Consider the following 119,428-nt stretch of genomic DNA (forward strand, 5'->3'; position numbering starts at 1 on the left):
TGCAAGAAGCCAGATCCCCGAGCACAGGCACCTTGCTCAGTGAGCAGCAACGTAAGCAGCTCAAGCTCTTGTGCCATATGCTACGAACAGCTTCAGCGTTGCTGCTGGCGCAGGGAGCAGACCCAGCCGTGAGGCTGTTCTGCTTCTTTTAACAATTGATGCTAAGTAAACCCAATGCTAGAGAAGCATTTTGAAGACTGAAACCTTCTCTCTGTAGTAAAAGCAGTGGCACTTCAGGACTTGGTTTAGTAGACACAGTGGTGTTTGGCTAACAGTTAACTCGATGATCTTAGATGTCTTTTCCAACCCAAATATTCTATGATTCTGTGAACACATTGCCCTTGCCCATCTCAGCTGTCTGCAGAGACGCTTCTTTCAATGCTGAACCCACTATTGTGTACCCAGGGAAGAGCATGAGTCTTGCAGTTCTTGTACTGAATCGCTTCTCTAACAAGGGGACTCCATCTCAGCCATGGGTTGTCTCCTTTTTCAGAGCAGAATCCTGTGATTTCCATGCTTGCAGTTTTACTCTACACCTGCCTGCAACTCACCATGAGCAGAGGGTGGTATTTTCACCCCTGTGACTACATGGTGCTGAATTGCTACACCCAGATAGTGCAACGGAGAATGTGCAGTCCAAAACCACCATCCGTGCAAGCACTTCAGAGGTGATGATCAGAATTTGACCTAGACACATTGGAACAGTTGTATAAAGGGAGCTGAGTGCATCTTGCTGGAATTAGGAGTGATGAGCTGTGGCAACACGGGCAGGGCAGTGATGAGGGTGAGTGTGACCTTCCCAGCAAGGTAGGAAGGGTGAGGGAGGCACAGCAGGTGACTCAACAAACAGGCATCAGCAGTAGCCTTCTACAGACCAAGTATTCTACGGAATATGTGTGAACTGAGTGTTGAATCTAAGTAATTCCGCCATTAATTAGCACTTCCAAGGCCTCAGCAAGAACATTGGGAATGGCCTAGATGGAAACTGGAAAAATAGAGGCTATGGAGATCAGAGGAAAAAGCAAGTTCTCCCTAGAAAAGAAAAAAATAAGGGACAGAGATGACAATAGCTGATCTAGCTGAATCAGTGTTTGCAGCTTAAGATAACTTGCGGGTGCCAAGCAATTTTCCTCCTGACTTTCCAAAGTAATTAACCTTTGGACCGATACTAAGGAGGAAACTAATGAAGTTCTCCCATCACCGAAAAGGAGTCTGACAGTGACTTTGACAGGAGCAGGACTGTATCTGAAAGTGTAAGGGAGAACTGGGCTCCAGGATGCTGTAGTTGCAGAGTTGCTCTCAGCCCCAGTAACAGCCCCTTAGCCAGTAGTGTTGTTGTAAACTTGAGACTTGGGAGCAGGGGGTTATGTGTTCAGTCAGTCCTTATCCAAAAGGATTACATGCATGATAAAATTAAACTCTTTTCCTTGGATTCCTTCTTGGAGACCAAGCTAGACTTTTCCTCATGCCCCAAAAATGCTCTCACTAGCCATTTCTCCAGTAATGCCATTTATTACAGTTGCATAAAACTTATCTAGCCGATAGGGATCTTGGGTTTTTTCAGTGAAAACATGCAATTTAAATTGCAAGAGAGAGCCGGCACTAAAACAGCACTTAAAAGTGGAATTGGATGGGCTTGAAGGTCCCTTCCATCCCAAACCATTCCATGATTCTGTGTTGCCTGAGGCAGGACTGCAGCGGCTAAGGGGGCTGAGAGGGCTCAGGGGGCTGAGAGGGCTCAGGAGCTCAGGGGGCTGAGAGGGCTCAGGGACTTATGTGCTCAGGGGGCTCATGGAGCTTAGGGGGCTAAGAAGGTTCAGGACTTCAAGGGGCTCAGGGGGCTGAGAGGGCTCAGGATTTCAGGGGGCTCATGGGGCTCAAGGGGTTGAGAGAGCTCAGGAGTTCAGGGGGCTCATAGAATCATAGAATCATAGAAGCTCATGGGGCTCAAGAGGATAAGAGGGCTCAGGATTTCAGGGGGCTCATGAGGCTCAGCGGGGTAAGGTAGCTCAGGACTTCAAGGGGCTCGGGGGCTCAGAATTTCAGGGGGCTCATGGAGCTCAAGGGGATAAGAGGGCTCAGGATTTCAAGGGGCTCAAGGGGCTAAGAGGGCTCAGGATTTCAGAGGGCTCGTGGAACTCAAGGGGTTAAGAGGGCTCAGGATTTCAGGGAGCTCATGGGGCTCATGGACTCATGGGTTCATGGGGCTGAGAGGGCTCAGGATTTCATCGTGCTCATGGACTCCCAGGGCCCAGGGACTCAGGAGCTCACAGGGCTGAGAGGGCTCATGGGCTCAAGGATGCGGGGGCTCACGTCGACGGGCACAAGGACCCAGCAGCCGCGCGCCTCCACAGGGCCGCGCGCGCTCCCCGCTCCCCACCCATTGGGCGGGCGCGCGGCGGGAGGCGCTCCCCGTCCCCTCCCTCCCAGGGGGCGGTGCGGAGGCGTTCCCCCTCCCCACCCTGTGCCGGAAGGGGCGGGGCCTAAGGCCGGAAGCGGGGCCGCAGCGCCGCAGGGTGTGTGTGTGCGTGCGCCGAGCGGCCGCCGCGCTCCCAGTCGCCTCGCCCGCCGGGATCCAGGCCGCGCCGCCGCCGCCCCCGACAGGTGAGGGAGGGTCTCCGGGCCGACCCCTCGTCTCCCTACCCTTTTCCCTCCCCTGCGGGGCCGCGGCGGCCCAGCCCCGGTGGGGGAGGCCGCCCCCCGCCGGCAGGGCCCTCTCCTCGCCGCGGCTTTGGGGAGGGGGCGGCGCAGGCCGCACCGCGGGGGATGGCTCTCCCCACCCCCACCACCCTTCGGGCCCGGTAACGGCGTTAGCCTCCCCCGGCCGCCGCCGCGGGGCCCGAGCTGGCGGCGCCGCCCCCGCCCCGCCCCGGTGAGTCAGTGGCGCCCCGGAGGGCCGCGCACACCTGCGCCCCGGGGCTCCCCTGCCCGGCGGCGGGGAGGGGCGGCAGCCGGCCCCGACGCTTCGCGGAGCCTCCTGCGCCTCCGACCCCGCCCCGGGAGAGGGGCTGGGGGCTGCTCCGGGCTGCCAGAGCCCTGTGCCCGGCCGAAATGCCGGGCCCTCTCCGGCTGAGAGGGGAGGTGCCGGCGGTGTGAGCCTGCTCACGTAGGAGCGGAGGTCGTCGCCGAGATGTTGAGAGCGCTTCAGAAGGAAACAAGATAATTCCAGTATTATTTTCCAGTTTTTATTATTTGTGCCCATTTGGGAATAGAATGGATTTAGGGAGGGCTCCAGAGAGCAAGAAACATAGACTCATAGAATGATTTGGGTTGGAAGGGACCTTAAAGCCCACCCAGTTCCAACTCGCCTGCCTTGGGCAGGGTCACCTCCCCTGGATCAAGGCCCCATCCAGCCTGGTTTTGAACACCTCCAGGGATGGGGCAGCCACGACTTCCTTGGGCAGCCTGTGCCAGTGCCTCGCCAACCTCATCATGAAGAAATTTCTCCTTACATCTAGTCTAAGTCTGCCATTTTCCAACTTATAGCCATTAAAGGGTATTTCAAACCAGTCCCAGCCTACAAAAAGGCTGGACAGTGCCCCCAAACTAACAGCTATAGGTTTTATTTGAGGTACGTATAATGAGATATTAATTGGGGTGATCAAATGTCAGTAGCACACAGTCACTGTATTACCATATGGGAGCAAAAATGTGTCAAGGTGTCCCTGCCCATGGGGGGAGGTTGGAACTGGATGATCTTTATGGTCCCTTCCGACCAAAACCATTCTGTGATTCTATGATATGCGTGTACTACAAGGATCACACTATAAATTGATTGTTCTCAGCTAAACTTCTTGTTAGTAGGTAAAATAACTTTTCTGGTCTTAGGAAGACAAATTGCACATTGTGCAACACCGTAAGAGCTAAATTCCTACATAAAAATATCAGAGATTCTGAGAACTTTTGTAAGGTTTTGTAAAGTCAATAGCTGTGGGATTATTTGTGTATTGACATGTTTGCTGCTGCAGGACACCTCAGTCAGAAATTGTAATATTTCTTTATGAGAAGAAAGGCTTGATTTTAGTTTAAATTAAAAACGGGACATAAACTGGTCTAGAAAAGGAAACAAGAATGCCAGTGCCTTTTTTGCTGTTCATATTAAAGGACTGCAAAAATAAACCCTATATAATATTTTGTTTATTAAAATGGTACTGATAAAAGTGATAGACTCGCTGCACAGATGGGCCTCGCACAGTTTTCTCAACCTCATTGTGTCAGTACCGCATGTTCTGATCTCTGCTATTTTGATGTTGAGTCTTTTTTTTTTTTTTATTTCCTGAAGCAGGCCTTTGCCATTATGCAGCTTTTTGTGCTGCATGTGAATAAACTTCGATGAGGAGGAGTTAAGTAAATAATGATTTGAATAATGAGGTACTGGTACTCTAATCTGTCTGGTATCCTGATACATCCCAGTAACACTGGCCGTTACAGTAGTGGGTCTTTCATACAGCCACGCTTTTTGCCCCACCCTGTAATATAAATACTCTTAGTTTCTTATTAACAAAAGTGATTTACCTACGATATGAATACATTAGTTTGGCATGAACTTTATGCCCGGGGAAAGATTTTTTGGGATAACTCACTATTTCCACCTGGACTCTGGCCAAAAACAGTTCTGCTAGTTGGAAGAAAAAGGTGTTACCACGTAAGTATGCCGTACTTTGGAACTGCGTGCCTGTCTCTGCCTGCAGCTGCCCTGTGTGAAGTGCTATAGGTACGGAGCAGTGCGGTGCTTTGCTGCCTGCGGTCCCTCATGTAGGTGACATTAAGAACAATAAGACCACTCTTTCTAGATTTAAGTTGCCCAGGCAAGGTCAGTATCCCTGAGCGCTGTTGGTACTTGCTGTAGAAGTTTCATAATTGTCTCTGGAAACTGAAAAACACTGAATGTCATTGTATGCTAAGAAGCAATAAGAAATAATGGCAGAAGATGGCCAGAGCGGGTTTAGGCGTGAGTGTTAATTTTATCTGACCGTTTGCATAAAGATTTGAGCTGAAGGCCAGGGCATATGGTTAATCAGTAGATACAAAGGAGGCTAAAGTTATGTGCTGCAGAAGGTCAGCAAGAATATCGCAACTATGAAGTAATTTTCTTTTTTTCCCCTTGCTATGTTTGCAGTATATTTTACTGAACTTATTGTTCTACCCAAGCTCTTGACAGCTGGGGAAGATTTTACTGTTCAGGTCCTACCAGTCATGTTCATTTTCTAATCGGTTATTTAACAATACACGGTAGCCTTTGAGAAAACCAAAATAGAGAAACACAACTAATGAAGTCAATTGCCTAATACTGCAACAGAGCAAGGGAGGCTCCTTGTGCTCCATTTAGAGAAAGCTGATTCCTTTCCTATAAGGAATATCTATTGCGAATGATGTCTACTTGACATTAAATGCCATCAATATCATGCAGATACTTGTGTCATCATGTGTGTACTTGAATTATGGAGAAGGATTTTTCCATTTGCTTTAGAAATAATGTCTCCATATTCTCTGTAATTATAGAACTGTAATTTGAAATACCACTTACCTCTTGTGAATGTTTAATTTTGAAATGAATTGCCCATTGAGAAATCAAATAAGGTACATTCTCATATTGTTGGAAGATTGAACTATAAATTCTGTACCAGTCTGCTGCCTTTCCTGTTACAATTCGAGTGGGCTTAGTTTGTGATTGAGAGGTACGATTGCATCCCACTTTATCAGTCTGGTTTTACATTCATTTCTCACAGTGATATGTGCCGGTCTGTTACCCTGCCTCTCTACTTGACTCATGAGGGACCAGTACAACAAGCCAGTAGCCACATTGCTTTCTCACCAGTTTTTTCACAAAACGGAAGTGTTTGACAAATTCCAATGCTTGCAGTACAGACAAAAACAGTGCACACAAATCGATGACTAATTAGCGTCAGAAGAACTGGTCATCAAGAGCAGCAGACTTCAGGCCAATGTAAGCTTATTAGTATTGTCTTGTCAGTTCAATACATTATGTAAGCCAGATTTTTTTTCAGTGTCAGTTTTCATTTGATTTCTACAGACTTTAAACACAGTTACTTCTGATCTGAGTTGGCTTTGTCCTAAACAGCTCATTGAGATTGGGAACAATACAGGCTACAAAGCAGATGTAGTAACTGCTGAGCAGTAAGATGTGGTCCTCAAGCTCCTGCATTCCTCTGAAGAACATTATCTCTGTGTTTTACTCCTCAGCTGTTAACTGCGATGTAAACCTCCAGTTCTGGGTGTCCATCCTCTCTTGAAAGATCTGTTGGTGCACTGACCTCAGGTGCTGTTTCCAGGATGGTCGCACCATCCCCTTCTTACTGAATCTTCCACTAAAAGCAGAAAGGCAGTTACGAACTCATGTGTTTTACAAGTTCTGACCTTTGATTCTCTACCTTTGATGCTTTGTAATATGTTTCAGTCTTCTCTACACAGGTGTAAAGCTTCCCTGGGAACGGGAAGGAAGCGCTTGTAACCTGTAGTACCTGTGTACATGCTATTCTGCATTTTCTAAGAGAGATAGGAAGAGCTTGGGCTGTATGGGAGGTAGAGAAAAATAATAATAATTTAAAAAAATCATATTTTGAGTGTGGTTGAAATTCCTGGCAGCTGGTACTAATGGCTCCAACTGCTGGATAGTGCTCAGTATTAGTTTTCTAAAAAGTGTCCAGCCACATCTTTTTGGATGGCTACTAAGTTGTGGTTTGACTGATTCTTGAGAAGACAGAATCTTAAGAATTTGAAATGTATTAATGCATCTAATATGAGAATCTTCTGCTTAGAATGGGCAACTCTCAGGACTCCTCCATGGCTATGATCTGCACATGTCCTGCATCTCCTTTTACCATCTTCCCTCTCTCCCCCTTGCCAACATGGCATGGCTTCATTAGTTCTAGAACAGATCATTCCTGTTGGTCTCCTGCTCATCACCTTTGTGTATTTTGCTCCTAGCTGCAGGTAACCTTTGTTAGATGGCTTCTGTTTGTGGCTTAGGATTATTTTTAGCTGTAGGCTTTGCTTGTTTCGGACTGTGGCACACTGATCCATTGTTAGAGTGTGGCTTTCATCTCCTCTGTGGGAGGAACCAGCTATAACTGATAGTTGCTTCTCTGCCTTTTCAAACATCACTCCTTTCCTTGTATCTTTTTTCCTTCTGGCAAACACTTCCCTCTCTTGGAGCTCAAGCCAGCATAGCTCTGCCAAGCTCTCTCCAAGCTTCTACAAGGTAAGCAATGGAGAATTAAATAAGGATTTTAAGTGTTCCTTTGTGCAGCACCCTGTGAACAAAATAATGGTAGGCTTACTGTCAATTGCAGATGTTTTGGTGTGGGCAATGATTTTCTTACTGCATTTAAGTACTAACAGTATAGGTATTAAGATAAATTAACTCAACTACTCAAACCCCCGTATACAGAATTTTTATGTCAAAACTAAGCCAGTGATGTTCTGAGGAAGTCTGTCTTCAGTAACCAGTTTGAGTTGCATTTAAGATGTGCATAAATTAGTTACCTTACTGAGGAAAGTTGTTTGATGAGGAAGGTTGTTTGAGAAACAACGTTCTAATGCTTTGTGCTGCTATTTTGCCTGTATATTTGATACGTTAAACTGGTTTCTGGATGTCTTTTATTCACTAGGTCTTTGCACCCTTGCAACTCCCTCTGTAATTTCCTTCATATATCCTTACATGAACCCATTGACTGCTGTGAACTGACTTGAATCTAAAGATAAATATGTCAGTGGGCTTGATAAAACAAACTCTGCACCATTTCTAAACTGAACTCTGTATTGTTTGTAAACGGAATTCTGTGCTGATGACTTGTCTACGAATTAGACCACTGTTGGCAAAGCGCAGATCAAAGATAAAATTGACCTTGCAATGGCAAAATGTAAATTCCATTGGAGCTGCTTGCCTCTGGACTTCAATAAGCAGGCTTTTTCTACATAATAATCACATTCCATAAGAAGAAAGGGAAAAGATAAGACTGTTGCAGTAGAAATGCTCCTAGAAGCTATGCAAGCTGAGAGGAAACTGGAACTGCTCTGAAACTGTTTTAAGTGTCTTGTTATTTAAAGCTGCCTCTTGTAACCTAAAAAGCATTCTTCAGGTGTACTTTGCTCATGTTCAGATTTCAGTGAATGGGTAGAGAAATGCCACCCACAAAATACTTCCTGTGTTGAGCTCATAGTCTAAATTTAGTGCTGAGTTAGGGAATGGTTTACGAGGTTTGATAGACTCAACAGCAAAAAGTGGGATGGGTTCTCTCGATGATCTGGTGATTTCCTTGGGCTTGTTCTGCATTGGCATTGTGATACACTTCTTCAGAGCACGGAGAGAAAAATGCACATCATAAGTTCCACTTATCCCTTTCCATCCTCCAGAACTATCCTCTTTATAAATCTGCAGAAGCCAGTGGTAATATAGCGTATTCCACATGAGGAAGAGAGAAATCCTGGCTTACAAGAACTTGTCACACTGCTACCCACAGCCAAGCTGTCCTGTTGAGGCCTTTGATCTGAAGTCTGTGTGGCACCTTTTAGTAGGTGCCAGAGTCCAGTAGTTTAAACACAGTGTTTCAAGTGGGACTGAACTGCAGCTGAGCTCTACTTACATGTCTGCAAGAGGTCTCTTTCCAAGAGGCTGGTTTTGCATTGTGTGTCCTTACTGAGTGCTTGATGTGGATGAGTGTAAGAGGCTGGGTCTACAAAGCACCACATGCAAGCAGGAGTGTGACTTGCAAATGTATAGCAGGTAGGACCTTTGGTGGGTTTACTTCACAAGCTTTGATGTGAGATAACAGTAATTGGTTTGATGTTTTGGGTGGATATTTTTGCTAAAGTATCTTGAGCAGGAGGGATTGAATACAAGTATCCCAAAATAATTTTGTAGTTAGAACTCCATCTTTGGCAGTAGGAAACTTTGAAACTGCTCATACACACAATGAGAATTTAGGTCTGCATCTCATTGTCCTGGTTGAGGATTTAGTATAGGGACCAGTTTCCCTGTGTAGCAGTGTGGTAGGTGATAATTGGATTGAAAGACAAATGGAGCAGTGTTTGTGAGACGCTGCCCATCAGGAGCCTGTCAGACTAGGATCTTCAAAGGAGAGAGTCAAGGAGAAGGCTACAGCAATTGCTTTCAGCCTGTTTGTTCTAATAGTGCTGTAGACACTTGTCTAATCAACAGAAGCCTGTGAGAGACGATTGTATTGTTCTTGTTTGCTTTTTTGGGCTGTTAAGTCTCAGCCTGAAAACTTCTGATCTGGACAGCGAGTGAGAGTCCTGATAAGGGTTTAGGGAATAGGAGAGGGACATTATTGCTCACTACTGACAAGAATAAGAGGTCTGGGTCTGTCTGAAAGTAACCTGGGGAAGTATTACAGGTGAACTTGGGGTGTCTGGGAGTTTGTGAGACATTAAGGCCCACTTGCTTTTGTACAGGCAAGGAAACTTGGTTCAAGTTCTCCTGTGGACCTGGCCCTAGGCGGTTGACTATGACTTTGGTAGGTCTATGTCTGAGTTAATTGTATGTTAGTGTTGTCTTATAGCAGCAAGCAAAACTCAGGCTGCCTCGTTGACACGTTTCTCACTTCATTTTTCATTGCTTAAGCTCTTCAGAGGCCTTGTGGTCATGTGATAAGGTTTTCTTGGCTTCAGTTGCTAAACTGCATTATCAGAAATGATATAAACAAGTTGTTTCCATATAAGCAATTAATTTTGCAGTAGTGACGGTCATATGGGCCGCATCCTATTCAGTTTTTGTGAATATCAGTGTTATTTAAAAGGTCTTGAAAGCCTGAGATAGCAGCCACCCTTGTTGTGTGGAATTGTCCAATACCTGAGATGTATACGTTGTTGCACATATAAAGAAAACAATTTTATGGCAGAACAGTTCAAATGTAGTTTCCATGGTTGCTAACAACTACAGTTTTATTTGATGTGGTTTATTTAAACCTTCAGAATCCTGTCCTGTAGTGTGCTAGCATGCAAAAACTTCACTGTCAGGAGGAGCTCTCCAGTCCTTTGGTGCTCCCACGTAGTTGCTGTTGTGTAATAGTAGGGGGAAACAAAAAATACCCCCAAACCAACCAAAACTGGTGGTTTCTGGGTTAGAAAATACAGCACCTCCCAGGCTAAGCTGTGGACAGTAGAGGAAAGGGAGAAAGATTTAGAGAGGGAACACACTGATGTGCTGTACTTAAGGCCGCTATGAGTTTAGCTGCATTTTAACAAATAATGTTTACATATCTTCAGGCTGGTAGTTAGTTGTTTGCGCATAGAAATCATACATATTTGGCAAAAGGTCAAATAAATTTTTAAGAAGCCGCCCTTGGTATTACTTTTTAGAGTTGATAGATTTCCTGCTTATTAGTGACTGTAAGTTCTGCTTCACCCTTCAGCATTAACTTCCACAGTGCAGACAATAAGAGATATTTTTTGTTATTTTTATTTCCGCTAATTACAGGAGAGCCATGGATAAAAGTGAATTGGTACAGAAAGCCAAACTGGCTGAACAGGCTGAGCGTTACGATGACATGGCTGCTGCTATGAAGGCTGTCACTGAGCAAGGACACGAACTGTCCAATGAAGAAAGGAATCTACTCTCAGTTGCCTACAAGAATGTGGTTGGTGCCCGTCGCTCGTCCTGGCGTGTGATTTCCAGCATTGAACAGAAGACAGAGAGGAATGAGAAGAAACAGCAGATGGGAAGAGAATATCGTGAGAAAATTGAGGCTGAATTGCAGGATATCTGCAATGATGTTCTGGTAATAATCCAACGGCAAAAATAACAGTAGTTAGTGCTGCAGCATTCTTCAGAGAAGCTTAAAGAATCTTAGCTCTAGACATTGCCGCACCTTAACAGGAGAGTAATTTTGCGTAACCACATACTTGGGTCCAATTCTAGCTCCCAAGTCATCCAGTTTGTTTCTTAGGGAATTTGTTATCAAGAGCATTTGGTTTTTTAATAGATAGAAACAGACAGGGCAATGTTGATGACCACTAGGGGTTACCATGAAAACAGATGTAGATCTGGTGCACTGGCATGAGCCCTACTAAAAAGTCTAGCATTTAAATTCTTTCATTAATGAATGCCAATGTCCTGAGGCTTATTTAGTGACTTTTTGGGTTGGAGGAGGTGTGTACTTCTTCCTCCCAGCCAGTTGTGCTATTTCTTTCACTTGGACAAGAGGGATTCTTTTTAGTGAATTTCAGTTTGCTAAAGCCCTTAAGTAGTTAGTATGTGTTAGTAGTTAGTATACTGACTATGCCACTACTTGGCTTTCCAGCTGCAACTGCAGATAGGATCAATTTGTTGTGGATAATTTTACTGCTCTGTGTAGAATTCAAGTTTATGACAGCAAAAGTGACCAGACTTGTGCCAGCATCAAGCTACTGCTTTTCATCAGCTTGGTTATGGACATAGATTTGCATCAGTGTATTTCAGGGAAAGTCTTTGTAGCCTTAAGTCCTGATAACCATTAGGTTCTGCAGGAGTGAGCTGTGGGGAGCCTCAACACAGCAAGTTTGCTGCTTTCCAGAGATTACGACACAAATATTTTCTCTTTTATTTTCTGAGTTTAGACAACAGTAGGTGAAGTGATTAACACAAAGTGTGCATAAGTCATTGTTAATGCTTTAACAGTTCATCCTTGCCATTGTAACAGAGGTTTTGTTTCAGACATTTTTTTTATGACCTGGAAAAAAAACAAGTGATGCTTCCTTTCTCAGGAACTCCTGGATAAATACCTTATTGTCAATGCCACACAGCCAGAGAGCAAGGTCTTCTATTTGAAAATGAAAGGCGATTACTACAGATACCTCTCAGAGGTGGCATCTGGGGACAATAAGCAAAGTAAGTAAGGATGAAAATCTCTTATTCTGCTGGAGGCCAAACAGGATAAAGTATAAAATAATATTGTTTGTTTCCCCTAATTTGAAGTGCTTATTTTTTTGCTACTGCTCTGTAGTATTGCAGACAGGTGCAGTGCAGGTCACTTTTAGAGGACTTCACTAAAATTAATGGAAGTCATTGACTGCCACTCATCAAACCAATCAAATTCTACCTGCAGCCCTCAACCCCAGTGGCTGATTTTCAAGCATATTTGGCAGTGCAAAATCCTTTTCCCAGAGAATGTGGGGTTTTTTTTCTCATGGAAAATGCTTTGTTCCTATCATCTCTTGTTTAAACCACGAATTTGGCTTACATGGCTTCGCTGTTTGCAAGCTTTCTGCATACAAATATAGGATATTGGGTTACTGGGTCCTTAGCCAGTTAATCCTGAAATGTCAAAGCAATGTTAAATTGTGCCTGAATTCCTGGTGAGGGTCTGATGTGGTCCATGTCTTCTAAACTCAGTTTGATGCCATTCTGGAGCTTATTGTTACCCATTAGCCAGGAAGGGACTATTGTCTTTCTTTTTTCAAACTCCAAACTGGAATAGAGTTCATGAGCTAGCCGGTAATGTTTCCTTCAGTTTAAATAAGTAGTTTAGGTACCTCTTCTTCCCCCTGTGCTTTTGTCTGGATTTATTATTTAGAACTGCTGTTTCTTCAAATAGGCTCGAACTGAGTGTTTTATCACAATACACTTTGACTTAGAGTTTGTCTGCATTCAGGTTGGTTGGAATTTATTTTGAATAAATTTTGTTTTAAGACTCTATTAAAATGTTGAACTTAATTTCTGTATGTCATAGCTCTATCTGAACAAATATTTTTGCCTTAATAGTTCAGCACTGGGAGGCTTTTACATCTCAAAACACTGAAAGAAGCAGCCGTGCGTATGTAATTGTGCCACCAGAAATTCATACAGTAGTCTAGACCAAGAATATAATAGCTTCCCCCGTGAAGTACCATAATGTGCTGTGCATTAATATGATTGTAATTGCTTCTTGCAGCAACAGTAGCAAACTCTCAGCAAGCTTACCAGGAGGCATTTGAAATTAGCAAGAAAGAGATGCAGCCAACACACCCTATTCGACTCGGTTTGGCTCTAAATTTCTCTGTCTTCTACTATGAGATATTAAATTCTCCTGAAAAAGCCTGTAATCTGGCAAAAACGGTAAGAAGACTCTTCATATTACCAATTTTTGTGGAGGCTAAGGACGTAATTACATAGTTGCAGTAACACTTTATTATGCTTTTTCATATCAAATTCCTTTAAAATGCTGTCATCTTGAAACTTTTGTCATCTTAGTATGTTTTCAGGTAAGTTAGTTAGCTTGACGAGCTTATCTTTAGGTAAAGCTAATTTGCCAGTTGATCTAGTGAAAGGGAAGACTAAGTGCCTGTTCCTGTATCCATGTAAATTCATTTAGGTTGTGCTTGTGTCAAATTTGAAAACAGTCAGATTAATTTAGCACTTCTAAAGTGAAATATTTATTTAAATTTGAACACTTAGCAACAAGTGAAGTGTTGTCTTCGTGACCACAGTCATAGCCCTAAATGTCCTTATGTATCCATGTGTGCCTCTCTCTCTGGAGACCAATAAGAGCTTGCGTGATGGGTTGTGCCACACGAATGGCAAGTCATTTTTGTCTTAGCCTTCTCCATGAAATAGGATTAGAGCCTTCTAAGTGCAGCTTTTTGCCTCTGTGAAAGTTGTCTTGTAGTAACTTGAATAATACGGCATTAGGGGAATCTTTGTATTCTTAATATGCGCTTCCATAGTACTTTGTAACAAGAAAGCGTGTTTTGCTGTGTAAAATGCTGCTGCCGTCACTGCTCTTTTTCTTTTTTAGCTAATATGCTTAACATTTGTTTGAAAAACAAATGGAAAGTAGCACTTAATTCATGATGCTCAGCTCTCAAACTTGCAGCGTGGGCTTTCATGGGTAACAGATTGATAGGAAGAATGGCTTTATTAATCTCTAGTGGAACTTCCCTGATTTTTTTGTGCTGTTTTGAAAAGAAACCCTTGTCTTCCATTTTCTTTCCTACTTACATGTAATACATGTATCTTTTCAATGGTACCTTTGTTTTTTTACTGCAAATTTAGACCAGGGAGGCCTTCATTTTAACAGCTTTTAAGTGTTGCTGCTAAACCTGACTTCAAGATGTGCGAGTTATTCTTCAGTATGACAGAGCGTGCGCTTGCCTCTTAAATACTTGGTATTGGCATGGTAGGAAAGTTGTTCTGGGCTTTCCTCTGGACCCCTTGAAGATTTCTGTTTTCCCACTGGTTGTCAAGTGTTGTGGTGCTCACTTAGTCTATGTTTGGTCTATGTTTCTCCTCTTGGTGGAAAAGAAAAATACTGGAAGCTTTTGTCAACAGAATTTGAGTAGTGGCATAGCAGATTTGTAAGCTGTGTGTAGGTGAATTCGGAGAGCAAAGTGTGAAAGTGCTTTGTCTTGCATATCTTTAGGCCTTTGATGAAGCGATAGCAGAGCTGGACACGCTGAATGAGGAGTCTTACAAAGACAGCACTCTGATCATGCAGCTGCTTAGGGACAACCTCACTGTAAGTATCGCAGAGCAAACTGCTGTTACTTCTTCAGGCTGTGGGACTGAGGTAGCCCTGTGCCATTAAAAGTCGTTTTCAAGACATTTACTGCATGCCTTAACTGAACTGCTTTTTCTAACCAAACCAGTTAGACTTGCTTGTTTAAACCAGAAATCCCTTATTAACTACTGTAACAAACTGGGGGGCTTGGGGGGTTTTTTGGGGGTTTGTTTTTTTTTTTTGTTGTAACACAAAGTAGAGTTTGTCTGTTCTCAACAGCCAGCTTTATATTGAGTTTGCAAACTTGTGCTGGCTTCTTGCTCATTATCCTCTACTCATTTCTTAGTTCATTATTCTTTGGCTTTGCTGCGAAGTTCAGTTTTGTATTGCTCTTAGCCAAGAAAATGCTGCAGCTACTGCTAATTATGCTGTCTTCCATTTCCTGACAATCCAAGTGTTGTTAACCGTGTTTTCTATATAAACGTGTGTTCATCTTTTCTTACAGCTATGGACGTCGGAAAACCAGGGAGATGAAGGGGATGCTGGGGAGGGAGAGAACTAATGGCTGTCACGCTTCACTATGTGTTCAATGTCACCCTGTACCCTACACATATATCCCTTTGTGCGACGAGCAAAAAGAATAGTACATCGACTTTCACAACCTCAGCGTAGCAAAAACTGTCTGTGGGGTAAAAACGGTTGGTTGGTGTTTTGTGTACTTAAAGCGGAGGTCGGTTATTATAATGGCATTCCGAACTTTCCTATTATGAACATTTACAGTTCCGATTACCGTGTTTATATTTTTAACTGAACACTGTGATTATGGGTTTTGTGATTGCAATTGACTTTACAAAACTCTCACTGGTAGAAAAGTAGACACCAGTTATGTAACTCTGAGCTTAATTTGGCACCAAAATAGTCGAAGTACAATTCTCTTGTAAAGTTGTACAGAAAGTTATAGAGATTCTATTGTGACACTGGGGCATGGAAGGAAAACAATCCAATGTGTGGCATTCCAGTTAGTGACACTGCTATGAGTTAGTTGAACAGGCACACTCTGTAGACATTTGTAACCCAGTCTGAGGCACCGCTTTCAGTCAAAAGCTCACTTTGTCAATCTTGTCGGGGGATGAGGTTTGTTTGGGGTAGGAGGGTAACGAGGGAGTTAGCAGCTTGATTTCCAAACTCTTTACACTGGCAGATAACTGGGATTTGACTTCTCAAAGCGCTTTCGTGCTCATACAACGTGCATGGCGTAGCCCCTTCCCACAGCAATAACGTACCTAATTACACCTTAGATATTCTTCAGTAGTGAGAATTTTGGTTCACTACCATGGACTTGCAATAGGAGAAAATTCAATTTTTTGAATGGCCTTATTAGTTTGGATAATACCATGAAGTGATCTGCCACTTTCATATTACTTTACTCTTAGGTGAATCAATCTCCATGGTATTCCCATTTTGAATTGATCCTGAAAACTTCTTAAGTAATCCACTGAACCACCTTTAAGTTCACTGTACAGAAATTTTTCTCCCATTGGATCTGTTCATCCCTGACCCTCTCACCTGTTTAAACTCCATTAAAGCAATTCTGGACTCCCACATGCGCGTCATCCTTTCTTTGGTTATGGGTGATGTCAGAATGGTGGGTGAGACCTGGGTCTGCTTGAGACCAGGTTTCATGGATGCTTGAGAGCTGCCAGTGCTGTTGCCATCTTCAGCTCTTGCCTATTGTGGTAGCACCAGCATCTGGCTCAAATATTCAGGATTTCCCATTGATTGTACTGGAATGCAGACCATTTGTAACGCTTGTAATATTTGAGCTCCAAACGTCCTCACCCAGTTAGGTTTCAAACATGTCCCATTAAGTAAAACTTTATAAGAGTTGCGTGAACAATGCAGTGGAAAAGATTAGGAAATAGTCACCTATCAGTCTCGCGGTATCATCCCCCTGCCTTCACATTCCACTTAGGTATAGGATCCATCTGTTTGTCTGTCCATCTGTCTGCTGAAGAGAATTTCATGCACTGATTTTAAAACTCCCCTCTACTAGCTGAACAAATTGTGCAGTTAATACTTGGCGCTTGATAAATGCAGTAGTGAATGTGGAACCGAGCCTGTCTGTATATCTGGTAGCTCTTTTCGCTTTGTTTTTACTGACCAGTATTCTGCCTAAAGTTTGCTTCTGTGACGGTTATATTGCCTAGCACACACGTGGTTGTGAGAATAGTATAGCAAAAAGAAATACCTGGTTATTGATGTACTAGATTTGTGTATGTCTTTTAAACAGTTCTAGTTTCACCTTACACGAAATAATCAGGAAAGTGTAAAAGAATTCAAAAGTGAATAATAAAAAAAAATTTTATCAGTTGTTTTTGTCTGTTATCTTTGCAAAAAACTTGGCAAAAAACTTGCAGTAGTAAAATCACCACTTTATTAAATGCTCCAACCTCAGACTGTGAGTTGATTCATGGATTCCACATGGTGTGAATACTTAATTACTCCTTCCTTTGCATAGAGGCTTCCCCCTACACTCTCCCAGATTTGCAGTAGAAAACACTTTTTCATATTATTAAGGGCAGGGTTGCAACATACATTGTCATGACAGGACTTAAAAGGATATTTATGCTTGTATTTAACTTGCCATGAGTTGCTGCGAGTGGTGTGGTCAAACACACTGTAGGTGAGAAGAGTCTGTTGGTTACACGTAAAGGCTTTTCTTCAGGGAATCTTACCAATACATGCTGAGGGCAGGGGTAGCTCCCCAGGTGGGCCGGTACTGCTCACCTGCACCCAGGTAACACCACTCGTCCCAGCTGGTGCTGTGCAAAAGCACTACTGGGAGTGCAAATGCACTGTGTAAGCGGAGGTGGCTTCCTGGAAATAGAGGGCTTGTAGAGTTGGAGAGGAGGTTGGCTGGGGCCAAAGAAAGCGCCCTTCCTGCTCTGGGAGCCTCTGTCACTCCTGCAGTGCGTGGGTACTGAAATGTGCTCTGTGGGTACTGGCACTGAGTGCTGCACAGTTGCTGGGCAAACACTGATCTGTCCCATGCGCTGGCTTTAAACGGTGGTCCCTCTGTTCATGTCTCATTAGCGCTGCTTTGGCATTTTCTTCAGCCTTCATAGGTATCCTTGCTCCTAAGTGACACCAACTCCCAGCTTCTAGATAGTGCCAGCTTCTAGAACAAACCCCAGGTCATGCTAGTTGCTCGTGTTTACAGATCAGTTGTCCTGCTTGGCTCTTTCAGATGACATCTATCCTTAGTGTCTCTTTTGGGGGAAATAACAGGCCTCAGAGACGGGGCTGCAGCAGTGACGAGTTGAGAGAATACCTTAATTTTTCAAGTAATTGTGCAGTATTGGGAAAGGACACTGCAGCTGGCCCAGCCCCACTTGAGTCTGAACATACTCTGCATGTTTAAACTGAACAAATTGGTGCGGTGATGCTCACCTGACCTGTGGGTGAGGCAGTTCAGTGTGGGAAATCACCAGGAGGCTTTTGGGAAGGCAAAGTGTCTCCTGACCTGCCCTGAGAATATGGGACGGGGTGGAGGTGAGCAACCACACTTGGATGAGCTTTGTTTTAACGTGTGGGGCTGTGGCCCTGCTTGGTGTGCACCGCCGAGGTTAAGCTGGTGTGTCTCCTGAGCAGTGTTCAAAAACTCCACAGCAGCAATTGCCTTTTTTTTTCATGGAATCCAGCTGAATGTTCAGCTGAAGTCAACACGAGATACTTTGCCTGCTGCACTGGCTTTCCTACGGAAACATGTGGAAGCAGGGGGAGTATGGCCATGAGGAATGGCATTATACATAGAATCATAAAGGTTGGAACAGACCTCTAAGCTCATCCAGTCCAACCATCAGCCCAACACCACCACACCTGCTAAACCATGTCCTGTAGTGCCCTGGCTGCATGTTTTTTGAACCTTTCCAGCAGTGGAAACTCCACCACTTGCCTGGGCAGCCTGTCCCAAGACTTCATCACTCTTTAAGTAAAGAATTTTCTCCCAAAATCTGATCTAAACCTTTCCTGGCTCAATTTGAAGCCATTTCTTCTATTCCTATCACTTTGGAGACGAGACCAGCACTCGTCTCGCTCCAACCTCCTTTCTGGGAGCTGGAGAGAGCGATGAGGTCTCCCCTCAGCCTCCTCTCAGAACTAGGGTCTTGGGACAAGGTCCTGGGGCGGGAATCCTGGGACTGGGGGTCCTAGGATAGGGGTCTTGGTGCTGGGGGTCGTGGGATGGGGGTCCTGGGTTGGAGTCTCAGGGCAGGGGTCTCAGGGATGGGGGTCCCAGGGTGAGGGTCTCAGGATGGGGTCTTGAGATGAGGGTCCTGGGATGGGGTCTTGGTATAAGGGTTGCCTAGGATGGGGTCTCAGGATGGGGGTCCTGGGATGATGGTCCCGAGATGGGGTCTTGGGACAGGGGTCCCAGGATGGGATCCCGGGATGGGGGTCTCAGGATGAGGGTCCTGGGATGGGGTATTGGGATAGGGGTCCCAGGGCTGAGGGTCCTGGGATGAGGGTCTCAGGATGGGGTCTCAGTATAGGAGTCCTGGGATGAGGGTCTCGGGATGGGGTCTCAGTACAGGGGTCCCAGGATGGGGGTCTCGGTATAGGGGTCCTGGAGATGGGGGTCCCAGGATGGGGCTCCCGGGATGAGGGTCCCAGGATGGGGTCTCAGGGCAGGAGTCCCGGGGATGGGTGTCCCGGGATGGAGTCTCGGGATAGGGGTCCCAGGGCTAAGGTCCCGGGAAGGGGGTCTCGGGGCTGGGGGTCCTGGCCTTGGGGTCCGAGGACGGAGGTCCCGGGCGGGGCCGGGGGGCGGGGCTGGGGGCAGCTCCCGGCCCGTCCCGCCCCCGGCGCGAGGCGGCAAGAGGCGGCGGCCCCGGCCCCGGCGGCGCTGGGAGCCTCGCGGCGTGAGTGCGGGCCGGGCCGGCGGCTTCTCTCCCCGGGGCTGCCGGGGTCCCGGCCTCAGCTCGGGCCTCTCCTCCCCCCGCCTCTCTCCGCCTTGCGGGCGGCTCCGCGGGGGCTGCAGGAGGGCTCGGGGCGCCCCTTCCCTCTCCGCCCTCGGGGCTGCCTCCCCCTCGGCTGGGGGGTTGCTCCGTGAGCCTCTCCCCTGGGGGTCCGCAGGGCGCCTCAGCCAGGCTCTTGGCTCTTTTGAGCCCCAGCGATGGGCTTGTGAACTTCTAGGGCAGGAGGCGCGTTCCTCTTTCCCCCCTCGAGGGGCTGGAGCAGCAACCGATCCCTTCAAAAGCGATGGGAGGGGGACCATCGCTTTCCCTGCTTTTGGGGAGGCTGAGGCTGGCTTCCCTGAGGAGGGCTGGCTCAAAAAAACCTGTGTGGGAGATGGAGGTGGTTGCTGGGAGTGCTGGCTGGGCTCCTCTGAGCATCAAAGCAAACCCCTGCCCCTCCGCTTTGTCCTGGCTGAGGGGCAAAGGGGGAATTAAAATGGTGGGAATGGGCTGTTTGCCTCCTGAGGAATCCAATTGCGTTTTATTTCTCTCGGGTTTTGAGTGCTGAAAGGAACAAATGGGTGTGTGCAGCGTGTTGTGTCCCTCCGGCTGCTTCCCAGAGCTGCAGGGGGCTCAGATGCGTGCAGGTCGCCCCAGGTCGGCTTTTGCACCAACATCAAAATGTCCTTGAAAAACCTGGGAACTGCAGCATCCTTGGGGAATTTCTAGTCCTACTATTGCTGGTGGGAAGGGCAAAGCTTGCACCAGGGCCAGCCTGAGCGTGGGGTTCTCTGCCACCAGCAGAGAATCTGCACCCTGCAGCTTTGGGCCTGTTCTCCTCTGCAGCTGAGCTTTGTGGTTGACCATGAACGCCAGCGGCCCTGGCTATCCCTTAGCCTCTCTCTACGTGGGGGACCTCCACCCAGATGTGACCGAAGCCATGCTCTACGAGAAGTTCTCGCCTGCTGGGCCCATCATGTCCATCCGAGTCTGTCGAGACGTGGCCACGCGTCGATCGCTGGGCTACGCCTACATCAACTTCCAGCAGCCCGTGGATGGTACGTGACCTGTAACACAGCCCTGAGGAGCTGCCTCCCAACGGAGGCTTTGGGGGTGCAAGAGAAGGAAGGGAAGGCAATGGAAAAGGGGAGAGCTGTTTGAGTGGATGCCTCAGCTGTTAGCTTGGTGATGTTCTGCTAATGTTGGGTTTTGGTTTTAACCAATTCCAATTTGCTCCCTTTTGTGGCTGAGGAGGTGACCTGTCCCACTCCCATCTCTGCGTAGAGACTGGGAGAGGATGTGGCAGCTTGGCTTTGGGCATGTAAGGGAGGAAAGGGGCTTGTGAGATTCACCTTCCTCCATGAGCTGATGGAGAAGGGCACCAACACCCCTCCTGCCCTTCCCCAGGGCAGCCAGCTGGCTGGTGGTGTGGGTGAGCAAGGCCACCCTCCTGGCAGGCAGCGCAGTGCTGTAACCAAAAGATGTTTCATGTTGAAGCAGCAGTGGTGGGAAGGTGTTGGGTTAGTTGCCCTGGAGACCAGAATCCTTACTGGGTAAGCGAGTTGGGCATCTGCCAAACTGGAGCTTGCGGTGAAACCAGCGATCCCACGGGAGTCAGATGCACTTTGGAGCAGGGAGAAAACATAAAAAAAGGAAGGATTGGTGTGGATGGAGGGGAGGAGAGCAGAGCAGCCCCTTGCCTGGCGCTGAGCTGCCTGTCTCGTTTAGGTTAACGAGCTCCTGTCCAAGAGGATCCCCGATTCCTGTGCCCACCTCAGCTGCTGTAGGACATGGAAGGGGATCAGTCTCTTACCCTTCTTTCTCCCTCTGTGTTTGCTTCTTTGCCAGCTGAGCGAGCCCTGGACACCATGAATTTTGAGGTGATCAAAGGCCGTCCCATCCGCATCATGTGGTCCCAGCGGGACCCAGGGCTCAGGAAGTCGGGCGTTGGAAACGTCTTCATCAAGAACCTGGATGACTCCATTGATAACAAAGCCTTGTACGACACGTTCTCTGCCTTTGGAAACATCCTGTCATGTAAGGTACATGTGCCCGTGGGCCCTGCAGGACAGGGCTTGCTGCAGAGCTGCCTTGTGTTCTTGGCAGCCTGCTCCAGCCAGCTGAAACTCATTTTCTTGTTTAACTTCCCATAAAGTTTCCTCTATTCCCACCTGCTTTGAAGCCACAAGGCCCTGCTGTGTTTCCCCTGGGAATGGGGGCTTTTTCACCCTGCCCCTGAAAAATTAGTGTGGGTTTTCTGCGACTTAACTGTAGAGAAAACCAGTGTCTCTCTTTCCCTCCTTGCTCTGTGTTTGTAGGTGGTTTGCGATGAGAATGGATCCCGTGGCTATGGCTTTGTTCATTTTGAGACTCATGAGGCAGCAACTCGGGCTATTGAGACCATGAATGGGATGTTGCTCAATGACCGGAAGGTGTAAGTACCAACGAGGAGAACATCTCCTCAGCTCTGTGCTTGGCTCTGCCCCTCACTTGCTTTGGTGCGTGTTTGGGAGCAAATTCTGCCCTGCTTTGCTCCTACCTCCTGCTGCTCTCTTTCTCCTCTCTTCCCATCCATGTCCATCCCCTGTGGGCATGATGGCTCTGAGTCACTTCTGGTCAGTGCTGGTGGAAGTGTGATAGTGGTTTGGAGCTGTGAGTGATGGTGGGGAAGGAGTCCAGCCCAAGCTAGGTTTTGCTGCTGAGTCAGTGTAACAAGAGCCCACAAAGGAGGGGTGGGGTGGTCATTGATCTCTGCTGCCAGCATCAGGCAACCTGGGCAGGAAGAGGTTTTATTGTTCTTCAGCTCTGTTTGCATTGCATCACCTAATTACCTGCATCCCTGCCTCAGCAGAGGCAAGTGACTCTGCAAGAGGCTTGGGGATGCCTTGAAGGAAGAAAGCTGGCACTTGGTGGCATCCTTTGGGGTCAGTTGGTGACACCCCAGTTGCATTCTATTCCCATTTTAGTGGTGCCAAGTGGGTTCTGAGTAGGGGAACAACCAAGTGGGAGATGCCGAAGTTGCTGGATGTGAAGCACAGAGTGGGTTTATGGGGGAACAAAGCATGGCCTAAGGTGGAGGAGTTTCTCTTGGCTTGTACTGATACAGATGTGCCTGTATCTATCTCATCTCTGCAATGGTTGTGGAGGTTTTCATGTCCTTTTTCTTGCTTCCTACAGGTTTGTTGGCCATTTCAAATCCCGCAAAGAGCGTGAGGCAGAGTTTGGGGCTAAGGCACTGGAGTTCACCAACGTCTACATCAAAAACTTTGGGGATGACATGGATGATAACAGACTGCGGGAAATATTCTCCAGGTTTGGTGAGTAGAGTTGTTGAAGCAGAATATTCTCATGTCTGGTAAACTGGAGACAGGGCAATGGCAAAGAAAGCTGGGGAGAGCGCTTGTTTGAGACACTGAGCCCCTTCTCTCCATGGGATCTGACTTGTTTTTAAACACCACTTCACCAAAGAACCACAGTAACTTAATTGTCAGAACATTATGTGTACCTTTCTGCTGTGGTGGAGAACTTGTATTAGGTGTTCTCCTGAAGAAAAGTTTTTTTGCTTTTTGGGGTAACAAAAATGGTGGAGGGGATTGTTTTGTTAGCTTTTAAAATTGTATTGAAACCAGCATGCTGCCTGGTGATAGGAGCTGTGGGAACAGGAGATGCTGAGTGTGAATTGAAAGCAAAAAAAGGCTGTCTCTCCTCTTGTGTTTGGCTCTTCTATGCTGCCATGGCCATCCAGTTACCTTACAAGGTGACTTCCAAGCACGATGATGCGTGCTATCGGCACTCCTTCAACAAGCACCCTTTTTCAGATGGAAACTTTCATTTCCTCTTGCAGGAAAGACGCTAAGCGTCAAAGTCATGATGGACAGCACTGGCCGCTCAAAGGGCTTTGGGTTTGTCAACTTCGAGAAGCATGAAGAAGCCCAGAAGGCAAGAGGCTCCTCACTGCCCGTCTGCTTGTAACCTGCTAATGTTCCCACCTCTCCTCAGCAGAGAACCTCCCCAGCTTCATGCTTCCCTGTGTGCTGGCACTGGCTGGAGTGCCTGGATGGGCAGGACCTGGCAGAGGGGAGCAGAGCAGAGCTCTCTGCTCATGGTGGGGCTGGACTGGTGTGGTGGATGGAGAGTAGAGCCATGGCCACTGGCTTCTTGCTGTACTTACAGCCCTTCCCTTTGCTGCAGGCGGTGGCCGACATGAATGGGAAGGAGATCAACGGGCGGATGGTGTATGTGGGCCGAGCCCAGAAGCGGCTGGAGCGCCAGAGCGAGCTGAAGCGGAAATTTGAGCAGCTCAAGCAGGAACGAGTGAGCAAGTACCAGGTAAGGGGAGAGTGGGATGCTCTGTCCTGCAGGTCCACACTGGAGGTGTGCCCAGGGCAGCCAGGGATGTCCTTGGCTTGGGGACAGAGCAGGGCTCTCCAGAGCCCGTCAGTATGATTGGTTGCTTCTGCAATTAAAAGACCTGCACAGGGGTTCAGTCACTCTCTGATAATGTCCTAGGAAGCAAGATCAGGAAAGTGGAGAGAGATCTAAACACAGGATGGTCTTGGCAAGTGAAAAAATAGGTCTGTTCTTTTCCAGAAATTAAAACGTTAGTCTGGAAATTAGGTGGCTTCCTGAGGTCTAGGAACAGCTTCATAGTGATGGCCTGGGTGCCCTCTTCACTTTGGCTATCTCATCAGTGAGTGAAGCACACGTGTGGTCCTGGTTCCTCCCCAGGTCACCACCCCCATGGTGGCTCTGGAGAGGATGCGTTTATGGGATGTCGCACCGTGCAGCTGAACTACTGGTGAAATGCTCATCCAGCTTGAAAAGCTGCTGCGAACTTTGGGATCCCGAAGGCCAAGGTCTTTTTCTGCCTGTTTGCAGGGGGTCAACCTGTATGTGAAGAATCTGGATGATGGGATAGATGATGAGAAGTTGAGGAAGGAGTTCTCTCCTTATGGCACCATCACCAGTGCTAAGGTGAGGGACTGAGGCTGTTGCTGGGGATCCTGGGGCCGGACTGGGGCACGGGCCTCCTGGAAGATTGCAAGCTGCAGATCTCCAGCTGGCCCAGACTCTGCCATATTAATTTTTCAAACCTACTGAGTTTGCCTGAGCAAATCCTTCCCTTTCCCCGAGAAACCTGTCCATGGAGCCCTGTGGGGGCAGCCCCATCTGTCCCACCCTGACCATGGGGGCTCCAATGGGGTACCTGTGGCTCACAGGTCCTGTGTGTCCCCCTGCTGCATGGTGGCTTCTGCAGTGATCTGTGGACTTAGCTGTTTTGTTCTAATTCTGTTTTAGGTGATGACAGAGGGCGGTCACAGCAAAGGATTTGGATTCGTATGTTTTTCCTCCCCAGAAGAGGCTACCAAGGCCGTCACAGAAATGAACGGACGGATCGTCAGCACGAAGCCTCTTTATGTTGCGCTCGCTCAGAGGAAGGAGGAGCGGAAAGCAATCCTCACCAACCAGTATATGCAGAGATTAGCCACCATGAGGGCTCTGCCTGGCCCTCTCCTGGGCTCCTTCCAGCCCCCTCCAGGGTACTTCCTACCCCCTATCCCTCAGGTGAGTCCCCATTCCCAAGTGGCTTTGTACAGGGACACCAATTTTGCCCTGGACTGGAGGAAGTGGGTGGCATTTGGGCTGAGGATCGTGTCTTGATTTGCATAGACCGAAGTGCAGACTGGCATGGGATCAGTGCTGGGCTCCTGTGTAGGCAGCAGGGCTTGCCAAAAGACCTAATTTAGACCTTATTGCTCTCTACAACTACCTAAGAGGAAGTTGTGGAGAGGAGGGAGCTGGGCTCCTCTCGTAAGTGACAGGGGACAGAATGAGAGGGAATGGCCTCAAGCTCCACCAGGGGAGGTTCAGGCTGAACATTAGGAAAAAAATTTTCACAGAAAGGGTCATTGGGAACTGGAGCAGGCTGCCCAGGGAGGGGCTTGAGTCCCCTTCCCTGGAGGTGTTTAAGGGATGGGTGGATGAGGCGCTGAGGGGCATGGTTTAGTGATTGATGGGAATGATTGGATTCGATGATCCAGTGAGTCTTTTCCAACCTGGTGGTTCTATGATTCTATGAAAATGCTTGTCAGGTGCAGGTGTGGATGTTGGGGTTGACCACAGAGGTGAGGCACTCCCAAATTTTCCCCAGCCACTGGTATTGAGCTGGGTATTTAAGTAGCCACTGACTGCTCCTCAGAGGAGGGAACCAAGGAGTTTGGTGGGAGGGTGTGTGCATGGAGAACAAGTCTCCAGAGGAAAGGAGGGGAAGGAGAAGGGTTGTAGAGGTGCAAAAACTTGTGGGGAGGATATAAATGTTGCTGCTTCCTGAAGCACAGGCAGCAGACTGGAGGTCGATCTTGAAAGTACTCTGGCATGCTGCAGAGCCTGGGTTTGGCTCACTTGCCTGTATGCAGCAGCTGCCGAGATGTCCAGAGTTAGATTTGTCTCATCTTCCAAGTCACCTTGGATAACATGTTTTCCTTTTCTAGCCACAAACCAGAGCTACCTTCTACAGCCCCAACCCAGTTGTCCCAGTCCGTCCTGCCACTCGCTGGAGTGCGCAGCCTTCCCGGCCTCCCTGTGAGTCAGTCTGCCCCTCCCTGAGGCTCTTGGCATGAGCTGGTCTCTGATAGGGACTGAGGGTCTCCAAAAGCAGCACGAAGCATGTAACTACAGGGAGCTGTTGCCTAGAGGGTTGGGGTTTGGTGCTGGGGTCACGATGATGAGCACCCAGGGATGAGATGTTGGGGTTGACCACAGAGGTGAGGTGCTCCCAAGTTTTCTCTAGCCACAGTTGCTCACCTCCATGTTTCCTTCCATGCCTTTGCCACCAAGAAGCTTCATTAATTGTGCTCCATCTTTACAGCAGCGTATCCTGCAGCTACCCCCATGCTGAGGGCTGCTATACCGCCCCGACGCCTGCTGATGTCGAACATCAGTACCATGCGGCAGGCCTCCACCCAAGTGCCCCGCGTGCCCCCCCAGGCCCAGAGAGTGGGTGAGTAGGAGCAGGACTTGTCTTGGACATCACCATAGTGGCCTCATGTTAGCAAGGGTGCTTGCTGCAAGCTTGGGTTTGCCTCTGAAGATGGACAGGTTTGTGGGGTTGCTCATGGAGGAGTCCACGTGGACTGGATGGGATGGAAGTGTTTTCTGTAGTAAAGAAGAATGTAACTTTGAGGAAGCTTGTGGTATTTCATCTAACAGGACAGGTTTCTGATGTGCAGGTTGGTCTTGTTGGCCACTGCTCCTTGAATACATTCGTTGATGATGATGATGCAGTCACAGCGCCCTAAGCTTAGTGCTCAGACTAAGGTGGAGGCTGGGACCTGTTGGGCAGAAGCAGAGGTTCTGCTTCTGCCTCTCAGAGGTTCTCAGCTGTAGCTGAACTGCTGCCAAGGCCAAGCCTCCAGCAAAACACACTCCTGTTAAAGGCTTCTGGAGCTACAGCCTGAGAACCAGACCTTGCTGGCACCCTCAGTGCCTTGCTGTGCTGGGGCTGTCCCTGTGTCCCATCTGCCTTGCCAGTGAGACAGATGTGCTTCTGGTGGGGTGGTGACCAAGCTGCTGTCCTGCTAATGGTGTCCAGAGCACACCTCACCCTGAGAGTGCTTCAGCCCAGTGTCTGGCCCATCACCTCTCTGCATTTCATGGTGGTGAGGAGGGAGAGGATGCTCACAGTGTAGCCCCCTTTGAGGCTCCTCCAGGGATGGGCTTTGAGGAGAGGCAGGAGCAGCACAAGGTGGAAGTTACCCTTCTGTTGAGAGCGGGTGAAGGTCTGAGGTCTCCCAAAACGTGTGATCGTCTGATGGGGCAGCGTCTACCTACAACCCCACGGCTTCATGCTATTTAGCTGAAAGTGGTCTCTGGCATTGAGTGTCTTACTGCTGAAGTGAGCAGGAGAGCTCTCTCTGGCTTGTCCTCTCTGTTTGTCCTGTCCTCTCATTCCTCTGCCTTTGCCTCCTGTAGGAGGGGAGCCAGGGTGTGCCAAGGTCTTTTTTCTTTTCTCACAACCCACTCTCCCCAGTGCTGCACCTGTTCTCCGTCTGCTATGCAGACAGGCATTTCTGGAGGAGAGACGATGAGGCGTAGGTTCCTTTGCCAGCTCTCCAGTCCCCTGCACAAAATCAGACAACCCTAGCCCAGTAAGCAGGCTGGTAGTGTCCCAGGGAAGCTTCCTTTGATTGGGGGCTGCTTTGAGCCCGTGGGGGAATTTTTCAGCCCTTTGTGGCTTCAGCCTTGCCTGTGTTCAAAAGGCTCCTCCTTACAAATGTTCCCATTCCTATCGCAGCCAACATCGGGACGCAGACGGTCAGCGCTCGGGTGCCCTCCTCGCCCACCCTGCCGCGAGGTCCCCCACAGTACAAGTACTCCTCAGCTGTCAGGAACATCCAGCCGATGGCACACATGCCACCCATGGTGGCTCCACAGGTAACTGCTCCGCAGGGTCCCAGCGTCAGTGTGGCCACCGCGACCTGCATCAGTCCGGGGTTAACACGGCCACTGGCCCCAAGCAGCCCTGTGGCTCCGTTTATGACAAGTGCTATGGGGAACTTTCATAGAATCGCCAGGTTGGAAAAGACCCACTGGATCGTTGAGTCCAGCCATTCCTATCAGCTATCAACTATTTCTTAGCAGCTGCTGAGGTAACTGGGGCTACGGATCCAGAAGCCACACAGCTGTGACACCTAACTCTGGCTTTCCTGGAATCTGGCATTTGGATCCAAACAGGCAGTGCTAGTATCTCCATCAGCATCTCAGAAGGATGAAATGCCCTGCTGTGTTCAGACCAGCCTCAAGCTCCACCAGGGGAGGTTTAGGCTGGACATAAGGAAAAAAATTTTCACATAAAGGGTCACTGGGCGCTGGAACAGGCTGCCCAGGGAGGGGGTTGAGTCACCTTCCCTAGAGGGATTTAAGGGACGGGTGGACGAGGTGCTGAGGGACATGGTTTAGTGTTTGATAGGAATGGTTGGACTCAATGATCCAATGGGTCTCTTCTAACTTGGTGATTCTATGATTCCCCCAAGCCAAGTAACTTATACATCACTTCCAGCCTTTGATTACTCCTCCTCTGTTTTGGTTTTTTTTTTTTTCTTTCTCCAGGTGGGAGAACCTGCCGTGCACATCCAGGGCCAGGAGCCGCTGACTGCATCCATGCTTGCAGCAGCCCCTCCTCAGGAGCAGAAGCAAATGATAGGTGGGTGTCGCAGCTGCTCTGCTAGTGTAGGTTCTGCTGTGGGGCTGTGTGTGTGGACTTGCGTGCACTGGGGAAAACTTAACTGCTAGGAGAAGCTGTGAGTATTTGTGAGATGGCTCTGATATTGTGCAACTTTAAAAAAAAATTGGAGCTGTGTTGGAAGGATGTGGAGGTAGCAAAACCCCCATGTCAGTATTAGCTGCTTGGCACTGTCAGCATCTGGAGAAGTTCTGCAGGAGAGGCGGAGCTCCATCCTGCCTGTGCTACCACACTGCATCAGTGTGTTTGCTGTTCCCCTGAACTCTGAGCCATCCTACATCACTGCTCTTGGGTGCTATGAACAGCTGGGAGGGGAAGAGGGGCTTGCATTGACTTTGAAAATGCTGGAGGTCTTGCGTAGTGGTGATGTACTCCCTCATGTTTGGAGCAGGTGAGCGCCTCTACCCCCTGATCCACGCGATGCATCCCTCACTGGCCGGCAAGATCACTGGAATGCTGCTGGAGATAGACAACTCGGAGCTGCTGTTGCTTCTGGAGTCCCCTGATTCCCTGCACTCTAAGGTAGAAGGCGCCTGGTGCACAAATAAATGACATGCCACAGGGCTATCTGCTGCTGCAAGGGAAAGCCATCATGGCCCAGAAGACAGGCCAAGCACACCGATAGCCACGGGAAGAGCAAGTAGCTGCCTTATTTTAAAGTGAAAAATGAGCAGAAAGAGGCCTGGGTTGATGGTGCCATACCCAGTGTCCCAACACTTGCCTGTCTTCAGCAGAAGCCTGAGAGCATGGGCCAAGCTCTGAGGTGGTTTGGAGGTGGCTGGGAAGTGAGAAGGGAGAAGCAGGCTGTGTGTCACTCCTCAGAAAGACATGGGGGAAATATTCTTTCCTGAGAAAAGAAACCAGATAAATGCTATCTCTTGGCAGCATTTTTTCTGTTTCCTTTTTAATCCTGGTGAATATTTAACTTGGTTGTCATCAAAACAGTGAGTTGACTGCATCTCCTTGTTGCTCTGTGGAGGCAGGATTTACTCTTACCCTTTCGCTGACATTTTTTTTTTTGAAGGAGCCTGGGCTCTGTAGGTGGAGCTGCCTGACACCACCCAGCAGAGCAGCTTGATTTCTCTCTAATAAGTTCAGACTCCTATAGAAAAGGAGCAGTGCCCCAGCATCTCTGTAGGGAAGAGACAGAAGAGGTCTGTGTGCTGATCAGTGTCCTGCAAAAGCAGCACAGTTGGATGTGTAAAAGCACACTTTTTATTATTAGCACACCAATTATTATTATTTAATTCCTCTACCTCTTGGAAGTGGGTTTGTGCCAAGGCCAGATTGGGATCTGGAATATTGTGTTTCTTGTGCAGTGTGCTCCTATGTTGAAGCAACTCAACTTCTCCCCCACTTTCTGCTCTCTTTTGTAAGATCGAGGAAGCGGTTGCTGTTCTTCAAGCACACCAGGCTACCGAGACGTCGCACAAGAGCAGCGTTGCAGCGTTCCTGCAGTGAGCCTGGGTAGGTGTGCAGAGCTGCTGCAGGTGTCGATATGTGTGTGGTACACTCAATATTGCTGGTTCCTGACTCTGAAACTGGGGATTTGGTTTCTTGTCCAAGTAAGACTTGAGCAATGTAAATGTCTTTGCAATATTCCATTTCTTAAATTGCTTCTGCCCTTTTCCAGACTTAGAACTATGTCTCTGCAGTATGATTATGTGGGGTTTTTAATTTGTTGATAAGGGAAATTAGATGACTCTGCAATTGGAAAGGAAGATAGGAAAGGACCTTGCTTTTCTGTAGGTCTAGAGGGCACCAGCACAGTCTTTGCTGGGACTGTGTTTTGCAGAACCTTATCAGTAGATCCCCTATGGAATGTTAGTGGTGCTGTGTGGGCTTGATCAGGAGAGCTGGCCCTGCTGCTGATGCTGGGACAAACCCATTAACGAGCAATGCACACTCTCACCTACCTCTTTGAAGATAGTATTTTCTTGGCTTGTGATCTCAAGGAAACTGTTAATCTAACTCTTGGTGAATTTCATCTTGTCTGGATGAAATTCTTCCTTTAGCAGGTGAAAATTGCATATGTGGGTTCTCCGTTTCTTGTAGACTTCTGGACCGAGAGCAAGCCCTGAGAACACTGCCTTTGAAGAACAGCAGCAACTGTGCCCACCGTGCTCTTGGAATTGTGCCCATACAGTGACCTTTGCTTGTCTTCATTGCCCCATCTTAGTTTTTTTGTCTATTGTAAACCTTGCAGAATTGCTTCCTCCTGCACCTGTGAAACTCCCCACGTTAATTCTCTTCTCACCACTGAAAGCATCTTGTGAAATGTAGTGTGGAACCCAGTTGGGCTTAGTAGCCCAGGAAATGACAAGTGTTGATGAATCGTCATTTTTAGTGAATTTATTGGGTTCTGTAGTTTTATTTGTTCCTGTAGCTGACACTAATAAAGAACTGATGCTTCCACCCTCAAGGCATGGGCTAGTTCCATTTGCAGAAAGGTAATAAATACATTTTATGTTTTGTAAAAGTGGAGGGATGGACTTGGGTTGGGCTGCTGCAACTGATGTTTGCAGCTTGTGGTGCTGGCAGGGTGGCAGTTGTGAGTGCTGGCTCAGGGGCAGGATGGAACATACAGGATCAAATGAACAAATTGCCAACAAACAAGTTCTCTGGATGCTTTCCAAGTCACAACGATGGCTTTATGCAAATTTCACACCACTTACCTGAATTTTATCCTTCCTAGCTAGCCAGTTTTAACTTCCTTTAGAAAAGTCATCATCTTCCTGCGATTCTCCTTTTGTAATGGATTTTGTATGCCTGCAGGAGTAGTAGTGCTGAGTGTATTCTGCTGGTCACCACACTGTGTGTGTCTGTGGTAGGTAAGACCCAGCTTTTGAGGTATTGTGGAGTAGCTTTAAATGAAAAGCTGCTTCTCTGATATGTGTTCTCGACCAGTGGCTTCAAAGAGTCACTGGTGGGCTTGAAAACCTTCATAACTGTATTGTGTCCTACTGGGACACTCCTTGCTCACAGGAGTAGCTGAGACCCCTTATTACTGTGTCCTGTTGTAGTCACCGTGGTCTCAATGCTCTGCTCTTCCTATTTAGGAAAGGAATTTCAGTCCCTAGAGGCTCCTCGGTACTTGAGACGGGCCTGTATTGACCTTGCTTGACTATGTCCTCGAGCTGACCCGACCTTCCAGCAGCACCACCTACCTTCTTTCCCTCTAACTTGTGTGCTGGCATTGCTGTCTCAATCTTCCTTCTGTGCTGAATCATACTTTTGCTGCTGAGTCATCCCTCCTACGTCTTGTTTTCCTTCCAGCATTTTAATAGAATTGCTTACACATTTGCCCCTGAGCAGTGTCTGCTCTGCTCGGCTGGGACTCTTCCCTGGTGCTTTGCATAATTCCTTTTTCTCACTTATTTTTTTTGGCAGTTCTTCCCCTGACCTCTTTTCCTCATAGTGGATGCCTCAGCCTGAACAGTGCACTATTTAAGTGAAATGCTTATAAAGGACTTTAATCCAGTTAACATACAGGACCTTCTTTTAAGTTGCTGTTTCTTCCAAAGTGTTTTATGCTTTGTCTCTAGAGGAAAAATGCATACTTACGTGAGTGTTATGTGTATAAGATGCTGGAACAGAACTGTCCAGGTAAACTTCATTCTGCTGTTGGGTAGCTTGTCTGTAACCTTTTCTCAGGTTAACATGCAAGTTTGGATGTGCCTGTGACACCACCTACAATGCCAGATATCTTGGCTTGAGAAGGCACCTGCAAATCTAGGGGGGATTCAGAGTGGGGCTAAGGACCACAGGGACATCAGCAAAGCCAAAGGAACTACGTGAACCAAGACCAGGGTCTTCAAAACCTTTGTCAGAAAAGGTGAATTTGGAGCTCGCATCCCCAAGTATGCTGGATGATCCTGGACAGTTTTCAGAGTAGCTCCCCAGCTGAACCCCTCAGGGAAGTCTAGGGTTACATGCAAATGTGGAACTGGAGTCTCTAGAATAGTTGCTGTGGCTTTTGAAAGGGGTGGATGAAGATGAGCCTCTGACAAGCACTTTCCAGCTGCCCATGTGGACAGCATGACGTTTGCATGCCTGGAAAGTGTTCTGCATGGCCAGCAGCACCATTGCTGGAACAGAAGGGGAGACAGGACAGAAGTGACCCCAGGCTTGAGGGAATGTCTTGTTGCTGTGCTTGATCTCTGTCTGCCTGGTGGCTTTGCTGGGAAAAGTCTTAAGAGGTAAGATATAAAAATGAATTGCTGTTGCTGAGAGGGGAAGGAGGTGGTGCTGCTGCTTAGAGGTGTTGAAAGGAATTGTAGATGAATAGTGCAGGTACCTGCCACTCCACATAGCAGCAGGGCTCTTAATTAAGAGCTATCCTTTTAAGCGAAGCCAGTCTTCCTCTTGTATTCTGTGACCTTTCTCTGCTTATCTGTTTACTGCTGGCCTGTGCTTCCCCACCCTCAAATCCATCACACTTGTTTGCCAAGAGCTCAGGCAGGACCAGCCACAGGATCAATGGAGCTGCAGTGATTAAAAGTGGGAGTGGAATGAATGGAGGAATTCATGCCCCTCAGGGAGTTATTGTTTCAAGGCCTGACCCATTACAGCTGATGAAGTACAGCCCCGGGACCTACAAAAAACTACTTAGTGTCAGCCTAAGAGAGGAAGTCTTTGTCTTCAACAGCATTAGAGGGATTGTCTGCTTTCTAAATTCATTTCAGTCAGGTACCCACTTGAAACACTGACTGTTGGGGGAAGTAAGGGGGATGGAATTTGAACCCTGACTTATAAGCCAGCTTCTGCTTCCTCTTCTGTATTGGAAATTGGCTCAGGTATAGTGTCATCCAGCATTTTGACTCACTACTGAAAGCACTCCACCCATGTGCAGCATGCAAGGGTGGAGCAATGCTTAGAGACCCTGATGTATCGTCACTACCTGACCACTGGCTTCCAAAGCAAGGCTTTGTACAGCAGTGCTTGATGTCCTCTGACACAGAGAGGGGACACTATGAAGTAGAGTGGTTAAAGTGTTCTAGTTCCCTTACATCATCCATCACAGAAAAACACACAGCTCTAAAGTGAAAATAAACATGGCTTTAATGAGAACCATTTTTAACACTTCAAGAATAACTCCAAATATCTCTATCTCCCTTTTAAATCAGTGCCATAGATACCAGACAAAAACGAGATTGAAAAGTATAAACATGCATTGAAGTAGTAAGCCAGACCTCAGCTAGGATGTTACTGAATACCCTCCTCCCAGTAACACACACCCTGCAGCGACTGCTCCAAAAGGCACAGAGGAGCTAAAGTGGTTTAAAAAAAAACCAAAACAAACAACCCCCCCAACACAAACAAATGTAAAATTCCCCAGCACCCAGAATCTGAAAGAAGTGCACAGTGTTACAAGGCAGGCTTAACTTGCTGCTGTTTTCTTAAATGTGCAGAATAAGTAAAAATAAAAGAAAGCTGTTACTGCAAACATCTGCCCAGTCCCACTAATGAGCAGAAACTCAGCTAAGGGGCAGCAGGGATGCAGGGGAAGAGGGAAGAAGTTGGGCCCTGTGCAAGCAACTGCCTCTGTTACAAGAAGGGTATGTGGTGCCAGGGCAACTGCAGCAGTTCCTGCAGCAACCTTAGTTAAGTAATAGCAGCACAAATGCAGCAAAACAGTCACTTGAATTAAAAAAAAACATCTCTGTAGCTCTTCAGAAAGTGAAACCAATGTGGAAAGAGTCCCTGAGGCCAATAGTAACAGGCAAGTTGACTTCAGCCAGGGAAGTTTACCTATATGCCTCTCGGGGAGGGGCATTAAAACTTTGAATGATCTTAAGAGCCAGATAATAAGAGTTTGATACAGATTGTGTGTCTTAACATTCATTGTGCTGGCATATAACCTCTTACATCTTAGCAGCAGTGGAAGATAGATTTCAATACCACTCTTGCATTAAGACTGGTCCCTGTAACAGTGTCAGAAGGGAAAAAGCTTTCCTTGTTGCTTGGTTACCCTAGGCTCTGTTCAGTTCTTGCAGTAATCTCAGTGCAGCTGTGTTCTTTGGTTCAGTTTTCAACAAGGTCTTGATATCAGCAATACTTGATTTGTAATCCTAGAAGAATATCTTTTTAGTGTTAGTACATTAATACTGCAGTCTGAGACTGTAGAATTACTACCCAGCAACAGAGGCAAAGGAACACAACAAAGCTTGTGACTCCCTCTCTCTCTTTGCTTAAGCACTGGCATTGATGTAGCTGTTCTAAAACATGCTTAAAGTAGGGCTGAGAAGACAATTTCATCACTCGAGTGGATTCTGAGTCCAACACCAATGCGCTAAGTCATCCAGTACTGCCTACAGAATCTCTCACCTGACACAAAAGGATAAAGCTCAACACACCATGTAGCTGCTTTGAGCATCTCTAGAAACAGAACCTAGTGCTGAGAAACTCACGAGATCCAAACAGCAAGCAGTGATGTGAAAGAAAAATTCCCCCTCGGCCCATACAGATCTCAGCTATCTGATGGCAGATGTTGTCTAGAAAGAAGAACATTCTAAAGGGCATCTTTCACCCCGATCATGCATGAACAGACTTCAAGTTCTAGCCTACAACTATTCAAAACCTCCTGACTTACCTTCAGTTCTTTAAGTGCTTGAGCACGTCTGTAGAGTGCCTTAACGTTTTTAGGATCTAACCTCAGAGCTTCGGTGCAGTCCTGTACTGCTTCCTTGTATTTCTTCAGAGCCAGGTAACAGAGAGCTCTGCAACACAAACACCTGGTGAGAGACCTTTAGCTAAAAGCAGCATCTACTGCTGCAACACCCACTGCAGATCTCAGCTAGTCCTTGCACAGCACAAAGCTGGACTACACAACCAGTCTTGCTCCTCGTATGCTATGTGATCTTACTTCTGGAGCTCAAACTTGTTTCAGTTATAAGGGGAAAAAAAGGAAACAGTTTTTCAGACTGACAAATAAAGAGGATTTTTAGAGCAACCTGCTCTGAAGCTAAAAACCTGCACTTCAAGGATGCAGGTTCCTAGCTGTACCAGTCCAGAATATGCTCTGCTTGCTATAGTTGCTTTAGAAGTAAGTCTGAGTATTTAAGCACAGCAGTCTGCCAGTTGTGGTTCATGGGGCAGTGGACACTACTCAAAACACCACAATCCTGGCAGACAAGCACTAAAGGGAGAAAACCCTTAGCAGCCTCAGCTGAGCGTCCGCAAGAGTTTTTGCTGTACTTGATCAAAGAACATTTTACAAACTACAGGTTCATTTTTTGGGGAGCAAACGCCAGACAGCTCTGTCAGGAGTGCAAGGGTGGCTTTTAGAAAGGGCAAAGAAGTACCTGGGCAAAAAGCTGAGTAGTACCTGTTGGTGTAAGTCGCACATTCCTGGTTGAGCTTTAAGCTCTCGCTGTACTTCTCAACTGCTTTTTTATGGTTTCCTTTCTTTACAAGTTCATTTCCTTCTTCCTTCAGAGTTCGAGCTCTCTCCGTGTCAGCAGCAGTCTGGTCTGGAAACGGCAGCAAAGAACAGAGAACGCTATAAAACTGACAAGATTTGCACAGCCTCTCACAAAGCAAATATCCCCATACCAGCGTCGAGACACAAAGACATCAAAGAATCCAGAATCAACCAAAGAGGCTGTGGCAGAACCAGGCCCAGGCTTCTCCAGACCTCTGCCCGAGCTGCAGACATGCCAAGCAGGCACAGCAGCTGCCTTGTTCATCGCCTTTCTGAGCTACAGGACTCTGCCCAGCCCACGAGCAAGCTCTCACCTGATCCTCCTGGTGGTGCCATTACAGGAGTGTTTGCCCGGGGGGCTCCGGCAGAGGGAATGCTCCACCTTGTCTGGGCAGAAACAGGGACCGTGGGGATTGGTGGGAGCTTCTGGCGCCAGTTCACACCATCCTTCTCCAGCAGAGCTTTAGTCATCCTGGAAGAGACAGCTGGCAGTCACCCCGCCTCTTGGCTAGCTGGATCATGCCAGAGCCAGAGTGGTCACTTTTTAACCCGGCTCACGCATCAAGGACAGCATCTCCCCACTAACGCCTTTATATGCGTCTGAACTAAATTCTGTCTGCAGACAGGACATTAATGAAAGGATCTTCTTGTCAGCAGGGCTAAAAATATCACAGGACGAGGGCTGGAATTGTCGGTGCTCAGCTGAGCGAGAGGTTGCTCCTCACTCCTCAGCCAGGCAAGCGATGAAGGGAAACAGACAGCTCCAGGAGGAGAAAAGGACTGTGGCAGGTTGCAAACCGAATCAGCACAGGGCGGACAAGGCCCTGCAGCCTGTGGATTAGTATTTGTTTGAGAACAGACACTGAGCAAAGCAGAAGGAGTCCAGGGAATTCATTCCCAGCATCTCGCTAGGAGCTGAGGGTGCTGGCAGCCCAAGGGAGCACGCCTGGGCCTGTGCCTGGCACAAAGCACCCAAGCCCTCAGCTGCTGCACCCAGAGCTGCGTTCCCAGCCTTTTGGGGTGACTCTTACCTGTTGACACCGTCATGTGCCGCCTGTACGGTGCAGTCCACCTGCAGCACCGTCTTGTAGTCCACGTAGGCCAGCGGGTACCTCTCCAGAGCCTCATAGGCAGCAGCACGCCGGAGGAGGGGCTTCATCCCAAAGGGCACCAGCTCCAAGGCGCTGTGGCACAGGGAGAGAGCGACTGGGAGTCAGCCTGCGGTGAGACGGGGGCAGGCGGCATCGCTCCGGGCCTGACACCAGTCCTGCCGTGACCCTCGCCCCAACCTAATGGGGGTGATGGAGCCCCCCAGCACCGCTCACCGGCTGCAGTCATCGACACAGAGGCTGCAGGCGCCATCCTTGAGGTGGCAGGCGGCGCGATTGGCCAGCAGCACGCTGCGCTCCTCGGCGGTGGCCTCCCCTGCACCGGGACAAAAAGGGAAGAGGCAGTCAGACCGAGGCTACCCACCTCCTGCACCGCACCATACCGTGCTGTGCTGTACCATACTGTACTGTACTGTGCCATCCTGTACCAAACCATGCCACATTTTGGGGCACAACAACCCTGTGCAGCTACAGACTAGGAGAAGTCTGGCTGGAAAGCTGCCCATAGCAGGACCTGGGGGTGTTGGTTGACAGCAACTGAACATGAGCCAGCAGTGGCCCAGGTGGCCAAGAAGGCCAAGGGCATCTTGGCTTGGATCAGAAACGGCGTGACCAGCAGGTCCAGGGAGGTTCTTCTCCCTCTGTACTCGGCACTGGTGAGACCGCTCCTCGAATCCTGTGTTCAGTTCTGGGCCCCTCACCACAAGAAGGATGTTGAGGCTCTGGAGCGAGTCCAGAGAAGAGCAACAAAGCTGGTGAAGGGGCTGGAGAACAGGCCTTATGAGGAACGGCTGAGAGAGCTGGGGGTGTTTAGCCTGGAGAAGAGGAGGCTGAGGGGAGACCTCATTGCTCTCTCCAACTACCTGAAAGGAGGTTGTGGAGAGGAGGGAGCTGGGCTCTTCTCCCAAGTGACAGGGGACAGGACGAGAGGGAATGGCCTCAAGCTCCACCAGGGGAGGTTCAGGCTGGATATTAGGAAAAAAATTTTTCACAGAAAGGGTCACTGGGCACTGGCAGAGGCTGCCCAGGGAGACGGTTGAGTCACCTTCCCTGGAGGGGTTTAAGGGACGGGTGGACGAGGTGCTGAGGGACATGGTTTAGTGTTTGATGGGAATGGTTGGACTCGATGATCCGGTGGGTCTTTTCCAACCTAGTGACTCTATCATTCTGTACCGTACCGTACCCCATCCCGTGCCGTACCTGCGGTCTCCAGCAGCTCCAGGGCTCGGGTGTAGAGCGCGGCTGCCGGCCCGTACTGCCCGCGGCGGAACTCCTCGTTGCCGGCCTGACGAAGGGCCCCGGGCGATGCCGCCATCGCGCCGCACCGGGACCGGAGACCGGACACCGCGCCCCCGGCGGGCGGGGCGGCCATGGCCACGCCCCTTGGAGGGGAGCGATCAGACCACGCCCCCATGGGTGGGCGGGGTTTCAAGCCCACGCTTCCTATTGGACTGACCCGCTCTGACCACGCCCCCACGAGGCTGCTCCTACCACGCGCCTCATGTCGGGGCGGGACTAAGCAACCACGCCCCCTCCATGCTGGGCGGGGCTGCTCTGGCCACGCCCCCCCGTGCGCGCGCTCGGCGCCGGCTTCCGGCGGCGGGCGGAAGTGGCGGCGCGGCGAGCTGCCATGGAGGAGTGAGGGACGGGAGCGACCCGCCGGCCCACCCGAGCGCCGCCATGGAGGCGGTGCAGCTGCGGAACCCGCGCCGGTGAGACACGAGGGTGGCGGGATCCCCGGAGGCTCTCCGAGTTCGAGGGGCGCCGGCGGGAGCGGGGCAGCGGCCGCGCTGGGTCCTGTCCCGCCGCCTCCCCGGGCCGTTTCCGCCGGCGAGGGGCGAGCGCGGCTCCCCCAGGCCCGAGGGCAGCTCTGCGGTGTGGGGGCTGACCCCGGCGAGCGCTGCCTGCGGCTCCCCTAGGCCCGAGGGCAGCTCTGCGGTGTGGGGGCTGAGCCCGGCGAGCGCTGCCTGCGGCTCCGGTCCGCGACGGTTCCTCCGCCGGTTCCTGTCTTCTGTGTCCCAGGAGCAAACCGGCGCCCTCCGCTCACGGGAAGCTCGGTTTGTTCTGTGGCCGCTTGTGGCGGAGTTGGACCGGAAAGTGGTTCCCCGGGGGGGTCGGGATAGCGGCTTAGGGGAGCCCGGTTTGCGCTGATCTGTCCGTGCTGTTTAAACACACCGTGCAGCAGCTGCCGCTGTCGGTGGCAGCAGTCAGTGCACCGGCAGAATGGCGTGGGGAGAAGTAGAATCATAGAACTACCAGGTTGGAAGAGACCCACCAGATCATCGAGTCCAACCATTCCCATCAAATACTAAACTATCCCCCTTAGCACCTCGTCCACCCGTCCCTTAAACCCCTCCAGGGAAGGTGACTCAACCACCTCCCTGGGCAGCCTCTGCCAGTGCCCGATGACTCTTTCTGTGAAAAGCTTTTTCCTAATTTTCAGCCTAAAATTATGTAATTGTGCTCCTAGGCTGCGAGGGGATCGGATACAAGTGTGGTAGTTCGGTACTTCTGCAGTTATTTTGTTTGAGTATGCAAAGAGCCTTTTTGGGTTTTTTTTCATTAGTCCCCTTCTTAATTTCAGCAAAAAAGATCTGCCGCTTGCATTACTACTTTTGAGCCCCTTGGAAACGGCAGCTTGTGTGTCACTGATAATGTATTTTCTCCCTTTTCTCCTCTTCCCACACCTCCCTTCTCCCCGTGCTCACAAGGACGAGTGATGTGTTGTTGGTTAATGCTTATCTCCGCAGAGAAGCCTGTGGCTGCTTTCAGTATTTCACCACTTCCTGAGTCTGCTTCTTGATGATCTTTCCTCTGCTTCAGGAAGCCATTGTATGTGCTCCATGCGTGAACTGCTTCTCTTGTACAGCTTTTGTGCATAAACATAATATCCAGGGATCATGAGTGGTTTCTCATTCTGTTTCTGAAGAAACTGGGAAGAAAAAAATATATGTATATATTTTTAGTATAGAAGTTAGCATGCCTGTGGCTGGAGCCGTGGTCTTTAACAGCAGCAGCAAGAGCTTTCAGTAGTGATTTGCAGTTGCAGGCGACCACTCATGTTTCATTTTAAACAGTTGCTGGTTGGGAGATCAGTAAGTTCTGAAAACTCCCAAGATTAACAAGTTCCTGTGTTTCAAAAACTTGCTTGAGCTGGTTTGGGGAGTTTGGAGTTTTTTTTGTTTGGTGTTTTTTGTGTTATTGTCTTGAGATTTTAATTTTTTATTTTTTTTTTTAGTTCATCTGAAAATGAAAGAGCGATTGTTTGTGGGCTACTGGAAACTGTTTGTTCCACAGGGAAATTCTTTGTTTTCAGCACTTTTTTTTTTTTCATGTAGTCCTTAGCTGTTCTGGGAGGTTTCTTGGTGAACAGCTCCTGGTGTCGTAGAGGTGGACTGAAACAAATGTGATTGATCTTGGTTTTTTGTGTATGGAGTCTCCCTGAAAGTTGCACAGGGCTGAGGTGGGGGGTTAAGTGAAAGATCACAATACCTAGCATGGATTTTTTCCCTTGGAAGTGTTTCAGCTGACTCTTACTAGCTGTGCATTTAAGAGGGATGTATTGAGATCCTGGAAGACTCAGATATCAGTTTCCTTTTATTTTTTTATCCCGGATAGACTTTTCATAGTCCATGTCCAGGCCCACAAAGTTAAGTTCTGATGTTAAAAATGTACAGATGAGATCAGTATTGCCTCATTCCTCCCCAAAAACGTATTCCATGTGTACTCTAAGGCATCAGGAAGATGATTTTCCCCTATGCATGGTCTTGGTACATATCCTTCCATACAAGATATTGTAATTTAGTAGGTATGTTCAATAGCTTCAAGGCTCTGCGGTGCTGTGCTTTGACCACCAATGTGTAGATCCAGAGTTGTGTTTCCACCAAGAGGAACTGTAGATTCATGTACCTGCTCAAATTCTGTTCTCTGGAATCACCAGTCCTCTTTTGCTATTGGATAATAATAGTATTCAGCCTCATATCAGGTGAAATAAACTGACTTCACAATCAGTTTACTTCATGCCAAGTCTCACATATGTTTAAGTGGTGCTATTCATTCTGTTCCCACGAAGACCAGACTGCCGTAAAATTGGATGTAATCATTTGTCTGTTCTTACATGTGCAGGCAGCTGAAGAAGTTGGATGAAGACAGTTTAACCAAACAGCCTGAAGAAGTATTTGATGTACTAGAGAAGCTCGGAGAAGGGTATGTGTTCTCTCACAATGTCCCTGTGTACGTCTCCAAGAACACATCTGTGTAATGGGCATGTGCTCAGTGGACTCTGATTTTTCACTTTTGTCACAATCCTGTTACTGCAAAGCCATGTACTGATAGGCAACAGTGTTTGGTTAGGAACAGAATAAAGAATTTTTCCTAGAGTATGATATCTTAATCTAAATGGTAGCTTACAACTCAGCAGCAGGCTGTTGAAAAATGCCAGTCTGGAGTTGATAGGGCTCTGTGGAAGCTTGAGAGGGTTTGTAGTTCATCCCTGCTGCCTCTTGCAGAAATGAACTCCTGTGGCGTTGTGCCACTCAGAAAGGCAGAGCAGCATGGGAATGCTCAGCGAGCAATGTATTTGCTATCTTAAGCACTTCATGTGAAAAAACTGATTTGTAAACCTGCCTGGCTGCTGTAAGTGAAGAAGCTGGAAATAGGCTTATATCTGACAAGAACAAGCAAACCTCTCTGCCCTGAGCTGCAGTTCTTACTGACGTTCAGCTGGTACTGCATGCTGGAAGAAGAGAGAATTGCATTTGTTGGATGTGTGTACAAGGCCATTCCAAAGCTACAGGTGGTGTAGTGGTCATTTGCTCTCAGTTTGCTGTGACCTATTTGTATTGTTATATTGTTGTGTTTAGATGTTAGTGGACTGATTAATTACATTAAAATACAAAATCTTTTTAGCAGAAGGATGGTTGATTTTTTTACTTGATGGCTGCACTTAGAAAAAAGCAAAAACATAACGTTTGCATTTTTAAAATGTTACTTTATTCAGTGTTTAATATTTCGTTTTATAGCTCCTATGGCAGTGTGTTCAAAGCTATTCATAAAGAAACGGGTCAAGTCGTTGCCATTAAACAAGTTCCTGTGGAATCCGACCTGCAAGAGATTATAAAGGAAATATCCATAATGCAGCAATGTGACAGGTAAATGCATACTGCAAACCCATTATCATTATGCAAAGTAAAGTATTGTCTATGATCTGGCATTTAATCAAATAAAAGCCATGATGTTACCTTAAATGTTTTTTAAAAGGCTGGACTTTTACGATCAAGTTACCTCGTACCAACTGAGTCATGTTAAGTGACCATTTGGGTAGTGTTAATCCAAGCAAAGGTAAGTCAACAAAAGCGTAGCTTGCACCAAGGCAGCATTAAGCGAAGTTCGAATAACCTTGCACTTGCTGCCAGCAGAGCGCCAAGCTTGTGCGTGGTTGCTGCGGTTCTCCCCATGCACCATCGCGTGTTGAACAGTGGTAACTTGATTGGGTGCTGGAACAGCAGTTCCCATGCCCAAAGGGGTCACAGCTTCTTAGCAAGTTGTGATAAGGACATAGAAAGCTGTTAGGAGAGGATTTTTGTTGATTATTTTTAAGGAGCACAGGGATGAGAGCCACTAATGCATGACTGCTCTTGCATGTGCATAATCTATGTGCTATTATCTGCTTGGGTGGCAGGATTGCCCTTCCTGACCACTTTCTGCCTGCGCAGGTTCTGATGCGGTACAAGCTATTTGCTGATCTGAGCATCCCCAGAATAACCATCTGGCAGCTCTGCGGACTGATGGGTGGCTCTCTGGGTTGTCTTTGCATGTTTCTTATGGGAAAAGATGTTGGTCTAACTTAGCTAATGAAGAGCTCATGGGTGTAGAAGGCCTCCTCTCAAAGTATGTCCTAGGCTGAAAGTTTAAAATGTGCTTTATTCTGGTGTTATTTTAACCTTAAATGCTAATTTGATAGACTTCAGGCATAGACAACTGTAAAATAAATTATATTAGCAATACAAAACTACAGTCTCAATCACTTAGTTTATTGCACTTCGTTCTCACTACCTTTTAAATGATGTTGACTGGTGGCGGAGACCAAAATGTAACTTGAAAAGAATGTTTGTGAAAAGTCTTACTGTGTAACATGGAAAGCATCGCTAGATGTCTCTTTCTTAAAGGAAATTAAATACCAACATTGTAAGGCCTAAAATGAGACCTTACAGTTATGAACAGCAGAGGGAGTGAATCACTGGAGCATCACAGTATCTGCACAAGCACTAATGGACGCGACATGGTGTGACAGACTTGCTAGTTTTACAGGTTTTCATTAGAAAATATTACACAAAGAGTAGATTAAGTGCACTTTTGTTCCTTAGCTGTACCAACAAAATTGGGAATTCCCTGCTTTTCTTTTTCCCGACAGATGGTCGTTCCAGTCAATATACTTCGCTGGGTTGTTTGCATTTTGGGCAGCCAGACAACTGACTGAGGGACAGTCCTAGGTTTTACCAAATTCCTAAAATCCATTCTGGATACAATTGTAGAAACACACAGGTGCATATAGTAGTGAGAGAACACTCCTCTTATCGAGCACGATAGCTGTTGTCCAGCAGACTTTGGGCCTTATTTGATGTTTCTATTTGGTTGCAAATGCTCTGCAGCAAGTTCACCAGGGAACTGCCATGGTCTGTTTCTTGTTCCCTTGTCCTGCCTTCTTGCTTGCCACAGTGCTGACCTTGTTGTAAGCCGGTTCAGGGAGCTTAACTGGATTGAAGGCTAATCACTCCTTCTTGCTACAGGCTTTGTTTTCAGGCGGTGGAGCTCCCTGCACTGACTTACTGCCAGGTCAGATGAGCAATGCTGTGGGAAAGAAGCTTGGCAGGACTGCAGTAGCCCTGTGCAAGTACAGACTGTTTTGGAATACTTTTGATCAGGGTTTCAGTGGCATTTCAGATCTGAATTTCTAAAACATACTAAAAGGAAGTTGTGGAGAGGAGGGAGCTGGGCTCTTCTCCCAAGGGACAGGGGACAGGATGAGAGGGAATGGCCTAAAGCTCTGCCAGGGGAGGTTTAGGCTGAATGTTAGGAAAAAGTTTTTCATGGAAAGGGTCATTGGGCCCTGGAACGGGCTGCCCAGGGAGGGGGTTGAGTCACCTTCCCTGGAGGTGTTTAAGGGACGGGTGGACAAGGTGCTGAGGGACATGGTTTAGTGTTTGATGGGAATGGTTGGACTCGATCATCTGGTGGGTCTTTTCCAACCTGGAGATTCTATGATTCTATGACTCCACAGTGTGTTGTGCTTATTCTGTTATGCTGGTTACTGCATTTGACCCTTTCTTTTCTCCTCTTTTTTTCACATTTCATAGTCCTCATGTGGTGAAGTATTACGGCAGCTATTTTAAAAACACAGACCTGTGGATAGTCATGGAATACTGCGGCGCTGGATCGGTGTCTGATATTATTCGATTACGAAATAAAACTGTATGTCCTTTCTCCTCTGAATGTATGAATGGGAATTATGGGTGTCCAGCAGCTCAGGGAAGTGGAGTAGTTTGGGCACAATTCTCAGTGTTCAATGCCTGACGCAAGCATTGGCCGTAACTTGAGATGCAGGTCCTTTGTTCCTCTGAAAATCGGAAAGCTGGTTACGTTGATTGAGTTTAGTTTTCCACATGATGTAATTGGGGGAGCAGATTTTGGCTTGTTGGTTTTCCTGAAGACCCAGACTGATGCTGAACAACAGACTTTACCTCACCTTACTTTGGTTATTGCAGAATAAGAGTTACTAGTTTAGAGAAAGAATAATGGTATGTGCAGTGTGCTATATGTGTATGTGTGTGCTGGTTGTAATCTAATTCTACTACATAATGCTGTGAGTTGCTAACTAACTTCCCATTAGTAAGACAACATTTAGAGAAGGCAATTAAATGGCAATTAGTGTATCTCAGGAAAACAAAGACTAAAATAAGTGTTGCATCTCAGCTGATGGGTTGGCAGTAACACTTCTCTTCTTTAGCTCACAGAGGAGGAAATTGCTACAATAGTACAATCAACGCTGAAAGGACTAGAGTACCTGCATTTTATGAGGAAAATACACAGGGACATCAAAGCTGGAAATATATTGCTAAATACCGAGGGGCACGCTAAGCTTGCAGATTTTGGAGTGGCAGGACAACTTACGGTATGTAAACCCAAGCCGGCTGTGTATGCTTCATCTTTTTAACATGCATGTGAGTACGATGTGCGTGTGGAGACTTTGAGAAATTGTTCTAAAATGGTTTTTACCATTTCACATCAATGTAACAAGATGGTAAAGCAGCAACAGATTAGAGTAGAGCTCTGTGGAAGCCGTTGTACCTAAGCAGTGGCTTGCAATGGCATTTGCTCTTTTCTTCAGGGTATTTGTAACTTCAGTAGGCACATTTCGATTCCTCTTTGCAACCCTCCATAGTCCAGGCTTGCTGACTCTAATAATGTCCCTGTGTGCAAGTGGAAGAGAGAGTGATAATAATTGATGAGTGTTTGTGGCTAATACAATTGCTATTCTGTGGATATTTATGCTACTCTTCTCAGGACACCATGGCAAAGCGGAACACTGTTATAGGCACCCCGTTTTGGATGGCTCCGGAGGTGATTCAAGAAATTGGGTATAATTGTGTTGCGGACATCTGGTCTCTGGGAATCACTGCAATAGAAATGGCTGAAGGCAAACCACCGTACGCAGATATTCATCCTATGAGGGTAAGGACTGTGGCCTTTCGAAATGTATTGCTGCATGGAAAGGTTTTTGCTGTTACAGCTAGCTGAATAACATATCAACATGCCATCTTGCTTTTAATTTAGAGTAAATTATTTGTTTTCTCTTGACTCTTTGTGCTTTTGATTAAATGAAAAACAGGTCTTTGAGAAGGAGAATCTGTGTTGGGAGGAAAATCACAGTCCTCTTCGGTTAAGACATAGCTGCAGTTCTCTGTACTGGGTGTGAAGAAACGTCTTCAGCTGTATTATCAAAAGGGTTTTGGTTTGTTTTTTTTTAATGCAAGCATAAATTTTTAAGTCTTAAAAATGGCAGATTCATACCATTTGGGGCATATAATGGCTCAGACAGAAATGTAAGCACCTACTGAGAAAGGTCTGATTTCTTGCTATTTAATTCCTCTGGGCAAATTTGTGTACAATATTGACACAAACTCTTCAGAACCAGCAAACTTGAAATATCTGTAGTTCTTGGATACTAGGGTGTGTTTGTGTGTATTTGTTTAACTGTTGGAAAGCTTTAAACTTTGCTTGGAAATCTGGAATATTATTCTGTTTTCAGGCAATTTTTATGATTCCTACCAACCCGCCTCCAACGTTCCGGAAACCAGAGCTTTGGTCAGACAAGTTCACGGACTTTGTAAAACAGTGTCTTGTCAAGAGCCCGGAGCAGCGTGCCACTGCAACACAGCTTCTGCAGGTCTGCCTTTTCTTACAGGAATGTAAGCACTAGATTGGGCTTGCTAGGGTAGGCATCTGCTGCTGCATCTCTGCTGAGATGTTGGTTTCATTTCTTGCTGCTCCTACTCATTACAGATTTTACTGATTAATAACTGATTTTTAAAATCTTACACTCAACTTCAGCTTTTTATTTCTTCACCATGACCCAGTCTAGCATCCATTTCCTAACTTTGTCTTCTCTGTGTGTTTTGGGTTTTTTATTTGGCTTTGGAGGCTTGTTTTACTCTCAAATTCTCACCAGGACTCCAAAACCCACATTCTTAAAATGCTAAAAAGGGGGAGCTAAACAAGTGGTCTAGTCATGTTGATGATCAGTGTAATCTGTTCTCAACATCGATGCTGTTAAGGAAAGAAATGAGTTATGGGAGGGGAATGAGCCCAAGGTCTCACAGCAGCGATGCCTTTGGAGCGTGATCTTGTTTGGAGGGTGAGAGGTCTCCCTCCTGTGCCCAACAGAAGTATTGGGTTTTTATTTTACTAATACATTGAGTTACGCTCTGATTTTGTCTGGAGGTATGTCATAGTAACAGTCCTTTACTATTATATCTTGATTCAGATGTGGTCCTTATATATATATTTTTTAATACTTCTCAGCATCCATTTGTTAAAAGTGCCAAAGGAGTGTCAATTCTGAGAGACTTGATTAATGAAGCAATGGAAATCAAGCTGAAACGTCAAGAAGCACAACAACGTGAACTAGATCAAGATGATGAAGAAAACTCAGTGAGTATTTAATAGCGACAGTGTACAAAGTCCAAACTCTTGTTCCATTCATAAGGATTATCTACTTTGGTTTTAGATTTTGTAATATTTTGTCCAATTGCGATGGATTTGAGTTTTCTACTTTGACTGCTTGGTCTCTATTCAGTCTTTATATTTGAGTGGAATAGCCAGCCGGCTTGCTGTTTGTTTAGCTTAGAGTGTAACTTGAGACCTCTGACTGACTAGGTCTGCAAAGTAGTGCGCGTAAAAGACTTGATAGGCTTTCCCAATTGGACTATGTTATTTATGCGGTGATGAGAATTTTGCATTGTAGATTCAGGTCTTAGACTGCTCTCCTCCTATCAAATAATAATATTGTCAGTGATGCACTAAGTTATAAGTCTGTTATGTTGTTTTACTATTGTTGTGCTTTAGAACCCCCCTTATAGAAACTTTCTACTTCACAAGAGCAACCGACAGAAACCTGAGGTGAGGCCATGATGAGTGTTCAGGGGTTTGCTGTGAAATTAAGTTTGCGCTCTGTTTCAGTGGTTTCAGCATGTCAATATGGGAAGCATGTCAAAAGCTGGTTTTTAAGCCTCTGCCTGCTTCAACTTGGATAAATGAAATGGGCAGCAAAAAGCATTGTATGCCAGTCCTCTTCAGAGCTAGACTTGAACAGCATGCTCTGCAGTGTTTGTGCTGAAGACATGGCTCATGTAGTTTTACAGTTTTGGACCAATTATTTATTTCGTGTGGAAATAACTTTATTGGTCATGTTGCTATCATGTTGACTCTAAGAGTATTGTCCTTATCCTTTCTCCTTCATTTCTGACTGATCTGGAGTAACGTTGCTGGGAGCTGGTGTTTGTAGCGGAGTTGAGTGGTCTCCTGTCTTTGTGTGTGTTTTCCTGAAGCTTCTCTACGCCGTGTCTGCTAGCAGAAAGGTGTTCCCAAGCACTTCCCAAGTGCTATGAAAGTTTCTGCTGTAGTCCTCTGTTAAACAATGTGTAGCTAACAAATATATTACTTCCACTCACCCACTCATCTCCACCTAAAATTACTTTTCCTCCGTTAACATCTCATATAGTTATCTCCTCCTCATGCTACTGCTTTTGAAGTTGAGAAGTAACTTACATAGGTACCCTTGACCAAACAGATAAAATGTATGGAACATGACAGAGTGGAGGGATCTATTTCTGTCTTTCAATGACAGTGAGATTGAGTATTACAGCTTCACATGCAAGACCTATGTTTTCCCTCTGGCACTAATGCAGATCAGTAAGACCATGGTTGTACAAAGAACTGTGAACGTCATCCTTATCACAAAATTATGAGCATTTCATCTGAGGTGAGATGCCTAGGAACTCTACTGTAAACCTAGAAAGTGACTTCTGTTTTAGCTGGATACCTTATCCACTTTTCTACAAAACTAAATACATCGTGGGAATTTTGACCTTGTTCTTCACGAAATCCTAGTCACAATATATACTTAGTGAAGTACATGCTACCTGATGGAACTACTGCCTCTGACAATGACTAGTCAGTGAGACTGACCTTGAGATAGAGGCTTTAAGCCAACTGTTTAAACCAGTAACGCTATTAGAAGCACTAATGACTGAATGAGTTTTGTCATGTGCTCTTACAGGCAGATCACCAGGTCAGAAATGAGATACAACTTGCATTGAGAAGCTTCTGCTGATGATTTATTATGCGAGCAGAAAAGTATGAAGACTTTTCATTACCTGTTTGGAGATGACAGGGAGAGAACTAAGTGCATAAAACAAAATGTTGTTTCTATGTGTGTTCGTAAAAAAAAAAAAATCTCTGGATCAGTAAGACTTTCCAGTGTCCTTGATTGCAGACGTTCTTCCCGGGGCTTCACCACCATCAGTAAAAACGTATTTATGGCATCCTTGTACAGGAAGAAGATGAAACAGATTCAGGTACCATGGTGAGGGCGAGCGGTGATGAAACTGGTACCATAAGAGCTGTCAACACAATGAGTGATGGAGCCAACACAATGATAGAACATGACAGCACCTTGGAATCCCAGCTGGGTACAATGGTCATAAACACAGAAGATGAAGAGGAGGAGGGCACCATGAAAAGTAAGAGAACATCTTTAACATCTTGATATTTTGGGTAGCTTGTTTTGATGCTTTTTATTGTAGGGAGCTAAAACTCTTTTGTCAATGCCCTCTGGCAGTAGAGAAGAGAGACTCTTTCTAGGTTCAAATTTCAAGCTATTCTGTTTAGTCTTGCACTTGATATAGCTGAGTTGTGCTCAATTTCCACAAGTTTCTGTGCTGATAGAACAAGATCTGCTTCTAACTAGTTGGTTTTGGTTCTTCGTCTTTGTCTTTTTCACTGAATGTAGAGGAGGGAGGCTCTAGCTTAGGGTTAATCAAAAACTTCGTGTTGCTTTAGGTGATTTGGCCGTAACCTGGCATTCTCTTTCAGAAATGATGCATCAAATTAAGGTTACGCTTATGAGAAATACCTCACACTTTTTAAAAACAACAAGGCATGCAGTGGGAGGAGCTAGCATCCCTCTAGGCTTGTGTGTTTCTTTAATGTTACCTTAATTGGTAAGGACAGCTGAATAAGCTGTATGTTGCTTTTCCGAGACATTCAAGTTGCAACTCGTTCTACTCCAAAATAGAAAAGCTTACTAAAACTACAAACCTTGTCACAGGTTGTCAGATTTTAAAATGATGTGACTTTGCTTCTTGGTAGTGTGGAAGACCTCACAGCTTGACCTAGAAAAGGGTTTAAAATCTTTTTTTTATTAAAGAGGTGGCAGGGAGAGCCTCCTTGGTGAAGCATGACTAGAAGAAAAATAATCTCTTTTCTCAGTTGTGGGTTCTCATAGAGATCTGTTCCCAGTGGTTGGGTGGGAACAGCATTGAGGTGGAGGTGGTCATGGTTGAGTCAGCTGGCCAGCTCGGATGTTTGTTCAAGGACTGAGGAAAGTGCTGAGTGGGTAACTCAGCACTGGTAAAATATTACCATTATAGTCAAGGCTTGTTCTTTTGGCTCTTGCACTGCTTCTGAATACTTCTGTGGCCATCTGATACTTAACCTTTAGCTGTTGTAGAAGAAATAAAAAAAAATAATTTTAACAGGAGTTTGGAAACCTCCTCAGGAATTTCAGTTCTGAGAGCTTTATCCAAGTGGGGGCCCTCTAGAACTTCTGGAAGGATCCTGTTTTCCCCTAACAGACAAGAGGAACTTCAGCAAAACCTGTTTAAAGAGTTTTTTGAACTGATTCAGCACATTAAAAACCAGAGGTGTCAGGCCATGTAGCGGCTTGTGGCAAGTAAGCTGATAGGGTTATGCCATTGAGTTTTGTGGAACAAGGTAGCTCTAGCAAGGAGACAATGGATGCTTAGAGGGCCTTAAAAGGCCACCTAAAGAGTGGGACAAGCTGCCAGCTTTAATGAACAAAGTGAAGATGCTGTTGCTTTACAGATAGACAGCACTGTTAGTTTCTCATCATCAGTGTGTGCTGTTCCGTTTCATGATTCACCATAACAGAGATTCTGCTTCTGAGATGGTCCTGCCCTGGTTACCAAAGGTGTTCAAGTAAAGCACCTCTTTGGTTTATCTTCCTGTGTTTAACATGCTTATCTTCTCTCCATCTTTTTAAGATTGTGATGCTTATAACTCAGAAGCATCTAATACTCTCTGCAAACTAACGTGCGTGGTTTTGAGGAGATGCCTTTGATATCTGTTTTGCAAGGACACTCTTGTTTTGAGTAGAATCAGTTATGATGATATTGCAGTGCTTTAGTACAGTGTAATATCAAACCTCAAGAGGGAGCTCCAGAACAACCTCTAAGAACTCTAGATCTCCGTGACTAGAAAGTCGAGGTTTTATTTTAAACCTCTGTTAGACATCAGACTTCTTACAAACACTGTTCTTCAGCTGCTGCTGTGTCTGATCAGTGCTGTGTATGCATCAGGAGGGCTTGAACAGCTCTGTGTTGCGGAGGAAGCTTCTTCAGATACTGAGTGCAAATGATGTTTGGTGCTGGTATCGCTCTCCTGTCTACAGGTTCAATACAGCAGTATCTAGTGAAACAGTGGCGCACTCCATGCTCTCTGTGCTGCAGGTTGTGCTGAACTTAATAACTTTAATTCCAGGAAATCTGATGTTAATGGAAATAATTGTACTAGGCTAAAAGTTAGCTTTTCCTTGACACCTTATTCTCCTTCTTCCCCAGAAGCACAATGCTGAAATTCTTGCTGCCGCACAGTGCAGTTTGTGTTTGTTTCTTTGGTGTGCTGCGAGGCAGTGTCTTTGAGCAGTGTCTTTGAGCAGCCTGCCCTTCATGGGAATTGCCTATAGTTCCATTTCTCAGCTTACCATTTCCATATTCACGCTCTTTCAACATTCAGTTAAATTGATTTAACTGTAAAGCTCATCAGCCTGCTGCAGAACTCTCTGGAGGAAGCTCTTTTTGTAATCTTAAATATAAATGTAATAATCCTGTTTGGAAACCACTGAGTCTGAAGAAGCTTCATTGATTCAGATTTCTAAAGAAGTCTATATTTCCCCTGGCAGCTTGCGTTATGACTCACAATAAAACTTGTTTTAAGTCAATAAGTTCTGATTTATTTATTTTTTTCTTGCATGTCATTAGTAGGAGGATTTTGCTTTCCTAGCTGTCTTGTGCTTTTTCACTGCAGGGTTCCAAGCTTGTGTTCTAGCTGTTCCTCCTAATTTAAACAAATAAATTGGTCTCTTTGCCAGTGTTTGTAGGACATTGAAATATGATGCTTTAGACAGGGTTGTCTTCACAATCTCTAGTAAATAATTTCCAGTGGCCTTGAGTGATTCTTGCATGAATCCATTCGTGACTTTTCAGGCTCAGAGGAAAAGCATTCTTAAATTCCAGTATTTTATGTTGTAGGGGAAGTTTTGTTTCGTAGTCAATTGAGCTGTAATTCTGTTTTCTTAAATTCTTTCATTTGCTTTGCTTTTTTCTGGACTCTCAATATAAATATTCAGGCAGCATTAAAAATGTCACTCTGACATTCTATTACGCATTTTGAAAGCACTCAAGTGATTGCTTGAAATTGCAGATACTAATTTGCGCTGCGACACATTTTACTTATAAATCGATTGCTAACAGATTACTTATGGCTTGCAGTTAAACTATTCCAGGAAAAATTTGGAAGCAGCTGAAGAACTATAGATGAGCTGTCATTCGTAATAACAGACATTTCCATTGTGCGTGAGAATTGGAATAAGCTTTGAACGGCGAATAGGTCTGGAATTATCTTTTGATTTTTCTGCTTTATTTGCTGTAGTTTTTTGTACAGTAGAAATTTGGCACGAGTTTCTCTTTTTGATTTTAAAAGAAGAACATATATTTATCTACTTTATTATAAAATTATTGCCTTCCTTGGAAGCTGCAATAGTATCAGATCCAAGTGAAATAGGATCTAGTTTGTCTAATAATATAATCTGCCCTAGTTTCTATGTTCATGTGGCTCTTGCTCCTTTAAGCACCATTAAAGTAACACCAGAGAGTGTAGAACTGCCAAGAGCGGTGTGAGTTGGGCTCTCTGGCTTTTGGGTCATGAGGGATCTGGAGAGGGTGGGAGAATTCTGGATGTGGGGTTTTTGCTAGAGCTCATGTTCAGTAGAGCATCTAGTGTGGAGGCTGACCAGGAGCTCTGATAATGCTGTTGTCTGTATCTTGATCGTGTAATGTGCAGGTAAAAGCTCTTAATAGTTGATGAATGTTTAAAATAAAATATTCTAGGTTTAATTCTTGTAATATAGTTAGGAGTCACTTGGGATTTGTTACGCCTTAACCATGGCTGCACTGCTAAGTGTGGTTGTCCTTTTAAAAAGCTGTTTCCCGTTTTGAGGGGAGATTGTTTTTCATTAGAAAATTAAATGAGCTAAGATGCAAACGTGGCAATTTCCTATTAGAAAAATTATGTGGAATAAGCTCATTAGTCTTGGTGGCTTTGTGTGGTATCCAGTGGGTGACACAAATTGCCAAGACTCAGGAAACTTTTGTTTTTTGCTAATTTACATGAAAAAATGAGAGGTTAAGCAATGACTGTAAAAGCTGTAACATGACCAGCAGAATGGATATAGATGGCAGAAGGTTTATGTGACTGCATTACTATTATAATTGAACAAAGTATCACTGGTGTGTAGCTGAGGTGGCTGTTGTTGGTGTTAATATCAGTGGTTGTCCAAAAAAGCAGAGAGGCGTGTTATTCGAATTGCTGATGCAATGGAGAATAGCTCCCCATCTCGTCAGCGTTTACGTCATGTGTATGTCAGAGGAACTGGCTCTCTTTTGCCTCTCTGTAGGCAGTAGCTCTTCGTAGCAGCTTCCCACTACTTAGTGTTATTGATGTCCAATGGCACAGTTCTGCGCTTAAAATGAATTCGTCCATTTGGGCATAATTGGACCATAAAACACTTTTAGCATCGTGCATTTAAATGACACGCTGTTTATAGAAACACCTACATTGATTAAATTCTTCTCGAACTGTAAGCAGCATTTTGCTGCCATTTTTGAGGTGTAGAGAATATACATCTCCAAAGATAAGTCTTCTAGCTGTGTTGCTTTGGAGTTTTATCTTAATGACAGCCTTGCTGGCAAGCTTGACCTGAGCAGCAGCCAGCCTGGTTAAAAATATTGCTGTGTGGCCATGCACACAGTGTTTGAGTGATGAGAGGAATTGTATGTGCTGGGATTTTGTTGTTGGGCTTTTGCAGTGGGTTTTGGTTTTGCTGTTTGAATAGTGGAGGCCGCTGTCTTAGCAATGGAAATAGTGCAGGGTGAAGAATCAAGAGTTAAGTTTGGGGTCTAAGTTGGATGCTTGTCCACCTTTGGTTGTCCTGAGTATGTGACAAAGATGTAATGCTTAGACAAAGTTAATCATCTCTTAATATTTCTGTTTTCGGAGATACTGAAATTGGTGAAACAGATGTACGTGTTACACAAGGCAAAAATAGCTGTGTTAAACACTTTATTAAGCACCCCTACGTTTGTGATGGTACTGGATAAAAAGTAAGGTTGGTGTTTTTTTCCGGACAGAAGCATTGTCTTGAGGAAGATAGGAAGTATACTTGAGTCATACAGCAGGCAGCACGTTCCAAGAGACTCAAACAAGAGACAGTAGTATTGAATCAGTAAGTACATCTCTGACCCATACATGTTCGCACGTACAGGCAGACTTTAACCTCTGTCTTTTCTATGAATAAACTCACTTCTTACTGGATCAAAAGAAACCCTGGAGAAAGCTTTTCTTCTGAGCAGGAATGAGGAAAACTATACACTCTTAAGTTCTTTAATTGCAGTGGTTTAAAACCAAATTCATTTTTACCAGCAGATTTTCAAGCTTCACGAAAAAATGTTTGTTGCTCTTCTGCTTTGTGTTTGCTTTAGATAAGCAAATGAGTTTCCGGGTTATGAACAGAAAGGGTGTTAGCAAATGCTTACTTCGTTAAATGCCATTTGGGGAGCCTGAGCTGCTACCCACAACGTGCTGGACCTGGAGGCTGCGTCCTTGTTGATAAAATGATTTCTTGTTAAGATTCGCCCGAACCTGAGCCAGACAATGCAGGATATGAAATGCTGACTTGTTTTTCTTGATGCGCCTTCATTTCTTGCGGCCTGTGTCATGTATCGTGGTTGCTGCACTAAACTAGGGATTCAGGCAAATGAGGTGAAAGATACAAAGTGTGCACTGAAAATGTGTGATGGAGAGTCCTCGGTTACATACGCTGCAGCTTTGTATGGCTGCTGGTACTCCTCTTTTCAAGTGACTTGGATGTCTTATGTTCGTTAAAAGAGATTAGTCAGGATACCTAGCACTGATTTTTATGGTCATTTAGGAGCCGCCTCTTAATAGCAGGACATGTCAGGTATGTTCTGCTTTGATTTAGTTTGAAATAGACCATAATTATGGGAAAATTTGTCCTCATAAGCTTCAATAGATATGAAGTGTTAATGTGGTCTGCTTTTAATGTGAGGAGATCTCAGCTTGTGTTGCCACGGGGTGAATTCATTAATGATGGAGCACTTTTTGCTCTGGTTGAATAAATTGGCATCTCTGCTCTCCTGCATAAAATGACAGCCCTGTTCATACTGAACAAATTATGCTGTCCAGCTGCTAAAGTTCATCTGTGATCTCTAAGAAACAGCCTGAAGCAAGTAAAACTACAATTCCATTTGAAATTTAATATTAATGAGGTGTTGCTTGCACGTAATCGTCAGGCACTGTTTTGTGCATCCTAAATACATGTGCGTTTTCAGTCTTAAAGTTAAATAATTCAATCTAAAGCAGAAAAGTGCTGAGACTACTGGGGACTAAGTCTATTAACATGATAAGTCAGTGAAGATCTATGCTTATTCAGACCATTAAAGTGAAAGATGACATTGGATATGGGAACTCCTTAAAAAAAAAAAAAAAAAGAAAATTATAAAGGGCAAGGAAGGAAGGTGAACACTGCAGAGGATAATGGTTTGAATGCCAAAGAGCTGAGGCTTGCTCAAGAACAAGTGCATATACACTGGCTACCCGTAAACCTCGCACTGGAAATGAGAGAGTTTATGACTCCGGAAGAACATCAAGCCTGTCAGCAGCAAGGACAAAGCAAACCAACTGTTTTACAATATATCTTGATCCCTCTGTGAAAGTGACTATATAATCATGGATATGGTAGCAGAAGACTCTGCTGCTTGTCCCAGGAGATCTTTTCTGGCGTTACAAGTGACAGAGGCAGCACTAGCTCTGCTTTCTTTAGAGTTAACATGAGTGCTCCTGGCTGCATCCCTGCAGAGCTAGTTTATGCTCACAGGGGTGCAACTTCCTGAGCTTTATACAGGGCATTTGTGATGCTTTCCTAGCACAAGTCAACTTCAGAATTTTTGGTTTTGTTGCTCTTGTGTTTATGAGAATGAGGTGTCAAGTGCTTTCCAGAGCAGAGGCCAGCTATATTTCTGAAGACGGCAGCCTCCTGAAATCTTGACAAATACATATACATGTTCCAAGTATCATGTTTTAGTTTGGTATTGCTAATGTAATAATTGATCACTTCTTTGTAGAAGGCTTTGTATAATAGCATGGTCTCTGGACTGTTCCCAGTCACAAGTCTAGCTCAAATTTTTGTGATAGAGGGGAGGAAATTGCTCACCATGAATTTAGGAATAGAAATTTTAAATATGAACTGTAATAACTTAACTGACTTGAGTAAAGAGCACACAAATTATGTTTCTTTGGTTATCTTTCTCCGTCATGGCAAGCTTTGTGACTCTGGAATTCACCCTGGAATAGCAATGTCTTTCAAGGATAACAAAGCAAAGATTCTTCTGCTGTCAAGTTTGAGTAAAGAAGAATAACAGTAGAGAAAAGCAGAAATCCTAGCTTCATTACTCATCAGGCTTGTTCAGATACATAGAAGGACTTTTAAAATCCCACTTTCCATTTCAAGGGGTACTTTTAAAGCCCGTGAGCGTCTGAAAACTTTCAGTTGTGAGAGCTAATAGAGCAAATCAGGAAAATGAGTGCTTTGATTTCTGCGACTGTGTGACACTGAATGGCCTGGTTTCAGGTATATTCTGTACTGCTGGGGAAAAAAAGTAAATCCATTGCTAGTTTAGTTGACTTTGCTATTCCTTCTTTATCATTCTACTTTCTCTGCAACATCAGATGGAAATAGTGTCTTGAAGGCTCTCCACACCTTCTTTGTAATCTCTTGCTTGGTGTAATGAATCATAGAATCACAGGATGGTTTGGGTTGGAAGGGATCTTTAAAGATCATCTAGTTCCAACCCCCTTGCCATGGGCAGGGACGCATCCTGGTAGATCAGGCTGCCCAAGGCCCCATCCAACCTGGCCTTGAACACCTCCAGGGATGGGGCATCTACAGCTTCCCTGGGCAACCTGTTCCAAAGCTTCACTGCCCTCATTGTGAAGAAATTCCTCCTTATGTCTAGTCTAAATCTACCCTTCTTCAGTTTATAGCCTTTCCTCCTTGTCCCATCACTACAAGCCTTTGTAAAAAGTCCCTCCCAAGCCTTCTTGTAGGCTTCCTTCAGGTACTGAAAGGTCGCTATAAGGTCTCCTCAGAGCCCTCTTCTCCAGGCTGAACAAGCCCAACTCTCTCAGCCTGTGCTTGTACGGGAGGTGCTCCAGCCCTCGGATCATCCTTGTAGCCTCCTCTGGACCCGTTCCAACAGTTCCATATCCTTCTTATGCTGAGGATTCCAGAAGTGGACACAACACTCCAGATGAGGTCTCACGAAAGAGGAAGAGGGGAGGAATGGCCTCCATGAAGTCTGAAATCAGTATGCTGCAGTCAGCCACTAATGCTGACCTCTTCCATTCCTTCAAGTATTCAGACAGGTGACTTCTTTGGGGGGCAGCACATTGACTTAGTTTCTCCTTAAAACTTGTCATTGCTGTAGACTAGTAGAGAAGAGGATGAAGTTTGTTGAAATGAGAGGTGAGCTCCTTTAAAAATCAAGATATAAGACAATTGTCTTTGTTCACAATGTACAGCGTTCTCTGACTTCGGACCCACCAGTTTCACATCTTTTTATATTGTCACACGCCCCAATGCTAATATTCTTACACTAGTCTAAACATGACTTTATACCAGGCACCACTTGTGAATTTTCCATGGAGAACTGCTGCTTTTTACCACATGGCAGGCTTAATGCCAAACATTGTTCTCCACGCAGCTATCCCAAACCTGCGGTTCTGCAGTTGGTTGGACTGTATCCAGTATGGCTGTGGTGTTCCATTTGTGTAATTAATACAGCTCCTAAAAAGATGACTGCATATCGAAATGGTGGCCTGTTAATGGCTCCAGGGAGCTCTCATGGCTCATCCTTATAAGCAACTCCTTAGATTCCAAAATGAATACATGGAGAAGTCTTTCTTTGTAACCAGAGAGTGACCTTCTAATAAAAGACTTTCTGCCATGCTTGTGATCTCACTTTCCGTCAAATGTTCATATTTTAGGCTAACCCTATAAAACTAGGAAGTTAAATGCTTCTTGGCACAGACACATTTAGTGCGATGCCATCTTTCAGCAGTATCTGCAAATAGCAGTGATCGATTTTTGTCTTCAGCTGCCCGTTATCAAAATCTGAAAGCTATAGCAATGTGATTCTTGTGTTGAATTAATAGCAGATTGTCTTTGGAAAGGTGACACTGTTGTTAAGGGCCAAGATTGACGAAAAGAAATGCAGTCATGCTGGGTTGATAATTGATTTGGTGTAATGTCTTTCTGTTTCTGGGAGCGTTCCTGTCGGTCTTGCTGCATATGCACGCTGACTGAGATCATAGCAGCAACTAATATTTCAGACATTTTAGGTCTGTATTCCTGTTATTTTTCATTTTATGTTACCTTTTTCCCCCATTCTTTGTTTATCAGTTAGCAATCTGTATATTAATCAGTTTAAACCAAACCACTATGTAAAGACAGCGTTACAAATTGATATGTCGAAATGAACTAAAATTGGGGCCTAAACCTGAAAAATTCTTGCATGCTTTGGAAAGGCAGAAGGTGACTGTGAGGTTAGAGGTGTCCAACAGTGGATGTGAGGAGCATGGATCGCAGGAGCACTTGGCTTGGCAGGGACCTATGAGGCCATCAGTGGCCAGGACCAAGTGCAGTGTCAAATCCAGTCGCTTGAGGCCTTATGCAGTTGCAGCCCTGTTCCATTGCACAACTGTCCCTCTTGTGAAACCTTTCATCCTTCCATCTAGCTGCGTTGTTCTTGCTATAGTTCAGGTGGTTCCTGTCCTCCTTTTGCTCGGGAGAGCAGGGCTTTGATGGCCTGTTGAGGTGGGAGACTGTGGCTAGAGCCTCTTCTGCCCTCCTCAGGCTGAGCAAACCCAGCTTCTCTGTCACTTTGGCTGGTGGGGCTGAAAAATCCTGGATTGTAATCTACCACCACCGCTTCATCTGCTTCGTGCTTTGAAAACAGTTTTATTACACAAGGCTTGGCTTTGGATCTGCCTTTTGATAACTCATGTTGCTATAATAGGGGATTGTTCAGTAAATGTAACTGTTTACAAATATCACAGTTTTTGTTAATACAAGCTGTGGGGAAATGAAAATGATTGTTGTAAGTGAATTAAGTTCTGGCATGAGCAAACAGTCTTTTTTTGTAAAAAGAAAAAAAAAGCATAAAAAAGAGCTGAATAAGCCAATGTCACTGGAGTGAAATGCTTGCTTTCAAAATCTTCTGTGCTGCAAACAATTGTTCTCAAAACGTACAATCCAAGCTCGACTTAGTTTGGTTTTGGTTTTTTTTCCCTAGGAAGCCTGAATTACTGAGCCCTTGCCTGGCTGTTGGGAGCTGGGTGTTTGTTGGCTTGGGTAGTTATGAATTCCTCTTATTTCTATCAAATTCATTGGTTAAGCATTGACACCTTTGGCTATAGCAATATCCTTCCTGCTTTGAACAGGCTGGACTGCAGCAGAATGCAAGGGGTGTAATTGATACCTTATAAATGAATGTTTTATCACTTAGCAGTAATTGGATTGCTATTGTATTTCAGTAATTATTCCCAACAGCAAATCTGTTCTCCGCTTTGCAGCCATGGTTCCTGCCTGACCTTCACGCAGCCTGTCTGAAGGTGTCTGTCTTGAGCTAATACAGTATGATGAGGCTTTTGCTTTTGTTTTTTAAAGAATGGGGAACTACTGCCGGGGGTAGAATAATTTATCTTTGCTCCAGTTGTCATAATGCAAAAGTGTAAGCACTTCAGCTCATGCTTGAGCTTTAGTTGACCCTGGAGAGGCAGGACGATGCAGTGCTTTTACAAAATGCATCGTGACATTTCAGGCTGTGTAGAACCACACTTCTCTCCAGATCACAACTCAAATATCCTGCCAAGATTTCTCATACTTCGCAGAAATTTGTTCTGCATTTGACATGTCTATAGACAAAGTATCTCATAGCCAACTAAGGAATTCGTATGCTTGTCTGAGGATCAGACAGCATCTGCCAGGGAAGTTCTGGATCACTGAATGGCAATTTTATGTGGAAGAATAATACTTGGTGATTAAATCTTAATGGGTTTCCAGAGTAGCTAGTGTTTTTTTTCAAGAGGAAAGCAAAAGCACTGCAGAATGTCCTTAGTGAGGACTGTCTTGTGACAACCTGCTGTCTGTACAAACGCCTGTCAGAGAGGTTCTACGTTACACAGAACCCACAAGCCCATCAAAGGACAGTTCTATCCCCTGTGTGCTTGTCTGAAGCGCTAAACTTTTGATTGATTGCCTGCCTGACAGATGATATAATCTCAAATGTATGGCATTCAACAGTGAACTTATTTCCACAGTCCAGAATTATTCTGATACCATTTTCTGTCAACTCTAGTCCTAATCCTGCTGTCTGAAAATTATAGTTTCTGCATTGATTAAAACATGTTTCAAATATGATTAACCTACCTCAGTGTTTAGGGAGCTATATTTTATCAGAACAGAAATGTTTTATTAGGTACTGTTATAGTGCTTTCTTCCATTATGCTCATGGGTTTTTGTGAGGCATTTTATCACAAACAGCAGCACAATGGCATTCAGCTGCGAGCAGTCTTCAGCTGCGTTTGCAGATGTTGTGGTGCAGCCCTGTTAAAGCACGTTTGCTGTGCAAGCAAACTGAGACTCTTTACAAGATATTAACTGCAGTGTAACTCACAGGATGAGACACTTTACGACCATCTGATGCTGTCCTGGTTGCACTGGTGAGGAAATATTCCTTTGGCGATACTGAAACGCTTTTGGTCATGACTTGCTGTGAAATTGATTTTTGTGTTTTGTTCCTGTATTGGCTTTTATGCAGTCTCTGCTAGGGATTGGTATTGTCAGCTTCTTGCTTAACATAATTTTCTTTCTTACTGCACCATCGTCACCCTACAGCTGAAGCTGCCTCCGTTCATGGACTCCCCCTCCTCTCTCTCCAGCCACCACTGGGAATCTGGTTGGATCTGGGAACTTGTGACCTTGCGTTTCTTCCTTCAGTGTTGGAGAGCTGTTTGCCAAATACATTGCTAGATTTATTTGTATAGAATGGTACTTAAATCACAGGAGCAGGGGTTTGGATGGTGCAACAGCTGAAGGAAGAAGAGATGTGTTAGCGCTAGTGTCCTTAATCCTACCAACTACCCAATGGGGCACACCATTCTTCCTTATCTTTCAACTTCTGCTTGTTCTAAAGAATAATTTAGTCAAATTAGGATGGTATAAATCCAGTTGTGCTAAAGCTTTGTGCTCTTGGCTATATCCTTTCTTCTCCTATCAGTATGGGTGAACTCTTTGTTAATTCCTCTCAAGCTGGTAGCAGTTTAGTTCTGGCATTCAGTGCGTGAAACTCAGTTACCTCGTAGGGTGCTTTGATGGCTGGATTGCAGGTCTAGAGGCCAAGGCCTCCAGCCTTGGGGGTCTTTAAGCTTCCCTTCTCCTCTTTTCTCACTGTGAAGTCAGTTTTGTATTTGAAAAGCTGCTGAAAAAAGCAGTACTTTAACAGTAGAATGTGATTTAGCATGTGCTAAAAAAATAAAATCACTTTGGGCATGATCTAAGGCAGCATAATTTTTTTTATTTTTGATATTTCCAGGGAAGGATGAAACGATGCAGCCTGCCAGACCATCATTCCTTGAATATTTTGAGCAGAAGGAGAAGGAGAATCAAATCAATAGCTTTGGGAAGAATGTGTCTGGCCAGACAAAAAATTCATCTGATTGGAAAGTACCACAGGATGGAGACTACGAATTTGTAAGTCTATACTTTGAAATTCAATCAATGTGACAATCTTTAAGAGTTTTACTCAGAGCTGCTGTAAGAATGTTTCTTGTTTTGACATACTAATGGAAACTTGAGGAGATTCTAATTGCTAATGCATTTGGATTGGGGCATTTTGAAAAACTCATTTTCTTTAGGTATTTCTCAGTAATCATAACCAGTCATTATCTGTATACTTGCGTTGTTTAAAAACAAACAAAAAAGCCTGAGGATATGAAGGTACAAACTATCTTCCCTACTATGCATTTAAAATGAAAAAACGGAATTCCAAATGGCAGTTGGAAAATGCAAATCCTGAATGTGTAGTGTTAGAACCTTTGAATTATCTTCTTTCTCTGAAGTTTCGACATTGGATTTTGTTTTATTATATAAACATCAAGCTTGTCTTCGTTTCTCTTTCAAAGTCTCAATTTCAGCCTTCCTAACTAAGGTTCACATGCTCAGAACTTTCAGTAACTGTTCAGAAGTCTAAAAGAAGATTTGTTATTTGTAAATATTAGGATTTAATTGTTTGAGTTCAAAATGCCAGCAGATGCACGCTCAGCTGAGCACTGTTCACTTTCAATGATACTTCAGTGCAAGCACATTTTTTGCTTTAAGTGCATTGTGTGTCCTTATGATGCCTGTTCGTGTTGCCCGTGATTCAGGTTGTCACCCTGCATTCAGTAGTTAGTGAGATTAACTCCACCTTCACAAAGCAGCGTGGAAAGCAATATCCCTCTGCTAGTCACGACTCCAGGAGACGATTTGCTTCAAGGCTGCAATAATAGCTTGAGCCTTTCATTCTCTTCATACAAATTGTATAGATTACTGCTGCTACATATACTTTATTGTCTTTGCTGCTGCAACTCAAATTTGCTTGTTTAGACTGAAAAGGATGGCTGCTGAGGAGACCTGCTGCCTTCTCTCTCTCATAGCCCTTCGTGCTATGTCATGTTTAGCCTGAAGACTTAAAGCCACTGTTTTGCAAAAATAACCTGCAAGCTGACTTGGCAGGCTGTGTGTCACAGGGTCTAGGCCAAACACACAATTCCAGTCGAGTTGGGTAGTCTGTTTATCTCCTTCACCTTACATGCTGTAACTTCATTTAATGACCAGCAATCGTTTTCTGGTGTGTGGTATTTCCCAGGAAAGACATGCTTGTTTGGAATATCTTTTGTAGTCTCCAGAAGATAGCCCATGGGGAAATTTGCTCTAATTATTTTAATTTCTAATTTAGTTGATAACGATTTTAGCAATTACCCTTACTTCCGCTGAGTAAGATGTATTCCACCCTGCATACTGTGAGATGTAGGCACAGGCTACACCCAGCAAGCAGCACGGATGATGTGAGACAAGGTCAGTGCCATTCTAGCAAACAGGACCTACAAATATTTTTAGAATGTGCAAAGCAACTGTTTGACACGCATGTGACCTTGTTTACTGATTTCCATTAGTACTGAAGTATTGCTGTGTGCATAGATTACCAGTGCACTGGAAGCAATAAAAGAAAGCAATAAAAGCTAGCAATAAATTGGGCTTTGGGTCACCTTCATGTAGTAATTTGTAGAAATTTCACTTCCCAGCTTTATGTTTTTCTCCTGTTCAGCTATGTATGAATATACCGGCCTGTCTTGCATGCAGATTTTTTAACAGAGGTACTTGCTTTTCTGTGGGATAAGAAAAATGCTTGAGAGCAGGATTAATAAATACATGTAGTTATTTCTGTAGTGCTTATCTTAATACTGCTTATCTTAGCAGTAACCTCAGGTTATGTAGTGTAATCATAGAATGGTTTCAGTTGCAAAAGACCCTTAAGGTCATTGAGTCCAACTATCGATCAAGCCCTGCTAAGTCAAACCTCATGCAATTGGTGTTGGCCCATTGATCCAGCCTGTCCAGATCCCTGTGTAGAACTTGTCCACCCTCAACACTCCCACCCAACTTAGTGTCATCTGCAAACTTACTGAGGGTGCGCACAATTCCCTCATACATGTCATTGATAAAGATACTAAACAGAACTGGCCCTGGTACTGAGCCGTACCAAAGTTTTAATCAAAGACTTAAAACTAAAATGGATTAATTTGGCTAGCTATGGGTAAAATGCTTTATTATTTGAAAGCATCAATGCAATAGGCATTGTAGAATTAAAAAATATATGCTCACTGGCAGGTATATGAAGTACATCTGTCCTAGCCTCACCTGCAGCTGTAACTTATTTCTGCATTGCCAATGTAGGCAAGTTTGAACAGACTTTATCCATAGAGTTTGCAGGATTCCAAGTGAAAGGTGAGATTAGCAAGATGTTGGGCAAATACCAGTTCCTCCTGGACCTTAAGAAATGATTGAAATATTATTGCTTTGTGCTTCTGCAGACCTGATAAATATGCCTTGTCTTCTCTTCTGTGTTCCTCTCCTTCCTGTGTGACTTGTACCTAGAGTCTCCTGTCTTCAAAAAAAAAAAAAGGGCAGTATTACATTACAGAATATTTTTTGCTCTTTTCCCTGGGGCAAAACTGTTTGACCTTTTCTTGACTAACATTGTTCCTCTGAAGCAAGCAAATAAGACTATTTGCATCGCAATGGCAATGTCATGTTAGATGAGGGTTAGATCAAGTCAGCCCCATCTGCTGCAGAGCTGAAAGCCTAGACATCCTGTTCTAAAAGCTGAAGAACTCCATTCCTCTCAAATCTGATGCTCTGGCTATGGTCTGAGGTGGCCAAACCCCAGCATATTTCCAGTGATGGATGTCAGAGGTAGAATTTATCAACTGATATGTCAGTGCCTGATGGTGTTAGTGTTTATCCTGCTTCATGATTGAACAAAGATCTCTAGAGATTAAAGCCCTGCTCGATTATTAAAAATGTTTTTAAGAACACTGCAATTTATTTAACATGGGGGGGGGGGAAATGTAATAATTATTGGCAGAAATTCTTGCTTTTAGGAAGAATACAAGGTTTAATATGAAATGCTGGAAGGGTAGCTGTTAATGGGCAGGCTGCGTTGTGTGTAGGATTCCTAATTGCCGTAATCAAATCTCAAAATTTCTGTAGTTGAATTTAATTTCGCCAGTGAACATTAGTCACATGCTGTTGCACAGGTTTAAATAATAATACTAGAAGATTGGTTTAGACAGTGTACATTTTTTCACTCAGTAGTACTGTAACATGGGGCAAAGTTGATTATGCAGTGTTTCCTGCACACAGCAACCCCTTTGCTTATTACTATTTTAAAAGTCTTTTAATTGCTCTGAGCAGGTCACTATTCTAAATGTCACTAGTGGCTAAAGCAGGATTGCTTGGTTTTATTTTTTTGGCCCTGCTTGAAAGTCTTTCAGTCTTGCCAAACCTATTGTATCAGGTGCTTGTGGGTCATCCAGTCATGGATGCGGTGCATTTTGTCACTGATCAGGTTATTGGAAGTATTGTGTTAGCAAACTGGTGTGATTTCCCCCAGTTCTGAAACAGACTTTATGATTTCTCAGTGTGCAGGGTCATCTGTTTCTCTGCTGCTGGGGAAGACCTGTCCTGCAAACAGTAGAACTGTTGCTTCTGAAATTCTTGCAGGGCAAAAGAAGAAAGAATGAACACAAGGCATTAATTGCCTCTAATAGGGAGAAGTAGATTGCCACTTCTGCACAATCAGAGTCCTCATGCACAAGCAACAGTTCTTGTCTCCACCTCACAATCTGTTGACAGAAATGGGCAGTGAAGGGGAGTTAGGGGAGTTGGAGGAAGGGCTGGGTTTAAATCCCATAGCTACAGATCTATTTCCAGTAACCAGTTGTCTGGCCTTGCTTCCCAAGCGCTTGGCCCTTCAGCTTGCTGTCAAAACCTGACAAAAACCTTCCCTGTGTATTGTGCTCCTAGAAATTCACTGATTTTTGAACTGAGCTATCAGTTGATATCACACCTGCAGCTTCCTTTCAATAACTTTGAATGTGTGTACATTTATACCTACATGATAGGAAACAATGATAGTTTTTGTCTGTAAGCAGCTTCTGGTCAGAGCTTTTAACAGCTACTGCTTAGACTTTTCTTTTGTGCAAATATAATGTAAATGAAAGTGAACCTTTCCCTTACCCAAGTGAGGGTAAAATTCTTTTTCTTGAAGTAGAAAGAAAAATATTATTTTCCGTTTACAAAGACAATGTTTCATTATGCTGCTCTCATCTGGCTTATACTGTTTATTAACATGCTCATTTCTGTGCTTTCACTTAGTAGTTAGAAACATTACGAAGGCAACAGGTTTTAAAATAAATCAATAAGCAAACCCACTTCTGGTATCTTTACCAGCAGAGAAAGAGACTGTGTTAGTCTAATGGTGTCTTCGGCTTGTTCAGTTGGACGAATGGCTCTTGGTTTCTGGTGAAATGATGAATATGAATCCTTTTCCTTCTAGTTAGATAAATTAGGTATTGGTGTGGTAGTGGAGAGTGAAGTTCTTGCTGGAAAGTGTATAGAAAGCTTAATTCTTTCAAAGCAAGTCAGATCGCAGTAGGATCGTATTGTATTTCTGCGTCTGGTGGTAGACAGCAGCCTGACAGTGTCTGCAGATCAGAGTCTACTTACGCATATCAGGTGTGGTCCAGGCAGTCCGGATGCCAACCAGGACGGATTACTGCAGGCTGGAGTCCAAACCAGGGGGGTGCAGCGAGCGATGCCCGCTGCAGCTCTGTGTCTTGCTCAGCCCTGCCAGCAATCTGCAAGAGCTGCAGCTGGCATCCCGCGGTGCACAGTGGTTCATTTCTCGCGGCGCCTTGCTGCTTCCTCTGCTCCGCTGTACAATGACTACAGTTACAAATGGAGAGCACTCAGCACAATGTATTTCTTCTCCCGGCTCAGGACTGTGGTGAAGAATGGCTACATACTGGAACCGTCTGTTTCCTTCATTACAAGTGATTTATAGGGAGGAACTGTTAGAGGGCAAGTGATTTATTGTTTATCAATAACAGTAAACACATTCTGCTTTACAGTGACCAGAGTGTCTAATTTATTATATTCTGTCTATGAAGGTGTCGTTTGTCTTGTGAACAGCTTGTCGTCTACCAGTGCCTGGAACATTCAATGTCTTTGGTTCCTCTGAACATTCATTTGAATAGCATTTATTAGCAATCTAATATCGATGCTTTATAGCTTTACTACCTTTTGTCCTTCTAAAAGTTCAATCACTTAAAAACTTGAGAGTATTTTCTGTGCAGGTGTAGGCTTTGAAAATGATGGCAGGCTAAATAATTTTGTTAGAGCTGGTCTTTGGGTCCTTGCTAGCAGTAGGAAGAAGCCATGCTGAGGATACATGGATAAGGCAGATGCAAGAAGGAAAGCAAGCTGCTGGTTTATAGTTTATAATTTTGTAGTGATTCCTGACTGTACTGTGATCCTCTGAGCTTTAGCTGCTTTCCACTTCTGTCTTTTAAGCACCTTAGTAAAGGTCTCAGATGCAGGACTCTGCCCTAATCTTTCTGTTCCTCCTTTTTCCCATCCAGATGACTCAAGTGAATAATCTAAGCTGGATACTGAGACTCCAGAAAGTCTATCCACTTGGACAGGAGGGAAAAACAGTTTGTTAGAGTGCACACATTTGCAGGTCTTTTAAATGGAATTATTTGGGTAGGGAGGGATCTGCAAAGGGATGGGTAGGGAGGCTCTGCAAAGGGATCTGAACAGGCTGGACCACTGGGCAGAGTCCAATGGCATGAGGTTTAACAAGGCCAAATGCCGGGTCCTGCACTTGGGGCACAACAACCCTATGCAGTGCTACAGACTAGGAGAAGTCTGTCTAGAAAGCTGCCTGGAGGACAGGGACCTGGGCGTGTTGGTTGACAACCGACTGAATATGAGCCAGCAGTGGCCCAGGTGGCCAAGAAGGCCAATGGCATCTTGGCTTGGATCAGAAACGGCGTGACCAGCAGGGCCAGGGAGGTTCTTCTCCCTCTGGACTCGGCACTGGTGAGACCGCTCCTCGAATCCTGTGTTCAGTTCTGGGCCCCTCACCATAAGAAGAATGTTGAGGCTCTGGAACGAGTCCAGAGAAGGGCAACAAAGCTGGTGAAGGGGCTGAAGAACAGGCCTTATGAGGAACGGCTGAGAGAGCTGGGGGTGTTTAGCCTGGAGAAGAGGAGGCTGAGGGGAGACCTCATTGCTCTCTCCAACTACCTGAAAGGACGTTGTAGAGAGGAGGGTGCTGGCCTCTTCTTCCAAGTGACAGGGGACAGGACAAGAGGGAATGGCCTCAAGCTCCGCCAGGGGAGGTTTAGGCTAGACGTTAGGAAAAAATTTTTCCCGTAAAGGGTCATTGGGCACTGGCAGAGGCTGCCCAGGGAGGTGGTTGAGTCCCCTTCCCTGGAGGTGTTTAAGGGACGGGTGGACGAGGTGCTGAGGGACATGGTTTAGTGTTTGATGGGAACGGTTGGACTCGATGATCCGGTGGGTCTCTTCCAACCTGGTTATTCTGTGATTCTGTGATTTGACTGTCAAATGATCTTGAGACTTATTGAACTATTATGAAACTTGCAATATCTTCTTTATTTTCTAAGAGAGCAGATTTTTCTGATCCTTTTGTGACAAGTGAAGATTGATTGCTCTAAAATTTCATTTGGATAGGTATAGTTCTGTGTAGAAGAAAAAAAAATTTGGTTAGAGTAGGGCTTTTTTCAAAAATGTTTTTTCCAAGACTTAAACCAAACACTTTGAGTGAATCTTCAGGGATTTCTCTGTCCAAAAGTTTCTTCCCTTCATCTATCATGAACTCCCTTTTCCCAGCAGTGGCTGGAATAAAAATGATTTCTCGAGCACTGATTTCTTCCAATAGTCTTACTTTGATCGTAAAGTGAACTTATTTGCTAGGGTATTCATCAGCTTGAGAGGTAAAGCCCGACCTGGCATGGCTGACAGATATTCCTCTATAGGTCCTGTGAACTAGAGCCAATTCCTAGTTGAGAAACACTTCAACTTGTTTGCGGTAAATCTAAAATAAAGCTTTCACTCAATGGGAGAGCGTTAAAACCGTAATTTTTTGGAGGGAAAAAACAGACTCCTAATAGAAAGAATAGCTTTCTGACAACAGAAAACAGTCCAGAGTAGACAACTATTAATTTCCAAACCTAAAACCAGACCCCCTGGGTATCTCCTTCTAATTGAGGGAGATCTTAAACTGTAGTACCTAGCTGTAATTTCCACTGTGAAATATGATTTATAAAAAGAGACAGTTTTTTGTGATGTTTTATTCATTGGTTTTAAATGTCACCTGCCTTGATTCATAACATTGATGTATCTTAAATGGATTTCCTTTTTTTCTTTCAGCCATCTGCCAAGAATTTTTAAAGCTCTGGTAATGGTTTGTGTTTCTTTTAAGCATTACTGTTCAGCATATTTAGTACGTTCTTCCCAGCAAATACTTTTAACTTGTGACATCTTTATTTAGGAAAAATGGTTCATTTTGTCACCTTGTAATCAAGCATACAGTCATTTAAAAATAAGCTCAGGAACAGCTTGCTTATCTCTTTTATTGTTTGTTAAGTGATTTTGAATCTTCTGTAACATTTGCATGGGGAAGACACTAAACCTTACTGCAAACCTCATCAAATTCACGTATGCTTCCAACCACCAATGTGATTAACAGCAACGTCCATGTACGCATGTTTTATAAACCTGTCTAAATTCCCTTTATAACAACAACAAATAATCCAGAAGAAGCCACATTTGATTTTAAAATTTGTTAGCAATATTTGAAATTTGAGAAGGTATTTCAGTGGGAGCCTGACTTTTCTTCTGGCTGTGGAAGAGAATAGATTTCTCCTCTCTTCCCTTTGGTAACAGGGTCATTGCTCACCACCTGCTTTCACGTTGGTGCGTACTGACATTGATTGCAAAGCACTTCCTGCCACAACTTACTGTCAAAATTTCATTTTTGGCTGTATTTTTGTATACAGCAGCCCTTCTGTGACCTAAGGTTTTTAAATGAAACTTGCCATGAGTGGGAAGTAAAAATGAGTTGCTGTTGTTTGTGTTGAATTGCTTAGGTCATAGCCCTTAATAGAGACTGAAAGAATATAACCTGAAATCAACTTTATATCAGAGTATTCAGCCTTGTGAATTCGACATCCTGGACTATCTTTGAGGCCCCTTTCCTACTGTAGTTTAATCAGCTGAGACATTGACTGAACATTTTGTGGATGAACTAAGTGACTAACAGAACTTCAGCCAGGGTCTTTGATCATGGGATTTGTTCCACTACTGCGGTACGTTTAAGGTCAGGCTGCTTTGAGAGGAAGGGAAGAGGAATTAATAATTGAAGGGGTGACGTTGGAAAAAATCTCTGAGCCTACTGAATCCTTTAAAAAAGAAAACTGTTTGAGCCTTGTTACGCCTTGAGATCTGTTTTCAAGGCTGGATGTGTTCTTGGCACAGCATCTCCCTTAAAGAAAGAACACTGCTGTTCAAACAAGATTTATTTGAAATGCTTCTAAAATCTTCTTGCAACTCATCTGTCAGTACAAATGTTTGTAAAGGGTAATGTAGCTTAAGAAAACAAGTTTGGCCAGGTTTTTCTCATCTGCAGCAAAAAGGGCTTCTTTTGGGGACTCTCTGCATCAGGAGCCTAATATAGCTGGCTCGTGGAGGATGGAGTCTGTGGATGATAAGGGAAGCCTGATGTTAAAATCCCCATCAAACTTCTGTGACTACTTTCCAGTGGGCTGGGTCTTATCCAGGCAAGTTTCTGAAGTGATGTACTGTGAAGGAGTAAAGTTACATCAGCTCTGACTTCTGGACCTCATGCATTTGCCTTTGTGCACTGTCTTGTATTACTGTAAAACCTGCGGAAGAATCTGGCTGTTGCCTATTGCCAGTTGCCTATTACCACTATTGCCAGGGTGTCTCCTCCAGGAGACTGTGCATGCGGGAGTTTCATCATGTGTGATTCATGTTTGAGGTCTTGTTTGTACAGAGAAGGTAATGAAGTTTGCAGTGGGCTGTGGCTGCTTCCCATGGCCACGATACCCCAGGAGGTTTGCCTTAGCTTATATTTCAGTTGCCTCAGTGACCAGATGATTTCAAAACCCAGGCTTTGACCTTCAAGAAAGAGTAGCCTAATAGACAGACTGATACAGTCTGAAAAGAATATTATTCAGACACAAATTACTTAATTTCTTGGTTTTATGTGCAGGATCATTATAAATAGATGCCTAAGTAATAGTGGACACTTGGGAAAACCTTGCATGGTGAGGTGTGCAAGGTCACGTGATGTGGATTTTATGGAGAGGGCTCATGAGAGGATTGTTCCAAAAATTATTTATCTACAAGATATTAAACATATGCCCCTGATTTTAAAGATGACAGCCTCTCCCATGGCCATGCAGCTATTCATTTTTCAAAATGCCCTGGAAGTCTCTGTGGGTTCAGTCTTTCCTCAGAAAGCTTTTAATTCCCTTTCCTATTTTCCTTGCCTTCAAATTGCAGCTATTGCTTCCTTTCTCTTCATGAAGGAAGAAGGCAGAGTGGTGTCGAACTGGGGCTGTGTGACGAGCCTCATTTTTGGGTACATGAGGTAGGGAACTGGTGTGGGCTTCCTGGAAACAAACTCCGTTCGGCAGCCCTCCTGGAGTCAGAAATGAATGGGAGGACTAAAACCGAAATTAAAGACATTTGTTGAATAAAGATTAATACTTTTAACTGTTAAGATTTTAAACAACCTTGGGTTATGTACAAGGGCTATTGACCGTGGATGATGTAGTCTTAAGCCTTTGAAATGGAAACTGTGCCTTAAGCCTTTATTCTGCATTGCAGATTTGAGTGTGTGGAGTCTCAGGTAAATTAATGATGCTAATATACCAGCAGCAAGCTTATCTCTCCACATTATTAGCATGGACTATATTCACATACTGATGTAGTAGTAACCAATTCATTTCCACTTCAGTTATGTTTGTTTCATGGTTATAGTGCACTGAGCGATATTGTATAAAGGAATCACTCTTACTTCAAGTATTCTTACTCTTACTTCTTCAGCAGTTCTGTTTTATTCAGGATAACTGATCCTGAATAAATAAATTAATTGCTAATCCTTAAGTGAGCAGAGCCCCTGGGAGCAAGGGAGAGAGGAGGAAAGCATATGTCAGCTTAGAGGGAAGCTCTATTACAGATCCACGTACCCTTCCTAGCACAATTTAGTGAAACCTCTCAGATTTGTAGCACATTTTATGTGGTTTGAAGGAATCAGCATTTTCTGACAGATTGTCTTTCTTAAAATGAATAAAGAACAAAACCCCACACTGGTGAGCTGTGTGCTTTACGGTTGATTTGTGCAGCTAGCCAGATCTTCAAAGACCAATGACATGATTTATTTTAACATGTCCAGAAGTATTTTGGTACTCTTACTTAAGAAAATTAAAGCATAATCACTTAGGGGAAAAAATCCTCCGCTGTGCTATTCCTTAATCAAATCTCTGGCAAGTGTTTTTTTATAAGCAAGTGATGCTCCTTTTTTGCCCTTTTTTCTTTTTTTTTTTTTCTCTTTTTGCTTGTCCAGGCAGGTTGACCTTTTAGCTTGGATTCTAATTCAGTTACTGAAAAAAGCCCAGTGAGGTAACTTATTTTTGTGGTTATAGGATTAGTCAACCACTTTCTAAGTCCTTAAGGAATTTTAACGTTTGAACTTCTTGAATTTCAGTGCTGCAGAATAACATTGACACAATTCGTTGTTGCCCTTGTTTAGCTTAAGTGTGTATGGTATTTGTGATGATTCTGGAAGTGAATAAGGTTATTCATACTCATAATTGATGCTAAGACTAAAAAAGGAAATTTAGTCTTGGAGCTCAGAAGATTAAAGTGCATTATTCTTTAAAAAAGACACTTTTTTTTTTATGACCACTCATGTCAATGAGTAGAGTTTTGGATGGGTTTTCTTCCTTAATATATCTGTAAATTACTGAGGGTGACAGCAGCATACAGAGGTTATATGGTTGTGCTGGCTGTAACACCAAAACTTTCTTGAGCCTTTTAAGGATTACATTAAGGATTGATAAAAGACAATTCTTGGCTAAGAGCAGCTCAGGGATGCCAGCATTATTGATACAGGCTGTGGTGTTTCTGCAGTTGTGGAATCTTCCTTGCTCTGTGGGTAACCGCTCTGCATAATCGCTGCATAGTTATGTCTTGGTAGCCAGAGTAGCCAGGGAGATCAGGATGTTTGCAGCAGTTCTCTGAAATTGGTTTCTGTATTGGGTATTTTTTGAGATCGTGCCAACAGCAAAGCTCTCCCCTGGCTCTTACAGGCTTTCAAGAAATGGAGAGGAACCTCCAGACTGTGAGGAAGGTGAGAAAGCAAAGCAAAGATGCCCCTTAGCTGGTGAAGGAGCAATTGTGTAGCTAAAGCATCTATATGTGTCACTTCCATAGCAGCCACAGGAATTAGGTACTGAAAGTACGCTTAAGGAAGGTCCTTGCCAGCAGGATCAAATGTTATGGATGTAAATATAGTCTGAAATAAGAGAAAGTTGAGTAATAAAATGAAGGCAGCTCTTGCTAGAGAAGAGCAGTGGTGAGTGAGGCTTCATCAGTGAAGTGGTACTGAGCCCACTGGGCCATGATCATGTGGCAGCTTGAGAGAAGCCTTGCTAAGCTGCTAGCAAGATGCTAAGCTGAAAAGAGAGACCTTGGCAGTAGTTCTGCCTGCAGGTGCAGGACAGAAGGAAGTTTCCAGTGTAGATATGATGTTCACAGTGTAATCTGGCAGGGAACAGGGCAGGAAGGAGAGTGGCTCACATCACCTTCCAGTATTTCTGTAGGAATAGCACAGACACAATGGCCTGATATCATGCACCTTTAGTTTAATCAAATAAGTAGAGCTGCATAGAAGATAATTAGGATCCTTACTGGCATTGTAGCAGTGAGATGCTTCACTTTCAGCAGCCATAACTCTCCACGTTTTCACGTTTGTGAAAGCAAGGTAGAGCTTGCTGAAGCACGTGACCTGAGGAGCCCTGGGTGTCCTCTGATGTAACTATTAAAGCACCTGTTTCCATTTCGGCTAGGGATCAGATGCTGAGGGGTCGGTTGGCATCTTTTCTCCACAAAAAGTGATGTGATTGTACCCATTTAACTGTTTCAGCGGCTTGACCTGCCCTGGCTTAAGTTGTCTTGCCTTCCACAGCATATGATGATCTAGCTGAAAGCTGAGTATTACTTTTTGCGGGAAATGCTGTCCAGATGTGAAGTGGCCTGAAACAGCTGCCTCCAGGTATCACCGACAGCAGATCCTGTTCACTTTCTTTGGGAAGTTCTAGCCACAGTGCTGGTTTGATTTGTGCTGGATGCTGCAGCCCATGATGTGTTTTGCTAGCACGTTGCCTAAATAATTAAGATGCATTAAAAGCAGAAGCTTGTGCTGCTGAGACTTATTTTTCAAATCCTTTGAAAGATTAATATCTGTATTTTTAATCTTGCATGAAATCTCACAGTGAGTGCACTTCATCCACTGCTTTCATAACAGTGAGAAACTTCACTGATGTGCTAATGCTAAAAGAGGCGGGGGAAATCGAGATAATTAGTGTTTGTGTAGGCACTAGGGTTTGTTCTGATTCCATATCATGGGTGCTTAGCAGATGCATGAAGTCATAGGGACCTGACAAACATGATGAGAAGTGGGTGGTAAGTACCTGGCTGTTCTTAGGTTCTTGTGTCCCTTGCGTCAACTTACAGTGAGTAAATAGTTAATGTCTGCTAATACGTTACATCAAGGCTTCCTTATGCTATAAGCATAAATGAGAACAAGGCACTTAATTTTTAGATCAGGGATTGAAAGTATGCCAAATGGTGTTAAGCCAGCGTTTCAGGAAAAACACTAAGGAAAAAAAATGGCATGCTAGTCCAACACCAATTTATATCACCGTTTTCAGAACCTTAAGTGTGGAGCACTGCTTAGCGTGAGAAATCACCCTCTTCATTTAATTTTGTCCAGAAAAATTGACTGCTTTTTTTTTTTGCTTTAAAAAAAATTTATAGTACCATTCAGTAATCTCTTCCCTCAGCGTATATTTGACACAAGCATTTAATTGATGCCACGTTTAACCAGTCTTTCAAGTTACAGAAGGCTAACTTCAGAATGATCTCAGATCTTACACTTGTCAGTGCTCACATTCATGAATCTTTGACATTTTACACCTCTCCTTAGCTCCTGGTCTTCTCTGGCTCCCATGCACTCTCGCATGCTGCAGGCTGAGTTACGCTCCGAGGTGGTTGCTACAAATAGTCACAGCAAGTGGCATCCGATGGGTGATTTCTCCCAAAAATAAAATCCTGCTTTAGAAGGTTAGAGAAGAAAAGTTCAAGAGTTGAGGTGGAGATGCATCAAACCGATCTGCAGGATCCTGGAAAGGAAGCACAAATGTGCCCTTGGCTTTATCGAAAGAGAGGCATCTTGATAGCGTTGCTGATAGCCAAGGTCAGGTGAAGCAAGAGTTTAATTAGTCTCTTCTGTGAAGAGCCTCCTTTCCTGAAGGACATCTGAATACATAATAGACTGTGTGTCGGAATTCTTTTTTATTTATCTCTGGTACCTAGCGACTTCTGATGTTGAGTGTGATAATTGGTAGCCTCCTGTGAGGGCTCAGCTCAGATGTGCTTCCATAGAGTTGTAGTGCTGATTTGTTGGGCTTTGGTTTGTTTTTCCAAAGTAGCCTGTTGCTGCTGTGTTACAGGGATAATACTTTTCATTATCTCTAGCAGCAAATTGCTGTCTGACATTTAATTTTTAGTGTAGCATGGGTGACTTGGTTTGGATAAAAACCCTTTTCAAGCCATGTTTAGAGTCTGCCTGTCTGCACACGCACAGGTAATTGAGTTATGCTCCCTATTACTATGATCCAAGTTGTTTTAAATTTCTTTGGGGGGCTTTGATAACCAGGCATGCAGTCAAGAACTGTGGGATTGCAGCATAAAACTAGGCAGAAGAGGAAGATGTAGCAATAAAAGCTGTGCTAAACAGACAATTCATTTGTGTTTTCTTTAGTTCCCGTCTTGCTCATCTCTTTCCCACTAAGAATTTATTTCCCTGTGTAGCGTGGGAAGCTGCAATTTTATTACTTCTGTATTTTAGTCTTCAAACTCCCACTGCCCCTTATGAAGTGATAATTGCTAAAGCCAGTTTTTCTAAAGGCTATTTAAAACTTAAAAGTTTGACATCAAGCTATGTTGAACAGTAAATGCCACCTGGAATATCTGGGTTAAAGGCAGACCAAGTGCTGCAGGGGAGTGTTCCCTTTCTAAAAAGCCACAGGGTAATGGTGGTGAAGGTGGGAGGATATTCAGAAAATACTCTGTGTGAGCATGTGGAAGACAAGTGTTTCAACTTGCAGAAATTATGTAATGGTATGGCCAGAGGGATAAGGAAGCAGAGAACAACTTCCTAATTTTATTTGGGGGATTTACTGTAGTATCAAGACTTGAAAATAATCTCATTCTGCACAGCTGCTCTAATACTTTTCACGAGGAAAATAACCCCAACTCACCCATGTCACGTATATTCCTGTTTTGTTCCAGAAGTTATGGTTCAGCAGTATGTTTGAGTGATGATGACAGAACAACTGCATCCCCTTCGTGGAGATGGAGGGTTCACAGATGGTACAAGCTTCAGGACTTCTAAGACAATCTTTAAAAAAAAAAGCCCATTTAGCATGAACCATTATGAAGATGCAAAGAAAAGGCTTTGGGCTAAGTGTAGGGATCAAATTCAGTGCCAGCAAGTGAAAAGAAAGTTGCAGGAGGCACATGTCTCTCACTTGTCCTGAGATAATATTTTTTGATTTCTCTGCAGCCAGTGAGTTAGTGCTCTGTCGAAAGTCTTTGGGGGAGGTGTGAAAGCTGCTGGGAAATCGTTTCTGTTTGATGCCTGTAATTCCTGCAGCAAGAGGATTTTGCTGACAGTGCTTTTGTTAGAGGAACAAATAAGAATGAAAGCTGAAGTGACTCAGGGTTACTGGACTTCATCATATTTATGTCAGTGGTGCAGACTGGCCCAAGTAAGTGGTGACCTTGTGTTGCTGAAGTGTGTTGAAGAATCAGAGGAGTGGGCTAAGTCCCAAGCTGGTCAAGCTGCAGAGCCTGCTGTAGGACACCAAGGTGCTCTTCAGTGTAAGGACTATGAATACCAAGAGAACTGTGATAAATCTTTTACATTGGCTCCTAATTTGAGAAGTTTGCACTGTGGGGGGTTTTTTTGTCTGGTTTTCTTGGGGACTGGGAAGGGGCTTTGCTAACTCTCCAGGCTTTGTGTTTTGCAGTAGATCTTGGGTGAAATACAAGTCTGGCGTAGTCTGTTTAAAAATACTGTGGCAGATTTTCAGAATGTGTCTTTCTCAGGACGGAACTGTATAGGTATAAATTTCAGGCCATGGTGCCCTTGAGTATCAAACCCGTGGCTATGTCTAACATGCCTGCAGAGAGCCTTTATTTATTCTCTTTTGCTGCTTAGATTCATTTACATTCAGTAGAATATCATGTTGCAGCAACACTTTACTTGACTGTAACAAATGCATGTGATATTTTTTCCCTATTTTTAAAATGCTGATTTGAAAGGATGGCAGCTCCGAAGCAGTTTGAGGTGAACATTGTGAGATGAGTAGTTTTATGCAAGTCTGTCTGAAATGCTGGCAAAGGGGTGCTATGAGTAGCTTACAAATCTTCTCCTTGAGAAAAAATTGTGTATCAAATGATCTGTTCCTGATTTGTCCATCATTACTGCATGCGCATGGAAAGGCTGTAGGTTATGTCCTTCTGAAGGATGTAATTATATCTGACCTTCTGAATTATATAGTAGATATAATCAGCCTAGTAAAACAAGATGTTGCTGCCAGTGGTGTCTGCAGCCCAAGGAACAACAAACAGCATGCACGGCCGTGGGTGAGAGGCTTCCAGGTGAGCACTTGCACCTCTGACATTTGTCTTCAGTTGGGCATTTTTACAGCATTAAGACCATTCTCAAAACCTTGAGTAAAAATACAACAGTTAATCAAATGGTTAAAAATCAGTTTTCTATATGTACATCCTTGTTTGGACAGTTTCACTGTGCTGCTGCCTCTCCCGCTCAATAGATGTTTGACCAAGCTTAGAATGAGTGTCTTTACTTTTGAAATGAGATACCTTCCTTTAAAAGTTTGTCTTAGCTTTTTGATCACTGAGGACAAAAATAGATAGCATTTACAAAGACACTTAAACTCTTACAACAGAAGAATTACTGAGGAGAGGAATGGGGCTGAGCCCATGGCTAATACCAGCTCTAATTGGAGCTGCTCAGCACTGAGACTTTACCTTGAGTAACCATCTATCATGAGACGCTCTGTCCTTGTCCTTCTTCTCTTATTTTGCTTCTGGCATTTCTCTAAGAGAATAATGTCAGTATCCCAGGAGTCTGCCACTGTAGTGATAGCAATGATAGAGTTTAAAAACCTCATTTGTGAGAGAAAGTCTGTCTGTGGCATTGGCATGCAGTGAGATGCCACACAGCAAAGTGAAATGGGGGCCATCACATTTTAAGCAATTCTCTTTTTCTCTTTTAAAGATAGAAGGACAAACTGAGTAATAGCCCAGCCCAGGTCCCAAGGCTCGTGTTAGCGCAGTGGGAGTGGAGGGCTGGGTATCCTCTGCAACTGTGTGGGCGCTTGGTGCTCATTCACTGGTCATGGGGCTCCTGTCAGTCTCTTGTCAGCTCATCCATGGGTGAGCAGTCACATTCTGGACCTTCTACTGTTGTTACCCTTTGGCTTCTCTGCCTTTTTGAGGAGTAACATGGCATTCACAGCCACACTGATGTTATTCAAGATGAAAACTCTAATTAGTTCATCCTCAATACACACAGCATTGCGCACAGGATGTGTTCCTGTGCTCTTGGATTTTTGCGCTGCATCAATTTGCTTCTTTGCCTTCTTCCATCTCCCTTCTGTTAAACCCATGATCAGTCTCCTTAAGTAGCTACTTTCTTCTGAATCACACATCTGCGCAGATAGCCCAGTCCCCAAGTTGTTCATGTTAATATATGTCTGTAGGTTCTTGTCCACTCCATACCTATCTGTACTCCAAGTATCTTCCGTACTGTTAGCCTTCTGTCCTGACATACACCCAGTCCTGGGAGCAGTCAAGGCCATTGTGCATCCCTTGGCCAGCAGTTGCTTACAGTTAGCAGCAAGACTGTGTGTCAGCATCCCTTGAGGATATCTCATGATGCTAGATCACGTTCAAGAACACCCAAAGGGCAGTTCTTTCTTTCAACTGCCACTTTCTCAGAGTCTGGAGAGACCCATTGCTGTAAATCTGCTCTGCCCTCTGGTTTGCCGACTCTGGCAAGGTATTTCTGACTCTAAGCAGCACCCAGCACCTTGGGAGAATGGTGGAGAAGGCTCACGGGGCATCAGTGGAAGATTGCAGCCCCAGGATGATTTCTGACACTTAATAGTTGGCTTAAGCCATGTGTGGGGTGTTTTAGATTCTGTTCCAAAACTCTTGTTTAGCTTCTGGGTATTCTGTGGGAGCTGACAGCCACTTGAGTTGCTTAGTATATGTGTTCAGTACTTGAATTAATGTTTTCTTCTTTTTGCATTTTTATTTGACTGTTCAGTTCCCTGGGCTGTGAAGAAGGGGAATGTTGAAGAATTACCTGCTCCATAATAAATTAGTGTGAAAAGGCAACTAGTGCGATGCATCAACTTAAACTGCTGCCTGGTAAAGGTGCATTAAGGTGTATAAATAATGTATATCTTTGTGGAGGAAGTGCTTTGTCTTTTTAATGAACAGTTGGCTGATTGGAAAGGCCGAAAAACTGTACACCCTTGCTAAAAAGGTATTGTTTCACTTGTGCCTAGATTATTAAAGTGGATCGGTGGTCCTGTAACTGCAACAAGGAAATATCTTATTTTGTAGAGGATGCTAAATAATTTCAAAAATTAGGGAAGTCGGCCAACAGATGAGTTTGTGGTCTGGGGACTAGTATCTCCTCCACCTCAGGAAGCAGGATCAGGATTTCCTTATGGTAGTATATACACACTGTTTAAGGAATGATGCAAACTGTCCAGCTGCTGTTAAACAGTCAGTAATTCAGTTGTCTTACAATAGGCAGCAAGCATTTCACTGTGCACTTTGGTTCAGAAATTGCTTGAAGAATAACCACGATAATTGACTAACAGCTAAACCCAGCAGAAGCACTTGCATTTAGCTGAAGTAAAGATAAAAGTCTCTCAATTATGACATTTGCTGAAAGACTAAAAATTGACACTTAGAATCATAGAATAACCAGGTTGGAAAAGACCCACCGGATCATCGAGTCCAACCATTCCTATCAAACGCTAAACCATGTCCCTAGCACCTCATCCACCCGTGCCTTAAACACCTCCAGGGAAGGGGACTCAACCCCCTCCCTGGGCAGCCTCTGCCAGTGCCCAATGACCCTTTCTGTGAAAAACTTTTTCCTAATGTCCAGCCTAAATCTCCCCTGGCAGAGCTTGAGGCCATTCCCTCTTGTCCTGTCCCCTGTCACTTGGGAGAAGAGGAGAGAAACTTGTAAACTTGTTTGTTTACAAGAAAATCAGGGGGTTTTGCATGTTCTTAGTATCCCCAGCAGGCGGTCGCTGCAAACAGGTGGTGCCGGTAGTCGTTCCCATCTTTCTGTGGTGGCTGTAAAACAGTGTCTCTCTGTTTCTGGGGTTGCTTGGTCTTGTATGGGAAAAGGACCAGTGCTTTAGTGAGTATTGGAAACATTTCCAGTGGCTTTATTTTTTAACACTGTCCTAAAATGCCGTCTGTTCTACAGGTTATAATGTTACGTAGAGAGCGTAGCTATGGACAGAGTAGGCTGTCCTTGGCCACAGTCGGTATCTCAAATCACAAAGTAAAACTTCTCTGCGCCAGTTCTCAGCAAATTGGCATGCACAAGAGAACCAATTAAACAAAGGGCAAGCAGACAGGGAATTCGGCACAGGGAAGCTTGTCTAGGCTAGCCTGACATCTTCACGTGTACAGTAAAGTACAAATTGTACTTATATTATCCATTGTACAATTATATCAGTGGGAGGCTGACCCAAAGTGACCTGTTGAGTGTGTTCTGGGATTTCTAGCTTAGAGGAGTCTGAATTCCTGACTGTGGTTGAGATTCAATCTGATTGCACGTAAATGTTGCTTTGTTTTTTTTTCTCCCAGATGCAACTTTTGACAATGATTTTTTCATCCTATTCCCTTCTGTTTCCTTTTGTCGCTCAGCAGAAGGGAGTTTAGTTGCAATGAAAGGGGAGGGGGAAGAGATCTTCACTTCTGTTCCATCTCCTTACAGTATTTCTGTTCTAAGCCTGCAAAATGGAGCATTAGGAAAACAACTCAATGGGGGAAACATTTCACTGGTTGTTTTCTATATTCATGTTGTCACTAAACAAAGTGTGCAATGTATCAGGAAAACAAGTAAATGCAGCCCAGCATCCTGAGGCTCATTGAGAGAGGAGCCTGGCAGCCTGGAGCAGAACTCTTCCACCTTCAACTAGAAGAGGCATTGTGACCGTCGGATGGGCAGCAAACTCCCTGCAGATGTGTGGATGATGGCTGTACTGATGCCAATGTCTGTTCTTCTTTTGTCTCCCTGCTAGCTGAAGACGTGGAGTGTGGATGAACTCCAGAGGCGGCTCTCAGCCCTGGACCCCATGATGGAGCAGGAGATTGAAGAAATCCGCCAGAAGTACCAGTCAAAGCGGCAGCCAATCCTCGATGCCATTGAAGCCAAGAAGCGGCGGCAGCAGAACTTCTAAGCCACTGGTAGAATATTCCTCCATCCTCAAACAATCAGCTCTTTGCTTTTATGACTACTAAACAGGTTGATTTCTATTGAAATACGCTAGCAAAATAGAGGGCAATACTTCTGCTCATTTATTTTTCCATAGCACCTTTGTGAACTCAGGAATGCCATTAAGTGGAAAATCCTGATGGTATGTTTTAATGTTAGACGTATTTAAAACATGGTTCCGAAGGAGTTTTGTTACCTTTTTTAGGGGGGTTGTTTTTAATTCAGAGCAACAGGTAGAAATAGGCTAATGGAAGTTGGCTCATTCTCTTTTCAACTGAATTTTCAGTAGTCCATCTGGGTTTAAGTTAATATGGATTATAGTATTTAATAGCTGCATCTTTTGTGGTTTTTTTGTTTTTGTTTTCTTTGTGAATGCACAGACTCTGTTTCAAGCTGTTAACTGTATCTTTCTACTGTTAAGGTACTGATAAGTCTTAGCTCACAGAAGAGAGCAGGTGAGAACATGTACAAAGTGTTCCAGCCTTTTGAAAGAAACTTTAAATCTCATTTTTTAAAAAGCCTGTAATAAGCCCCATGCCTTACACCATGTGCTTTAAGCAAGTGTGGTTTCTTCAAGACCTCAGTTTTTTCCTCTTTTTGTGTACCTTACAAATCAATAATGGTAGATAAAGCATGTTGTGCCTCCATCAGAAATCACATTCTGCAGTTTAAAATCCACACCCACTTGAAACTAAAAGCCAGTCCAATTCCCCTTCATCTCTTTGATTGGAAATTGTCCTTCAGGGAGACCCTGCTGACAGTGGAGTACAGGAAAAGATGACAGTATTTGAATGGGTAGAAGTTGTGTGAACCTCTCTCAGGAATTGGATACTTCTGTATCTGAGAGGACTTGAAAATCTCCACAGTTTGTGAGATAGTTTATAGGCTTCATTTCAGATTTATATCTTTGGGTGCTTAAACGAGAACTAGAACTGAACGATCCTTCACATTTCCGCAAGGTTTAGCACATCAGAAAAGTTGAACTAAGAGTAAAGACTTTGTTGAATTAACAGAGGTGTGCGCTTATGGTGGTGGAGCGAAGGCAGAATTGTCTGAACGAGGAGACGATTACTGAAGTCCTCCTGGAAGAGATGTAGGCTCTTCCAGTTCCTCTTGTCTTAGTTCTTTAAATTTCCCTGCCATTCCTGCCCAGTATAGCTCGATCAATGACAATGACCCAGCGTGTACAATCGCTGTGACGATGGTGCAATGAACTCACACTGACAGAGTGGAGAGTAAAACAGAAGAAGCAAAGAAATGAGCCTAGTTTGCAGGGCAGAGACCAAGTGATGCCTTTGCCCCATGGGCTGTGACTGTGGAGTAATGTACTTTTAGATATATCCAGCATATGATGCAATATTTGGATAAAGGAGGTAGGTATTTCTACGGACTTATTTTCATTTTGCTCAGATAGAGGGAACAGTTTCCATGTCATTCTTCTGAAATAGGCCTTGGCACATCACCTAGATAATTAAACTAAATAGCAGTGTCTCCTGAATCAAATGCTGCTAGAGAGATGAAGTGTTCATTGAACACCTCCACGGGCTCGTTTTTCCTCTTGGAGCAGACTCTTGGCTGCTGTTAGCAGATGTATCCATTGCCGTGAAAGGAACCAAGCCATTCTTACCCTCTCTGCAGATCTGGTTGCATCGGTTTGTCTCAGTTCGATACGCAGTGTGAACACAGACATTTCAGCAATCGGCAAACCAGCTGTCTCTAAGGGAGAAGGGAGGCAGTGAGCAGTGTGTCTAGGGTGCTGGAGTTCAAGTACCAGCTATTTGATAGCCTCAAGTACTGGGAAAATTTTGAATTGGGAAAGCCAGGTAATTAAAAGCTTCATTGTTAGAAGATTAAAATCCCTTATTCCAGACACTCTAATGAGGTCTAGTGACGTGTTGTGTGAACATCAGGGCTCGTATAGAGCTCCTCTGAAATCTGTGCAATACATTTTGCTCTAAGCGTGTTTATTCTGAGCAATGTTCTTGAGCACCCTTTGCATCAAAGAAACCCCACAACTTGGGAGGGAGTCTGTGGTCAAGTGTTGATCTCGCACTGGTCATTTGGATGGATCTGTCCCAACTCCTCTGGTGTGATAGACGTGTTGGATGTGTGACATGGGAAATGGTGCACTGCTTGCGTGTGGCATGGATCAAGCAGATTCTGCTGGAGTGGTTTTACCTCTGCACTGTGTAGGTAACTTTCTAGTGATCAGAGGGTATTAGAAAACTCAAGTTTAGGTGAAACACCGCAGGGTGGTGTCTACTTACAGAATATGCAACCTGTGACTGCTGTAACTGAATGTAAGCGCTCTTGAAATACTCTGCTTTGCTGATGCGATTGTCTTAAATTACAGCAAATGAACCAAAAGAGGTAAAACTGGTCCAATGGCTTAACTGTCTTTGAACCTTTCTTAAATGCTTGCAGTGGCTGACACTGGATGATGTTTGCACTTGGAGCATTAATGCAGAGGGATTATTTTCTCCTTCACTGATTTTCAATCTGTTTGAGAAAATGATTTCTTTTTCTGTCCCTTTATTGAGTGTCTGGGAACACAGTACCCACTCACTTTTCAGAGTCCCCAGGCTAAGATCAAGGCTCATACCCAAAGGGAAAACTGTTCTAACAAAGTTGTAAAGCAAAATGTTTGCTGCATTTGTGTGCTCCTTGGGTCAGCAACCTGCATTGCTGAAAGTGTTCTGGACGATCTATTGTCTTTGCTTCTAAAACCCAGAGATACTGATGATGTCGGTCATGTGAGACTTAAAAATGTGAAGTTTGTAGCTTTAACTTTTTTTGTAACAAATAGCAACACTGGCATAAAGTGCTGACTTGAAATGCTATTTTGTAAGATCTGGCTGTTTGTATATAAGTGTTGGGTCATTAGTTTGTATATGTATGAAATAGTAACTTTTATTGCATTCCTCGGAGTTTGATACAGGAGATTTTGTTTGATCTTTCTCAAATATCTTGCCTTATTTGTTCAAAGGGGCAAATAAACTGTCCTTACCTGAAAGCATCAGTGTCATGACTCATATTGGTGCATTAAAATACTCTGGTGTATTTCTGCTTATCAGGACAAGTTTTAACGTGATGTGTCCCTAGTCACCCAATGCTTTGCAAAATTCCGAAGAGTCTTACAAGTGTTTAATAAACACAAGTGGTAAACATGTCAGATACACATTTTGGAACTGGCAATTCTTTAGCCTTAAAATGTTACTAATTCTGCACCTCAGGGAGGGATTTGCTTTCATGCAGGCGCAGATCTGTGTGCTGCCAGCTCTGTGGCCATTCAAAAGGACGAGCGGTGGAAGTCGAGGCTGTTTCCCCACCGCGAGGAGTGCTGGCTGCCCTTTGTAGAGCTGCAGTAGCACAGGAGTTCCATTTGCCTCAAGGGGTGCTCCAGCAGACAGGCACAGTGAGTTCTGCTGTAGATAAGTGCTATCTCTGCTCTGTTATTTCACACCACAGCAACTTCCTGGAGCCTGCAGTCAGGTTTGGGACTGGGTATGTATTGATTTATCCACCTTCCCACACAGCAGGTGAGGCTAGAGGCTCACTCTCCTAATCCTGGCTGACTTGCGGCACTTTCAGCTTTCTAGCTCAGAAAAAGATGAAGTTGACAGTGAGGGGGAGCTGCCTTCCAACTGCGAACTGTTGGCTTCTACGTGGTTTCCCTGAGCAGTTACTAAATCTGTCCTGAAGGGATGACTAACTGAAGCAGAGACAGAATTCATTCAGGAGTCAGCTTTGGTTAGCAATCCCGGAAGAAACAAAATAGATCTGAGCTTTTAAATGTTAGTAAGGAGTGTAGAAATCAAAGGGAGGGAGACCGCAGGCATTTCTAGTAACTGGGAAAGCCTGGAGCTCTTCAATATTCTTAGCAATGTTAACAAGGTATTGTAGCCTGGGCACTGCAGCTGAAGCAGGGCAGCGTTCATGTGCGCTCCCTTCATGCCACACAAATATTAATTGCATATAACTTAGCAAAATCAACAACTGACAAGTAGCCATGAGCTGGGGCTGATGTTTAGCCTGGTCTTTCCCACCATGGGGGGGGAAGTCAACTTCCTAAGAAGCCATATCACCAGCAGTTTTCTTCCTTCCATAATAATTATCAGTTCTAAGGTACAGATGTTGCTGTGCTGGTGTCCTTCATGCCCAGCTACTCTTTCCTACGCTCTCATTTTGTCCCGTTTCTTCCTGTCCACAGGCCAAAAGAGTCTGAGCACAGCTTTAGATAAATGCTTTGAGTGTTGGCTGACAGCCTGGACTTGAGAGTTGATGATTTTTCATTGCATTAATCACTCTCACAAAATTTTAGAGTCAAACCAGGAAACACCCATCAGCTCTTTCCTGTCTGAAAATTACTTAATTGTCATTTAATTTAACACTCCAGAAAGACAGATGCCTTGTTTAAAAACTTTAAAACAATCATCCCTTGTTGACTGTAGAGGGGATGATCTTGAAACAAAGGTGCAGGACAGTCTTCCCTCTCTGCTTTTCTCACCAGTTTCAAGGTCTGGATGTGAGCACACAATGCTGGTGCTGTGCTTCCCAGCACGCCTGACCTGTGTGTTTCATTTCCTGAAATTTGTGACCTGTCTAGGCATATTGGGTTAACTTGATTCCTGCCCTTGCAGGCTATTCATTTAGCTAGCACAAACAGAATGAAAGCCTCGAGTGCGTGTTTCCTACAATTCAGTTAATAGCTGTGGTTCAGATAAAGGCTAAACCTATGAGTATATGCAGACCGTGGGGTTTTCTTGCCACAAGGAGAAAGTTTTAGCATAATTTTGCTAAAAAAAACCCCTGAATTATAGTCCTCTGTCTTTACTGGTTCAGCAAATACAGGAATTGCAGCTAATGTAATTAACACACACATACTCAAGCATCTGGCTCTGATTTTTGACTCCCTGAACTGAGATGAGCAGGGCAGTAGGAGCCTACGAGCAGGAGAGATCCCAGAAATGCTGCTGGCTCGGAATCTTTCCTTCCTACAGATCAAGCCCTGTTTTTCCAATGAGAACTGAGTGCACAGACCATGCACAGGGTAGTGGTGGATCTGAAAGCTGGCAAAGGAAAAGAAGTTTTAAACAAAAGTAATGAAGATTACTTTGTATCTTAGAGGAGAGTTGTCTAATTCTTGTCTGTGTGAAGTAGTTTAATAAGGTCACTCCTTAGTCACCATTCCCTGTAGGCAAGAGAGTTGCTCTCTCATCAATCATGTTGTGAGTATGGAGAGCAGCTTTTGTAGAAATAACCTGATAATGTGTTTAATTGATTTACCCACTGTACCCAATGGAAGTGGAGTCACTCTCAGGAAAACTGGTTAGGGCTTAGCAAAACATCATGAATTTCCTACTTGCCTTAGAAATAGAAAGTCAGGCCAGACCTGGCAGCCCGTTACTGCACAAAAGTGTCTCGCTGGCACGGACGTGGGCTGTGATCACCCACTCCTGTGGTACTGGGCACCTTCCTGTGCCCTGTTCTCCCCTGCTCTGCAGAGCTTGAGCTCTGCTAGATCTGCCTGCACAGCAGTGGGAGGATTTTCCCAGTGCAGTACAAATCCTAATGTCTTCACAGAGAGCAGGAGACTAAAAAAAGAAAACCTCTTTTGTGGCTTTCCCAAACCGGAGCCTGGAGCTCCTGCACACCAGCCCTGCTTTGAGAGCAGCTGCTGTTTGCAGCGCAGCAGAGGGGCTCACAGGAGGGTCCTGCCTTGCTCTTAACCCCCAGGTTGGGAGAGCTTCTGCCTTGGAAAGGTTAACAGCATGTGGGTTATTTTTTTTAGATGGAAAATCTCCCAAAGGAATAAAGATTAAACTGTATTTTTAATCTTCCTTTCCTATCACATCTGGCAGAGGAATGCACCTGACGGAAGGAGAGGAGCAGTTTGTCTTCCCTCCCCAGCCAGGCAGCCTGGAGACACCCCCTCATTTCAGAGCATCAGAGAGGCCACTTACAGCATCAGAAGCCAGCTTAGCCTTTCATGCTGCCTTCAGAATAGAGGAGGATAAAGCCCAAGCAGCAGCAGAGCACAAACTACACCTGCTGAAACATGGGAGAGCCAGCTCCCAAAGAGCAGCCATCCCTTTGAAGCAGCTGGACACGCTGGAGGGGGTCACCTCCTCTCTGGAGAGAGGATTGGTGCTGGGCTCGCTTGGCTGGGGATGCTGCTCCTTGTGTGTTCAGCCTCTGCTTGAAGGCTTAAAAACCTCTGCAGGCATGAAGGTGTTTCCTTGGGCAGCCTGGGTCTGTGTGCTGCTATCCTTAGGGCTCTTACAAGCCTCCCAAGGGGCTACTGAATGGTTCTAAGTCTGCAAGCGGTGTTGGCCGGAGGCAGCCTGTGAAAATGTGGCTGAGTTAGTGGTAGCTCTCATCTGCTGATGACCACAGTCCCTGTCATGGGATGTTTGCTGGCTGGGCACTGGAACCAGTCTAGGCTTTGCCTTTGCAGCAGGGAAAGCAGTGGAGGCTGGATATGATTAGGGCCACTAAAGCCAAGGGGCCATTCTCCATGCCAGGAGATGGATTTAGGTACAGCTGTGGTCTTCAAGCAGCTGCTGGCCTGTACAAGCCAGCCTGAATTTGTCTGGGTGAACTTCATCCCCCCCGTCTTTAATATTTGGGATTAACGAGGGATGTAGAGGGGATGAACACAGCTGTCTGTGTGTTTGACAGGCTTCTCTTGGGTCTCCAGGGCTGCAATAGGCACTATCCCCTCTGCATCCTGTTCCCTGCCCTTGCTAACAGCCCCAGCCCAGCAGAACACTGGGAAGCCGGCAGGGAATGTGCATACGCCTTCTCCTGCCTGCTGCTGGCACAGTGCACCTGAAACGGTGTTTAACCAAGTTAAGCAACAAACACCTGCTACTGGAACTCTATTTTCTGCATTCCGTCCAAAACGTGACCCACGAGCCTGGGGTTAAATTAGTTTCTTAAACATTAGGGGAAAGAACAGCCGGCTGCTGCTCCTTGGCTCCCAGCTCTGGTTTGCTCATGCTGGTGGTTCAGCCCTCGTGTCCCTTGGTGCTGCCGATCCCAGTGGGTGCATTTCTGCAAATTTCTGCTCCTCCCTGCCTGTTTCCCAGATTTCCTGGGTGTGTAACGAACGGGATGGAAGAGCGAAACATACTTGGATGGCACAAGCTCTTCGCTTTGGGAATTATCCTGCATATTTAATGTTAATTGTGGTCCTCTCATCTCCTTCTGAAAGCTGCTCTACACTTCCCTCCCTCCCTCCCAGCCACAACGCCTGCGCAGCTCTTCTGAGAGGCCCCTGGATCCAACCCATTCCCTCACACCCAATTATTTGGCCTCCAGGGAGATGGGTTATCCAAGATGCTCCAGCTAGGATGACACCAGTGGTCCAGGCACGAGGACACCGTGGGGGTAGGGATGACGCGGGCTAGGTATGGGAGCTCCACGGGGCTCTGAGGTGGTGCTGGAGCTCCCTGATAGGGCTCTGCAGTCGCTCCGGGATCAGCCTGGCTGCTCCTGCTCCCCAGGGGCTGCTGCACCGACCCACTGACCCATCCCTGGCTCGGCTGATGCGCTGGACCAGCACACGCACACCGAGCCGCCCCGGAACAGAAAAGGAGCCTCCAAAGCGGGTCACTTAGGTCTTTAATAAAATATACAGTATGCATCCCATGCATAGATAGAAAATTAATTTACATGCTCTTTTAATTATTTGCATAATTCTTTTTAATTAATACATGTAATTTAGTCTTCACATTTTAATACGTTTTGCTACTGGAATATTTATGGACAGAAGGGGAAACTCCTTCCTTTATTCAAGTAACAGTGCAGCGAGAGCTGGTTGGAGCACACGATGGAGCTCACTGGTCCCAGCTCGCAGTAAGAATGAGCACAGAGCAGACCATAAACCATCGATACTGGAAGACTTGATGATGCCAGGTGCGTGAGCACTCTCCTATCCCACACCAGTTCTTTGGGACCCCTCCCCACGTCCTGCTGGGGTTCAGAAAGTCTGGACCGGCACTACCGTGTCTTTTCTTCCCTAGGATCAACAGATCGCTACAGGCAGAGCCAGCACCGGCAACTGTGGCTGTGCCAAAAGCCAACCAGGATAACCTGAGGCAAACACCATGATCCATGTGCCTGGAGTCATCCTGCAGCCATCAACATATTCTAGAGCCGGTGAGATGATTGCAGGGTGTGCATTTCCCCTGCCCGTTACAGGCATTGCTGGGTGTATTCCTCTGTGCACAAAGGAGCCGCACAATTTCCAAACAGAGAACTGGGGGGCAAGGAAAAACACCGTGGGAATTAATGCTGGGGGGAGTCAGCCCCAAACATGCTCAGCCAGTTGGGGATCCAGGCAGTAAGGGGGCTCCGTGCTCGGGACAGGCTTCCCTGCCCGGCTGTGAGGTGCTCAGAGGCTTTGGTGATGAGGAGCAGCGTGAGGTGCCCTCTGTCCCTGCAGAGGGAAGGTGAGTGCGCTGGCACCTGCCCTGTGGGGATGGATGGGATGCCCGGGGCAATTTGACCCCCTCCTGCCCCTGCCTGGCCTCAAAGCAAGGAGGGACAAGGCAACAGGTTGGGAGGGTTGTGGTGTGGGGTACCAGGGCACGCGCTGAGCTTTGGTTATATCCTCCACCCCATCCCGGGCTGCTGCAGACCCTGGGCTCCCTGGCAGCCCTTCACGCAGTGGAAATCGCGCACACGGCAACGGCAGAGGCAGCTGCTCGGTGCCCAGGAGCATCCCACCATGTCTGACAGCCCTTTGCAGGGACTCTGCTTCCTCTCTGCAGCCACAGCGAGCAGCCGCTCCTTTGAAACTAATGCCCCATGGAGCAAAGGGCTTGGGAAGGGCCCCATCTGGAGCAGCCCCTTGATCCCCTCCAGCTATTCCTGCCTCAGAGGACAGTGTCCCTTTGCCTGGTCAGCCTTGGCTGGTGTTCCCCTGCACAGACGGAGCTTCTGGCTGTACCACACTCGCAGCACAACCCCCAGACCCAGATCCCTGGGGATCCCGGTGGTGGCAGCACAGGAGAGTGGTTAAACCCCACCTGCAATGGAAGGAAAGTGAGGTCCACTGCAGGGGCTGGGGACAGTGGGGCCCACCTTGAGCAGGACACCACATCTCCTCCTCTCATATTCACCCCACTTTCCCCCATGGCCAGCAGGGCAGCCGAGCCTTTCGAGGCTGTTTTTGGCTGGGGGTAGGATGAGGTTGGGGCTGCACTTGATGCTGACTTGGCACAGGACCTGCAAAGGCAGCCAGCCTGGTTGGGTGATGACCCTCAAGCTATTTAACCTCATCCTGGACAACACAAAACCTCAGGGCAGAGGAAAATCCCCTCTCACGCAGCTGCAGCAGTGCCTAATCAGGGGTTACCTGTATTTCTTCTTTTCTCAATCCCTTCCTGGCAGGGCTACGTCCAGCGCTGCAGCCCCTGTCTGCAGCCGCAGGGAGCAGGGGTGTTGCTGGGTGAAGGCTGAGACACGTCCTCTTGCTGTGTTCTGGGGGCTGGAAGTGGCCGGGCACCTACTGAGCGTCTCCTCCAGCCCCTCCTGTCCTTCACAGGGCAGGGGTGACACCAGGAGTGGTGCGAGACGGGGAGAGCCTGGTTCCTCCGCTGTGTCCCGGTGCACCAGCCGTGCCGTGCTCGCTGTGGGCAAGCAGGTCCCGTGTACGCCCCGGTGCCCCAGAGGGGTCAGGGTGCGGGGTGAGCGCCAGGGGTCAAACCACGGCGGTCAGGGCTGCCTCTGCCCAGGGAGGTCTCGCTCAGAACCTCCGAGTCTCGGTCGCGACTGGAGATGCTCTCCACGTCCTCGGGGGCTTTCTTCCCGCTGTTCCTCACGGCTGCCTCCAGCGCCTTCTGCTTGCGGTAGAAGTGGGAGAACTTGTTGAAGATGATGGTGATGGGCAGTGCCACTACCAGGATGCCCCCTAGGATGCAGCCCGAGGCGGCCAGCTTGCCCGCCACGGTGACGGGCACCACGTCGCCGTAGCCCACGGTGGTCATGCTGACGGTGCCCCACCACCAGCACGCTGGGATGGTGTCGAAGCCAACGTCTTCCTCCTTCTCGGCCGTGTAAGCCACGCCGGAGAAGACAGAGACGCCCACGGCCAGGTAGAGCAGCAGGATCCCCACCTCCCGGTAGCTGTGCTGGAAGGCAAAGCAGAGCAGAGGTCAGTGGGCACCACCACACCCGGCACAGCCAGGGCACTGCGATCACGCCTCCTTCGAGGATCTCAGTGCCGCTATCCATCTCTGCCATGGGATGTCCTGCCGTGGGGCCGAGCTGAGGCAGGTTGAAGGTGTGTGGCTGACCCACTCCTGGCGTGAGTGAGGCCACCAGGATATTAGCCCTGTCACCCACAGCCGCTCCCCTGCCCTCCACCACCCTGCGAGGGGAAGGGGACCTGTGCTTCCCCACCAGCTCCCCAGGCAGAGGCTACTCCCTTGCCTCCACCACTCACTCCAGCCTGATTTCAGCTAGTATCTCAACACGTTTCCCTTTTATCTTGGCAGGTCCCCAGAAACCACCTAAGAGGCAGCCTCTGAGTGAAGGGATTTGTGTTTCCCCAAGATGCTGGCGATGTGCTCGACGGGAGGATGTGCACCTCTGAATGCAGACGCCATCCAGCTCTTCGTCCCTGGGCTCCCTGGCTGCTGGGCACCCCAGGGCCTCGCCTGCTGCCTCCTGTACCCCAACGGCATCTTGGCTTGGATCAGAAACGGCGTGACCAGCAGGTCCAGGGAGGTTATTCTCCCTCTGGACTCGGCACTGGTGAGACTGCTCCTCGAATCCTGTGTTCAGTTCTGGGCCCCTCACCACAAGAAGGATGTTGAGGCTCTGGAACGAGTCCAGAGAAGGGCAACAAAGCTGGTGAGGGGGCTGGAGAACAGGCCTTATGAGGAACGGCTGAGAGAGCTGGGGGTGTTTAGCCTGGAGGAGGCTGAGGGGAGACCTCATTGCTCTCTCCAACTACCTGAAAGGAGGTTGTGGAGAGGAGGGAGCTGGGCTCTTCTCCCAAGTGGCAGGGGACAGGACAAGAGGGAATGGCCTCAAGCTCCGCCAGGGGAGGTTCAGGCTGGACATTAGGAAAAAATATTTCACAGAAAGGGTCATTGGGCACTGGCAGAGGCTGCCCAGGGAGGGAGTTGAGTCACCTTCCCTGGAGGGGTTTGAGGGACAGGTGGACGAGGTGCTAAGGGACATGGTTTAGTGATTGATGGGAATGGTTGGACTCGATGATCCGGTGGGTCTTTTCCAACCTGGTGATTCCATGATTCTATGAAAACCACCTACAGCCCCAAGGTCCATTGATCCCTTTGTTATACATCTGGGTAGGAGGGATCGGGATGCTCCAGCTAACAGCATTCCAGGGAAGGAAATTGTACTCACAGGACACAACTCAGAGGGAAGCAGAAACTGTCCCCTGCCCCAGTTTCTGTCACCTATGGTCCATTTCTTAGGGTCACCTGAACCCTGAGCTTCTGGATGACTACCCTGTGTTTGAGCTGGCTGTAGGACACCAACAATCCTAAAGCATCACGAGGCCGTCTCTCACAGGGCTCGCTGTGGCGGTAAACTCCTGACCCAACATGAATCCAAAGAATCGGATGACCAAAGAAAAGGTCATCATGTCAATCTGAGAACCCATCCAGCATGAGGTGAGCTGGTCTCAGCACCCACCCACGGGACGCTGCACCCCCTCCCTCGCCAAGCCCCACAACTAAGAGCCGTGATGGGAATAGAGCCATGGGACACCCAGCTTCCCAGGTGGGGTGCAGGTGTGCAATGCTCCTTCAGGAAGGCGTCATTACCCTGGTTTCAAACAAAACATGTGTAGTTAAGAGCCCTGCACATTGCAGAGATGCGGACCCCCCCTGGCCACCCTGCTCTTAAAGCCACTCAGACCAGGAGGGGACCACAGAGACCCTGTTTTCTGCCAGCTCCAGGTGAACCACCCACCAGTGCCACCACCCCTGCCCTGCTGATGCAGTCGGACTCGTGGTGTGGCTAATCCTGTCATTTTTTGATTTCCACAAACAAATTTCTTGGATGACTTTGCTCACTGATTTTGAGCCACCTTGCTCTTCATCTTTTGGGGGAAGGAAAGCGGAGCTCCGATTGTGTGGTTTTTTTCCCCAGTCTCCTAACAGACAGAGAATTCTTTATTGGAGACCACTTAATGACTCAACAAAATAACATTTGAACGAAGCAAACAGCAGAAGATGTGGGAAAAGAGCATCCATGGTCAAGATGAGACATAAAGAAGGTGGATTTGTGGCAAGGAACAAGAAGATTTTGCTCAGACTGCTGGCAAAAGCTGCTCAGCTAATGCCACTAATACCAAGGGGAAATTATTTCCTCCTCCTCTGCTCTTGCCTGTAGCTGCAAATGCCCTATAGCAGCTCCAAGGGAGCTCCTTGGGAAAGACAAACAGCTCAGAGTCGCTAAGTTTCAAGGATGTATCACTTGGCCATGAAAGGCTTGCTCCTGGCTGGAGCTTAACAGCATGTGTGTATGTCCCAGCTGGGGAGCAGCAGAGCCAAATAACCTTATACATTTTTAAAGAGTATCACTCATGGCACTGGGATGTGTTGGAGGGTGAGGTGAGGGGCAAGTCAGGCAGCTCGATAGCTCCTACTGCTTTAATTTACAAGCAGGGTCAGCGCCTGTGGCTCAGGGGAGGCTTCAGGAATCTTCCAACTGATTCTCAGGCACTGGCCGCCACCTATTTGCAGTCATTTATGCTAAGAACTTGTGATCTAGGGGCAGGCAGCCACAGCTGAGGTTTGGGAGGGGATGCAGGCTTAGCTGTTGTTCGGGTGGGGATGTAGTTTCAGTCGTGGTTTGGGTGGGATACAGGGTTAACCGTGGTTCAGGTAGGATGCAGGCTGAGCGAGCAGCCAGCCTAGGGCAAGGAGATGCTGACTAATAAGAGGTTCCAGCAAAACAGCCACTCCAACAGCAGTCTCTTTGGCCCCTGGGGCAGCCGTGGGCTCCTTCCCCTGCTGAATGCGTCTTTCCTCCAGGACAGCAGAAGACAAATGAAATAGAAGAGCCCAGTTTGAGCCTGGCTGGAGATACCAGCGTGGAGATACCCGCGGCAGCAGGATGATGCATCTTCTGTCTGGGGACGTGCAGCTCCGGCTCTTCCAACTTATTTTTGTATTTAGGCCCCTAAAGGGACAGATCACAACTCCTGCAGATCCCTGCAGATGCCTGAGTTACTCAGTGCCTCACACCTATGGGTGGTCAGTGGGAGACGGGCACCAAACCTGCACCTGGGAAGCAGCAATAACAGCAGTGGATGATGTGCACGGCAGGGAGGGAGAGCAGAGCCGTGTGGGAAGCCTCTCCTCAAATTAAATCGACCCTGAATCAGGCCCCAAGCAATCTGAAGACCATTGAGGGTTTATGATGCACAAACAGCAGAAATCCCTCTGTTAGCAATTTCGTGGCAGGGGAACAATTAACTTGGCTCGCCAGAGCCACAGCTTCCTGGCTGTTAACGGCCTTTACTCCTCTGCTGCTGCTTTATGCTCTTGCGATAGGAAGTACATTATGATTAACAAGATGTTGTAATTTATGTGCCCAGTAAATCACAACGCCAAGCTGCTGCGTCAGATCGGTGTCTTCGCTCATCCCCCTTTTTACAGCTGGCTCCGGAGTCCCTGGGAAGCCGCACTTTCCACCGCGTCACTCAGTGAATCAGCGGCTCAGCAGAAGCTGGAGCTGGGATGCTGCCGGCTCCTCGGAGCTCATCTGCTCCTTAATAAGATGCAGATGAGCCCATCAGTTCCTGCTCTGCTGCAACGCGTTGTTCACGCTTAAATGGAGCACAGAGAGGACTCAGGGAGCCCTCCGCACCTGTGCAATTGGATTTAAATTCCACAAGCAGTGTTACACAGGTCTGTCACTTGCTAATTGTTATTTCAAGGTGAGTGTTCAGAAGTAAACGTGATGCAGGTAGGACTGAAGGCATCTTAATTTTAAAAAATCCCCCCTGTACCCGGTTTTCAGCAGGCTTTGAAGATGCCAGGGATTTTCCTTTCCACACTTATTCTGATCCTCTGCGGGCTTTGCAGGATTAGTGCTGGGCTGGTCCTGCTTCGCAGCAGAAGTTGGCAGAAGACCTTTCCTGCTGCCCATCCTCACGCCCAGCCCCACTCAAGGGTTGTTTTTCTCCATGGAATGGGTCCAGACCTGGCAGGTGAGCCCTGCCGATGCCAGGACATCCTATGCTGGCCCTGCCACCACCCCAGCAGTGGGAATCGGGGTGTCCCCACCCCAGCTGTGCCCACTTCATCCCTACAATGGACCTTCAGAGCTCCTGCCAGGCACTGAGTGGGAGGAGAGCATCCCTTTTGTTGAATTCCAAGCCCTGTTGTGCAGACTGCTCGCCTTGGCCATTTGTTTGGCATTGCCTTTGTTAGAAGCGGGAGAAAGTAGAGGGATATTTCACGAGCGGTGCTTGAAAAAACAGTCCTCTGGTTCAAACGTGGGGACCAGAGGCAACCCCACCAGGAGAGATGTTTGCCCTGGTGACTTCTCCCCCGTGCACAAGCCCTGCACGTGGTGAGGCAGCGGGAGCAAGTGTCTCTCTGCGTTTTGGCAGCCTCAAGGATCAGCTTTAGGATTTCTCTTGATGTGGTCGCCAAGAATCAGAGACAGTTAAAGGCTGAGTTTAATTGGCCTCTGCAGCAAGCTACATTTTCTGTGTGAGAGCAAGAGGTGAGGGGCCAGTTTCACCCTCCCCAGATCTGGGCACACAGCCCTCAGCACAAGGATGCTGGAGGATGGAAGGATGGTGAGGGAGAGCAGAGGACCACAGAGGGCACCGGGGTCTGGGATTGTCAGGATTTTATGGTAGTTTCATGTTTTGACTCTCTCCACAGCTGCTCTCTGTCTGGCCCCGGAGGCTGAGGGAGCAGCAGAGGGGGTCTGGAGAAACACAGCTTTGGGGCACAGCAGAGAGGATGTGCACCACCTCTCACCAAACCTGCCGGTATGCCTGGACCCTGGTCCTTCAGTGTCTCAGTATCTCCCCATCCAGCTCTTCCTGCAGACTCTGTGGTGCCAGGGTCAGCTGCCCCAGCCCTGCATGCAGTGCTTTCCCAGAGCTTTTCCACACGCTGAGGGGCAGCTGTGGTAGCGCGGGCTCCGCTCAGGACACAGACCCTGCTGTGGGCTGGATGTCCCAGGCCCTGCCGCTCACCCTTTGCTTTTCTATTGCTGCCTTCTGCCACCCGTGGTGAGCCATGTTCCAGTCCCAACCTCATCATAAACTGGAGCATCCAAGTGTCAGCTCTGCTGGACCAGGATTTCGATGTCTCCCTAGACAGGCAGGTAGCAAGCACTGAATACTGGCCTTCAGCCAGCTGCCAGCACGACCATAGCAGGTTCCCCTTCTCCCAGACTTGGGGACACTCTCTTCGAGAGTTTATATGAAGAGGATTCATGCAGCACTCCTCATGCTTGCTTCAGCAGTCACACAAACCAACAACCCAGCCCACCACCCCAAGCACGCTTGCCAGACACTACCCAGAGCTGGTCGTTCACTGGGAGTAGGAATTTCCACGTCCCCCAGGTCTCCCTCTTACCTAGAGGCTACAGGAGTAGATAAGGAGATAGAGAGGCAATTTACCTTCAAAGTGGCCCCCAGCGACCTCAGTCCCGTGGAATGCCGAGCCAGCTTCAGCACCCGGAATATCCTCATGAGCCGAAACACCTGCACGACCTTGCCCAGGTTGCCCAGCTCTGAGTCGCTGCCCATGGTCACGTCCACCAGGAGGGTGAAGTAGAAGGGCAGCACTGACACAATGTCAATCAGGTTCAGCGGGTGCTTGAAGAACTTCCTGGGGTTGGGGGAGAGCAGGAGGCGGGAAGACACTTCGAAAGTGAACCAGGAGATGCAGAAATACTCCAGCTTGTGCAGGATGGGTTCATCAAGCACGTTGCCGTTTTCATCCACCTCCTGGTACTCGGGCATGCTGTGGATGCACATGGTGGCTATGGAAACCAGCACCACGCTGATGGACACGAAGCTGAAGAGTTTGCTGGGGATGGAGTAGCCGGGGTTCTCCATGGTGAGCCAGAGGCGTTTGCGCACGTTGCCACAGCGCAAGGTGCTGTAGCGCAGCAGGTCGTGGTTGATGTCAGAGATCTCATCAGGGGATGTGTCCACACTGCTGACCTCGCTCTCCTCGTCCCAGTTGTGGTGCCGGCTCTCCAGCTTGCGCTCATGGTAGCGGTAGCTGCAGCAGGAGTCCAGGAAGAATTCGTTGATGCCCCAGTACTCGATCTCCTGGCAGAAGGAGAAGACACACAGCTCCTCCATCACGTGCAGCTTCCCCGTCTGGTAGAAGTGGAGAACATAGAGGAAGAAGCCAGGGTTTCGGTCAAAGTAGAACTCCCGGGCACTCACATCATAGTCATCACAGAGCTGCAGGATGGACTCCTCCGAGTCACAGGAGAGCAGGCGTCCCAGGCGGGTGTCAGGGAACTTGGAGAGGGCGCTGGAGCTGAGCCGTCTTCTCAGACCCCCTACGTTGATGTTGATAACGTCCTCCTCAAATCCAGGACCCCAGTAATTTAAGGTCTTGTTGACCATGATCAGCAGAGCAGGAGCTGGTTCCACCTGTGGGCGAGACACAGCGATGCTGGAGGGGATACAGGGCTCGCTCTGCTCCAGGTACCCCCAACAGGGAGAGAGCCAGAAGCACGCTGGGGAGTGAGGTTTGCATTTTGAAGAGTGAGGACCAAGGAGAGGGAAGGGAGATTAACAGCTTTGGGCGTTTGTTCTTTGGTAGTATAGAAGGAAAAATTTTTTTTAAAGCCAATGATTTATTCATGTCAAATTTTCCTTCCTTTTTTTACCTCTTAAAGTTTTTCCCTTTGCTAATGGCCTAAGGAAGGCGGTTTACTGCACCTCCAGCTCCTCATCCACTGAGGCTTTCCTTGTTCAAACAGGTAATTAGTCACTGAAGAGAGGATTTATCCCCCAAAGAGCCTCCTCAGTGGAAAAGCACAGATCTTGTCAAATCCGTGCTGCAGTGATTCTGCCAAAGAGCTTTGTAGCCCGACCACCTATGTTGCAAATTAGACCTGGTCAAAAAGCCCTTGGATGGAGCTACCTACCCAGTGGAAAAGCAGTTTTGCCAAAATCAAAGTGTTTTCATAGAAAATGTCAGTTTACAGAGAAATTCAGTGGAAGAAGTGTCAAAACAATTCATCTGCCTGCTTTGTTTCCTCTTGCGTGTTCTGCCAGGTAAAATATTGAGATTTATTTTTATAATACTGAAACGTAACAAAAAACATGATTCAGAATCATTGATGACTGAATTAAAAACCTGTACCTGGGTAGAGAAATAAACCTCAAAGTTTTGATTTCTATTGTGCTTCAGGATTTTAAAAGTTTCAGGGAGCTGAGCTTTTCCGTCCAGCAGAAATTCCATTTTCTAATGAGCAGCAGTTAACAAAGAGAAGCATTCCCACACCTTCAAACGCATTTATCTGTCTTGATCAGAAACTGGGGATAAAAAAGGCAAATAAAAATGTTTGTGATCTCCCTGTGTCACCTTGAAAGCAGACTTCTCCACCTACCTTAGTCATCAAAACGCCTGGGGATGCACAGAGCAGCCTGGTCCCCACGAGTCCCCCGCTGCTGGTACGGGGGTGTTGGGGTCTGCAGGAGGAGCACTGCCTTGAATCTCTAGGCTGAGGAATTACGTTTTCACACACACACACTGACTATTTTGGAAAAATCCTGCTACTAGGCATGACTTGCTGCTCGGCTCTGTTCGCACGTCAAGGTCGCTGCTGGTACCAACACGACTGCTGCAGCGGCCACTGAGGTGTCTGTGACCTCCAGACTGGACTGTCTCCCATCTTAAAGGCTTCCCTCCCTGCTTTTAATCAGCCAGCAGCTCATTAGAAAAATCTCTCACCTTCTCTGCCTTGTGTCACCCACTTCAGTTTTCAAACTTTTAGGTGATGCGGGGACAAACAGGCAGCAGGAGCCAAGGGAAAAGCGTGTCACAGCCCCTCTAGTGACACCGAAGTGCCACCAGACCCCGTACAGCACAGTCCAGTCTGACAGGAACCAGCAAGGGCTGAGGCCAAGATTCCCTGCCCAAGGGAATCGCAGCTCTCCTGCAGACCCCGTTGCTCCCAGCCCTGTGTTGCTCTCCAGACACCTCGTGGGGTTTATGTGGGAAACACCAAAGCAGGAGAAGGGCTCTGAGTGTTTTCCAGTTTTTATGCTGAGAAATTCAGCATAAAAGGTTTGTCCGGCCAGGAAAGACCTGGGGAACATGTTTACATCTCAGTCAGAGCAGAGCTGGAGGGGAACAGGTAGTGGAGTGACGGTTAGAGATAAACCCTGGCACATGGTTTTAAGCTGAGCAAGGCTGTGGGTGCAGCAAATGCCAGATTTGTGTGAAATAGCCTGGCAAAGGCATCTGCTAACTCTACTGCATCTCCCAGCCAGGGCTTCTTAAAGACACAGGCTTTGCACCACAAAGCCAGAGCTCCCTGTTACACCAAGCCTGAAGAAGGCAAAGGGCTTGTGAGGAGCCTCAGAGCTCAACAGACTGATTGTCTTGCCTTTCAAAGGGAGAGGGGAGAAAAGAAGGATGAACTTTTTTAATGCTTAGGACAAAAGGAAGGGAAAAAAGGGGGATGAAAACACTCCTTTTCAGGGATAAATTGAAATTTCTATGACAGATTAGCTTTTCCAGGGAAGACATCACACAGCCCATCTGTGGGGTGGGGATGACTAATTCAGGTTCCTTCCAGAAGGATGTTCATGCATTCAGGCTACAAGCAGGCACCACACAGGGGCCGCAGGGGTGGGTTTGTGGGATCCAGCTTATCCCAAACCTGTCCCCAGCCTCTGTCCGTTGCTGCTCCAGGACACCAGGCCAGAAATCAATGGAAAGGTGGCTTTGGGGCTGGGCTGGAGCACAGAGCAGCCTGGGTGACTACCAGGGGGCTGCACCGGGATGGCAGGAAAAACCTAAAGCGATGCTCCAGCTCCGCAGAACCATCCCCAGGGCACGGCTGTGCTGTGCAGCTGTGGATCTGGGTGCGACACACCATACCCCGAGATCAAGGAGAGAGCTGGCTCCCACCTCTCTCCTAGCTCAAAACAATAATGTGGGTGTCAAGACCCTGGAAGCCTTTGTACCCGAGGGAAATCCCTTCCTCCCTCCCTCCCACACAGAACACAGAGCAAGGAGAAGGGTCGCGAACTGTCTGAGATGCTCCATTCTGATCTTCACTTCTGAACAGAGCAAATTATCTCTGCCCACCTACAGATTTCATCTAGGAATCAAAAGCAGCAATTAATAGTTTTATAACACTCTTGCCTACTCGTTTCACCACCAGCTAAGCTCAGCTTTAGTACAAAAACCGGGGTTTGAACTAAAACCTGGCATGATGCGATCTCTGCCCTGCTGGATCATCAAAGTATGTGCCCATCTCGCATTTGCAGGGGTATCCGCTGGGAAACAGAAGCTGACTTTGGGAAGGTTGGGTATTGGGTTTTTTTTTTCTTTTTTTATTTTAAAGCACAATGGACAGAGAATACAAATGTGTCTGTCTGGAAGAATGTGACTTGGCAAAATTTTCCTTTTGTTGACCCAAAATTTCCATGAATGACTGGTAAAAGAGAACAGATAAAGCCAGTCTCTTCCTGGCAAATTTTGAAATGCGTTGTAAGCTGTTTCTAGCAGCCAGCCATCAGAATTACACGAGCCCAGTGTGAGCTGGGTGTTAGGTGTTCATATGAATATGTATCTTGTGGAGGAAAAAAAAATCTCTGATCTATGCATTTATGACAGTAAAAAATATAAAAACAGATCAAGCGTATCTGTAAGAAATGCTAGAAGAGTTTCCCTTGACAACATATTTTTCTCTTAAAGGCTTTCAAATGGAAGTTATGTATATTTATTCTAACTGGCAGAGGGGACCCAAGGGAGTGGGAAGGAAGATGCTAATAGACATTCAAGTGAGGATGCAGCAAGTGCAGGGAGTATTGCACACAGGGGCTTTTCTAACCAGGTACAATGGATCTAGATTAACAGGCCAAATAAAAAGCCCTGTACTTACTGCTCAGCGAGGCTTCCCAGCAGGGAATCATGTAGCTTGTCTCAAAGGAGCCATTAGGAATGTGTAGAGAAGGAGGAAACCCCTCATCCTTCACCTGTAGCCCAGTCCCTAAATGCTCTGTCACCTTGCATGTCCCGGGTGTGCAGGGGTGGTGGCCACAAAGCCCTGGTAGAGTCCTGCGTAGGATGCTTTTGGGGCTGGGGAAGGGTTTGGGGTACCTGCTGGGTACCCGGTGGGGCAGTGGGGCTGGCTGAACCCCAGCTCGGGCAGGGTGGTGTCCCCATCAGCCACGCACTGGGGCACGACTGGGGAGGCACCTGCTTTCTGGTCGTGGAAAAGTGCCCATGGAGACCACCGTCCCTGTCGCTGAGTGTCCCTGTCTCATCGGCTTGAAGATGCTCAGGACCAACCCTTCCTTGGGCGCTGGGGGAGTTTGCCAGGCGGGCAGGGGGGAGGATGGAAGGGGGATCCCCACTGCTGGGAAGCAGAAGCTGCTGCTCTACTCCGAGAGGCCACCGAAACGCCAGGGGCTGGGGATGCTGACGACGGGAACTCCCTGCCTGCTTCGGGGTGCAGGAGGGGGTGACCACCAACAGCTCAGATCCACACGCAGTAAGTGCAAAGCTCCCTGCCCTGCTCCCTGGGGATGCACTCGTGCAATCCCAGGGGGGGAAGGCTTCGGGGACAGGGACTTTCCTACACCCGCCTGCATAAGGGCCAGGTGGAGCATCCCCCTTCCCCGGGTCCCAGCAGCATCCCGGGATGCTCATCCCAGGGTGTCGGTGCCTCGCTTCTCGCTCATCCCGGTGTTTCGCTGTCCCCATCCCTGCTCACCAAGGGATGCCGGAGCCCCGGGGACCAGCCCCGGGATGCTGATCCCCGCAATGCCCGGGGATGCCGGTGCTCTGGGTTCCCGGGGTGCCAGTGCCCGGGTCCCTGCTGTTCCCTGCGTTGCCGATCGCACGGTCCTCGCCTGCCCGGGGATGCCGGTGCCGGTCCCCACAACGCCGGAGCTCGCCGTACCCCGGGATGCCGCTGCCCCGGGTCCCCGGGATGCCGGTCCCTGCAGCACCCGGGGATGCCCGAGCCCCGGATCCCCGCGACACCTGAGCCCCGAGTCCCCTCGATGCCTGTTCCCGTGGCACCCGAGGATGCTGGAGCCCCGAGTCCCCGCGATTCCGATATCTCCGCCGCACCCCAAGTGCCGGAGCCCCGAGTCCCCGGTGACGCTGGTCCCTGCAGCACCTCGGGATGTCCGAGCCCCGGGTCCCCGTGACGCCTGTTCCCGTCGCACCCGGGGATGCCTGAGCCCCGGGTCCCCGTGATGCCGGTTCCCGCTGCACCCGGGGATGCCGGTACCCTGGATCCCCCCGATGCCGGTACCCCGGGTCCCCGCGATGCCCGAGCCCCGGGTCCCCGCTCACCTGCCCGGGCGCCGCCCCCGCCGCAGCGAGCGCTCCCGGCAGACGGAGCCGCGGAGCCTGCGGGGCCGGCGCGGGGGTCCCGCCCGCCGCTCCTCCCGGCAGTGCCGCCCCCGGGGAGGACGAGCCTCATCCCCGGCCCCTGGCGGCTGCGGGGGGGCGGGAGCCGAGCCGGGTCTCCCCACCCCACCCCCCGGGGCAGCCCCAGAGCCCCGTGCGGGGCAGAGGGATGGGGATGCTCGGGGGAGACCACCGCATCCCCCGGGGAAGCTCTCCTCATCCTGCAGGGAAGCCCACCTCATCCCCTGGAGAAGCTCTCCTCATCCTGCAGGGAAGCCCACCTCATCCCCTGGAGAAGCTCTCCTCATCCTGCAGGGAAGCCCACCTCATCCCCCTGGAGAAGCTCTCCTCATCCTGCAGGGAAGCCCACCTCATCCCCTGGAGAAGCTCTCCTCGTCCTGCAGGGAAGCCCACCTCATCCCCCTGGAGAAGCTCTCCTCATCCTTATTCTTGCCCCCCGGGGAAGCCCACCGGGACTACAAGACAAGGGATCTGGGTCGCACAGTTGAGGTGCGAGGTTTGCCCTCCCACAGCCATGTGGGATGAAGCTGGGGCTGGAGCAGGATGGGAAGCCTGGTCCTGGCACAGGTATGCCTGAGGTGGTCACCTTACCTGCTGGAAGCACCCTCAGCAGCCAAGAGAGCCTGCGGGACGGCTGGTGGGAGCCGCGGTGAGGGTATGAGCCTCGTGCAGCCCTGGCTTATCCCCAGCTCTCTGCCCCAGTGGCAAGCACTGTCCTTGGGGGGCTGAGCCCCCGGAGCTCTGTGGGGCGCAGCTGCTGCTTCGTGCCGCTGGCGTTCAGGCTGAGCAGGGCCCCAGCAGTGGTGCTGCCCTGCTCTGCGCAGGTGATGCAACTCTGCTCTCACAGTTGCCCTCCAAGTGTTCCAGCTCCATCTTCCTCCTTGGGACAGGGAGTGCGTAAGGCACCAGGGCGGTTTCCCAGGAAAGAGTCCCTCTGGCTCACAGAGCTTCCCACTCTCTCTTTAAAGGCTTATCAAGAGGTGGCAGAGAGTGCCAGGCATGACACACACTGTGTTTCAGGTCAGCGAGCTGCCGCTGCCACCCAGGGCCATCCCCACATGGCCCAGGGACAGCTACAAGCACAACAACTCCCCCGGAGATCAGCTGCTGGCACAGAGAGATGGGAAAAAAAGGATGGGAAACCTTCACAGGTTGACAGACGAAGCTGCATGTCTGCACAGCGACGGCTCATTGCTCCGGCAGCCGTCCCAGAGCAGCTGTCCCAGCCAGGAGGCTCTCATGGGGCAGGACTTCACACCATCTTCCGAATCACATCCTTCGGCTTCTGATTCCAGCCCTGTGCTGGAGCCTGTGGGCACTCACCCTTCTCCAGGCTTGCATGCAGCCTTCTGAGAGCTTGTTTTAGGGGTCAGCATCCTTCCCTCCACCTGCACGCCTGCCTCCTGCAGCCGCGTGTGCTGCCAGCCCGTCCCTGCGCCAGGCAGCGCTCGCCGCTGCGGGGCCGTCGGCGTGTGTCCATGTGTGTGATGTGTCAGACTGCGTGTGCTATGTGCTTGTTTACATGGGGAAGAGGCAGCAGAGCCAGGGGGAAGGGACGACTTGGAGGGAGGCCTCAGAAAAAAAAAAAAAGCAAAACACGAACCGAGGATGAAAAAATAAAACAACCTGAGGGAAATTCCTCTGTTCTGTGATATGAAGCAAAAAGCATTTATTTTTATGACAATTAGGGGTGGTTGAGCATCCCTGGAAGCTGCAAGATAACCATGCCCAGCTTTGCTCTGGGCACTTGAAGCGCAGCTCTCAGCGGGTGCTGAGCCCCAGCGGGGTGCAGCCCGCGGGGTGGGAGGAGAGCTGGCTCCTGCATGGGGTTTTCTCTGTCTGTCACTGCTATCCTGTGATCCAAGTGATTTTTTTTTTTTTCCCTTCTGAAAATATTTCTCAGCCAGATGTTTTTCAGGGAAGGAGCCGTGCCTTGCGCTGTGAAGGTGCCCACTCCGGCTGGCACTTTGTCTGTGCACCAGGGTATCATTTACACCTCGCTACCTGAGCTCTGTGCCCCCCAGAACCAGTTGTCCCAGCACCAGGAGGTTCCCTGAGTGCTCCTGGGGCTGTGCAGAGGAGCTGAAGCATGAGTGGGAAGCAAAGCAGGGAGATGCTGGGGCTCTGCCTTGTGACACCCTCAGGCTGGAGGGGCTGGGGAAACGCAGAGGGGAGACATATAGACATCTCCACGTCTCCTACTGCAGCTCCAAGCCCTGGCTGGAAGCAGCTGCAGGAGAGCAAAGTTCACCTTGCAGGCTGCAGAGTCCCTCCGTAGGCTTGCGCTGGCATCACAGCATCTTTCAAAGCGACTTGGCTGCTGCAGAAATGGTACCTGAGATGAATTTCCTCGGATGCAAAAGGCCTGACTTTCCCATTAGTGACCAGAGCTTGTTGGCCTGACTTCTCACTGACACTGGCGAGCCATGGCAGGAAAGGAAGACTCTCTTTTTAAGGCTCTTCCCCAGCAAACTGAGGAGCAAGGGGCCTTGCTGAGCGCAGTGGGGTTTGTGGTCGCGCTGGGATGGCGCCGCTTCCCATGGCACCGGCCAGCCCTGTGCCTCCACCCCAACTCCTGAAATGAGCTGGCAGTGATGCGGAGATGGGAACAGGTGGAAAATCAGGTCAGCTGGAAACGCCTCGCCATCTCTTCCTTTCATCCCCCATCTTTCTCTCTTGGGGAAGGAAGGTCTCCTCCCGCTGAAGCCTGGGGGTGATTATGTCGATAACCACATGGCAAATCCTCCATGTGGGGATGGGGAGGGAGGGGGGTGAAACCTCTTGCGTGGTCTCTTCTGCAGTCTGGAAGCAAATCGCAGAGGCAGGGTGAGTCTGAAGCCAGCAGCCATTTCAGTGCTGCAGTGAGTCATTCCGAAAGGCGCTCAGCTTGTGGCAGCTCCCTTCCTTTCTTCCTTCTGCCTTTTTTCTTAAATAGCTGATGTAGCAATACACTTTAAAAAAAAAAAAGTGGAAAAAATATATGAATATAACATGTCTGCAGAGCTCCTTTAATTAAAAGAAAAATCTTCAAGCACTTTTCATCCTCTTGGACATCCACTGTGAAAGGCTGGAGCCGCTGGGTATCTGTGATGTAGGAGGGTGGGATAGAGCGGGGCGAGCAGTTGCGCACCTGGGAGAGCAGGGGATCCGTCTAGACGTCTGCCGATGGGGGCTGATTAATGCTGGGGACACGAGCACAAAGCATTTAATAAATAGCCCTTTCCAGATGGAAAGAGCTAAATTAGGACAGACGCAAAATCCTGCTCTTGTGTTTTTCAGTGGCAAAAGCGTTTGAGCTTTCCTTAATGCTCATTTTTTCCTGGTGATTTTCATGCTTGCTGGTGTGTTTGTCCCTTCTGGCTTCCCCTGAGCTCTGGAAGGGAATTGCTTCAGCTGGAGGGGTTTGGGCTTCTCCTTCCTGCACTGTCACTATTTCCATGCGACCTGCACAGCCTTTCCTCTCTCTGGAACCAGCTCATGGTGTCGGGGGGCAGGAAAAGCCAAGTTGTGATGGCAGCATCCTCTGACCAGAGGGAGAGGAGTGGGGACCACCATCCCCACAACTCCCTCATCTTCCTCCCAGAGCTGCAAGGTGTCTGTAGGCGCCGCTGATGGGGAGATCTCGGCCTCCCCCATGGCAGGAGATTATTTAACCAGTCTCCTTCAGATCTGAGCCTCCCCCTGGCTGCATCAGCATCCCTGGATGAACCCACAGCATCCGTCCCACTGCAGTGAGGTGACTGCATTGCCATCTGCCCACAGTGGACAGGGACAGGCTCTCAGTGCATGGCCTGGCTACAGCCCACAGCTCTGACAGTCTCAAACTTTTATGGCTTGGAGTTTTACTGAGCCCACTGGGTGCCTACGCCAGGAGAGATTAATGAACTTTCGTTGAACTTGCTGGAGACCTTGGCTTGTGGTTGGGCTCTGAAGCTGTAACCAGAAACATGAGGAAATTTGGAGACCTAACACAGTGTTGGCTATTTTTGATGTGCAGAGGGAGCAGGGGAATGGTGCAGTGCAAAGTCAGGTACTTCAGGGCCATGATTTACTGTCTTGAGCGCTTCCATGTGCCCCGAGCACATGTATTGCTTCCATCTTATAGCAATCTGCAATCTCCCTTGTGCTGCAACCCGTCCCTCTGCTCTGTCTCTGCCCCTGGTCGTTTGACTGGCCTCCAACGCCTAGGACACATCTCCGAAATCTAGTTCAACAAAGCCAAGGGCCATTCCCAGGATCACCACATACCTGCTGGAGCATCTTGGAACAGGCAGCCCTCTCAGACCATTCCCAGCAGGACTAGGAGTCACCGCGGGCAGGGATGCTGCCGTCTGTTCCTTGCCACCGCGCTGTGGTGCCAGAATGAGCCCAGGCACATTTAATTGCCTAGTACAGATAAAGCCACAGGAACTAATCATCATGCCTAAGCTCACACGGGCAGCACAGGCTCACTGCTTGCTTTGTCCTCCAGGAGAGAAACAGGTGAAGATGGGAGAACAAATTTCACTGTAATTAAATCTTACAGTACTGCAGGTCAAATCATGCGAGGAACCAGGAGTGCAGCTGAGCCTTTGAGGCTCACGCAGTGCAGACGCTTGCCCTGCACTTTGATTTCCATAACTGTGCATGTCCATGGCCACGGCCACGGTCACAGAGCCAGCACACGGTGGCCCCTGCCCATTGCTGGGCACAGCCAGGCAAGATGGAACAGGGAGGTCTTGTGCTGCCCCACGCATGGCACTGCCTTATAAGTTAGTATTTGGTGAGGATGGGAGGAGATGAGTTGGAAATCAGTCTCTCCATGCAGTTAGGGAGTTGGAAGAAGCTGTTTCGCTGAGATAGTTGATCCTACTCGATTGGACTCGATGATCCGGTGGGTCTTTTCCAACCTGGTGATTCTATGATTCTACAGATCCTTTCATCCCATAGCAAGTACAGGCAAGGGGCTGGCATGGTGGGAGGATGCCCTGGGGCTCTGTGGCTCCAGGAGAGCTTGGCTTGAAGAGTGGCCACTGGGTTTGGGGCCCTTCAGTCCCTGTCCGGCTGTGACAACAATTGGAAATTTCAAGGCGAAACTGTAAATTGCTGATAAATTGTCACTATTCTTGTTATTTTGTAGGTAAAGGTGCCGAGGTGGTTTGAGGCTCTCAGTGAGCGCCTGGCTCCTGCTGCAGATCTGCCTCTGCACTGGCAGGGGTGCGAGTGCAGAAGCAATTCCAGTTGGAGATTACGAGAGCATGGGCTGAGGAGAAGAGGCTCGTCTGTCCCTGCAAGGATGCCAAGGATCTTTCAGGCTCCACACAGGAGTTTCTGGAGGGACTGAGGGTGGTGGAGTGGCTCGGGATCTCGAGGCTTCTAAGGATGCTGAGAGACTTGCTGGCTCCCTTCATCCCATCCCTGCTTGTCCCTCTTGCAGACATCATCCCTGTGTGGGCAGGACACCCCAGTCCAAGGAGGACTTGGGGCTGATGGAGCCGTGGCATCAGCGATCCACCCTGCGAGATGCTGGAGCACTGGGGAGCAGGGCGGTGTGTCACCTCACACCTGTGGGGTGGCTCTGGGGGCCCAGGCTGCCTGGGACTCACTTGTCCTCCCCTCAGACCAGCCCTGCAGGAAAGCTGAAGAGCCACAGTGGGGGAAGCAGGGATGTCTGACAGGTCCTTGGCCTCCTGATAGATATTCTGCTGCTGCTGCATGGAGAATCACCGCTGTCTTCACGTCAGAGCCAAGGTTTTACGACGCCAGCTATGGATTTTTCCCTGCTGTGCAACTGGCCTTGCTGCTCGTCATCATATTTCGTAGTTTTGAGGGTTTTTCACTGGGAGTTTCTTTGAGCAAGCAGCAGAGGGGCAGCCAGTGACGCAGGGGAAGACCCAAGGATGAGAGCTCACTGGCTGAGCCTGGCTGATCGGGAGATGCAGGGCTACTCACTCCTACAAAATGCACACAGCGTCCCACATCCCATCACCTCTGTCCACCAATATTGCCATGTCGAGGGCACCCCTCACTCTTTGCTTGATTTACGGGGTCCAGGGCTTGGCTTTTGAGGTAGGTTCAGGTACCAAGAAAGGACATATCCACCTTCTTTCCAAAGTCTTGCAGCAGCAGAAAAAGCATTTACATCCCAAGAAAACCCCTATCCCTTGGTGGACAGCCCGTGCTGGGACACAGCGTGGCACCCAGGCAGAAGCTCCATCTGCCTGGGGTCTGGACAGAGCCTTCTGATGACATTTCAGAAAAACCTCACTCTATTTTTAGTGTCTATGGTGCACAGAGCCAGGGAGTCAGGACATGAGTCCTGAGCCCAGCCCCATGGTGGAGACCGGGGCTAATGTGAAAAGCAGTCGTGCATCTCTGAGGATGCTCAGAGCAGCGGCAGCCTGCCCGAGGCTCATTAACGTGATTGAGTCACAGGAGCTCCTGGAGCAGAAAGGTATTGGGGCAATGGCCCTTTGCCTGATTTTCATCTCCACTTGGTCAGACTCCAATCACGCTGGGATCAGGGTGGTTCTCTCATTTGCACCATTACTCTGCTTTGTGCCTTGAAGGTCCGAACCTCTCCTTCTGCCTGTCTGTGCAAGAACACGAAGCAGTGGTCTGCGATGCCAGGCTGCTTTTGCCCATCTGTCCCTGACTAATGCGAAACCCAGGTTCATGAATCATTCATGACGCTTTATTTAGTATAATGATTTCTGACATCCAGTGCCTGGGAATAGCATTTTGGGACAGACCGTTTGCGACCAGCGAACTCCAGAAATAATGAGCTGACGTTTATCCCATCTGAACTGGGAACATACCGAAGGGGAGGGAGAGGGGTGAAGCAGCCGTGCCTCCTTTGGAGAGAATCGCGGGTTGCTCTCTAATTAGCCAAATGTGTAAAAGCTAAATATTGACATAGCTTTGCGGTTCCCTGCGACTTGCAGTCGCATTGCATGTTATTAACCTACATAGTCGTCGTGCAAAGGAGCATCTGTGTGCGCCTTGGCGCAGGCAGGGCTGGAAAGGCAGGAATTCCCTCGTGCGATGCTGCTGGCACTAAGGAGAAGCTGGTGCCAGGACCTGAAGGAGCTGGGAAAGGGCTTCCCTGCTGCAGCTGGAGCTGGGTGTGGCAGGAGCTCATCTGGGCTGCCCTACAGCATAAATAGCCCATCCTCCTCCTTTGCTTTCTTGTGGGGAGGTGCTGGTTTCAGTTGGGAGGGTTTTTCTGCAGGTGAGTAGCCCCATTTACAAGGGAGTGTGCAGGTACCCTGGTGCCTGTGCTGGTGGATTTGGGGGTGATGGTGAGTTTATGACCCTGACCTTGCTCAGAGCACATGTGTGGGCCATGAACTGGGAGCTGTGCTGCAGCCTGGGGGGGGTGTGCAGGGCAGGCACCTATGGGAGGTGCTTTGCTTGTTTCTGATGCTTTCTTCTCTGCACACTGCTTCATGTGAGGCTTGAAGTGCTTTGCCAGAGCAGTTATTTGTGTAACATCCCTGGTGCTGGGCTGAGTGCAGACATCAGCCTGTCTGATGGACTGTGGGTCTGTCCCTGGAGCTGAGGGCTTGGGCTGCAGAGAGAGTGTGGGAGAGGGAGCCTGCACTGCTGTCAACCTCCTGCTGAGCTCTCACATGTGCGTTCATGCAGAGGAAAGAGGTTTCTGTCTCCTCTGCTTTTTCTCTGCGGGGACAAGGGAGTGCTAGCATGCAGGGACCTCCCCCAGCTACAGGATGCTGCCAGTGCCCTGGGGTTGGTTTTGACTTCCTTTCCTTCTGGTTTCTGGGCTGAGGGGAAGTCTTGTCAGCATCTGGCAGGTTTCCTGGGTGTGCAACCTTGTGCAGTTGCAGGAGAGAGCAGTCGGGTGAGGATTCCTGGTGGGATGAAGGAGGGGATGGAGACAAGTGGCTCAGCTGAGCAGGGCACAGGTTTGCTGCCTCTTGGTCATCATGGAGAACGCGGCTTCGGTACCAGGTTGAAGGACCTTGTCACAAGCTGCTTGTGAGGCTTGGCAGCGCTTTGGGCAGGAGAGAAATTGCAGGGGGCTGCTCTGGCATCCCTGAGGACACAGTCCTGTCCTCTGCTAGACCCCCCTGATCTGATTCCCCTTGCCACTCAGGGGCCTGCGTGCAGTGCTGGGTTGGTTTGCTGGAGTGAGGCAGAAGGGACAGTTTCCACCTTGGTTGCCTTAAAAGCTTCCTGGTGACAGCAGCAGTCTCCTCTGCCATTCCAGCATGGGACCTGGCTCCTTCTCTGCCCTTGCGGTGCAGCGGAAGCTGATACCGTGTGTTTCCTCTCACTACATCTGGGGGGATGGTGCTGGGCAGGCTTATATGTGTATCTTATTCATGACAAGACTCCAGAGCAGGGAAAAAGCAGCTCTTTGGCTTCAGAAAGAAAATGCTGGAGGGGATCAGGTGGTGTGAGACAGCTCTGGCCCTGACCACCCTCTCCCTGCAGCTGGAGGGTACCTTGGTCCAGGTGAGGAGCAGAGTTTGTACAAATAATCACCCCCACAGAAGAAAGCACAGAGTGAACTCATACAGCTGTTGACCTCTAGCAGTGGGAGGATGATGTATTTTCTGCAGAGCTGTACATTTATATATTTTTTCTTTTATGGTGGGGAGCAGAATGGTATTGACTCATTTTCCCACCTGAAATGCTGCTGCTTTTCTGCAGAGGAGATGAGGCTGAGGACCACACATCACCCCCAACTATGGGAAGAGATGCTGCTGAGTGGATCTGCTCAGACTGGGGTATTTTCTCCTCTGGATCTGATGCGAGTGCTGCATCCTGCTGGAGCTGTAGCTTCCCACTCCTGGACCAGGCTAGTTAAATAACTCTTCCTTTTCAAAGGTTTTCAAACCTGTAGTAATTCTTATTAGGCTCGTTTGAATCATCTCTTGAAAAGGTCTCACATCACTCTTGAGCACCAAACTGTTTTGTATTCAGACCCCAATCACCCTGTCTCCTGAGCCAGAGCATGAAATACGTAGGGAGAAAGCTTCTGGAAAATACTAAAAATATGTTGACATGTGCATGAGACATGCTGTGGGTGAGACCTTTTTTTACCCTCTCTCTCAGAGAGAGGAGGATGGGGCTGCCTCCGTGATGCTGTTGGCCCCTCAGGGAGGGTTGAATGCTTCCTTCAGGACTGGTCCAAGAGTGACTGGACCAAAACCCCATGTGAGCCAGGCTTCCTGCAGGCAAAAGGAGCTGAACAGCCCTGTGATGCTGCCCCTGCTGTGATGTGCCGTGATGGACGCTTGCTAGCCCAGTGCTGGGTCCTTGGCCTCAGCTTTTGCCTGTGTTCCCAGCAGTAGATCCCAGGAGAAGGTTCCACAGCACCGAGTCTGGTGTCGTGGTCAGTTCCGAGGTGTGGAAAACTAACCTCTCTGTCTCTAGGCAGCTCCAGGCCTGGGGAAGTGGATGACGTGGGAAGAACCAGTATGGAAATGATTCCTCTCTGGCATAGGACTCGCTGTTTTTCCTGCTGTCTTCTTGGTACATAACTAGGATACGGAGGGGAATTCCCTTCCTCCCTAGAGATCCAGATCCAAAGGCTTTTCAGTCAAAGCGTGCTGCCGGGAGCTTTCCGTGATCCTTCCCTGTGCCTGCTCTGGTGCACTGCTCAGCTCCTCCCAGGTGGGTGCCAGCTGCGTGGGGGTGACACTAATCCATGGTGATGGGAGCTGGGTGTTACTGGAACTGCTGTGCGAGGAGGTAGGGACCTGTGCCTGGGGAGAGGAGGGGGAGGATTTAAGGCAGCTGCAGGTGAATATACATGCCTTCTGCATTTCCTTGGGGATTTCTAGCTTGCGATGCTCCCAAACAGAAAGCAGCAGGACCAGATGTGCCCATAGCATCCTCCTCTGGTCCCCAGAGCAGCCTCCTCCTGCCTGCCTGGGCCAGCAGCTGGGTGACAGCAGGGACATGGGCACAGCTTTCTCTCCCTCAGGGCAGGAGGTGGGACTTCTCCATATCTGGAGGCCCCAGGGTGCAGTTTTGGGAGGATGAACCCCTCCTGGGTGGCTGCGTTGCCCTTGTCTCAATGGAGAAGATGCTGCATGGGGCACATCGGGCTGTGCCGGGCCATGAGTGCTGCCAGCTGAGAGGCACCCCATGCCTGGAGCTCTCTGTTTAATTAAACCAATTACCTATTTAATCTTGTTAACAAACCAAGATAATTGCAGCATTACCAAATTAGCCGGCTGCATGGAAATGTCTGCTTAATAGCTGATAATAGCTGGTCCTGATGGAGGAGGGAGGGCTGTGATCTGTGACTAATAGCTGGCGGGAGGTGTAATTGGGCTTCCATGCCCTTGGCTGCCGTGGGGATGGCTGGGGAGCACTGGGGCTCTGCCACCCCACAGTTTGTGTTGCACAGTGTTTCCTGCTCAGAGGGGTGGGTTGGGGCAAGGGTGACAGACGCTTTCCCCTCAGCAGGACACTGCTGGTCAGAAGCAATGTCTGATTCTACCTGGACCTTGGCTGATGAGCTCTGCCTGTCCCTGCCAGATACACCTGGCGTTTCCAGCCTCCTCTGGAACTGTATGAGCTCTCCAGTTAGGTCTGCCCTTCCTTGGCAGAGAGGTGATCTTTTACTGCAAGACCTTTTCCCTCTCAGTCACTGAATAATTTCTAGGTCTTTGCATCCCTCACTCTATTCCCTCCATGGGGGTGACCATGGATGAAGGTGCTCCAGCAGTTGCTCCCCTCAGCCTTGACTCAGAAGCTTTCAGACAGGGAAACGGAGTGTTTGATCCCATATACACCATACTCTGTAGAAGACTAAGGGATCACAAAGGTCAAACTCTCTTCTTTGATGACTGGTGTCCAATGAGGACCTTGTGTGTCTTTTTGCCCTGATCCTGGATCCACGTGTGCCTGAATCCAGTTCCCAAGTCCAGCTTGGGACCTCTTTTCCATGCACGCCCTGAGCAGCTGTGGTGACATAGTCACCAAGGGGGGTGGAAGTGGCAATTGTATATATTTTTTCATTATTAATAGCGTTTCCCTTATTATTGTCTTTTCCAACCTGGTGATTCTGTGATTCATTAAAGCTGTTTTAGTTTCCAACCTGCAAGTTTTTCTCTCACTCCTCTTTCCCTGGGGTGAGGAAGAAGGGCAGGACTGCTTGCATTTAGCTGCCAATCCAGCTGGGCTGAGGCTAAAACATGACACCTTCCCACGGCTCTGCCTTCCTCGGGGAGTTCCTGGGAGGACACCCTGCTCTGCAGGGCTCCTCACAGCCTGCCAGGAGCATCCCCTAAAGCACCCTATCATGCTTTGCTCCAGCCCTTTCCCATTGCCCTCTCCTCCTGGGATTTGTATGCCTCTGGATGGGTTTTACCTCCCCAAGCCAGCCCCTAACCACACTCTGGCTGTGCAGATGGATGGGCTTCATCTTCTTCCCCAGACAGAAATTTAGGGGTGAAAGCAGTAGTGGCAGCATGTGCCAGGATGAGCCTGGAGAGAGGCAGGAGGAGGTGGGGAAAAGCGAAGCATATCATGAGCATCCCTGGGACAAGCTCTTTTATTTGCAGTGGGGAAGCAAAAGGAGAGGATACACAGGTAACGCTGCAGCAGCTGTCATCAGGGTGGTCCTGGAGCCAAGGTGTTAGCTGAGTGTGGGTTAGTGGCTGTTCCCATCATCCTGGGAGCCGGCACTGGGCAGGACAAGACTTGGCAGAGGTGTGGGAGCTCACACTGAGGAAAGGGAGAAAAAGCAACAGTTTGGGTCTGGTGCTCAGCATAACTGCAGCCCACCTGCCTGGCCATCAATTACTCCAGCCTGACAGTGGGAGGCTGGAAGCTGGACACAGCTCCCTGCCCAGAGTCACTGTCACTGTCTCTCCCCCAATCTGTCACAGAAGGAGGTGGGTGCAGGAGGGGCTCCCCAGACCCTACCGTGGGAGTCAGGGAGGAACTCTGGGCGTGAGAGGCATCTCAGCCCGCAGGAGGATGGGCAGCACTTCTGGTGTGGTGGACAGGGTCGTCTGAAGTCACAGGCGTTAGGAGGATTGGGTATCGCACAGGTGAAGTGGATGCGTGGGCAGGACCAGGTGCTGCCTGCAAGAGGAGGGAGCTGTTTGCTCCAGGCTGCTGGCAGCTGAGGGGCCCTGGGGAGCTCCCCCCACAGCAAATGCCCCTTCCCTTTCCCCTCTCATGCCAGAGTTCCCCCAATCCAAACGCAGCTCTTTCCCTGCTTTTGTGCTTTTCCTCTCTGTAGCTTATCCCAGGACATCTCGTACCTGTTGGCAGCTCCATCCAGAAGATGAACATTCCCACCAGGAGAAGTGCAGCTGCTGACTTCATGCTGATGTGTCTCTGAGAGGTGCAGGTATGGTGAGCTGGGGAGTTGCTGGCATCTGAACTCTTGGGGAGGATGGGGGTGGGGACCTAGGCTGGGCATGTGCTAATGTTTGTACCTTTTTCCTCTGCTGTTGCGTTGTGTTTTCCGGAAGCTTTTTGCATAAGATACAAACGGGATCGTTCAGTTGCTCAAAAAGCAGTTATTCCATTGCACAACTGTCTCCTACAGCCACAGCTTGGGCTGAGGGACAACCCAAGGGGAGATGGTCTAGGGCATCATTCCCCAAGCTGGAGGTGGTGGGGCTGCTTTCTCCTGGGCAGGCACGCTGCTTCAGGAGACACCATCGTGGTGACCATGACGTGTTCCCTTCTAGGGGCCCCTTACGTGGGTTTCCTTCAGAATCCTGCTTCCATGTGGACCCACAAACCAAGGTTATTGGCTTTGTCATCAGCCAAAAACTCCCCCTGCAGCACAAGGGCCGTATGACTGAATCCTACCCCTTGATGGCTGTGGAGATGAGGGGCTGTAGTCCTTGCTCAGATGGCAAAAACCTCATCAGCCTTCAGGCCTCTATTTTCTCCTTCACAAGGAGGTTGTACCCCCCTCTCTGCTCTGCACAAAGCTGTCTTCTTTAGGTGCTCTTGGGCAATGGGAAATTACTCCATTTCCCACCAACGGGTCAGTGTCCCCCTCTCCTTGTGTAACCAGTTCCTGGAGCCTTTCCTTGGGATTTCTGGGGCTGACAGACACCTGGGCTGTGCTGGGAAGAGGTGCTGGGAATGCCCTGGGGCAGGGTGAAGGCACCCCACAGCCAAACATCGTGTGCTCGTGCAAAGGGCAGGCTCAGGCAGCCCCTGATTTTGCAACCAGGCAGGACAAGGAGCAGCAAAAGCCCAGGTGTTGCCCCTACAAGCTCCACGCAGCCCCTGGAGCCTCCTGTTTTCACCCAGGGCATGGTGGGCATCTCCTTATTCCTGCTCAGACTTCCCTTCTTGTGCCTTAATGTGCCATATTAACTGGATCTTAACTTGCTAGATGCCTGTTAATTATTGTCCCATATCCCAAATGATTCTGAGGCTGCATTTTCTCTTTGTCAAGTCGTTTATCGAATAACCAGGAGAGAAGTTGGCCAATCCAAATAGACTTGCTGGGCTGTGCACAAACGATTTAGCACTTTTAATAAGAAATACGAGCATTGGATTAAGTTTTAAGCAATCCTTCAGCATTCAGCAGCTGTGAGGGCTGGAGAGAACAGTGCTGTGCTGTGCCAGGATCCAGCTAGGGTGGTGCTTGGAGCTGTACCCTCGAGACAGGAGAGAAAAAACGAGGATCAAGGCTTGGATTCAGCTGCAGAGAAGCTGGGGGAAAAGAAGTCCATGTCAAGTACTTTGGATAGTGTTTTATCTGTAACAAGTCCATAGGGAAAAGGTCTAAAATCTGCTTCCATTGTGAATTACCATGGAATAACCCAGACCATGGCACTCGGGTTCACAAGGGCACCTGCAGTCTGTGTTGCACTCTGCCACATCTGCAGCACCATTGCCCTAGGCTCCTGCAGAGCCATCCACATCCCACACTGCTCACGCTCCTCTGCCTGTAGAGCACTTTGTGAGCCTCCTCCCCAAGCAGCAAGGTTCGAGCTGTGCAACGCTGAGGATTCTGCTGGCTGATGCTGCAATTTCCCAGCCAGACCAGGGCTCTCTAGTTGGTTTTCTGCAGGGGGGGCAAGGTGGGAGGTCAGCAGCCCCCAGCCCTCCAGCTCGGGGCTTGACTACGGCCAAGCTCCAGCTTCAGCGAGGTGCATAAAGCACCCAAAGGACCCCTTGCACCCTGCAAAGCAGCCCTTGTCCCATACCAGGTGACGCAGTGCTTTCAGTCTTATGCCAGGCTCTGTCCATCCATCCCCTGCTTGTGGGTGAGGATGCTCTGCTTGCCCCCAGGCTGGGTTCCCCACCTCGGGGTGCCCAGAGAAGGGGTGCCCCCATCCCATTGCACCCTCTTGAGTGATGGTGTCTGGTGCCATCTAGTGAAAAGCCACTAGTGAGGCTCTGCAGGATCACGTAGCCCTGCTCCCAGATGCGACCCCACAACCTGCCCTGGGGATGCTTTCCTGATAATCCCACCTCAGCTCATGCCCAGCTCCTGCTGCTCTCCCTCTCGCACCTCCCCACCAATGCTCTGCCATCCCAGAGGCCACACTGTGCTGCCAGCCCTCACTGAGCCTTTGTCTTGCTGCCAGTCCAGCTCCACTCTGTCTACAACTACCCTTAATATTTGCCAAAACTACATGAGGCCAAGGCAGGCTTAATGATGCCTGCAGGGTGTGCTGTTATCTGCTCTGATCAAGCCTGTTATTAAATCCCAAACTCAGCTACTTGCTTCCTCTCTCCCCTTGACTTTTCTTAATTTTCCCTTCAGTTCCCACGGTTTTTTAGGGAGCAGGGAAGTCCCAGCCCCCATTTCAGGGTTGCAGAACACTCCTGGGGCTTGTTGGTTGCTGTGCTCCCTGTCAATAGGGGCTTGGGTGTGGCTTGTGACCATCAACACCTTCCTAAACCACCTGCTGGGCTCTGGGGTAGGTGGGAAGGATGAGGGTAATGCATGGGTGGGATATGGGGCTTGGGTGGGGTGGCCTTCCAGTACTTAAAAGAGGACCTACAGGAAAGCTGTGTTGAGGCTCTTCATCAGAGAGCAGTGACAGGATGAGGAGGAATGGTTTTGAGATGAAGGAGGAGAGATTTAGATGAGATATTGGGAAGAAATTCTTCACTGTGAGGGTGGTGAGGCACTGGCACAGGTTACCTGGGGAAGTCGTGGCTGCCCCATCCCTGAAGGTGAACAAAGCCAGGCTGGATGAAGCTTTGAACAGCCTGATCCAGGGGGAGGTGTTCTTGCCCATGGCAGGGTTGGAACTGGATGGGCTTTAAGGTTCCTTCTGACCCAAACCATTCTGTTATATAGGGCTGCCAGCTGGGATGTGCACGGAGCTAATAATCAGCAGTTCTTCGTTTGCCAGCCCAGCAAACAGATAAAATGAAGCTACAAATGCCCCAGTCCATGCAAACTGGGACAAGATCCCTGCTCAAAAGCCATCAACCCCTCATGCTGAGCTAGGGAACCACCACTTTTGATTGCATGCGGTAAAAGCTACTCTTCACCTCCTAAAGCGAATACCTGAGCACTTTTCAGGTCTTCTCTCCAGAGCAATGCCAGCAAGGGGGCACCCAGCCCAGGACAGCTTTCAGCCTCATGCTCCTCTGCTTCAAATTCCAGCCTCAAGCACACAAAACCTCACCACATCTTAGCTCACGTCCCCTAGGACATGAGTCCCATGGAGAAAACCACTCCTGGAAGTGGGACCAGCAGGATGTGGCCTCCTCAGCGAGCCCTGGAAGTGCCCTATAAACCCACAAGGAATATTCATGGCAGCAGAAACACCCAGGCTCTGCAAAGCAAATTGGCCAAGGTGGATGCTGGATCCACCAACAGCATCGGAGGGGGAAAAGGATCTGTGCTCAAGCAATGTGAGCCCAAGGGCTGCAACTCTCCTCCTCCTCCTCTTTTCAGCCCCAGGACCACCCAGCACCCTGC

General features: G+C 47.4%; 5 protein-coding genes and 2 long non-coding RNA genes across 15 annotated transcripts; 4 read left to right on the forward strand and 3 right to left on the reverse strand.

Annotated features, from left to right (window-relative positions):
* The first annotated feature begins 2,473 nt into the window (after window positions 1–2,473).
* On the forward strand, window positions 2,474–16,806 carry YWHAB (tyrosine 3-monooxygenase/tryptophan 5-monooxygenase activation protein beta). Of its 3 annotated transcripts, none has more exons than XM_069872083.1 (6): window positions 2,474–2,604; window positions 10,460–10,760; window positions 11,725–11,848; window positions 12,891–13,054; window positions 14,358–14,453; window positions 14,941–16,806. In XM_069872083.1, the coding sequence occupies exons 2-6, from the start codon at window positions 10,467–10,469 to the stop codon at window positions 14,995–14,997; spliced, it is 735 nt and encodes a 244-aa protein (XP_069728184.1). In that variant the 5' UTR covers window positions 2,474–2,604; window positions 10,460–10,466; the 3' UTR covers window positions 14,998–16,806. The 3 variants fall into 3 exon arrangements, with proteins under 3 accessions (XP_069728184.1, XP_069728185.1, XP_069728186.1); XM_069872084.1 differs by having other exon boundaries at window positions 2,485–2,604; window positions 10,463–10,760; XM_069872085.1 differs by lacking the exon at window positions 2,474–2,604 and adding an exon at window positions 6,653–7,222.
* Window positions 16,807–20,241: 3,435 nt separating this feature from the next.
* On the forward strand, window positions 20,242–31,194 carry PABPC1L (poly(A) binding protein cytoplasmic 1 like). Of its 2 annotated transcripts, XM_069872082.1 has the most exons (15): window positions 20,242–20,448; window positions 21,239–21,432; window positions 21,709–21,824; window positions 22,568–22,707; window positions 23,235–23,329; window positions 23,582–23,719; window positions 24,269–24,364; window positions 24,689–24,955; window positions 25,882–25,972; window positions 26,259–26,390; window positions 27,684–27,823; window positions 28,499–28,592; window positions 29,023–29,153; window positions 30,009–30,098; window positions 30,687–31,194. In XM_069872082.1, the coding sequence occupies exons 1-14, from the start codon at window positions 20,256–20,258 to the stop codon at window positions 30,090–30,092; spliced, it is 1,911 nt and encodes a 636-aa protein (XP_069728183.1). In that variant the 5' UTR covers window positions 20,242–20,255; the 3' UTR covers window positions 30,093–30,098; window positions 30,687–31,194. The 2 variants fall into 2 exon arrangements, with proteins under 2 accessions (XP_069728183.1, XP_069728182.1); XM_069872081.1 differs by lacking the exons at window positions 23,235–23,329; window positions 24,689–24,955; window positions 25,882–25,972; ... (4 more) ...; window positions 30,009–30,098; window positions 30,687–31,194.
* A 2,475-nt stretch (window positions 31,195–33,669) lies between these two features.
* On the reverse strand, window positions 33,670–38,491 carry TOMM34 (translocase of outer mitochondrial membrane 34). Of its 2 annotated transcripts, none has more exons than XM_069871915.1 (7): window positions 38,364–38,491; window positions 37,380–37,479; window positions 37,086–37,238; window positions 36,369–36,526; window positions 35,959–36,103; window positions 35,224–35,350; window positions 33,670–34,702 (listed from the first exon to the last, which is right to left on the reverse strand). In XM_069871915.1, exons 1-7 carry the CDS (start codon window positions 38,476–38,478, stop codon window positions 34,604–34,606), a joined length of 897 nt encoding a protein of 298 aa, XP_069728016.1. In that variant the 5' UTR covers window positions 38,479–38,491; the 3' UTR covers window positions 33,670–34,603. The 2 variants fall into 2 exon arrangements, with proteins under 2 accessions (XP_069728016.1, XP_069728015.1); XM_069871914.1 differs by having other exon boundaries at window positions 35,224–35,365.
* A 257-nt stretch (window positions 38,492–38,748) lies between these two features.
* On the forward strand, window positions 38,749–84,956 carry STK4 (serine/threonine kinase 4). 3 transcript variants are annotated; one of them, XM_069871629.1, is made up of 12 exons: window positions 38,749–38,875; window positions 41,289–41,369; window positions 42,185–42,313; window positions 44,519–44,633; window positions 45,169–45,333; window positions 45,726–45,893; window positions 46,471–46,608; window positions 47,244–47,372; window positions 47,787–47,840; window positions 49,276–49,462; window positions 61,970–62,127; window positions 81,750–84,956. In XM_069871629.1, exons 1-12 carry the CDS (start codon window positions 38,844–38,846, stop codon window positions 81,906–81,908), a joined length of 1,515 nt encoding a protein of 504 aa, XP_069727730.1. In that variant the 5' UTR covers window positions 38,749–38,843; the 3' UTR covers window positions 81,909–84,956. The 3 variants fall into 3 exon arrangements, with proteins under 3 accessions (XP_069727730.1, XP_069727731.1, XP_069727732.1); XM_069871630.1 differs by lacking the exon at window positions 47,787–47,840; XM_069871631.1 differs by lacking the exon at window positions 61,970–62,127 and having other exon boundaries at window positions 81,750–81,933.
* A 4,603-nt stretch (window positions 84,957–89,559) lies between these two features.
* LOC138728464 (uncharacterized) lies at window positions 89,560–92,534 on the forward strand. Its single transcript, XR_011338705.1, has 3 exons — window positions 89,560–89,863; window positions 89,971–90,106; window positions 92,449–92,534. It is a non-coding gene; the product is annotated as an uncharacterized lncRNA (long non-coding RNA).
* Window positions 91,079–104,227, reverse strand: KCNS1 (potassium voltage-gated channel modifier subfamily S member 1). Of its 3 annotated transcripts, none has more exons than XM_069871851.1 (3): window positions 103,240–103,331; window positions 97,578–98,570; window positions 91,079–92,082 (listed from the first exon to the last, which is right to left on the reverse strand). In XM_069871851.1, the coding sequence occupies exons 2-3, from the start codon at window positions 98,541–98,543 to the stop codon at window positions 91,627–91,629; spliced, it is 1,422 nt and encodes a 473-aa protein (XP_069727952.1). In that variant the 5' UTR covers window positions 98,544–98,570; window positions 103,240–103,331; the 3' UTR covers window positions 91,079–91,626. The 3 variants fall into 3 exon arrangements, with proteins under 3 accessions (XP_069727952.1, XP_069727951.1, XP_069727950.1); XM_069871850.1 differs by lacking the exon at window positions 103,240–103,331 and adding an exon at window positions 104,137–104,227 and having other exon boundaries at window positions 91,080–92,082; XM_069871849.1 differs by lacking the exon at window positions 103,240–103,331 and adding an exon at window positions 103,468–103,515 and having other exon boundaries at window positions 91,080–92,082.
* Window positions 104,228–115,041: 10,814 nt separating this feature from the next.
* LOC138728536 (uncharacterized) lies at window positions 115,042–115,910 on the reverse strand. Its single transcript, XR_011338718.1, has 3 exons — window positions 115,776–115,910; window positions 115,432–115,593; window positions 115,042–115,230 (listed from the first exon to the last, which is right to left on the reverse strand). It is a non-coding gene; the product is annotated as an uncharacterized lncRNA (long non-coding RNA).
* Window positions 115,911–119,428: the final 3,518 nt, after the last annotated feature.

This window comes from Phaenicophaeus curvirostris, chromosome 18, assembly GCF_032191515.1.
Source record: "Phaenicophaeus curvirostris isolate KB17595 chromosome 18, BPBGC_Pcur_1.0, whole genome shotgun sequence".
NCBI classification, from domain to species: Eukaryota; Metazoa; Chordata; class Aves; order Cuculiformes; family Cuculidae; genus Phaenicophaeus; species Phaenicophaeus curvirostris.

Coding starts and splice junctions, on each gene's coding strand:
- KCNS1 (XM_069871851.1), bottom strand. CDS start 98,543: ATGGTCAACAAGACCTTAAATTACTGGGGTCCTGGATTTGAGGAGGAC. Junction 92,083..97,577: donor CGCTGGGGGCCACTTTGAAG/GTAAATTGCCTC, acceptor TTTGCCTTCCAG/CACAGCTACCGGGAGGTGGG.
- YWHAB (XM_069872083.1), top strand. CDS start 10,467: ATGGATAAAAGTGAATTGGTACAGAAAGCCAAACTGGCTGAACAGGCT. Junction 13,055..14,357: donor CCTGTAATCTGGCAAAAACG/GTAAGAAGACTC, acceptor GCATATCTTTAG/GCCTTTGATGAAGCGATAGC. Junction 14,454..14,940: donor TGCTTAGGGACAACCTCACT/GTAAGTATCGCA, acceptor CTTTTCTTACAG/CTATGGACGTCGGAAAACCA.
- TOMM34 (XM_069871914.1), bottom strand. CDS start 38,478: ATGGCGGCATCGCCCGGGGCCCTTCGTCAGGCCGGCAACGAGGAGTTC. Junction 37,239..37,379: donor TGTGTCGATGACTGCAGCCG/GTGAGCGGTGCT, acceptor CCTGTGCCACAG/CGCCTTGGAGCTGGTGCCCT. Junction 36,104..36,368: donor GGCACCACCAGGAGGATCAG/GTGAGAGCTTGC, acceptor TGCCGTTTCCAG/ACCAGACTGCTGCTGACACG.
- STK4 (XM_069871629.1), top strand. CDS start 38,844: ATGGAGGCGGTGCAGCTGCGGAACCCGCGCCG. Junction 44,634..45,168: donor TTCGATTACGAAATAAAACT/GTATGTCCTTTC, acceptor TCTCTTCTTTAG/CTCACAGAGGAGGAAATTGC. Junction 45,894..46,470: donor CAGATATTCATCCTATGAGG/GTAAGGACTGTG, acceptor TTCTGTTTTCAG/GCAATTTTTATGATTCCTAC.
- PABPC1L (XM_069872082.1), top strand. CDS start 20,256: ATGAACGCCAGCGGCCCTGGCTATCCCTTAGCCTCTCTCTACGTGGGG. Junction 25,973..26,258: donor GCAGCCTTCCCGGCCTCCCT/GTGAGTCAGTCT, acceptor CCATCTTTACAG/CAGCGTATCCTGCAGCTACC. Junction 28,593..29,022: donor GGAGCAGAAGCAAATGATAG/GTGGGTGTCGCA, acceptor TGTTTGGAGCAG/GTGAGCGCCTCTACCCCCTG.